Below are 129,446 nucleotides of genomic sequence, written 5' to 3'. Positions count from 1 at the left end.
ATCGAATCTAGTCTATATGACCCCACTATTATAATTCATTATTATACGGCAATTTTTTCGTCAAAAAATATAGTATTCAATGGTTTCCCGCCGCCGAGTCGTGGGAGCCGTGGTAGCCCAGTTGGTAAAACACTTGCCTCCCACTTTGAGGTCGCAGGTTCGAATCCAGCACAGGCCTAAACCAATGATTGTCGAATTTGTTTTCGAATTCATGTTTGGATCATAAATGATTATCACGTGCTCAGTGGTAAAGGAAAACATCGTGACGAAACTCATATTCCCGAGAAACACATTTTCACAGTTATGTGACCTAACCTGTATTGGGCTGGTTTTCCCTTCGCGTCGCTTCTGTAAAAAAACCGGACCTGTCAAATCTTCAGGTTAGGTAAGCGGTAAGTCTCCGCCCCGCACCAATTTGTATAAGGCGCTGAGCTAGATTTACCTCACCCCCTTTGAGTCTTAATTTAGTCTTAAATAGGAGCGAGAGAGAATGCGCGTGGGCTGTCTATCTCGCTCACTTTGCATCGAAATCTTGTAAACGCTTGCCTTCAAATGAATAACATACAGAGGTACATCCATCACAAGATGAACTAAGTATCCACACCTCAACGATCTTTCTGCTAGGCCAACATGACAGGTGATGAGCCGTATCGGCGTATACAATTAAATCAACGCCCATAACACAAGTTACGGAAAAGATTGGCACTATTGCCATAGTGTGCAGACAAAACAATGAGGTTCTCACGGAACCCAGTCAATAAACTATACACAACGGACCACTTTACGGAAACCATTTCCAGGTTGATAACACCAACATACCACATCGCACTCCAAGCTGTTATGATAAGATTCATAATGGCTGTGTGAAGTGTGAGCTTTTTTATTGATATTTCTATTGTGTATTATAAAAGACCTTTCTGAGCTGGAGTATGCAGAACAGGGGGGTTAAAAAAGCCACATTGAAGTACTTCATCTAAGAAAGCAATATATTGCCAATCCGTCCAAAGAGATTGCTTACCATGGCATACAACCATCGCTGTCACCTAAACATTACTATTTGGATGAATTTCGGAGATGTTTCATAACATTTTTTAAAATTTTGTGCCCAAACATGCGATCGGTTGACTGACCATAAGTAGTTATTATGACTTGCTTTTAAGTGGCGCGCAGACAGGCCCCCTCATTGGATTTGTATCTTTCTTTTAAAATTAGAACATCTATTTTGTAACACGGACGTATTGTTACACTTTGTTTTTTTAAACATTAGAGGATGAACTTGGAATGAACAGGGAAGTTGAAACTAAATGCAAATACGGCCTAATGACATTGAACATGAGAAATGGACGCAATGTACGTTCTGAATGTTTGTGTTTGTTTTGTAGTTGTTTGTTGTGTGTGTGTGTGTATCTGTCAAAGGATATATTTATATTCTTTGGAACTTCAGAAAGTTAGAATTGAGAAATAGGTTTTTTCATTTTTCATTGTGTATTTTGATTAATTATTCTTTTTATTACACTTCTGCCTACCCTTCGAGGACATAGGCGCGTGATGCTACGTTATGTAATTTTAACATTCGATTTTTTATTTAGGTACTCTAGAACAAGGTTTCATATAATATTGATTATTATTTGTTTATGTGATTAATAAGTTTCTAAATAAATATTGTGCAGAACAGTTGTTAATCTGAAAATATAACATTCAAAACCATTTGAGACAACTTCTTTACTTACCGTTTATTGACAAGGACTACCAATTTTTTGGAAAATTATAAACAATCAAAAATAATAAATGGAGGAGAGGCCCTGGCAATGGGATTCTACCCTTTAACATCTAAAGTGCCAATAGAGAATATCTGTCTGGTAAACAATAAACAATTCAAAATAACCTATAAGAATCTGCTTATAATTAGGTAGTCACTCATAACTGTCCATAACAAAGAGCTTAGTAGTAACATAAAAAGAGTATTTCTTAGAAATATTATAAGAATGGAAACACACTTAAAATAAAGTACAATTTATGTGTAAATAAATGTTTGTAATGTGAAATGTTTACCAGTAACTAATGTTACTGGTAATCTTTGTTATCTTTGAACAAAGGAATGCTGAAATCGAAAGCTTTTTGAAATGATATGTACCTTAATTAATAGAAATAACTTTAATAGAAACATAATGGAATTTCTTACCTCCGTCTTTGAAACTGGCGCTCTTGTCGATAGGGATTATGAGCAAAGGCAGTATCCCACTCAAACCCACAAGAATAGACGCGAGACAGGCAAACAACCACGGATGTTCGTCTAATTCGTCCACAAAATTAAATAAATACTCCGGAACATATTCCGCCAAAACTGATCCACCCGCCGATTCCATTATTTATTTTTAAAGTTTCTTTTTAAAATATTTTTAGTAAATTCCACAAGCCAGTTCTAACTTCTTTCACTAAGTTTTTTATGGTACCACGACCGATCGGCCCATTTCTACGAAACAACTGCGGCGAACTAATTCAGTAATCAGCACACTGGAGATGCTCGCATATTTCCGCGATAAAGATGTTCCAGACGAACTGATGCTGAGACTGATTGTCTCCGCTAGATATAACAGTCCTTATCTGCGCCACTTCATATGATAAACTTGAGTGTACGGTATGATTATTTCATTTTATATTATTAAATAAAAATAAGTATCATTTATTTACGCAATACAAATTCGTTTTAACGTCAAGTACGCGCTACGAGCAAGCAAAACAACAATGAATGATGTGAACGAATGAGTGACCTAGCTAGTTTATGAAGGAATGGATATGAAATGTTGAATGAGTTATATGGAAATTATTGCCATAAGATAAGAAAATATCTACCAATTTCATTTATTTATAAAAAATATAACATCATATATAAATGTAACACGATATATACGAACATTAAATAAATAAATAAAATAAATATACTAGTGCATAAAATTATATTTCTACTTTGGCATAAATAAAAACTTTTACTTATCTACTTACTTGCGTACTTTTAGGTGCGGTAGTAAAAATCATTTGTATACTTTGTATATAATTATAATCAAGTATTGATTTTTGGATTACGGTTATTATTTTATGATCCAATTACAAAGAGGACGCATGTACGAATCATTACATACTCTTTGATGATAATTAATCTTTTGGTAATTATTTAAGTATGTAGTTATAGTTATTCTTATGTTCAAGTAATAAAATGCTGTTTTATATGCGGAATATTCACATTTTTACCGTATAAACACCGTATTTAAAGTTAGTTCTACAGAATTTACCTATACTTTCTGGAAAATGCAATGCCTAGCGGACCTAAGTATAAATATCAAGTAGATTATCTATCCGAAGGCTAGATCAAATCAAATGCCTCAACGATGCACATGTTTTAAGAATTATGAAAGATAATTTTAAAACAATGTACTAGGATTACTATAGGCGATGCGTTAACTGTGACTGTGAGTGCAATACGAGTCTTCTTGGCAGCCGCGCCGGCCCAGCGCCCAGTTGAAGCAAAATGTCGTACTTATTTTGGCTTGCCAATTTAAATATCTGACAGCATATAGGTACGGGTACAACGTACTAACACCTCGATTTGTATTCGTTACATTAATTTCAGTGGGGAGACATGTCGGAAGCCCCGTGCGGTTAGCTCGACTTACGTGGTTTTGGGTGTTCGCGCCAAATAACACAGTGAATTTGTAAAGCGTTTAATGCTTGTTGGTTTATATTTTTTTATTAGTGGAGAATTATTGTGAGTGACCATGGATTCGTGGGGCATCCTGAATGTGGATTCAGCCGCCATGGCTATAAACAGAGACGATGGCAACGCGAGCTTTCGACGAAAACAACTGGTAAATCATTATATAAAATGCAAATGCTTGGAATTATAACATTAATCGGATTATTTATGTATTTTCCTAATTTATCGGTATTATAAATATTATAAAAATATACGTACTTAAACGATCATGTAGTCCTATAACAGAATAGGATTAAATGCCCTGCCTATCCAATTGGAAATATTTATTGTAGATATGTATGTCTAGTCTAAAAATCTAATTAATTTGAATGCGATATTTATTTACCAATGATTGTTTTAATTGATTACTAACAAGAAGTAATGAAAGGAAAAGTTTTATTGAGGACTGAAATAATGTCGCACTTGAGACTCAGATGGCATTAACTACTTGGCCGGACAAACGGAGAGCGCTGAGGGATTTTACCCGGTAAAGAGAATTTGAGACTTGACACATTATACCTACCTAACTACTGGTTTCAAATTTATTATTGTTCGTTGATCGTACTATTTGGAATAACATTGTGAAAATGTTGAAGTATCTATAAGGTGCTTCTTTATTTTTGTTTGTCCTGGAGGAAATATTAGACAGGTGAATATATTGTGTATAAAGAATTGTTGGTATAAAGTATACGAACCTATATACGAGTCTAATTAATTTCCACTATAACTATAGTAAAATAATAATAGAAAAAGAAACAATAATAAAAAATAAAATAATAATAATAGAAAATAATAATAATAATAGAGTGATCTTGTTAGTCTTTTGATGACCTGAAAAAGATCGCTCCACCCAGAGCCGAGGTAAATGACATCAGATAACGCCTGATGGCCTTTGTTGAAGGATTTTGTTCTACCAGACAGACATGATTAAAATGAAGATGATTTAAGTTACTTTGTATTGTAAATGGGACTCGTCATTAAAAGTGGATAAAGCAAAGCGAAAAAAATAACTACTTAAGTGAAAAAGGCAAAAAGAAAAAAATAACTAAAAAAAATAATTTTCATGACCGCTGCGATGGCATGAAAACATTTTTAATATTTTAAATCAAACGTCCATATTTCCGCATAAAACTATGAATGAAGATGCGGTAATCGTCGTGTATAATTAACACGTCTTTGATTTGGGTAATACAGAGCATGACACACGACGCTTCACAGATGTTCCCATCAAACATGTAAATTGAAAGCTTATGACGAGAATGTTTACAGAAAAAACACATTTCCACCAACCGCAAATTATAAATCAACACATGTAGGAATTTCGTCGCGTTATGAGAAGCGTTTGCTGCTGCTGCCCCAGGTCTAAACATAGGTCTTTTCGTCCGCATACTAAGATACGCTACTAATGTATGTAACGACTTAAGGTTATTGGCTTTCAGTTTGTTGTATTGCGTTCTAGATATTTAAAGTATATTATAAGATTAAGATTCTAACTTAGATAGAGTTGTATAAATTGTATTGCTTTTCAGCAATACGGCCGCCTATTACACTTCTTTTGTCCTATTTGTGACTGTTATTTTCCTTGTGTATTTTTTGCAATAATGAGTTATTGTATTGTATTGTAAAGCGTCTATCTTATGTGTAACTAACATTTCATAGAACAAAGGTAAGATTAACAAAAAAAAAGGAAAGGAAAGGAAAAAGGAAGGGAAAAAGAAAAGAAAAAGGAAAGGAAAGGTTAGATTTAGGGTAGATTACGGTTGTAGTTTGGCAATAGTATTAAAGTGTATATGAATGTAATTTTGTTTATAAATAAATTAAAAAAAAATGGTTATTTAAGTAAGGAGTTATTTAGGTATCTATTTTGGTTAATTAACTTGTGTATTCAGCGGATTTGAAATGTATAAATGGAAATTGTTTGCTGGTCCAACCTAAAGGAAATGATGGATAGTGAAATTGATAGATGATTTTCCACCAGGTGCCGCGCGAGTGCTATCCATACATTTCAATTAAAATGTTAGATAAGTAGGTACATGAAATTGAAGTTTCAAATTATAAATGAATGGGCTAAGTAAACCTCACAAGTCAAACAAAGCAAAAATACTAACTAGTAGTTCGGTGTTCAATATTTCGGTATTCGGTGAGTTTTCAAATCACTTTTGCAATAGGTAGCGCTAAAAAGCAATTCATTATATTTTGTTGCTTGACATAGTAAGTAGGTTGAATTATGCTCTTTAAGATGGGTCCTAGGTATGTCATAACTCCATAAATAAACATAGATATGGTCTGTCACATAGAGAAACACAATCAAATACCTCAAATATGGACCAAAACACACATATCTATTTATATTCATATTTTTTTTCTATAAGATAATGCATGGAGGTCTGAGTCGCTCTATGAATTGAATAATGATTGACCCAATGAGGGACGATCCAGGCTACGTTCGTCAAAAACAATATAGATGGCGCTTTTAACCTTCTAATTTCATGGATTACGTCTGTTTTTTAGCATCTTGTTTCTTTGTTTTTGGATATCAATGACGACCCTTTTTAGGGTTCCGTAGCCAAATGGCAAAAAACGGAACCCTAATAGATTCCTAATGTCAGTCTGTTTGTCCGTCCATATGTCACAGCCACTTTTTTTATTACATCCAGGCACAATTACATCTTCCACCCATTATTCATCATCATCAGCCGTACGACGCCCACGGCTGGGCATAGGCCTCCCCCAAGGATCTCCACGACGATCGGTCCTGCACCCATTATTATTCTGATCAGAATAAAGAGAAGTAACAATAATTCTATACATATTGTGTTCCAAATATCAAGAAATAATTATTTTTATATAATGCTTCTGCCATTATATATTATTGTAATTTTGAATAATACGTACCCGAGAAATGAGAAAATAAGTAATTATCACGTTAAATTTGTACAACGCCATCTATATTGCATTTGGGGAACATAGCTTAGAAAATCCCTCATTACATACCGAACCCGCAAGTTATTGATTCGCAGCCAAGCACAAAATTACTTCATAAATTAAAATATAAAATAAATATTAGACGGAGTCACAGACTGGTAGAATATGTAAGTATTTTGGTCATTAACTTTATAATTTGCTTCTACTTATAAACTAGCAGCCAATTACGTAATATCGATTTTATTCCTATTTTGAAGTCCAACTCATTATACACTGTCTTGCATTATTAATCGTTCTGGATATTTATATCTGCTCCAGCTATTGAGTGGATATGTTAGCGTTATGATTAAATACCTTTTACGCTGTAATTAGTTAAGGGGACATGCTCTTTTACATTTTGTATTATTTTATATTAACTACATCCCTAAATTATATGATATATTGTAATCGAAGCGATAGTAAGAACTTTTTAAAACATCACGCCCTTTATTTATGCACCTCAATTCCGGTCAAGCAGTGAACGTTCTTACAGATAGATATACAATAATAACCCACATGTCATTTATAAAGAGGAACTAAAAGCGAGATCTCACTATACTATAAGTAAGACGGTCGTTTTCAGCCAGATGTGGTCGTCGTCAAATCCTTAAATAGCACTTCACGTATATAGAAATCACAATCAGTCAATGACAAATCATGAACTGGCCCAAGGAATTTGTGTTTCAGCCGCTTTCATGACTCATGTCTAGGAAATACCTCGGTCCTTGCCAAAACATGTCTTGCAACATATGACACGCTTCTTAGCACAACACAATTAACAATTATTTTGGATTATCTTCAAGATGTCGCTTCTTTGGAAACCTTTTTTTGGGGAAATATAGATATGTGCATTTAAACAGATGTCTCCAAAGCTTTTAACCTATGATATAATTTATTATTTTACGTAACTGCCGTATGTATTTCGAATAAAGTTCTAACAACGCAATGTTAAAAAGTAATGAAGTAAAGACGTTATTAACGGAAAACACGGCAACCAATACGTAACTGAAATTAAGTCGGTTTAGTTTACTATCTATCGTCAAATAGTTCACATCACTTCTCAATGGCGATGATTAAAAGTAATCGCTTTCAAATCTCCCGCCAAATCTTCAAAATTTTTAGTTACGCGTGACTAATTTACGAAGTCTTCAAGAGTTTCTCTGTCACAAAGAATTATCCAACACAATAAAATTTTCACCTATATGTATTTTTCTCGATTAAAAGTATTTAATCGATGGATCCTGAAATATTTCACGGCACATCAGTTTGTTTTTCGCTCCCAGATGTTTCCAAAATTAACCTCAAGCGTTCCATATCTACTGCCGCGGCACTTTCTACGCGTATGAAGTAAACGCGCTGTCGTAATATTATTGAAAAATTTAGTTTGACGCTGAAATTTGTGTTCATGTGGTGAATTATTGAGTGAAAATGGATATTCCGACTGATGTGTGGGGCCAGTTGGCTCTGGAGGCCAGTCAGGTCTATTTAACTGAAGGGGGTCAAATTAGAAGTCCATTCGCCAACACGGTAATGTTACCAAAATAGTTTTTAATTCTGTTTCACCTAACCTGAAACCAGAGGAGTCGTTATGTTGATGTAAAATTGATGATGGGAGTGACTATGTACTCTTCTAGTTGAAATAGGAGTAGGTAGGTTACAGTCGTCGTTGATTGATGTCTTACTTTTAGGTGACACCTCTACATCCACTGAGGGACTTTCCATGCTACGTTCCTCAAAAACAATGTAGATGGCGCTGTACAGATTTTCCTTCGTTTAACATTCTAATTTCATGGATAACAGACATACTATGTATCTTTAATCTTTGTTTTTGGCTATAAAAGATGTCCCTTTTTATTACTCCTAGCCGCCCAGGCACAATTACATCTTCCACCAATTATTATTTTGATTACAATAAAGGTAGCAACATAATTCTATACACAATTACACAATGTTATGCAAATATCAAGTAACAATTATTATATTATATAAAGCTACAAACCCATGTACTGACTGACTGACTGACTGACTGACTGACTCACTCACTGACAGAGTTGTTCTCCCAGAAGGAGCCTCGGGGGGTAAAAATGATGTATGGGGGGTGTAATCAAGATCTTCCGGTGAGTATGGGAAAACTTCCAGATCTTGGAAAACTGCTCCGCATCAGGGAGACACCCTACAGTCTGGCGCAACTATTAGACCTGGATCAATTTTTTTTTCGCAAAACCTATTTAAATCTTGGTCAAATCCAATCGCCGGTGAAAAAAAAACAAAATGGCGGTAAAACAAGATGGCCGCCATACAAAATGTTATTTTTTCAAAAAATGCTTCGGGGGTAAAAACTGTGTATGGGGTTGTAATCGGAACGTCTTGTTGAAAATGGAAATACTTCTCGATCTTTGAAAACTGCTCCGCATCAGGGCGGCACCCTACAGCCTGGCAAAACTATAAAACCTGGAGCAATTTTTTTTTCGCATTACATATTTAAATCTTGGTCGAATCCAATCGCCGGTGAAAAAAAATCAAAATGGCGGAAAAACAAGATGGCCGCCATACAAAATTTTAGTTTTTCCTGAAAATGCCTCTGGGATAAAAATTATGTATGAGGGTTTTGATCGGAACGTCTTGTAGAGTACGGGTATACTTCCAGGTTTTCGAAAACTGCTCCGCATCAGGGATACACCCTACGGCCTGGCGAAATTATCGCACCTGGAACTTTTTTGTTTTCACGAAACCTATTTAAATCTTGGTCAAATTTTATCGCCGGTGAAAAAAAAAACGAAATGGCCGAAAAACAAGATGGCCGCCATACAAATTCTTGTTTTTCCAGAAAATGTCTCGGGTGTAAAAATGATGTATAGGGGTGTGATCGGAACGTCATCTTGGAAAACTGCTCCGCATCAGGGAGACACCCTACGGCCTGGCAAAACTATAGCACCTAGAACTTTTTTGATTTCACGACACCTATTTAAGTCTTGGTCAAATTCTATCGCGGTAAAAAAATGGCGGGAAAAAGCTTCGAACTAATACAGGACACGCGAGCAGCTTGCTGCGAGCGAACCACGCGACATCTAGTTATATTATATATAGCTACAAACCCACTGACTGACTCACTCACTGACATAATTGTTCTCCCAGAAGGAGCGTCGGGGGGTCAAAATGATGTATGGGGGGTGTGATCAAGACCTCCCGGTGAGTATGGGAAAAATCTCAAATCTTGGAAAACTGCTCCGCATCAGGGAGACACCCTACGGCCTGGCAAAACTATCGCACCTGGAACGATTATTTTTTCACGAAACCTATTTATTTCTTGGTCAAATCCTATCGCCGGTGAAAAAAAAACAAAATGGCGGAAAAACAAGATGGCCGCCATACAAAATTTAGTTTTTTTAGAAAATGTCTCGGGGGTAAAAACTGTGTATGGGGGTGTGATCTGGACCTCCCGAAGAGTATGGAAATACTGCTCGATCTTGAAAATATGCTCCGCATCAGGGAGACACCCTACGGCCTGGCAAAACTATAAAACCTGGAGCAATTTTTCTTTCGCGAAACATATTTAAATCTTGGTCAAATCTAATCCCTGGTGAAAAAAAACCAAAATGGCGGAAAAACAAGATGGCCGCCATACAAAATTTTCGTTTTTCCTGAAAATGCCTCGAGGGTAAAAATGATGTATAGGGATGTGATCGGATCGTCATGTTGAGTATTTCAATACTGCTCGATCTTGAAAAACTGCTCCGCATCAGGGAGACACCCTACGGCCTGGCAAAACTATAAAACCTGGAGCAATTTTTCTTTCGCGAAACATATTTAAATCTTGGTCAAATCCAATCCCTGGTGAAAAAAAAACCATAATGGCGAAAAAACAAGATGGCCGCCATACAAAATTTTCGTTTTTCCTGAAAATGCCTCGAGGGTAAAAATGATGTATAGGGATGTGATCGGATCGTCATGTTGAGTATTTCAATACTGCTGGATCTTGAAAAACTGCTCCGCATCAGGGAGACACCCTACGGCCTGGCAAAACTATAAAACCTAGAGCAATATTTTTTTCACGAAACCTATTTAAATCTTGGTCAAATTCAATCCCCGGTGAAAAAAAACCAAAATGGCGGAAAAACAAGATGGCCGCCATACGAAATTTTCGTTTTTCCCGAAAATGCCTCGGGGGTAAAAATGATGTATGAGGAATATGATCGAAACATCATGTTGAGTATGGAAATACTTTTCGATCTTCAAAAGCTGCTCCGGATCAGGGAGACACCCTACAGCCTGGCGAAACTATCGCACCTGGAACTTTTTTGTTTTCACGAAGCCTATTAAAGTCTTGGTCAAATTTTATCGCCAGTGAAAAAAAACAAAATGCCCGAAAAACAAGATGGCCGCCATACAAATTTTTGTTTTTCCAGAAAATGTCTCACGAGGTAAAAATGATGTATTGGGCTGTGATCGGAACGTCATCTTGGAAAACTGCTCCGCATCAGGGAGACACCCTACGGCCTGGCAAAACTATAGCACCTAGAACTTTTTTGATTTCACGACACCTATTTAAGTCTTGGTCAAATTCCATCGCGGTAAAAAATGGCGGGAAAACAAGACACGCGAGCAGCTTGCTGCGAGCGAACCACGCGACATCTAGTTTTTATTATATATGCTTTTGACATTAAACTGTATTTTAGAATAATTATGTACCCGAGTAATGAGAAAATAGGTAATTATCACGTTAAAGATGTACACCGCCATCTATATTGTTTTTGGGGAAAGTAGCCTGTAAAGTGCTTTCCTAATAACGTAACTCATATTAGTCGTATAAATGCATAATTGATATTCAACAATGTTAATTTAATAATCCTTCGCTGATATATTCATACAAACTTTTTATTGCAGCTTTTCATTGTACATTTTTATTATGTCTGTAGACTTATTATTCAATAGTGTAGTAAATAATAATACTGAATGTACGCGTACATTACACAATCTCAAATGAGATTGGATGTTTAGTAATTTAGGTCATATAATTATAACGCACACGGTTGTTTTCGTTTCAGACAATAGAAAAGCTCCCCGATAAAGTACTTCTGAATATATTTTCTTATTTATCTCATCGGGAAATATGTCGTATGGCCACAGTTTGCAAGAGATGGCGCATGGTGGCTTACGACACTCGTCTGTGGACCCACGTTAGTTTACGACCTGAAATCTCAGGGTTACATGTTGGTAAGTATCATCTTTACGAAATAAAAACGTAATCAAACGATAAACAAAGAGGTTCTATTTTGAAACGTAATCAAGGAGTTTTGGTGGGCAAAATATTTTCTACCATATTGGGGAATATTTTCCCGAGATGGTATCCCTATTTAGGAAAGGTTTTCAAAATGTTTTAAAACAAGTAGCGCCATCTATTACGACATTGAATAAACAAAATTAAATCAATTTCGATAGTATTTCACTAGATGGCGTTACGATGCCGAAATAATATAATTTTGATATTTAGATGTAAATGATAATTATCTTCAGTAATTTGAGTATTTTATCGTTTCAGGGTCCCTCGAATCACTTCTGGCGTTGATTTCTATAAGATTCGGTCCTTCACTGCGATACATCGAGTTGCCTATCGAGCTGATCACTCACACTGTTTTGCACGAATTGGCGGCAAAATGCCCAAATTTGACTCATATGCTGCTCGATTTTAGTACTGGTGAGTTGTTATTTGGTCAATAAATAGTCAAAAAAATCCTTGGGGCTGAGAGAAAGGTTGCGGAGAGTTGCCATTCTTAACGTAAATTTATTTCTTATTCTATGCCGCAAGGGTTGCTACCGCAACCGTGTGATTAAGCTTTACTGATAATCCCTGTCTACCCCGCAGCGATGCAGCTGCACGACTTTTCAGAGATGCAGGCGTTCCCGACGAAGCTGCGGTACCTGTGCATCTGCCTGTCCGAGGTCATCTTCATGGAGGGCTTCATGAGGAAGATATACAACTTCATCAACGGCTTGGAGATCCTGCACCTCATCGGTAAGAACCACATAATAACCAAACTTAAAATTATACTGTTATCCCGTTTTCACAGGGCCCGCTTTCTTGACCTGAAGATTCGACAGATCCGGTTTTTTACAGAAGCGACTGCCTGTCTGACCTTCAAACCTGTGAAGGGAAAACCAACCCAAAACAGATTAGGTTAGGTCACTTACCTCCGAAATGCATCTCGGGAATGTGGGTTTCCTCACGAAATTTTCCTTCACCGCAGAGCACATCCTCATCATATCCATTGGACCTACTTAAAGATAGAATCCATATCTGAATTCTTTTTTACACTATTACACAGGATTTGCTCAAGCAAAGGAAAAAGAGTTTATTTTTTAGACTTATTTTTTTTTATTTTAGTGCAATAAAGTACATTTGAATTATATTAAGTAGGCAAATACTTTAGGCTATTATAAAAATAGGAATAATAAAATATTACGTATAAAAAATAAATGTGAATCTAATAATAAGTTTCATAAAGTAATTAATAACAGTCAAAAAAATACACTTTATATAAAATGTAAATTATAAAAAACCTTATAATACCCACTAAGTATAAAGTTATATTTTTAATATTTTCTTAATATTTAATGTTCTTAAATTCAAAAATTAAACTTGTTTTGTTGAACAACAATGTGGAATTGTTTCGATTTTTTATGATAAGTTATACCTTTATATCTCCAGGCACTTACGAGAAGGTGGAAGAAGAAGAAGAAGAGATCTACGAGGTGATCAACGTGCACAAGCTGAAGTCAGCGACTCCGAACCTGCGCGTGATCAATCTATACGGGATCAACTTTGTCGACGACTCGCATATTGACGCGTTCAGCTCAAACTGTATTCAGGTAACTAAACTAATATCATAATATCTACTTCTTCTTCTATCGTGTGGGTTGTGAGGTGAATTATCAACCTCATCAACCCTGGTGTCAGGGTTATTATTGAGCCGCCAAACGCCCCTGACATGGCTCACGTAACGACTACTTATTTACATCAGTAAGCAGTAACCGGGACCAACGGTCATCTTACTTTTTGGACAATCAGGTGATCAGTCTGTAAAGTCCTTATCAAACTAGGGATCACAAAGTGATAATATGTACTTACCTACTATTATAGTTGTACTAAATTTTCCTGCACCCGAAGGTTGCCTGGATGAAATTGCTGCATCAGCAATAAAGCCGCCTGTTGTGCCTTTCTGTATCTGTTGTCCTTATCTCTGTATTCCCGACTCAGCTAACATCTCACTCCGGCCTATTGAAGTAAGAGGCGCCCACTTCCGCGCGGCAAGGACGCGCCGAACAGGAATTGCTTTTTTTTTGTTTTCCCCGAAGGGTAAGGCAAAGGGAACTATGCCCATACAGCCATGTCTTACGTATTTTTTTTCTTGATGATTAATGAAATGATGAAAGGTGATGATGATGAAACTTAAACCCCCACCCTCGGAGTAGACTCCGACTCCGAACCCCAAACGAATTAACTCAAAAGTCCGCATAAACTTTCGAGTTAGAAGCGGCTTCTTGGCAAGAAGCGAAAATAGGCAGATACACTTTGTTTATTGAATACTCCTATATACACTTCTCATCAAAAAAATCGAAACACTTCCGTTTTCATTGTTTCTGTCCGAATTTAACACAAAAAAGAATTCATACGATGAAAAAAAATACATAAATGTATAGCTGGCAGTTTGGCCATTACAGTAATAAGCGAAAATTCTAAATTCAAAATTAGAATTTCATTTGTTTATCTTATAAACGAAATGAATCACTGTTTTGAGACAAATGTGTGTTTAGGGTTGGAGTATATTTAGCGTTTAAAAACTAAAAATTGGCGCTTATCCTTAAACTTTTTGTTTTTTATTTCAATACTGTGACTTTGGGACGTCTGAAAAAAGGTTTTTTTTTTTTTTTTTCTAAAACGTATGGATACTTCGCCCACAGAAGCCGCCCAAGTTGTGGCATTGCTGGATTCTGGCCTTAGTCAGCGTGTTGTGGCTGCAAGACTGCATCTAAGCCTGTCATCTGTTCATAGAGTCTATAAACGTTATCGGGAGACTGGTTTGTTCACGCGCCGTTCAGGATCTGGCAGGAATCGGGTCACTTCTGAGCGAGATGATCGATTTATTGTAACAACTTCTTTAAGAAATCGACGCCTTAACGCTTTTCAACTGCAGCAGCGGCTTCGTGTTGTACGAAGGGTGGCTGTAAGTGACTCTACAATTAGAAGAAGGTTTAAGAATCGTGGACTGGTACCGCATAAGCCAGCAAATGGGCCGAAATTAACTGCAGACCATCGAAGAGCGCGCCTTAACTTTGCACGTGAGCACCTAAATTGGTCATACCTACAGTGGAGCAAAGTTCTCTTTTCTGATGAGTGTAAAATTATGCTGTATGGTAACGACGGAAGGAACAAGGTCTACAGAAGAGACGGAGAACGCTATGCACAATGCTGCATTGAAGAAAAGGTCAGCTATGGTGGCGGTTCTGTAGGTATGACCAATTTAGGTGCTCACGTGCAAAGTTAAGGCGCGCTCTTCGATGGTCTGCAGTTAATTTCGGCCCATTTGCTGGCTTATGCGGTACCAGTCCACGATTCTTAAACCTTCTTCTAATTGTAGAGTCACTTACAGCCACCCTTCGTACAACACGAAGCCGCTGCTGCAGTTGAAAAGCGTTAAGGCGTCGATTTCTTAAAGAAGTTGTTACAATAAATCGATCATCTCGCTCAGAAGTGACCCGATTCCTGCCAGATCCTGAACGGCGCGTGAACAAACCAGTCTCCCGATAACGTTTATAGACTCTATGAACAGATGACAGGCTTAGATGCAGTCTTGCAGCCACAACACGCTGACTAAGGCCAGAATCCAGCAATGCCACAACTTGGGCGGCTTCTGTGGGCGAAGTATCCATACGTTTTAGAAAAAAAAAAAAAAAAAACCTTTTTTCAGACGTCCCAAAGTCACAGTATTGAAATAAAAAACAAAAAGTTTAAGGATAGGCGCCAATTTTTAGTTTTTAAACGCTAAATGTACTCCAACCCTAAACACACATTTGTCTCAAAACAGTGATTCATTTCGTTTATAAGATAAACAAATGAAATTCTAATTTTGAATTTAGAATTTTCGCTTATTACTGTAATGGCCAAACTGCCAGCTACATTTATGTATTTTTTTTTCATCGTATGAATTCTTTTTTGTGTTAAATTCGGACAGAAACAATGAAAACGGAAGTGTTTCGATTTTTTTGATGAGAAGTGTATTAACACTCGCGAATGTCTTCCGACTTACTTAATGCGATCATTAACCTCAAAACACCACTTCGTATTAAATATTTAGATTATTCAATGAAGAAAGCAACTGTCCCGTTCCCGTTTTGCCCCAGTGGAGGGCAGAGAAAATGACTCTGTCCCCCCCTGGGGCCGGGTTAATGGTCTTGTATGGAACCAAGACCAAGGGCTGAATAAAAAAATAAATATTCTTAAATAATAACAGCCTGTCGTGCCATTAAGTGACAACGCTTTACAAAGTATTTGCTCTAACATTTCCAGCTGGAGTGCCTGGCAGTGAACTACTGCAACAAGGTGACGGGGTCCACCATGAAGACGCTCTTCCAGAGGTCCAGGAGATTGACTTGTCTGTTAATGAATGGGTGCAGTGAGTATTATTAAACAGTGCTTTGTCGACTCAGCCTGCCCCATTCGCAAATACGCGTGATCATACATGTATATTGGCTCCGATTCCTGCAGACACCGCCGCATACTTACTTGGTTTTCACTATAAGCCGACGACACGCATGTTTGATAAACTCTTGTGTTTTACCATTGTTTGTAAGTAATTAAAATCATCATTTTGCGATGGATGTCTGAGAACCGATGGCCGCGGATCTAGAATAGCGACCACGTGTCGGACGACGCTCAGTGGGTAGGCCCGCTACAAGGTAGACCGACGATCTGGTGAAGGTCGCGGGAAGCCGCTGGATGCGGGCAGCGCAGGACCGATCGTCGTGGAGATCCTTGGGGGAGGCCTATGCCCAGCAGTGGGCGTCGTACGGCTGATGATGATGTCTGACTACCCCAATTGGGATGTAGTCGTCAGCTTATGTGTGTTGTTAGGGATGTAGGGCTCAAATAACAGATTTCCACTCTTCGCGATATTTTCTTTTCATTGTTATTGAGTGAAAAATGAATACATAAACAGCCTATATACGTCCCACTGCTGGGCACAGGCCTCCCCTCAATCAACCGGAGGGTGTATGGAGCATACTCCACCACGCTGCTCCAATGCGGGTTGGTGGAGGTGTTTTTACGGCTAATAGCCGGGACCAACGGCTTAACGTGCCCTCCGAAGCACGGAATCATCTTACCTTTTCGGACGATCGGGTGATTCAAGCCTGAAAAGTCCTTACCAAACAAAGGACAGTCTCACAAAGTGATTTCGACAATGTCCCCATCGGGAATCGAACCCGAACCTCCAGATCGTGAGCCTTACGCTCAAACCACTAGACCACGGAGGCTGTTGAAAATGAATACTTAAATAAAATTCCAGGTCTCCAATCGGAGCACGTGATGGCGGTGGAGTGGGAGAAGTCCTCGATCCAGGAGCTGGACGTGACGGCGACCGACCTGTCCAGCGAGTGCCTCATCGACATGCTCACCAGGATCCCCAACCTGCGGTTCTTGAGTGCTGGACAGATTAACGGCATGAACGATTCGGTTCTGAAGGCTTGGATAGAGGCGGGGACTGCCAGGTGAGTGAGACTTGGTCAGATTTTATGAGGTTTCGGGCCTGTGTAGACTAGTGTTACATTATATTATATCATACATTACATCATATACAATCTATATACGTCTCACAGCTAGGCACAGGCCTCCTCAATCAACCGGAGTACGCATGGAGCATATATAAACACATACATAAACTCACGCCTATTTCCCACCGAGTTAAGCAGAGACTATGGAATTCCATTTGTTTCGATCCTGACACACTTGTCTTGCTTCCTCCACATTCATCAGTCGTTTCATACATGTACGCCGGTAGAGAGTAGATCGTACTAAACCTTTTTTAAGGACATGCCCATTTGGTCAATATGTCCTTCTAGATCTTAGGTTATGGAGCATACAGTTAGGTACACATATCGTCTCCTTATATTGGTCAATCCATCCTAGGACTTCATGTGGCATTGTAATGATGTGAGGCTCAACGACGTCACATCATCAAGGCTCGCGCGTTATTCTAAGGTTTTTAAAAAGTCCAAAAATCCATGGTGCCTCATAAAGGTAATTTCATCACAGTACTTATCAAGAGTGGTTACAAGTTATCCGTCCACCCCATTAGGAATTACGACATCTTAAACCATAGAGCAACACAGACCTCCTTTGTCTTAAACTTAACACGATCACTGTGTATGAACCACATACTAGGCAATAAGAAACTCAAACGTGGATGTCCCATATGCGAGGCACATTTTTTCTAGCCATAGTGTGTCTGTACATTAATTTCAATGTGTTTATTGAGAAATAACATTGCATGTGAGGGGTTGATATGTAATTTTTACTTACACAGTGAACGTGTTAAACACCATATAAGATACTTTTCTATCTAACAATAAGTAAGAATAAGGAAACTTAAACATTCAGCCACACTTGGTACTTGCTTACTTATTTACTAGGCCGAACAGTAACGTTGTCCTCTCGTTCGTAGGAATCTGATAGCCCTGGATGTGGACTCATCGGATAACCTGTCGGACGAGGCGTTGCACCGCTTCCTGTCCCGCCACGGCGCGCAGCTGTGGGGGCTGGTGCTCAGCGGGATGCCGCACATCACCGACCAGCTGTGGCAGAGCGTGCTGCAGCTGCTCACCAACGCCAAGTAACTATCACTGCAACCGTAACTACCGACTACCACTGTAACCGTAACTAATAACTACCATTGTAACCGTAACTGCCACTGCAACCGTAACTAATAACTACCATCATCATCAGCCGTATGACGCCCACTGCTGGGCATAACTAATAACTACCATTGTAACCGTAACTGCCACTGCAACCGTAACTACCACTGTAACCGTAACTACCACTGTAACCGTAACTACCACTGCAACCGTAACTACCACTACCACCAATCTTCTTCTAGAATTTTCGGTCCATGGACCGCTCCCGTTATAACGGCACGGCATAATATAAGGTCTGTAATACCTATACTTTTCATTACCGTCCCTAAGCGGGACCCAGTTACATATGAATCGATCACTTAACTTACCTATTTTTATTTTCAGAATCCTCATCATGGGCACTCAAGAGCGTCTAGGTGTGAATATTCACGTAGATCAGGTGAATACATTTTACTTCTACTTACCGGTTGTTTTTGTCGCTGAGGGTTCTCACCCGGTACAAAATTTAAGACTACAGGCCTGAGGGTGCCCTGTTCGGCGCGAACCTCAGGGCGTTGTCTCAGAGGATTATATTTGAAAGAATTAATCGACCCTAGTGGCCACGATAAGCGGACAGCTTAAGCAAGCGGACCCTGTGAGAAACGGGATAATGCTAGGGAGATGATGAGACTACGAAATCTTTGAATAATCCTTTAGGCTCCAGCCTCTACAAAACCTAATTCTTCTTATATTCCCTTATAAACCTGTTTTAATTGTGGAGGAAGTAAATAATTAACTAATTACCTGGTTCGAAATCTTATATTTTAGCTAATGGACGGCATAGCCAACAGCTGCCCGAACCTTGAGCGTTTGGAGCTTCGCTGGGACCCTGAGAATCTGCGCTTTAGCGACAAGAGTCAGAAGGCGATAGACATACTGCGCGTGAAGTGTCTCAAACTAAAATGTCTGGTGCTCAGGTCGGTGAAGTAAGAATTAAGTCATATATTTTAGAGATTTACACGCCTATAACATAAGTTCACGGCTATATCCCATTGGGGTACCTAGTCAAATACATCATAAGATCTAACTACCCACACCTCACTCAGTGATAGGTGGTGATGACCGATTCGAGATGGTCGATTGACTCGACCATCTCTCTCTTTATTGAAGAGCTGCGCTCTTGTCGGTGGAGTAGTCGCCATTCCTCTCTTCTTCCCGCCAAATCCTTCATCTCCTGCTACGACACGACCTGCACCTTCTCTTTTATTTGTTTCATAAATGTTCTCCTAGGACTACCCCTTCCTCTCTTCCCTTAAATTTTTCCTTCTATGACTCGACTATCATAGACGGCGAAAACAGCACGTAAGTTTGTTTTTTCTTTCAATTCCTACCATAGTAGAGAAGCTGAAATAGTTAAGTATACTCTTCTCCGTAGTCATATCAGATTTAAAAATATTACTTGAATTTTATATACGCCTGTAATGGTATAACATACGGAACCTAATTGTCCGTTGCATTTCATTTTTATTTAATTTTTATGTATATACCGATGGTGTATTTAAATAAATAAATTAAGGACTTATGTGTGTAAGTTAACTAATCAATCAATAAAAAAAAAAAAAAACTAAAGATAGTGTACTGATCAAAATAATAGAATCGTAACCTTTATTTTTTTTTAATGTTTTTTTTATTGCTTCAGAGCAATAAGACCACCTATTTGTACTGTTGTTATTTGTTTGTACGTTCTCTATTTGTGCGCATTAAAGTATGTTTGTGAAACTAAGAATATAAACCATATTCCTTTATTCTAGCGATGGCCGTTACTACGAGATTGTGAAGGCAAACTTCGAGCGAGCCGACCGGACCACAGTCGTGCGGACCTCTACCAACTGTCGCGTCTCCAACTATTACCTCCTCTCAAATTATAAGGACCTTATATTTAATTAAATACACCTTCAAAACTTGTGGCTGAAAGAGGAAACAGTCTTTGCGAGGCGCGCTTGCATTCGATGATTCGAAAAAGTGTAGTGTGTCTTTTTCGTCGTCCTATAGAGTCGTAAGATCGAATGTTCTTTTAAAATCCAAAACCCATTGTTTAACTATTGTGTCTGGAAATCTCGGCGTTAAGAGGATAGGGAAAGCCTCGTATCCACTAGACAACAACGCGCAACACGTACGCTCAACATGTACTGCAACGTTGCACAACAGAGTGCGACGTTGCCAGCTGAAGCGCAACATGTTATGCGGCTTGTTGTTTGTTTAGTGTCAGTTGAGCATCAATCGTTGTCGAGTGGAAACGTAACACGCAACAACACTAGTTCCTCTGGCGACATGTTGTCGACAGACGTGTGTTAGATGCGTAGACAGTCAGGTTTAGCTCTCTACCTACAATTTAAAATTATTTAACCTGTCAATTTTTTTCAGTTTGTTTTCTGATCACTTCGACACTGGCAGAATGGTCGTATTCCTAAGCGACCCATTGCCATAACCAAAAAAAAACGTCGTTACACAAAAAAGTTCCGCGCTAACTTTAAACATTGTGCGCAACATGTAGCGCCAAATGTTGTCAAGTGGAAACGCTGCTTAAGTGCATTTTGCTATGATTTTCATCAGGAATACCCCGATTTCATTCAATCAATTTTATTTCGGGTACAAAGTGAGTTTTGCTTAAGATGGCATTAACTATTTGACCGGACAACAGGGAGCTCGGGCTCTCTCACCCGGTCAGGCTAGTAAACGACTATTTTTTGAATTGTAACTAGCGTGTCTATTGCGAGGTGTTGTTAAAAAAAAATCAGATCCGAATGTGATTTTTCAAAAAGGCGTTTACGAGGTTTTCTCTATAGGCTACGATATTATGAAAAGTTTTTGAAAATGCGATTTAACGTAATTTCAACGATGAAACCACGGTAATCGCGCATGAGAATACTCTTTGTCGATCTATTCTACCTACGAAGTCGTTATTTATAGCCGACACTAGCGAACGCGCCAGTAAAATCTATATAAAAAATATCTTTCGAATATTTACCCAAACATACCTACTTAAAAAGTAAAGCCTTTCTAAGAGTGTAAATAACAAAGCATAAGTGATGCCTTCAAACACCCGCACTGCATGTGAACGAAAATTTACAATAGGTCTCAGAAAAAGAGAAAAACTTCAAAATGTAATCTATATTTTGAAAAATATCGTGAAAGTCAAGTGTATAAGGTCTAAGACAGAGGATGTTATTTCACCTAGCATCGGTACATAAGTTATTTAAATCTATTTATTTATGTTGTAGGTAACATAATCATTTTTAAATTTGAAATTCAAGGAACAAAACTTTCCAAGAAATCAAAATGTATGTTTTATCTACATCCAATCCTAATAAAACGGAACTTTTAGAATTATGTAAATTCTACTTAACACTAAATACATAACGTGTATGGGAAATAACTTTTATAAACTTTTATTGTTAAAATATCCTGTCGATACTGCCATTGTAAGTGTTATGTAAATATAAACTGTTGCTGAATTAAATAGACTTTATATAACTTTCATTCCATCACAGTATAAGCCCTTACGTACAAAATATAATTATTTACTTCCAAGCAAAGATCAAACAAGCATTACTACTAAAATAAGTTTATTTACAGTTTATTTATTATGAGAAAAATTACTATTTTTATAATTTTTTTCATTAAGTTAGTTTCGAATATTAAAAGCTATTTCTAAATACGCTAACTATTTACAAATAGCTTTGTATAATATTTATCTAGTATATTTCAAAACACTTTTAAGTATTTTTTTCCTTACACTTGCAATTTTGTGTTCTGCCGTGGAACATTTAGTGTGAGCGGAAAAAGACAAAAGCGTTCGATACAACTAAACTTACACTAACGCCACTGCAATCACAAGACAGAATTTAACTCTCAATCACAGGTATACCGATTTATGTAAAAAAAAAAACAATAACTTACTATACAAAATTAAAAAATACCACTCGGTGATTTGTAGTCATTTTTTAATCTAGTAGTTGTGTTCGTCGAGCAGTCATCTGACTCCCTCTCCTAAGAGGAGGTCTTGGTCTTCTTCCAACAATAAGTTTTGGTTGTTGCTGTTCTCCTCGTTTCCTGCTTCGGAATTGTTGTCTTTATTGTCTACGTCTATCTTGTATAATATATCATGACATAAAGGACACCTGTCCTGCACGTAGAGCCACTTCCGCAAACACACTCCGTGGAAGTAGTGGTTACATCTCGTGATCTTGGCTGAATGCATCTCCTGGTAGCATATCGCGCAGACGTCGTCCAGTCTGTCCAACTGGTCAGCTGAAGCCTCTCTGAGCGAGTTGATTTTGTTAACGGCAGTTCGCCTCTTCATGAACACCGACCACCCAGCACGAGCTTCGCACCAGATGTTAAAGTATGCATGTATACACATCATGACTGCTCGTATCGCTCCTCCAGACTCGAACAATAAGATCCACGCCCCATTAAAGAACAAGAAAATTCCGAAGCAGAATTCTATGGTATTCCCGAAAGCGCGGATGTAGTACACGTAGTCGTCAAGCTGCTCCCAGAAGGTACTTCTATAAGCGTCGATGAGGAATAAGGAGTAGATCATGAGACTGACGACGACTTTGACTATAACCTCTATGCTGAACGCGCTTACGGCCAACAGCCAGGTGGATATCGTGTGTTGAGACCATAAGTACACGAGGAGTGATATAGGGAAGATTATCAGGAACGCGCACACTCCTAAAGCTCTGACGTGGCGATGCGTGCTCGGATTGTGTGACGCACTTAGAGACATCAACATTGGATTCACTATATTGTGTAAGAAGTGCAGTAACGCTGTGAACAAAAGGCAAAAGTTTCTGCACAATCTGATAAATCGCTTCTCTGGATTGAGAGAAGTTAGGCCGGTTTGCAGTGCGAGTATGTAGAACAGTATAGCTGATACCGTGCCGATACTCTTGTCTTCTTCCTCGTCTGTCAGGAGGATCCATTGGAAGAAGTTTCCGATGTAATGGCAGAAGAAGGATATGACTGACGTCATGCCGAGGACCGCTGTGATGGTCTCGCAGCCGGTGACTAGTAATGACTTGGCCATGGAGGCGAGGGACTGGACAGCTAGTAACGTGGAAACCTTCAACCCTTCTTCTGCATCCTCGTCGTAATTGTCCATAAGTAGTAATATCGCGTGTTCCGCTACGCGCATCACCCAGAAGACCCTCAAAACGCAGGGGACGTTCAAACGCATCCATTCCGTCTCCACCAGCGCGGACAGTCCATAGTTGCTGACGAACAGTCTCCCGTGCTGGTAGCCCGCGTAGATCACTTGTATGACGTTGTAGGCCGAAGCCCAGAGCACGTATTTGACAAGGAATAGAGGTAACAAGGATGAAAAGACTGGGGAATGGTGGAGGAGATCCGCTGGAACGGGCAGCATGGCCATGAAAGACGGCGCCATGAAGCTTAGAGGCAATAACTTCTGGATGGTTGGATGCCTCGGTCCTAAGTGGACGTTTCTGAATAGGACAGCTAGGAGGAACTGTATGGCGAAGTTTTGTATGACTAAGATACCAGGTCCATCTAGGTCTAGGAGGTTTTTCATGTTAAGGTTGAGGATGTCTTCGAGGATGCTGGAAGTGGGGCTGGAGGTGGTTATGAGGGTCTGGATCTGTTTGATGGCAGACACGTTGGTCCAGTAGGAGACGAAGACGATGCCCACGGACATGAGGTACAGGTACACGATGATCAGGTGCTTCGTGTACAACACGAATATGCACAGCGCTGACATGCATCCTGGAAACAAAGAGAAAAATCACTGTATTTTGGTTGTTTTAAGGTTTACTTTTTATTTATTTACCATAGATTTGTGTATAACCACAATAATAAATAAATAGAAACTTTGTAAAAAAGTTTTTTATAAGTTTAGTGATTATTTAGAAGATATGAACGCATGGGATTAACTGTTTGGGAACTATTAGGCAGCCAAATGACTAAATTGTATAACTTTATTTTATGTTAGTTACTTAGGACTCTGTGCCGAGGTTTCTCTTGCAGCTTCTTTTCCCCGGCTTTACAGGTTGTGAGAAGCTGCATTAGTTTTAGGCGGACGAGACGTTCGTTATGTAAAAAATGACGATTCAAAGTGTAACTATGTTACCTACTGAATAAAAATATTTTAGATTTTGATTGAATAACTTATTCATCCAGATGGCAGATCCAGCTGTTAGTAACAATGTCTTATAATACAATGTCACCTGTTGTTGACGAGAGAGTGACGTAAAGAAGGTACACGCTTACAAATGCCTATTCACTCTAGCCTTTAAAGCTCCCAAGAATTTCAAACGTCAAATAAATATATTTCTTTTGGGGCGTTAGAACGCACAGATAACGGAAACCTAAAACAAAAACAATAATATCGTCATGTCGCAAAATTTTAGGCTTTTTTTATCATTTCAAGACACGCTTAAGCATCTGATAGCCTATACAGTGATCAGGTACTCAAAGTTTTCGATTCTTTGACCCCATAAGGTTCATCATATCTTTCTTAGGACTTCGTAACAACAGTAGCTGCAAATTTGTTTGACTACTTGTAGCTCAGCTCACCTACAGGAATTACAGGAGTGATGTTTATGCTTATGTATGTATGGTGAAAGTAGGCATAGTCAAGTTGGCGAATCAACCAAGTTGACATACCACTCAAAGTCCGTGGAGTGTACTAAGAATCCAGTCCTTTTAACAACTGCATTTATTCTTTGAATCGGCATGCGTATATGAAACGATTGATGAATGTGGAGGAAGCGAGAGAAGTGTCAGGATCGAAGCAAATGCAATTCCACGGTCTCTTACCCCGGTGTGAGTTTATGTATGCATGTAACAACTTCATGACGAAGATTTCTCTTTGTTATGCAATGGTGCTAATTCCTGTAAATACCATCTAATTTTATTTTAAGTTATATCTGTCATTTTCTTATCCGCCGAAAAGGAAAGGGACGGGTAATTGACAAGCATAAAATTTATGGAACACACGTCAATTTTAAGCACAAATCTAAACCAACCGTCTAAAAATTTTACATCAGTCACATTCATTTACTCATTCTTCCTAAAATTAAGAGTTGTGAATCATCCGTCCCTTTCCTTTTCGACGAATATGAAAATGACGGATATAACTTAAAATAAAATTAGGCGGTGTTTGCAGGAATCGGGGCCATTAAGAAGCTAAACATTTATTATTAACATTCATTAGCACGTTGTAAAAACTGTAGGGAGCGCTGGTAAATTGTAATAGAACCCCACACAAACAATTGAATGAACTGTATTATTTAGGATCCAAACATTGAGCCGCGTTGGCTTGCTCGCGCTAGAGATGTGACTGACCATAAATGGTAGACTATTAGGTATGTCCCATACATAAACGCTTATGAACTTTGTGACACATTACGCCCTTCATGTGAACGGATTCTCAAGACATATAACATTTAAACGTTCATGAGATAACGACCTCCGTGGTCTACTGGTTCAGCGCTGGGCTCACGATCCGGAGATCCTGGATTCGAATCCCGATGGGGACATAGTGATCCCCAGTTTGGTTATATGTATTTCAGGGTGATCTCCCGATCCGAAAGCCCGATCCGCGCTTCAGAAGGTCCGTGATACTGATTATTTGCTGATGTAAGAGTATAGTTGTTACATGAGCCATGCCAGGGACCTTTGGAGGCTTAATAGTAACCATGACACCAGAGTTGATGAGGTTTGTAAAAATAATGTGACATGGTACCAAAGTGTATACATATTAATGCTCGTGACCGTACCTAACTGGTTTTCTCTCGAATGTTCATAAAGCATAACGGGATGACGTCATCGGTTCTGGTTAAAGTTACGACTGACCTATTAGTTAAGTTAAAGTGGCTAGACAAACCTTGGTTATTTGGAGCAAAATTTAAAAAAAAGTATTTGGCACGAGTCTGTGGATGGATGACCTTCTTGAGGCAAATTGTTTCAAGTACCTCCGTGCTTCGATGAGCACAAATTTACATTCGTAGACGTTAGGCCAAATTACATGATGGACGATGAGGGAATTTTCAGGCTACGTTCCCCAAAACAATATAGATGGCGCTGTACAGATTTTCCTTCGTTTAACCTTCTAATTTCATGGATAACAGACATGCCTATTTTATATTTGTTTTGTTTGTTTGTTTGGTGTTAGTGACATCGTAATGAAAACTTTTGAGGGACGATTTAGACCATGATTCTGAGTTGATATCAAGTGGAATTTTCTATCGAAAAATTATTATTTTTTGTTTTTTTTTTTTTAAATTATTTTCAATTCTTTACTTTTGCGATGGCTCACCCTTAATAATCGTTACGATGTCACTAACAAATACCCTGTATATTTTGGTACAATAATTCACCAGTATGCTTGGGTTTACCAACCCGCGGTGGAGCAGCGTGGTGGAGTATGCTCCATACCCCCTCCGGTTGATTGAGGGGAGGCCTGTGCCCAGCAGTGGGACGTATATAGGCAGTTTATTATGTTATGTTATGTATGCTTGGGTACCTAAATATCATACTTCCGTATTAAAATGTCAGTTTCTTGATCAAAATCATAACGAGAAACCTTTAAAGATACTCAAAAATTAAATAAATACGGAATTAAAAAAACGAGAATATCAGAAAACCAGTCTGCGACCTTACTGCCCATAAAAGTATTGAAAACGTAATCGACCATTATATTATTATGCAAAAATAACCCTAACTTGGCCTTTATTAACATCCGTAGTTTAAAAATACTTTAAGAGGTGAGGGTAACGTGACGGCTTATTATAGGTCTACCAGCATCTGATGGCATAAAAAAAGTAAAAAAAATATTGATTTTCCTATGGTAATATTAAACTGTCTCCTGTCATGTCGAAGTACATGTTTTGTCAACAATACTGAGATTTTCCAAAGATTCCTTGAAACTATTCTGAATTTCATAAGAATATCGAAAAAAACCACTTCGATCACAAGCAAGAAAGATTGTTTACATTGTTTATTGTAAAATTAGTGAAGAAGCAGTTGGAGATCAACCGCAATCTTCGATTTTAAATCGCGTCCAAAGTTGACCGGTAAGTAGGACTAACTAGTCTTAATACTTGAATATATTTTTCCTATATTATTAGTTACTAACCTGTGACCTGTTTATAGGAGTTCCTAGCACTACCATACGACGAATAATTGCTGAAGGTAGACCGAATGGAAGTGTATTTAGTGCACCCGGTAAAAAGAAGAGAGGTGGAAAGAAAACAAATAACCAGGAGAGTTTTGATTTGGAAATAGCATAATATAAGTGATCTTTTCATAAATATTTTGTTTTTTTTATATATACCTACCTACACTAGCTAGATTTTGCCCGCAGCTTCGCTAGCGACATCTATCGCTTCAAGCAACTGTTGGAATCTAGAGGTTTTTCAGAAATCCCGCAATTATTTTCCCGGGATAAAAAATAGCGTATGTTCCATTCCATTTATCTCCATACAAAATCTCAAGTCGATCCGTTGCTTAGTTTTGACGTGATGAGTGGATAAACAGACAAACTCACATTCAGGCGTTAGCGTTCACAAGACGACCGGGCGGACAATACTGGACACGACAGGGCAAAAAATAGAACGAAAGCAATACTGTATTGCATACAATAAGTACTTTATACACTTCTCATCAAAAAAATCGAAACACTTCCGTTTTCATTGTTTCTGTCCGAATTTAACACAAAAAAGAATTCATACGATGAAAAAAAATACATAAATGTATAGCTGGCAGTTTGGCCATTAAGGTAATAAGCGAAAATTCTAAATTCAAAATTAGAATTTCATTTGTTTATCTTATAAACGAAATGAATCACTGTTTTGAGACAAATGTGTGTTTAGGGTTGGAGTACATTTAGCGTTTAAAAACTAAAAATTGGCGCCTATCCTTAAACTTTTTGTTTTTTATTTCAATACTGTGACTTTGGGACGTCTGAAAAAAGGTTTTTTTTCTAAAACGTATGGATACTTCGCCCACAGAAGCCGCCCAAGTTGTGGCATTGCTGGATTCTGGCCTTAGTCAGCGTGTTGTGGCTGCAAGACTGCATCTAAGCCTGTCATCTGTTCATAGAGTCTATAAACGTTATCGGGAGACTGGTTTGTTCACGCGCCGTTCAGGATCTGGCAGGAATCGGGTCACTTCTGAGCGAGATGATCGATTTATTGTAACAACTTCTTTAAGAAATCGACGCCTTAACGCTTTTCAACTGCAGCAGCGGCTTCGTGTTGTACGAAGGGTGGCTGTAAGTGACTCTACAATTAGAAGAAGGTTGAAGGATCGTGGACTGGTACCGCATAAGCCAGCAAATGGGCCGAAATTAACTGCAGACCATCGAAGAGCGCGCCTTAACTTTGCACGTGAGCACCTAAATTGGTCATACCTACAGTGGAGCAAAGTTCTCTTTTCTAATGAGTGTAAAATTATGCTGTATGGTAACGACGGAAGGAACAAGGTCTACAGAAGAGACGGAGAACGCTATGCACAATGCTGCATTGAAGAAAAGGCCAGCTATGGTGGCGGTTCGTGGACGGTTTGGGGAGGAATCAGCGCCGACGGTAAGACAGAGCTTGCTTTCGTGTCTGGGCCACGTCTGCCTGCACTAAACTGTCATCGGTACGTCGAAGAGTGTCTCGAGCCTCATGTGATGCCCTATGCACATTTTATTGGCAACGGCTTCATATTCATGCACGACAATGCTAAGGCTCACACCGCGGGCGTCGTACGAGATTATCTTAACGAAGTCGATATCTCTATTATGGAATGGCCAGCAAGAAGCCCGGACATGAATCCCATTGAACATCTGTGGGATGAATTAAAGAGACGAATTCGAGCAAGAGATCCTGCCCCAGAAACACTTAGCCAGCTGCAAGATGCAATCCAAGAGGAATGGGACAATATACCACAGCATGTGATCGTGACTCTCATCCGATCGATGAAGAACCGTATGGAAGCAGTAATTAGAGCTCGGGGAGGGAATACAAGTTATTAAATAAACGTTTTTTAGCTTTTTTTTTCATTTACGTGTGTTGTTTTATCCATTTCCTTTATACTCCATACGGAATAAAAATGATTCATTTAACAAAATACGAAACCTATGAAAAATTCATTTAAATTTAGAACATTAACATTAAGATTTGATAAGCTCATATTACTCACTATTAAACGACATTTAACATTTATTCCTAAATGTACACATTTTTCTGATAATCCTGACAAAACGTAAACTTGCAAGGTGTTTCGATTTTTTTGATGAGAAGTGTATAATGTCCATATTGTCCGTCAATAGGTAAAAAATAAAAAGTATCAAGACGTTTTCATCCAATTACCCGAGTGTTGCTTACTATAGAAATTTTATTTCCCCATTTGCCATCAGATTCTGGTACACCTATATCTTATCAATATATATGTTGTTGGCGTCAGATCTGGCAACCCCCGTTGCCTAGGTATTGTTGATTGTATGGCGCTTAGCAACGGGGGTGTAAGTTAGGTTTTTTACATTATTATAATTTTGTGATCTTTTACTCTTTATTATACATTAATACTGAGTTGGTCATCTTTCATTTCGCTCGCTAATATCGTGGTCCTTCGAGTCAATTTAATTATAAACCAGTTTCTTTTCTAAATTCTAAATTTTTTCATATCGTAAATTTCTTACGAAAATGATGACGAGATCGCAAACCAGTAAAGTGTTGGGGGGTAGCAAAGCGAGTAAAACACACTCGAACTCGTCCGCGTCGAGCGTCTCAACGGTCGCTCGCGTCAAAGCTGCTGAAGCAGTTCGCAAGCAACGGCTCGCGGACATCGCTAAGAAAGAAGCAGCCGCCGCAGCCGCAGTCGCTGCAGCCGAGCGCGAGGCCGTGGAAGCCTCCTATGAGGCGACAGTCGCGGCGCTTGAGGCGGAGGAGGCGATGAGCGCCAGGAGCAGTCACACTGCTGACTGGGTTGCGAGTAGTGACTTTGCAGGAGCAGCATCGATTGCAGTTGGTACGGCGGCTTCCTTGGGGAGTTTTCCGTGTGGACAGAGCGTGGGTACACCTATAGTGCACGCTGCCCCAGCCATGGAGCACGTGCGCGAAGCCACGCAGGGTTCACCGGAGACTGTTGCTGTTGACGCACCAGTTTTCTTACCATGCCAGCTACACAAGGATGATCTGCACCTTCAGCCCCAACGTTACGGTAATAATACCACATCCCCGGTAAGTGACATTGAGAAACTTACTAATGCCATTGTTTCTTTAGCTAAGCCTAGTGAAAGGTCTGAGTGTAAGGTTCAGCTATCTTCCTTTAGTGGAAATATGTCTGAATGGCTATTATTTAAGCGTACATTCGACGATACTAAGGCTAGTTTCAGTGCAAATGAGAACATAGCCAGGCTACGTAACGCTTTGAGTGAAGAGGCTAAAGAAGCAGTTCTTTCTCTATTGCTATGTTCTACTGACCCCGAGCCTATCATGCGCTCGTTTAGAGTCACGATTTGCACGCCCCAAGCAGATTGTTCTTAACGAACTAGCTTCAATAAGAAGCTTGCCTAAAGTTGGGAATTCCCACTCGTTGGCTATTTTTGCTAGCAGAGTAAAAAGCTGTGTTAGTATAGTCAATTTATTAGGCGAATCACCTTACATACATTCACCAGAACTTATTCACATTTTAGTGTCAAAATTGAATCCGTTGCTGCAAAACAAGTGGTGTGACTACGCTGCAGAGCACTGCGTCTCAGGCCAGCCGCAGATTGACGTCTTCGCGCGCTTCCTCGAAGTGGAGGCGGATAAGCAAGCCAACTTCGGCGTTTGCGAAGTGTTTAACGTGCCCCCTCACGGCGACAAACCCAGGTCGCCGGGGCCGCAATCGCCTGGATTTTCGCAGCGTATCCCTCGTCCATTTCACACCGCATCAGCTCATCATGTCGTCTCATCATGTTTAGAACAACCGTTGACGAATGTTAACATGTCTTCGCCATGCCTGTTTTGCTCAGCTAGTGGTCACAATATTAAATGTTGCCCGAAGTTTGTGGCTTTGAACATTTGTGATCGCATAGCTTGGGTCCGCGAGAACAAACTTTGTGTTAAATGTTTACGTAAAGGCAAGCACAACTATAAGTTTTGCAAGGCGAAGCCATGTGGCATCAATGGTTGTAAACAGTTACATAATAAAATCATTCATTCCGATAATTCGCAATTTCCATTTCATCCCATTGTCAACAATGTCACGTCTTCTGTCATTCCCATACCAACGACAACTCATGTCATTAGTGACAGTACTAAAAAAGAAATCAAACCGGGAAATAGTAAACAAGGTTTTATGCATACTAATGAGGTTCTATCACACTCAGAAAATAATATCACCAGTACTTCGTATTCATGCGCGTCCGGCAATGATTTTTCTGTGCTTTTGAAAGTATTGCCTGTGATACTTTCCGGCCCTAAGGGCGAGGTAGAGACATTTGCTCTTTTGGACGACGGGTCCACAGTTACCCTTCTCGATGCGGAGTTAGCTAATAAGCTAGGTGTTTCTGGAACTGAAGAAAATATGTGTATTGAAACCATAACAGGAACGAGCGATAATATCCCTGTTAGGTTTGTAGATTTCGAAATACGCGGTAGATATTGTAATGAAAGTTACACCGTCCGCAAAGCTCGCGCTATTCCTCATTTAAAACTTAGACCTCAAGAGGTCATGGTGAAGGATACTCGCTTCCCGCACCTTTTAGATATCGCTGCCGAGTTAGTGTTTGACATGGCTACGCCTAAAGTATTAATAGGTACTTCCGATTGGCATCTATTGCTATCTAGGGAGAATAGAGTAGGCACCGCGCCGCAGCCGGCAGCTATTCGCACCGCCCTTGGCTGGGTTTTATTTGGTAACCTTCCTCGAAGTTCTTTCTATGGAAATTCTATTAATCATCTTAGTACTGCCAGCTCTTCAGACATTGAACTGGAGAGTCTTATTAAAGAGTATTATCGGCTGGACTCTATTGGTATTAAACTCGATGAAAAAGTTAGTAGGCAAGATCAAAGAGCTAGTCCAGAAGACGCTGCACGTCTCGCAGCTGACAACCTTCATGTTCATGCTCAGTGTGGCTTCGAGATGCGATCCTGGGTGTCCAATGATACTGAGTGTCTTAAACACAGTCCGTATCATTTTTGGAAAGAGGGCACTAGTAATGTCGACCTCAATTTAGGCATTTCTAAGCCTGATGTACGCGTCCTGGGTATGCATTGGAACCCCAAAGAGGACACCTTTAGTTTTAAAGTTGATGTCGATATTCCTTTACCTTCTAAGTTCACTAAACGTCAAGTTTTTAGAGATCTTATGCGGATTTATGATCCTTTAGGACTTCTGCAACCTAAAGTCACAAAAGGAAAGATTTTATTTCAAAGAACGTGGCGGATGGTGAGCTCATGGGATGTTCCTCTTCCACCTACCGAACGTATTCAGTGGGAAGAGTGGTATCGTGACATTAAGTCAGTTAATGCATTTAATATACCTCGTGCGTATAAGTCTATATCAACTTTCATCTCACAAGAACTTCACGTCTTTACGGACGCTAGCGAAGTAGCTTACACATGCGTCGCTTACTGGCGTTTTCTGTTTAAAGATGGTACCGTTCATCTCGCTCTCATTGCGAGTAAATCTAGAGTCGCCACTCTAAGGTCGGTTAGCATTCTTCCTTCAAGCTTCAGACAGCTTTCCTCGGTGTAAGGATTGCCCAAACGATTCGCAATTAGCTCTATCCCAACTTTCCTCTTCTGAGGTGATCTATGAACTGCGACCTCGCGAAAAAAGCCCCGATGTTTATTATGTTATTTTGTCCGCAGAACCCTTTTCTAGTTGTCAACGACTACTTACTTCGTGTAACCGCACGCGTTTTTTTAATTCACGCGGCTAAGGACAAGGAGGCGCGCTCGGGGAATTCTTTATGCAGAGGTACACGCCCGCTGCTCGCACGAGACGTCAGAGACGCGGAAGAGTTTCTGCTCAAACAGACTCAGCGAGACGCTTTCATGGAAGAGCTTGCTTGCATTAAATCGGGAAAGATTGTTTCTAAGAAAAGCTGCTTACACAAGATTGGCCCCCGGCTGGATGATGTTGGGTTTCTCAGAGCTTATGGCAGAATTAGTGCAGTCACTGAAGACTCATCAGAAGTTACCAATCCGATAATTTTAGATGGTCGACACCCAACGGTACGGCTTATAATTTCTGACTATCACATTAAAGCTTTGCGTGGCAACGACGAGACTGTGGTTAACAGGTTACGACAGAAGTATGCCAACCTTCACCTGTGACCCACTGCAATTGACCTCTCTCAAGTTATGAATTTTGCTGCGTCTCACATCATCGAGTGGCAGTTTATTCCTCCGTCAGCTCCGTCGATGGGAAGGGCCTGGGAGCGGTTGGTGAGAAGCGTCAAAACAGGCCTTTCGGTTGTTCTTCGTGAAAAAGCTCCCAGAGAGGAGATCTTAGAAACTCTTCTGGCCGAGATTGAAAACTCTAGCCACGTACCGGTCGCCAAAGAGGATGAGCCAGCCCTGACTTCGAACCAATTCCTGTTGAGGTCGTTTGCCTCTCTGTAAACTCCGGAGTCTTCGAATGACGATCTGTTCAGCAGGCAAGCGAGAAAGAAGGCCATTCGTCTCGCTGATGAGTTTTGGGCGCGCTGGGTAAAGGAATACCTGCCTAATCTTTTGCCGCGAGGTCCATCTAACGCCTTTACTAATTTACACGTCGGGGATTTGGTGATGATTTGTGATAGAAATTTGCCCCGCGGGGTTTGGCCTCGCGGCAGGGTTGTGCGGGTGTTCCCTGGCAAAGACGGCGTCGTGCGAGTAGCGGAAGTAAGGACCAGCGCAGGGGTCCTTAGGCGACCTGCGCGCAAACTGGCTAAGCTAGTTTTGACGCCATAGCTTGGTAAGACCTTCGGTTCTTACCAGGGGGGAGAGATGTTGGCGTCAGATCTGGCAACCCCCGTTGCCTAGGTATTGTTGATTGTATGGCGCTTAGCAACGGGGGTGTAAGTTAGGTTTTTTACATTATTATAATTTTGTGATCTTTTACTCTTTATTATACATTAATACTGAGTTGGTCATCTTTCATTTCGCTCGCTAATATATGTCGTATATAAATGTATATGTCGTATGTAAATATATATGTCGTATGTAAATATATATGTGTCAGTAGGCCGGAGTGAGATGGTGGCTGAGTTCGAATAGGGACCCAGACCTACGGGGTACAACGTAGAACCCGTGCCCAGGGATACGGGTGAAGACCTCAACGGTTGCAGAGGCGAAGATGGGAGCCATCGGTACGGCAATGCAGGACGGAAGGGGCAAGTTACAGGGACTGTAAACTGGAACCTGACAGAGGGCAGCAGTAACTGTCAGTACTATTCAGAGGCGGAGGACAGGAGTCCTAGTATGGCTTTGTAATAGACTACTCTGGGCGCCATCCCACTTGCGTCAGACAGAGTACTGCGGGGCGGAAGGCAAGAGGGAAACCACTGTCCTATTTTTCCCTAAAGAAGTAGCATGGAGAATGCTGCACCGACAAGAGCGTGGCTCTTAAATTGATGATGATGATATATGTCGTGGCCAGATCGTAGAATTGATCCATTTCATGAAATAGAGAATATCATTCGTTGGCCCCATCATAATGTAGTTTGGCCAGATCATTGAACACAAAACGTTTAACGATATGCGCAACTAAATGATATAGATATAGCCAAACGTTGGCAATCATATCGTAAAATTAGTAACATTATCCGCTGGTGTCGATTATATTTAAAACTTGATTGATATTATAATCGATGAATCAATGTACTTGTACAAATTTCCATATCGAATAGGTACATCATTTTAAACCTAAGAATTTAATCGACTATTCGCATTTTTATTATACCTCATAGCATGGACACCGCCTACATTAACGATATGGTAAAACGTTGATTGAAATATCATTAAACGTTGACGTTTCAACGATATGGTCAACTTAAGTTGTCTATTTCATGAAATATGACCATTTCATGAAATGGTCGAACACATCATGAAACGATCAATTCTCCCGAAAGAGATGGCGTGACGACTTGGTCGCTTGCCGGAGGGACTCCGGAGTACGCACAGGACCGCGAAAAATGGAAAGAGGAAGGGGAGGCGTTTGCCCAGCAGTGGGATCTTGTAGGCTAGATTAAATTAGAACACTTGTAGTTTATGACATTTCGTGATGAGTGAGTCAGCCAATCAGTGACCTTTTATGTATATTATGCAATTATAATACACCAATTTTTTAAAACGTCTAGAGCCTTTTTCCTCGGCTGGCTGACAAGCCGAATGTCGGACTTATCCGTTTGTCTGTCTTACGTTTGTCTTGATTAAAATTCATAAAATAAGTTTAATAGAAAAAAGAAAATGTTTTTCGTTAATTTAATTTCTGTCTTTATTTAGTAATCAGAATTTCATAATTTTATTTTGAACCTAGTACACGACCCAAATGTCTTGATTACTCCTGGCTCTGCTCACCCCAAAAGGGTTCAAGGGTTTATCTTCTTCTATCGTGTGGATTGTGAGGTGAATTACCAACCCCATCAACCCTGATGTCAGGGTTATTACTGAGCCGCTATAGGCCCCTGACATGACTGATGTAACGACTACGTACTTACATCAGTAAGTAATAACCGGGACCAACGGCTTAGCGTGCCTTCCGAAGCACGGATCATCTTAATTTTTGGACAATCAGGTGATCAGCCTGTAATGTAACCTAACCTAACCTAACCTAACCTAACCAAACTAGGGATCGCAAAGTGATTTTTGTGATTTGGACTCGAACCCGGGACCTCCAGATCGTGAGCACAACGCTCAACCACTGGACCACGGAGGCCGTTTATGTTTATGAACTATGAGAAAAGGTAACTGGCACAATTTTTTTGCAGAGCAAGAGACCAGTTTGCCGAGTTCGCATCCTCATTAAACTGGTTGTGATGTGTTACGATTAACGGTATTGTTGACGTCAATGTCTAGTACGAATGTTTGTTTATTTCTAATGTGATTATGAAATATTTTTTTTAATTCAAATTCAAAAAAATATCTTTATCCAGTAGGTAACATAGTTACACTTTAAATCGTCAATTTTTACGTAACGAACGTCTCATCCGCCTAAAACTGCTGCAGCTTCTCAACCTGTATAGCCGGGGCAAAGAAGCTGCAAGAAAAACCTCGGCACAGGGTCCTAGACGTGTTGGTTAAAGCTAAAGAAAGGCGTACGCTGGCCATAGACTAAAGAATAATACTATATATAGAACGGTAAGTATCCGCCCCGCGCTAATTTGTGTCACGTGGATGTCACCCCCTCTGGTTTGGGTAGGTCCCATTTGTTCCATAGAACATTACATCATCGGACAAAATGAGACTTTTTCCCTTATGTTCTATGGAACTATATACAAGCATTTTCCCCGACTTTTTTATTAGTGACGTCATAGAACAAAATGGGGACTGTCTTTTCCAAAATTGTTCCATGTTCCTAATCAAGTTAATTAATTCCCTTCAATGTCACGGAGACAATTTCATTGTAATTTCATTACTTTCGAGTGACCAGTTTGATTATCATTAAAGAGTCTTATCTTTTAAAGAGTCTCTAAACTTGTTCTATGGAACATATTGAAATAAAAATGTATTAGATGTCCTATAGAACAAATAAAACTAAAAAGTCTCATTTTGTCCGATGACGTCATGTTCTATGGAACAAATGGGACCTACCCTCTGGGTTTACTTTAATTGTAAATAGCCATAATCCGTTAAGGATTAAGGGAGCGCGCGCGGAGTAAGCCAGCAGGCGGTAAGAACCGGATTTTTGTATGAAGTGTCCGGGCTGTGGTATAGGTTATACACGAGTCAGTTTGCTAGCATTCGGAAGTGATACATTATCGCATCCTCTCCGGTTTCACACGTACACTAAACCCAATATCTGATATTTTAAGACTCGCACTGTATTTATAACTGCAATTACTTACCTACTCATCATCTCCCTAGCGTTATCCTTTTTCCTCCGGGCCCGCTTATCTAACATGAATATTTGACAGGTCCGGTTTTTTATAGAAGCGACTCTATAGCGGACATTATAAACTCACGCCTATTTCCCACCGGGGTAAGCACAGACTATGGAATTTCATTTGTTTCGATCCTGACATACTTCTTCTTCTATCCTGTGGGTTGTGAGGTGTAACCAACCTCATCAACCCTGGTGTCAGGGTTACTATTGAGCCGCCAAAGGCCCCTGACATGGCTCATGTAACGACTACTTACATCAGTAAGTAGTAACCGGTACCGGTCCGGTTCTTCTCTTGCTTCCTCCACATTCATTAAACGTTTCATATACGCACGCCGGTTCAGAGTAGATCGTACTGAAACTTTTCTTAGGACATCTGGAAAGCCCCTCATTGGGAATATACTCCATATAGTCGACATTAATGACATGCCCGGGAAGATACATACATACATAAACTCACGCCTATTTCCCACCGGGGTAAGCAGAGACTATAGAATTCCATTTGCTTCGATCCTGACACACTTCTCTTGCTGAAGAAGAAGAAGGGAAAATAAGCTGAACATTATCTATGTTTTTCCTTCAGTCGCAGTGCACAGTCAAATCATAATTAAACGAGTAAACACTACACTTTTAACTTTCTTTTTTGACGTGACTTATTGTAGATTTGCCGCAGATGGCATTATCTACTTGGCCGGACAAATGGGGAGCGCTGAAGGCTCTCACCCGGTACAACGTTTAAGACTGAAACAGGCTTGAGGGTGCCCAGTTGGGCGCGAACCTCTGCTCAGGGCGCCGCGTCTAAGAGGGAAAAAAATTGAATGAATTAATCGACCCTAGTGGTCGATAGCGATAAGCGCTTTTGAGTACACTTTTATCTATTACTTATCGATTTATAGAACAAAGTGTATTCTAGTGCGACATAGACGTCATTATTTATGAATTATGGATGAAGGCCGCGATAACTGGCCCTTAAATTGATTTAATCAGAGTTGAGCTGTTCTTGTGAATGTTCTCACTTTGGGAACGTCTAATCATCACTAATTTAAGAGCCACACTCTTGTCGGTTTAGCATTCTCCATGCTACTTTTTTAGGGAGAAAGCAGTGGTTTCCCTCTTGCCTTCCGCCGCGCAGTACTCTGTCTGACGCAAGTGGGATGGCGCCGTAGTGTAGAGAAGTAGGATATAAGATTTTTTTTAGAATTGATGGGTTTACTGAGGAGCTCGGTGGCGCAGCGGTAAACGCGCTCGGTCTGCGATTGTTGAAGTTAAGTAACTTTCGCAAAGGCCGGTCATAGGATGGGTGACCACAAAAAAAAGTTTTCATCTCGAGCTCCTCCGTGCTTCGGAAGGCACGTTAAGCCGTTGGTCCCGGCTGCATTAGCAGTCGTTAATAACCATCAATCCGCACTGGGCCCGCGTGATGGTTTAAGGCCCGATCTCCCTATCCATCCATAGGGAAGGCCCGTGCCCCAGCAGTGGGGACGTTAATGTTATGTATGTTATGTTAACTGTGTATGTGTGTGTTTTGTTTTTTTGAAAGTGATATCGATATTGCTGTCCTTGGTCGCTTTTGGCTCGTCTATCGATAGTCTACCGACGTCAACAATAAATTCAACGTCCATGACTAAGTATGTCTAATGCACAAAGCATTTCATACCGCGAGAAATTTGGCAAAGGCGCCTAACGATTTTATCAACCAGAGAATTACTGATAAATAGCAGTTTGATTTTAATACATTTCAGGGGGGTTAAAATGGCTACATCTAAGAAAGCAATATTACTATTTGACAGTTTTATATGCGCAAATGTCAAATAGCAATTTATTTACATTTCACGACTTTACAGTGCAGAAGCGCCAATGCGCCGTGAAACTTTAAATATAAACAGTATAATTAAACATATGAAACTTAAGTTTAAACAATATAAAAACATATTTAATTTTCACACATCATTCATCTTCTCGCAGAACCTCAGACACTCGCGACACACATACGTCCACTCACTCACAAACAGATCACACTCTGGTGCTGATGCAAGGAGTGCATTAAGCATGTGCACGGCACGGAGGAGTGGCAATATTGCTCTCTTAATGAATTGCTTCGATGTGGCCATTTTAACCCCCCTGTACTTTATTTTTGGTGTGAGATATAGACATATAGTGACTAAGATTGAGAAGGGAATGTTAAGTTGGTTTGGACACGTAGAGCGGATGAAGGATAATAGGATTACGAAAGCTGTATATAAAGCGAAAGTCGATGGTAGGTTTGGCAGAGGAAGACCTAGAAGGACGTACATTGCCCAAATTGGAGATGTCCTTAGAAAAGTTTTAGTACGATTTACTCTGAACCGGCGTGCGTGTATGAAGCGATTGATGAATGTGGAGGACGCAAGAGAAGTGTGTCAGGATCGCAGCAAATGGAATTCCAAAATGTCTGTTCACCCCGGTGGGAAATAGGCGTCAGTTTATGTATGTACGTATTTTTTTTTATTTTTTTGGTGTAATATCTCTTCAGATAAAACCGAATTGATAATATACATCTTAGAATTTCGTATCAATAGTGGCTGGAGGTTGTCTTAAAAATACTTGTGTAACTGGCTACCCCATTAGGGATTACGCGCGTGAGTTAAATAAAAAAAAACAAATCATTTATTCGCATAGGATTCTTACACAACAAAAAAGAAAAAAAAAATTTTTTTTTCTTTTTAGATTGAGAGTTTAAGATTATTTTTTTTATATTTGTTACTATATTAGCTTCAATGCGCGCTACGAGTTAGACCTGTCAAAGTGCAAAAGCCAGTGTTGTGACGTTCATTAGCATAGTGATGTACGAGTGGAGATGCGGTCGATCGATTCTGTTCTAGGCAACACTATGTTTACACTACAAAAAAATACAGACAACTAAGAAAGATAAATAGCAATTGCAATTTCAGATTGGAAAGCATAAGTTGGACTGAAAAGGTTACTGAGGAAGTGCCAGTAAGAGTAACGGAAAAGAGGCAAATATTGAGATTTACTGAGGACAGAAGAAGTAAGATGATTGGACACTTAATAAGACTCGAAGAATTTATTAAAAACTTCATAGAAGGGAAGCTACAAGGAAAAAAAAGGAAGGGGAAGACCAAGAAGAGTTTACATTACAGATTAAAGAGAAGGTGAACGTCGTGTCTTATAAAGAAGTGAAAGAATTGGCCTTTAATAGACAAACATGGAGAATGTTCCGCCTAACTCTGTGATCGAAAGCCCTCGATATAATTCACGGCGAATCCGTGTCGCGCCGGCAGAATTAAAATTAAACTTAGTATTCAATAACCGATCGTCGTAGAGATCCTTGGGGGAGGCCTTTGCTCAGCAGTGGGCGTCGTACGGCTGATGATGATGATTCAATAACATCACATCACCAGTAGCTATTCATCATCATCAGCCCATTAACGTCACCACTGCTGGGGCACGGGCCTTCCCTATGGATGGATAGGGAGATCGGGCCTTAAACCATCACGCGGGCCCAGTGCGGATTGATGGTTATTAACGACTGCTAATGCAGCCGGGACCAACGGCTTAACGTGCCTTCCGAAGCACGGAGGAGCTCGAGATGAAAACTTTTTTTGTGGTCACCCATCCTGTGACCGGCCTTTGCGAAAGGTGCTTAACTTCAACAATCGTAGACCGAGCGCGTTTACCGCTGCGCCACCGACCTCCTCATAATCAGTAGCTATTAATAAATCTAATTAATATAATTATCAATCTGGTATCAACTCCATATTTATGTCTTATTGACGATGAATCAGGTTTATTTACGAGAGGTTACCTTTGTTATTGATTTGATAATGTTAATTTAAGTAACATACAAAATACCACTCAGAAACGATGGTAAGCATTTTAGACAACTGAATTTTCCGTCTGTAAGCATTTGGAAATAGTAACAATGATGATTTTATAATTTCTTGTGCCAGAAAACATAAAACTCAATATTAATCGAAGCAATAAACTTGGAGTGAGAAATAGTTTAATAGTAAACTTCCTAGACATGTATCAGACATAAATTATGGGATGCTACATTGTGTAATGTGATAGAATAAAGTGAATTTACAATTTAAAAAAATCCGTAGACAAAGGCTACATTACATATAGCTCTTTTTAAACACTATTTTACTAACACATAAACCTACAAAACTTAAGAAATATTCACTAAATTACGCCAAGTCAATAAATTTTATCAAAACATTGGATAAGTGAGGTTATCTGCCGCTTTTTTTCGAATTTGTAGTGCTTCCAATGATCTTAGGCCATAGTTCATATTACATAACTGAGCGAATGATTCATTATATTCAGATTGGTGTCGTAAATATTAAGGACTGATTCAATACAAATAAAATAAATATGCTCAAGTTAAATTAATATGAGGGACATGTCAGGTAATAATATAAACAGATTTTGAAAATCTCTTGAATTGAGTGAATCATTCACTTGAAATGAAAACTTTCCCATCCTTAGTTATGTCATAAACATCCTTGGCGGCCATATTTGTTTACATCCCAGGCAAAAATGAAACAAACTGATTAGGTAGGGTCACAAGAAATCAGAAGATAACAGTCTTAATAATTTGATTGTTAGGTATTTTGTAATTAAGATTATGACTTATTTAGTAAAAATCAAATATTGAAAATAATGTTATAACATTTGTGGTTTAGTAATGCACATATTCATTAGTATTTAATATATACATTATGTAAGCATTAGTGTTTGTAAATATTCTGTTTTATACCCATTAAAATGTATAATTATTACAATGAATGATAAGAGTTACTTTATGACTTCATAGTTAGTTAAAGTAAATTTCATAGTTTATGGAAAATAAATATAAAGTATAAATAATAAAATAATATTATTAACACTTTTAAAGTATAATTTATTTTCTCCATAATGTCTAAACACAATGTTCCACAATGTCTCCATAATGTTACAAAGTGACCCTGCATAATTAATAAATGTTATTGTGTTTGGTTTTTAAATAATTTATTTTGTATGTTTGTGCGTTTGAATTGAATATTGTTGAGTATATATAATAAGTTTTGATATTAACAACTTAGCGCATAGTTCATTGGAAGTTTTACTAACAAATTAATGACATAAATAAATAAAAAAATAAACCATAAGCAAGGTCTACAAACAGCAAATAAACCCAAAGTATATAAAAAAAACCACTATAAACTGTGAAAGTTGCGGCGCCTTAATTTTTTTAGAACTATTACCTAATTTTAAAAAGGGCATTTGCATGCACATTGGTCTCTATGGTTTGCATGTGTTTTGATTATTTTTTTTTTGTTAGGTCTTAAGGTAGTCAGTATTTCCCATTTTTTAGTACATCAAATGGTTGGGAACTGGATGTGGTCAGTAAAGTAGCACATTGACCCTATTTTAATTATGGAATAATAGGTACATTTGTAGTCTATAATATATGAGGTACTTTGCAGGCTATGTTCACCAAACAGAACACAGATGGGATTGTACAGCTTTACCATGATAATTACCTATTTCCTCATTACTCGGGTACATAATTATTCAAAAATACAATGTAATGGCAGAAACATATAAAAAAAGTAATGTTTGATATTTGGATCACACTATGATTAGAATTATGTGGCTACCTATACTGCTTCTCTTTATATTGATCAGAATAATTGCTGTAATAAAAAGGGCCATTTATACCTAAAAACAAAGATAAAAGATGCATATGTCTGTTGTCTATGAAATTAGAAGGTTAAAGAAAGGAAAATCTGTACAACGCCATCTATATTGTTTTTGAGGAATGTAGCGTGGAAAGTCTCACATTGTTGTCAGTTGTAATAGTTATTGTTAACTAAAAGTAATTAGGTATACTACTTTGTTGTAATAACTTTCCCATATATATAACAAGTTATATACATACGATCGCGCCTATTTCCCATTGGGGTAGGCATAGACTGTGGAATTCCACAAATTACGATCCTCCCAACTTAACAACAAGTTACAGAACAGTAACTCCTGTTTAGCATAAGTTTTACATTTTAAGTGAGTAGTCATTCATACAAATAATGACTGCCTGAATTAATTTCAATTAAATTATACAGTTGACGTTAACAAATCTTTTGATTTTGAACTTTGTAACCTTTGACACTTCCAGTTTTACACAAGTTATAAATTCCAGCTCTAAGTGATATTGGAAACTAAATATTGTGACACACTATCTACAAAGAGCAAACACTGAGTAAGGTTTCGAAAGAATTGGGAAACAAAGTGGAGGAGTGAGTCTAGGCGAGTTTGCAGGTTGTTTTTGCAATGTAACCTTTATGCGTTGGTAGAAAAATAATTAGTACTAACCTAGGCAGCAAACTAGGAACTTCAGCAGCGTAAAGAAGAAGGCGTTGTAGAAATTTGAGTCGTAATAGTTGGCATCCGCGTCTGCGACGTCGACGTGGTCTACTGTCACGTTGCTGAGCACCGAGACCTCGTCGCCGCTCGACACCGGCAACCCCAGGCTGATCTTCAGGAACTCATCCACCACAAACAACGGTGGAACCCGCAGCAACACCTCCACAAGGGCCAAAGCCTTCGACCTCAACGACATTATTCATTTATGCGAAACTCCGCGCACACCAACACAAACAATTTTGTAATCACGGCCGAAAACGGTCGGCGGTCCCGTCGGAAGTCCCTTTATATTTTTATTTGATTTGTAATCACGTAATGATAATACGAAAATATGACTGAAATTTTTGCGATAATAAAAATTTGACAATTTGACACTACTAATTTTGATGTTGTCAGTCTCAAAATTTTACTGCGAATGCTGCCATATCAAGAATTTTTTTACCATATTTCCTAACATTTACTACTATATCGCCGAAATACACTTTTTAACAAAATTATAAATCATTAAAATGCTATGAACGAGAAAAACTTATTGATTAAATACAATCATGCGTTATAGATTCGATGACAGATTTATACAATATATTTATAAATCTATTAATTTTATTATTGGTAATACTTAAGTTGTCATTTCAGGGATACCGTTCAGAATAAATTATTTCTCAAACAGTAATTTTCTATATGCTTTTCAGATAACATTAATTTAACGAATATTTGTCTTAATATATATAATAAAAATCCGAATATTGGAAACTATAGATTTACACATAAAAGTTATTTGAATGAGAAAGATCTGTAGGGTCTTCGCGAAGTGAGTGATTCTGGTTGGTCATGAACGGGCAGGTTAGCTTGCCGTTATGTTACGTACTTACTACTCGTACTCACGCCTGTAATCCCCAATAGGGTGAGTAGACCTACAAACTTGCAACCTCTGTTGATACGAAGTCCTAACATGGATATGATTAATCTTACGGCTAAGGGACGGAACCCGTCACGTTAGAAAGGATACAATTCCTATACCTATTTCATGTACTTATATGAAATCTATGGCGAATTTATGACTCCGCCCACTCGACGATATATGTACAATCAAAGAGTAAAAGTGCAGTCACTGAGCCCAGCGAATTATTTGTAAACAGTAATGAAATTATGAACCATTAGTTGTCATAATTATAAAATATATGTTTTTGGTCTATTACAGAAACGACATGCAACTTATTTTCTTTTATATTTTTATATTAATCTTATTTTACTATTCGAATTATTTTCGAATTTTATCGTTTGACCGTTTTTACTGGTGACGTCACAGGACAGTATTTCCATACAAACTCCAAAGAAAACGTTCCTTTTGACGTTTCGTATAAAGTATCTCAGTTGACTACGTTGTCAAGTACCCTATTTATTACTTTGCAAGTAACCGGATTGGACTTTTGCAGATTATCGTACATCTTATATATTTATTATTCCATATGCTTTGGATCACTGGTGCTCAGCATTGTTCCGCGATGGACGATTGACGATACCTGCCTACCGAATATGCATACTATGTACATGGCAACCACAGACTTGCAGGAGACCCGGGATCACTTAATTTTGTCCCCAATTTCCACCCCATTAGGGATTAGAGGCGTGAGTTTATATTTGTATGTTTCCTCGACGTTCCTTAACGTAAAATAAGTATTGAGAGGCCTGGTTGTTTATTTTCTTCATATACTTACTTATATTATAATTTGCGTCTATTCTATATTTATTTCGAGTACCGCGTCCCTTTCGTTTTCAGCTGATAAGAAAAAGAAATACTGGTAAATAAATACTTAATAACCTAGACAGGTGGTGACTGCTGGAAGGCCTAGACGTAGGTACATACCGCGATCAGATCCCGAATGATTTAAAGAAAAACCAGGTAATTACTCTAAACCGGCGAGCATCCATGAAGTCTTTGATCTTCCAAGGCCCAAAACTTGGCTACAAGTATGGCGCCCATCTCTGACGGCCTCTGTGGTCCAGTGGTTGAGCGTTAGGCTCGCGATCCGGAGGCCCCGGGTTCGAATCCCAGTGGGGATATATCACAAAAATCACTTTGTGACCCCTAGTTTGGTTAGGATATTACAAGCTGATCGATCACCTGATTGTCCGAAAGTAAGATGATCCGTGCTTCGGAAGGCACGTTAAGCCGTTAGTCCCGGTTACTACTTACTGACGTAAGTATGTAGTTGTCACATGAGCCGTGGCAGGGGCCTTTGGCGGCTCAGTACTAACCCTGACACCAGGGTTGATGAGGTTGGTAATCCACCCCACAACCTACACGATAGACGAAGAAAAAGATTTACCTTTTCGTTTCGTCCTCCGAGAGACCTCCGCCAGGTCTTGATTTGCCTTGGCTTACCTGGAATTCTCTAAATAGACTTCGGACTCAGGTGGTCGCGTTAAAATCAGGGATATCAGACTCCCGATACTTTAACACTGTTGCAAGTGCCATGATCACGGGATGACTAACGAAATTCGAGTGGAGTAGGTAGGTCCGTAATTTTCTAACGTATCTATCTGTCTACCCTTCTTCTTTGCCGATTCCTGCAGACACCACTTAATTTTATTTTAAGATATACCCGTCATTTTCTTATCCCCTAAAAAGGAAAGGGATGGATGATTGACAACTGTTAATTTTAAAATGAATGAATAACCCGTGCTAATAAAATAGGCATCCCGTTGATATTCAACCTGATTGACATGCGCTAACTTAATTCTTTCGGGTTATTGGCCAATATAAAATTTTGGGAGGGCTTTTTTGTGTCCTATAAAAAATATGCCTGACGATTGCCCGTCCCATTTCTTTTCGTTGGATAAGAAAATGACAGATATAACTGTCTACTGGAATGAGCACCATTATGTGTTTTGACCCTTCTTTTGTTCCTTTATCAATAATATTCTTAATAAATAAAAAGGTAAGTAAGTAAAGTAAGTTAAATGAAAAGTTAATCAATACAAATTTCATCCTGATTGCTCAACCCTTCCGAATTTCTAAAAGCAAAACTTTAAGCTAAAGTAAGAAAATTAAACAAAAAAAAAATAAGAACAGTATTTTAAATATTCAAAAGCACAAACAAATACAATACAATGTAGAGCCATAACAGCCGACGGGAAAGTTCGAAAAAGCGTCGGTAAATTTCGAATCGATGTGGAATTTGCGTGGCTTCTTATAAGGCTTCAGCGCTGAGGCAAATTAAAACGATCTATACAGAATTGTGCTTTTGTTAAAAGCTCGTGAAAACGGAGGGAAACTGCGACGTTGAGAAAAAAAGTGTTTTGCGTCGTTTGGATAAAGAAGAGAGTCGATGTGGTCGCTTAGATGAAATAGATTTTAGTCATTATTATTTTAGTTCCGGTAGGCAGAGAGTGCAGAGACCACGGATTTCCACTTACTGACTGGTATTGATAGTCTTTGTCTCAATTTAATTAGTAATAAGTTGTAAAAGCCAGTTTAAAAAACTTTCTTTCTTTTTCGTATAAAATATTTATGAGTTTCAAAAATAATTAGGCACTTACGTATATTGTGGGTAAATTGCAACAAGCTATTAATCTTTTATGATCCCCGTGCGTATTTTTTAAAACTATATAATTTTCGCACTTCAGAAGCACATAATTGCGGTCAAATCCGAAGATTATTTGAAAAGGCGGGAGATAATATTCATTTAGCGGGTTCCCGCCAGAAATGGCGGCAATCTGTCATGCCACGCGCTCGGCACGCGCCCTTAGCGATTAAAATGTAAATCAATCGGAAGAGATAACTTTGAATCGGCAGTAAAATATTGAATTACACATAAAACTATCTTTTATTTACGTTTCTGATTGAGTCGTATCACTTTACATGGCGATAGTCGGGTTTATGTTATTGTTTTGTATGGGAATTGCTAATTGTTGGTTTTGCAAATGGGTTTTGATTTTTGGGGTGCGGAGAGCGGCTTTTGTAAAATTTTACTTGGTTGCGGTAAGTTATGGAGAGTTTAAATAGGTACTCAATTTGAATTTATTTTTTTTTTTTTTTAATTTATTCGAATATTAGGTTAAGTAAGATATGTGGGAATAAGGTAAGTCTTGTGTACTACTTAATTACTCGGCTTAAAGTAGTACCTAATATGCTTTATCGGGCGTACCATTTGTGTTAGTTAATTGTTCCTATTTAAGTAACTACCTAACTATTTTAGTTCGTTACGTTTATAATTAATTTCTCTTTTTGAGTTCAATATGTTTTATTATCCACAAAAACACTCGATTATATTCCTAATTGGAATTGTCAGTACATTCCCAGAACCGAATTTTACCAATGAGTTATTCATTTGTCTTAGGTAAGTGTAGTTAACAACACAGTTGGCTAGACCATTATGAATACACGACGCGAAGAAACGGCTTACATTATCATTGCTTTATTTTAAGTAATTATACTAATAACCAAAAATCTATGTCTAAAATTATAAAGCATAAATTTGCGTAATAACAAACATCAACAACTTACTTAGTCAAAAAAAAGCCACATGAGAGTACTGGCGCAAACGGTCATAGATCACACTAAACCTTAACACAATCACGCCCAACAATGGCTCTCCCCTTCTCTGCCAACCGTAAAATAAAAAAAACATACCTGTTAAAAGACCAACTATTAACACAAAGAAACAACAAACACTTGCCAAGCTTTAGGGCAAACACAGGTGCGAAGTAGAAGTTTATTCGCGCATTTCATTGTTCGATGAGCAGTAACAAGGGATGGTTGGCGCGGTAAAGTGTTTGCTTATGCCATAGAATAAATAATTATTAGGTAGGTACTACATTATACAACGGTAGGTACCGAATTGTGGTGGGGTTGGATGACGAAGGCCTAGGCATCCATACCGCGTCCATTCAGGATGTTTAAAGAAAGGCCAAATGAAGAGGCATGCATGGAGTCTTTTACGAGAGTGGAAGAAGCGAAGGTGGTGTGTCAAGATCGTAATAAGTGGAATTTCGTGGTATCTGACTACCCCATTGGGAAATAGGCGTGATGTTATGTATGTGGGGTGTATTTAGATATAAGTTTCTGTGTTCGTTCTCCATGTTCTATATAGAAAATATTTCACGTGTGCGTTATTTGTCTTTTGATGCGATGTCATTGTAATGTATATGTAATCCGTGTCTGTGGTGTCCTAAATAATAAATGTTTCTTTCTTTATTCTTTCTTTATGTGTAACTCTCCGTCCCGCTCCAATTCTTATCACACCGCGACCTCACCCCCTCTGGGTCTTACTTTAGTCATAGAATAGGAAATAATACTGCGTATAGAACGGCAAATCTCCGCTCCCCACCAGCGTCTGAGGTAGGTTTACCCCTGGAATGGGATCGTTATAGGATCACTTTCTCGTCCGTCCGTCTGAGGTGAATCATGCTTGCTCCAAGTTCGTGTCGGTGTGGAGTGGAGAGCGGGGCATTATTATATTCAATACTCAATTATATATTGAACTAGCGATCCGCCCCGGTTTCGCTCGGGTGCAATGCTAAGGAAAAAATGAAATTATTTACGACATCAAATTTAAAACCTCAAAAATAACAGTATTTCTCCACTATTTAATGGGTGTTATTATACATATAAACCTTTCTCTTGAATTACTCTATCCATAAAAAAACCGTTTCGTAGTTTTAAAGATTTAAGCGTACAGTTTTATACTATGTAGTGACTACAAGTACAATGGGGTGTTACATAGGCATAAGAACTAGAATTATGTTTATTCTACAATGTATACATGCCATTGATGTATCATATGTTACTATAGATACATGCTATCTACAAAATAAATAACAAAAAAAAAACTAATAAATAATAAAGTCAAATTCCCTCCAAAACCTAAATTTCAAATCGGCGTTCCATCCGGCTCCGGTCGCCGCCGGACACGTCACCCGACACTTCCGTTTCCGCGCGATCAACTTTCATCCAGGACAGGTGAGCTGATCGATCCTTTAATTCGGGTAGACTGAACATTTTTATACTAAATTTAAATAAAGAAGGGTTATTAGCTAGTTTAAATTACCTACTCGTATTATTACTTGAGGAGCTCGGTGGCGCAGCGGTAAACGCGCTCGGTCTGCGATTGTTGAAGTTAAGCAACTTTCGCAAAGGCCGGTCATAGGATGGGTGACCACAAAAAAAAAAGTTTTCATCTCGAGCTCCTCCGTGCTTCGGAAGGCACGTTAAGCCGTTGGTCCCGGCTGCATTAGCAGTGGTTAATAACCACCAATCCGCACTGGGCCCGCGTGGTGGTTTAAGGCCCGATCTCCCTATCCATCCATAGGGAAGGCCCGTGCCCCAGCAGTGGGGGACGTTAATGGGCTGGTGATGATGATTATTACTTAAAAAAAAATCACAAAACAATTACAAAAAGCATAGGAGGATGTTTATTGGAATGATCATAAGGTGGTGGTGGACGTCCTGAGATAAAAGGGCCTCACTCAGCACAAGTCGCGTCGTACGGCTGATGATGATGATTATTACTTCCATTTTAACTCCCTAGCATAGAATAGAATCTTTCTTTCTTTATCTTTTTTTTCCTAGTTCGATTTTACACTTTATTTCTGATAATAAACACATTTTTGTTTTTTTTATCCTCGTGGAATTCGTATACTTCCCAGTATTTGGTAATATTTAATCTATGTATGAATATTAACGCATATTTATACAACACGTCGTTCGTGCCTCACCCAGCAGGCTCCACATAATATCAGCGTCGTGGTTCACGCCGCGACTTGTGCTGAGTGAGGCCTTTTTATCTCAGGACGTCCACCACCACCTTATGATCATTCCAATAAACATCCTCCTATGCTTTTTGTAATTGTTTTGTGTATGTTTTTTAAGTGATGTTATTGTTTTGTCTTTGTGTGTGGCGTTCTTTTAATAATAAACGATTTCTATTCTATTTGGCTATTCGTATACTTAAATCGCATTAAGCAGTTACAGTCCGACTTTAAGAAGGAAAGTACCCCATCTCTAAGTTTTTGATGTAAGTATGTACGAGTATATGCGAGTATAATAATATGAATTTTAATCCAAATCGGTCCAGCTTTTTAGATATGAAGAAGTAACAGACACACAGTTACATTCGCATTATGTTTGTAGTACTTATGTAATTTTGGATTTATCCACCAGCCGTGGTAGCCCAGTTGGTAGAACGCTTGCCTCTCACTTTGAGGTCGCCGGTTCGAATCCAGCACAGAACCAATGATTGTCGAATTTGTTTTCGAATTCATGTTTGGATCATAAATGATTATCACGTGCTCAGCGGTGAACGAAACCGTCGTGAGGAAACCCACATTCCCGAGAAATGCATTTTCGGAGGTATGTTACATACCTCCAGACCAATACAGGTTAGGACACATACGGTATGTGGTCTGGTTTTCCCTTCGCGGGTTGGTAGGTCAGACAGGCAGTCGCTTCTGTATAAAACCGGACCTGTCAAATCTTCAGGTTAGGTAAGCAAGCGGGCCCTGTGAAAAACGAGATAATGCTAGGGAGATGATGATTTTTGGATTTGTCTTTAGTGTTTGTATGGAAACAATATGTCAATAAAGTAAATAGCTGTAGAATTTGTTCCCTGTTAATGACCTTAAAAAAAGTCAATAACTAATTAGAAATAAGATTGTTTGTCTCGCTCGCACTTATGCGGCAAGGAGGCACACGTTAAAATTGAGATTTTAGTATGGAGTAACATATAAGTAAGTAAGTCAGTAGTCGTTATATGAGTCATGTCAACCCTGACACCCCAATAGTAACCCTGACACCAGAGTTGATGAGGTTGATAATCCACCTCACAACCCACACGATAGAAGAAGAGTATGGAGTCTCCAGGATGTGGCTATAAGTAAGTGCGAAATTTCAAGTTTTCTAAGAACCCTTAGTGTTCAAATAGCCGTTTATGAAACGCTAAAATGCTCATTAAATTCCAGGCAAATACCTTTCCACTATCATCTACAACCTTCAAAAAACTTCGCGGCCAGCTTCCTTCGTGTGCGGCAGGACCACCGGCGCGCAGGCATCGCTGTTCACTGAACATGCGTACACGCACGTCAGGTGACTGCAGTTCACACGATGTGGTGGGAAAACAAGACTTTCGCGGACTGGAGTACCTAAGTTAGGGGACATATTTTGGCGTTTTTGCGCGGCGTGGTTTTGTGGATTTTAGTTGGCTTCGGCGCTACCTTGATCGTCTTGTTCTTTTCATTTGCAAATTAAATATTATAATTAGTTATAAGTATATTAAATATAATTAAATATTAGCGGCCTTTGTGGTCCAGTGGTTGAGCGTTGGCCTCACGATCCGGAGGGTACATATCATAAAAATTGGGTCATGTACTAGGCTCAAGATAATTTATGAAATTCTGTTTACTAAATAAAGACAGATCTAAAACTGACGAAAAACATTTTCATTTTTCTATTTAACTTATTTATGAATTCTAATCAAGAAAAACGAATTAATAAGTCACGACATTTTATCACGTTTTTCTATGACGTCACAGTGCGCTTTTTCATACAAATTCCATAGTAAGTTCCGTGTTTTGACGTTTAGTAAAAAGTAACTGATTTGACTAGTTGAAAACTATCCTATTACTTTGTGATCCCTAGTTTGGTTAGGACATTACAGGCTGATCTAACTGTCCGATAGTAAGATGATCCGTGCTTTGGAAGGCACGTTAAGCCGCTGGGCCCAGTTACAACTTACTGTGTAAGTAAATAAGTAGTCGTTACATGAGACATATCAGGGGCCCTGACACCAGGGTTGATGAGGTTAGTAATCCACCTCACAACCACATGAAAGAAGCATGTCAATTAAAAACAAATTTACTTAGAAAAGATGTCGCCTATCAGCCAGCACGTTGTGCCTTGAAGATGTCATTTACTTACTTACTTAAGTAAGTACTTATTATATGGAAAGCAGTAGTTTGTATCAAAACTCCGTAGGTCCTATGAAGTGTGAACACCACAGCTTTTAGATTCTTATATTGCTTACTTTGTTGCAGATGTTTACAAAAAACGTCAAGTTTCTAACCCTGTCTACCGTCATCGTAAAGACATGATCAGATCAGACCATCGGACGCCGCTACCTGGGTGGCCCGTGGCTTACTGCTAATCGATACTGAATGCACCGTTCATCCACCTAGCATGTTCATTGAAATGATTCCAATTTATGAGATGCAAGTTTATGTTTGTGACCCTTTGCGCAATCTTTTCATTTTTACATATCCTCGCCTTATGGTTCTCTGGAAGAAATCGCTTTAAGCAATAAGGCCGCCATTTGCCATGTACCCAGTTAAGTATCTTTTTAGAAAATATTTTCTTTTATTTTGGTGCAATAAATGTATATTTGGGTAAGCTTGGTAAACGAATGAAATAATTTGGGTTTCTGAAGTAAATTCTATTCTTTTTTTTTCAAAAATCATTAATGTGTATCTAAATGTGTAAGTATACTTATATAAAAAGTTACCTGAGTACGTAGTATTATTCCTTATTCTATGACCTGAGGTTTAAATTTCATATTTAGTGGGTCATTATGAGGGCTATTAGCTGGTAGACGGTCATAACTTATGACTAATGAGACAACTTGTAAGTTTATTGTTATGTCCAAATACATAATATATAGAACATCCTCACGAATATATCCTAATGGGGTAGTCCTTTGTGCGATGGACCTCTGTATATCGCCAAATTTGCCAATTGGCCAGGTCCTAAATTATATTTAGTAAGTACCTAAGTATATGAGTTTGGACTTGAAATATCTTCTCTCATTTGATTGTTTGCGGCGTAACGTAGTAGGTAAGTAGCTCCTTCATTCAGCGCTTATCGCTATCGACCCACTTTCAGCGCTCCCCATTTGTCCGGCCAAGTAGTTAATGCCATTTGTGGCACATCTACAATAAGTCACGGGGAAAGGACATCAAATCGTTCAAGGAAACTTTTAACTAAACAATTCATTAAGTCAAGGAATATTTGTTCCTTAATAAAATACTTAATTAATTACTTATCAAAATAGTATCGGATAACTAAACGCTTCTCACCACAAAAACGAAGCTCCCGCCGCCGCCATGATAACCCGATCCGCTGACAGCCGCTTTCCCGCGCACAATATGTCATGTTTTTTTTTCAGCCGAGGGGTTGATACAAACATCCAATTACGGGGGCGGGTGGACTGCACTTAGCACTTGACAGTAGGTTTAGTCACCCACAGCAGGCTGGATAGACTCGTCCTCCGGCGACAATGGAAATTAAAAATAAAATATTATTTTTTAACTCCGAACCAATGTTGCCAACGTACAAACTTTGACCGATATGTTTAATTTAATTAGTGAAGAGACATGTTTTGTGAAACTGTGATTTTGTGTTGTTAAAACAATAGTTATTTTCTGTTAAAGTGAAAGTTGGATATTCTCTTTGGATTTTGATTCAATTGAGGTCAGTATTTTCAATTTAATTGGAGTTTTTTACTACAAAGGAGTTAGTATTTAACAGGTATTTGTCATTCACGTGTAAATAATTGAATTAGAAAATGTCAATTGATACGTATAATGCCGCGGAATAAATGATGGTCTATTTTAAAATACCTAAAACTGTTTTCTTTTGTTTTAGTGTTATTTTGGAGTGAGATGTAAAACCTACTTTTAAATAAAGGCATAAAGAAAAGAAAAAATATTTTTTCATAAAACGTATCTAAACTGGACAAATCGTGGATTTGCCTAAGAACAGGTGAGTTATTTGAAGATATTCTTAAAATTTATATGGATTTTGTAGAGTATCTAAATTGATCCATTACGGTAGTTAGACTACATCATATCATATATGAGGGTAGGCAGGTATAAGTGTTAAAGTCATAGAGTCGGCTTGGAAGTCGTGGTAGAGACAGGCATTGATTATATTATAGAAAGAAAGAAAGAAACACTTATTATTTTCGGACACTACAGACACAGACAGAAATTACATTAAAACAGGACAGAGACCACAAGGAAAATAATAATAATAAAAAATAACACTTATAATAAAGTGCCTATATACGTCCCACTGCTGGGCACAGGCCTCCCCTCAATCAACCGGAGGGGGTACTATATATTACCGTATTATACAAGTCAACAAAGTTGGTGAGAAATATGGTAATTATTATCACAATAAGAATTATTATGACATTAGGCAAGGGCTTCAGGCCAGCCAGTCAACAATACAATTTTCTCTTTTTTCATACGAAGTACCTACTTAATAATAATATGCATAATAATTCTTTATTTTTACCAAACATGCAAACAAATACAGTAAAGATTTAACATGGTTATAGAATAATATAAAATAAATAAAATAACAGTCTACGTAAATACAGTGCAGTGACATTTTCTAGCATCGTTAATGTGGGTAGAAAACCAGTGGTTGCCGCACTAAGCAAGGCGACCGGACAGAACAATTACCATATGTTTCCGATTAGAGTAGGTACTCAAGTTCCCAAGATTTCCTGGAATTTTCACTGCTGACCACCCCTAAAATACCCAGCGAATAGGCCTCTTCCATTTTGCACCGCTCTTTCCGATCCTGAGCTAACCTAATCCATAACTTTCTCGCTGCTACAAATAAAATAATGATTAATAAAATACTTAAAAACGAGGAGAATGCTACGCCGACAAGAGCTTAGTGATGAAGACGATAGTATTAGATGTAGGTAACATAATAACAATCAATCAAGGCGTCCAATTTAAAAATTCGAACACATAAACTAAATTGATAAAAAATAAAAATAATGGTCCGCGCGCTGCCTTCTCGATTCAAGTCTAAACTATGTTTGAGGGGGGTGAGGTAAACCTAGCTCAGACGCTGGTGGGGGGCGGAGAGTTGCCGTTCTTTACGTAGTATTATTCCTTTTTCTATGATAATAAGCTAGGTTTAAAACGTAACGGTTTTTAGCTTCCGATAGTGTCGTACCCTCATCGACCACAAGTTTTTGTGTAATCTGACCCGTGCGGTAGTAAAAGGATTATAGTATTGATTCCACCATGTCGGATCAAGGATGCACTTCCACTTGATTTAGAGTACATTCAGACAGGTACAACACAGGGCATGGTAGCCCAGTTCGAAGAACGCTTGACTCTCACTGTCAGGAAGCAGGTCCGGATTCCAACACGCCTAAACCAATGATTTTCAGATTTGTTTCCGAATTCAAGTTTGGATCTGTAAATGTAAAGGTAATAAAATCATTGTGAGGAAGCTCACATTCCCGACAAATGCATTTTCGGAAGTATGTGACCTGACCTGTATTGCGCTGGTTTTCCCTTCGCGGGTTGGAAAGTCAGACAGGCAGTAGCTTCTGTAAAAAAACCGGACCTGTTAAATCTTCATGTTAGGTAAGCGGACCATGTGAAAACGGGATAGCTATCGCTAAGGAGATGATAACAGACAGGGCCAACACACCTTTGTTGACATGGCCTATTGTAAGTTGTTCTGAGATGGCATTAACTACTTGGCTGAACAAATGGGGAGCCGTTCTTAATGTATGCAATCCCTCCTCAACAAGATATATTTTGAATTTTTAGACTCATGAAATTCCCAGGTTCGAGAGAGGTAATTGGGTAGTTTCCTAGGTCAAAGATAAATTATGAAATTCTGATTACTATATAAAGACAGATCTAAAGGTGACAAAAAACGATTTTTTTTATATTTATCTTATTTATGAATTTTAATAAAGAAAAATGAAATAATAAATGCGACATTTTGTCATGTTTTTCTATGACGTCACAGGTTGTCTTTTCATACAAATTCTAATTAGTAATTTCGTGTTTTGAGGTTTAATAAAAGGTAACTGCTTATATGGAGCATATTCCACTAAGCTGCTCCACTACGGGACAAGTTTATCATTGATACGAAATTACTACAACACAAGAGAACAAGAGAAGTATGTCAGGATCGAAGTAAATGGGATTCCATAGTCTCTACTTACCCCGGTAGGAAATAGGCGTGAGTTTATGTATGTATCTATTCTATCGTGCAGGGTTACTATTGAACCGCCAAAGGCCCCTGACATGGCTCATGTAACGACTACGTACTTACATCAGTAAGTAGTAACCGGGACCAACGGCATAACGTGTATCATCTTACTTTCGGACAATCAAGTGATCAGCCTGTAATGTCGTAACCAAACACAAAGTGATTTTTGTGATATTTAAGCCCAACGCTCAACCACTGGACCACAGACGTCGTCCTAGGAGGAGGTGTATGTATGTACTGAATTACTTAAGCACATAGAAGAAAAAAAAAACAATAATGCCAGATGTACACCAAATGTTAAATGCTGACCAACTGCAACTGAATGAATTATAATAAACTCTTCAAATGTAATAAAGTGCTAAATCCTTTTGGTTGTCGTCATAAACGTTAACCCCCATACCAACCCCGCAGGCGTGGTCAACGATTTCCCTCATTCAGCGTTTAACGCTACCAACCCAGTAGGTTCGATTAATTCTTTCAAATATTCTTCCACTCAGACGACGCCCTGGGCCGAGGTTCGCGACCAACTGGGCACCCTCAGGCCTGTTGTCTTAAATTTTGTACCGGGTCAGAGCGCTCCCCATTTGTTCGGCCAAGTAGATAATGCCATCTGCGGCAAATCTACAATAAGTCACGTCAGAAAAAAAGTCATAAGCGTTACAATGTACCTAAATTTATATTAAATTTTATATTTTGTTAAAATTGATTATAAAAAAGGTGTAAATATCATACTAATAAAAAATAAAATAATAATATAAAGTATATAAGTGTATATGTGTAGTAGTAGTAGTAGTGTGTGTAGTGTACCTATATATAGTTTAGTATTTATACAGGATGTTAGTGACATCGTAACGAATACTGAGGTGATGATTGAGACCATGATTCTGAGCTAATATCAAATGGAATTTTCCGTCGCAACTACTAAGATTGATGAGCTGAATCATCCCCCGCAGTATTCATTACGATGTCACTAACACCCTGTATAGGTAGTTTGCTTGTTGTTTGTTCATTTACGGTAAATGCTGTGTACGCAATGCATGTTATTGGCAAGCATATATACCAAATTATTATATTTATAATACGGTCTAAAAATGCTGATAAAAGTTTTATGATTTTCTGTAATATGTGTACTTACCTATATAAATTTGAGTTTGGTTAGGACATTACAGGCTGCAATGATCACCTGATTGTCCGAAAGTATGATGATCCGTGCTTCGGAAGGCACGTTAAGCCGTTGGTCCCGGTTACTACTTACTGATGTAAGTAAGTAGTCGTTACATGAGCCATGTCAGGGGCCTTTGGCGGCTCAATAGTAACCCTGACACCAGGGTTGATGAGGTTGGTAATCCACCTCACAACCCACACGATAGAAGAGTATATAAATAAATAAATCTAAACGAATGTAGGCCTATTTAAAACACTGTTGCCCCCTTTCATTAACCCCCCACCTGCAAATTTCAGCGATGGCGTCGTCTCCCGCGTGATGCTCGACGCCCCTGCGCGGCAATGATGCGCGGAGCCAGGGGGCGGGGCCATGGAGTGCTACATGCCCAACAACCCGCAGTTCGGGCTGTGCCAGCTGTGCTGCGACCCGCTGCAGTGCTCGTGTCTCGGCAACCAGCTCCAGGAGATACCACCAGAACACTGCTGTCAGGTAACGCATACTTTAATCTAGCTAATCTGACGCCAATTTTTCAACCTGTTCATCGCTTCTGATGAAACCAGTTTCTTGCTCCTATGGATGGTCCAGGGGTCTCCTCGTCATCGGTCGGAAGCCGGAGGTCCTACTTTTTTAATCTAGCTAATCTGAAGACAATTTGTCAACCTGTTGATCACTTTTGAAGAAACCTGTTTCTTCTTCTTGAAGTAGGATCGGGGATTTTTTCATCATCGAAGGTCCTAACTATCCTAGCTCGCTGACACACGCTAACGTATAATCTTGGAGACAAGTTGTTCATTTAATTCGGGCAGGAATTACCGAATTTACGTCTCTGTTCTTCAGAGTTACTCATCAAATCAACAAAATCAATCGAAGCCATTTGCGGAATGCTGCAACCAACATAGGTAATGATTCTTAGTTGCGGTTTTAGTTATCCCGTTTATCCCGTTTCTCACAGGGTCTGCTTCCCTAACCTGAAGATTTGACAGGTCCGGTTTTTTACAGTAGCGACTGCCTGTCTTTCCTTCCAACTCGCGACGGGAAAAGCAGCCGAATACGGAATAGGTCACATACCTTTGTAAATGCATTTCTCGTGAATACGGGTATCCTCACGATGTTTTCTTTCACCGCTGAGCACGTGATAATCATTTTTGATCCAAACATGAATTCGAAAACAAAGACAATCATTCTTTAAGCCTTTGCTGGATTCGAACCTGCGACCTCAAAGTGAGAGATTAGCGTTCTACCAACGGGGCTACCACGGCTTTTCAAAAAAATAAATAAACGGTTAATGGATAAACAGGATAAATTATCATAAAACGGAATCTCAGAATTCCTTCTTGTCAGTTTTTTGATATTGGCGCCCAACATGGGACTCAATGCTTGATGACTGGCAGACTTCCTGTAGCTTCCACGTTGATATTTCTATTCTGAAAAATATTTTAAGAAAACATGCTCATTATTTGTTACAGCAAGAAAACGAAAACTGCTGCCCAGAAAATGGCGAAGATTTAAACGCTTTAAGCGAGTCGATCGCCCATTGCGACGTGAACTTAGAGGGCGATGTGACTGTGTGCGAAGGGGAGTGGACAGGCGAGGACATGGGCTCATTTTCAATGCCGCCGCTGGAGCTCGACCCGCTGCCGTCACTGTTTCCTTTCTCACCGTGCTCTGGATATAAGTGAGTAATTACTTATTGTTGTCCTCGTATCCCGACTACCCGATTACTCTAGCCATAGAGACAGCCAATCAGCTCGCGACACCAAATACTTTAGAACCCCGTTACCGACCCCGCCGGCGTGGTCGACGATTTCCCTCAATCAGCGCTTATCGCTATCGACCTACTAGGGTCGAGTAATTCTTTCAAATATTTTTTCTCTCATACGACGCCCTGAGCCGAGGTTCGCGCCCAACTGGGCACCCTCAGGCCTGTTGTCTTAAACGTTGTACCGGGTGAGAGCCTTCAGCGCTCCCCATTTGTCCGGCCAAGTCTACAATAATTTACGTCAAAAAAAAGTCGACACTAGTGTTCATGGTTTAGCTTATACCCTGCAGACCTAGCACGCTATATTGTAAGCGCGACTCGACGCGAGATAAAATACACCACTTATGCCTTGGTAGACGTGACTACCGGGACATCCGCGATTTTTTCAAGATGTCCCACTCCAAAGGAAATGTTTTATTATTGTATATTGAGAGCCAGACAAAACAAAAAACAGACACTTATTTTCATAAGAAAGTTTTCTTATCGTGTGGGTTGTGAGGTGGAATACCATCCTCATCAACCCTGGTGTCAGGGTTATGATTGAGCCGCCAAAGGCCGCTGATTGATATGGCTTATGTAACGATTACTCATTTACTTACATCAGTAAATAGTAACTGGGATCAACGGCTTAACGTGCCTTCCGACGCACGGATCGTCTTACTTTCGGACAATCAGATGATCAGCCTGTAATGTCCTAACTAAATTAGGGATCACTAAGTGATTTTTGTGATATGTCCCCACCGGGATTGGAACCCGGCGCCTCCGGATCGTGAGTACAACGCTCAACCACTGGACCACAGAGGTCGTTTACTGGCCGTAAAGAAAATTGATAGTGTTTAACATCATTTGTGTGACAAACTTTTCATATTTATTCAAATCGCGAACAAGTCGATGCGTGAAAGAGGAACATTTGACAACTCGCGCTTTGTCACTTACTCGCTCGATTCGCGCCTTTTGCGTGCAAGGCCCGCCGGATTCCATGTCAAAAATCACTTCGAAACTGGCTGGTTACATTTTTGAATACATTCTTAATAAAATTCTAAATGACATTTACTTATTTACTAAGACTCTCTATTTTTATTCGGTTCAGTCCAATTGCAGTGCAATCATTAAATTATCTATCTATCAAACATATTTTTTTTTATTGTATTTTTTTTGGTATTTTCGTGTCATTTATAAGTAATCTTATTTGTCTTTTTTGTTTCTTTTTTCATTCGTAGTTTATTTTGTATATTCGTTTTTTATATTGTTTTCTCGTCATACAGCGCATTAAGTGACACAAAAAAATAAATTACAATGAAACTTAACTTATTTAATAGCTACAAGCTGTTTTTTTGGTATGATGTATGTTCCTTTATAAATAAATAATAAATAAATTTCCAATATAATCCGTCTCACGAAAGAAGAGGCCACCGCCTCCAATTCAGTTGAAGATGATAATATAGTTTAATAACATAACATAACATAACAAATACTTTATTGCACAAACAGGAAAAAACAAAATACAAAACAAAAGAGAAATAGAATTAGTACAATAGGCGGCCTTATTGCTTAATGTACTTGACATGTACATAGTGTACGCGAAAAGATTTTTTTTTGAAAGTGAAAAAGAAAAAAACGAATTAAAGTAGCCCCGCTACAGAGCATACTCCCCAGCGCTGCCATTCAGTTTGCAAACTTCGAGCTATTTTCTTCCTGTAAATTGAAGTATAGATCGATTTACGAACTACGTACATAGTAATTAAAACACATAATAACGGGTTCTTACCGCGTTTAAAACAGGGATATGAGACTCCCGATATTTCGACACTGTTGAACCCGTTATTATGTGTGTTAATTAGGTATGATAATAACCGCGTAAACTTAAAACAATGTACGTACATAGTGTACGTGAAGAGAATATAATGCGTACGTGCTATAGATAATAAGTTAATAAAAAAGAAAAAAACTAATTAAAGTGGCCCCGCTGAAGAGCATACTCCCCAGTGGAGCCACTCAGTATGCATACTTTGCGCTAAGGCCGTTGGGCTGCTGTCACAGTTTCTGCATAGAACTATTATGTACTTGTCAATTACGATTCGTTAAAATCCGTCGACAACTTTCGTGGCTCGGATTATTATTTTAAATCTGGATTATCTTTAGTCTTCGTTTAGTAATAACTGAAAATACCACTGTTTGTGTTTCTGAAGACACGTCTTACTTAGGTACGTTGGTGCCGTCTACTAGGTACGGTCACGAGCATTAATATGTGTAGGTACACTGTAGTACCATGTTACATTATCTTTTTTAACAAATTGAACTGTAAGTCTCACTAAATGTCAAATATGTTAGTGCGACAGAGTACTAAAGCCACGCTCATATTGCTTTAGCTTTCTCCATGCTAGTTTTTAGGGAAAAATGGGCAGTGGTTGCGCGCCCCCGCGAACACTGTTAGTACGTCGTCAAAGATTCACAAAACAAAAATCGAAGAAAGTCAGGGACGAAGGTACTAAGTATATGTCACCGTAAAATTGTAAATAACGTTAGATTATAATCTATCGATTTGAATCTCGCGAGATTGTGAACTGTCGAATAATTATGAATCGCATCATATTGCTTACAATTTAACGTATTATTTTTCGGTAGATTATAATTTATCGAAGTGAAACCGTCAAATTGTGATACGAAACGCACCTCGCGTGCTATACCATAGAGTTACAAAACTATTAGAGTGAGCATAATTTTAATTTGGGATTCTCTTAAAATGCATAAATGTTTTTGTCATAATTTTAATTATCATAATCCTTTTTGCATAACGTTTTTTAGCATAATAGTTTTACTTTCCCATAATAACATCTAGGAATACTGGTTTGTTAGGTATAACTTATTTTTGGGATTAATAAATAGATATCCATAATTCTTTTTTAGAATAATAGTGTTTTGTCATAATTTTTACAAGGCATAACAGTAGGTTAGGGTGCGGCGGGGGTGGCCCTTGGGCCACCCCTATGCCGCCAGCATGTTTATCTTACACACGAAAAGTATACTGAATGATACGTTTCAGATTTTTTAATTTTGATATTTTTTCTTACCATGTGATGTCAGAATTATTGATTACTTACTAAATAATTAATAAATACGTACTTGATTTCACAATCTTAAAGAGCATTTATTTTATTTGACTGACACCTGTGTTTATTCCTAACTCTATGGACACAGAACGGTCTACTGTAAGGCCGACCAATCAGGGACAGCCGTCGGACAGTTGACAATTTGACAATTGTAAGATTGTGATTTAACAGTTTTACTTCGATAGATTATAATCTGACGAATAATAATACGTTAAATTGTAAGCAGTATATTACGTTTCACAATTTTTCGACAGTTCACAATCTCGCGAGATAGATTATAATCTTATTTACAATTTTACGGTGACATATATAAACGGGTGCTGCGTAGTAGGGGCACAGTAAATTTACTAAGTATGTACTTATATGGAGTCTAAGGATTTAACAGCCTCCGTGGTCTAGTGGTTAGAGCGTTAGGCTCACGATCTGGAGGTCCGGGTTCGATTCCCGATGAGGACATTGTCGAAATCACTTTGTGAGACTGTCCTTTGTTTGGTAAGGACTTTTCAGGCTTGAATCACCTGATTGTCCGAAAAAGTAAGATGATTCCGTGCTTCGGAGGGCACGTTAAGCCGTTGGTCCCGGCTATTAGCCGTAAAAACACCTCCACCAACCCGTATTGGAGCAGCGTGGTGGAGTATGCTCCATACCCCCTCCGGTTGATTGAGGGGAGGCCTGTGCCCAGTAGTGGGACGTATATAGGCTGTTTATGTTATGTTATGTACACTACACAGACTATCGGGACCAAATAAGATTCAGGATGGACCCCGTTTTCATCTTACATTTCGTACCCTATACCCGATAGATCGTGTCCGATGGATTGCGTAGTGAAGATGTGGCGTTTGGGTCAAACTGGCGCCCAGCAGACTGATATTGTATTTTCAAAACCGCGCCTTTTAATAAACTTTGAGGGAAAAATACCCTTAATAGAGGCATAAAACTAAATAATGGCACTCAAAAATTGTAAGGCAGGCAGGTTTAGAGGAAAATTTAACATTCTGGTGGTATACAAACACACATGTTCACGCTTATAGTACCTTTAAAGGGTATCCCGAATAGTGATAGTCAGAAGATAATAGTTTGCAGTCGTCACTCTTGGTAGGTACTTACTTACTATTCGTAATTTAAAGATAAGTACGTACTTATTAAGCAAACATTTAAAAAAAAGTACGAAACATGAACCACATCGCATATTGTAGAAATCCACTTACGTACAGATTCGCGCCAACTAGCCTTTTGCAATATTAAAAAATAAACACAATCTCAAATACATCATAAACTGTTTATTGATGACGTCATAGTTTTGTGTAGTGTGGACGTTTCGTAAGATGTATCCTATGAGAACACGAAGTACCGCTAAGTGACCTCTAGCCTCAAATTCATAAGATCCCCGTGTTTCAGCCGAAGCAACGGGGGGGATTGCCGGGAGCGGGGCGGGGGGGAGGCAGCCGACGTTCTGCTCTCCCTCAAACACGCCGTTGTCCATGGCGACTGCTCCTCCGAAGCCGTGCACCCTCAGGTATGTCTGTCCCACTCACTCTAATCCTCACAACCCGTCAGATAGAGCGAGTAGACTATATATATCTCTCATAAGCAAATTTGTTTGTTTTCGGTTTTACGGTTTCCTTTCCTGCTTTTATCTTAATGTCGGATGATGACACAACCCATATGAAAGAGCGAAATCACTATATTTCACTCTGAAGTAGATAGTAAATTCTGTTGTTTTCTCTTTAAGGGTTTAGACGATATATATGCTATCCCTTTCGCACCTAAAAGGGTGTTTTAAGGTTGAATGAGGCGTGGCTTTATGATTTGAAGTATTAATTAATATTTTGGAAGCGAGATTAGATTGGCTTCCTATTGTACAGGAATACTTGTTATTAGTTTTTGTTCAGTTTTGTTAGGAGATTTTGTAGATTATTTTTGATAATGTATTGGCATTATTTTTAGACATGTTTTGAACGATCGTTATAATTATACTTACTATGCGTTTAGGTGATTATTATACATGCTAAAATGTTTATAAATATACATAGATTGATAGATTTATGCAATAAAAAAGCGCATATTTGCTTAGCGGGGTAACGTAGACAGAGCAGAAACTTATCATATTTAATTAGTATTAAGTACAACATGAATATGACTAGATGGATGCTATTTAAATATTTGTACTCTCATGCAAGTAAAAATATAATGTTATGTGTAATATCATAACACACACACACACACACACACACACACACACACACACACACACACACACACACACACACACACAGCCCCTGTGGCCTGGCCTCCCGATCCGTTTTTTATTTGTTTTCCTCGAAGGGTAAGGGCAAAGGGAACTCTGCCCATACAGCCAAGTCTTATGTATTTTTTTCTTAATGATACTTAATTAAGGGTGATAACGATGAATAAGCTTCGGACCAGACTCCTACTCCGAACCCCTAACCAATTAACTCAAAAGTCTGCATTCACTTTCGAGATATGAAGCGGCTTCCTGCCTCGAAGCAAAATAGATAGAGTACACTTTGTTTATTGAATATTCCGATATAATAACACTATCGCGAATGTTTCCCGACTAGTTTATGCGATCATTAGCCACAAAACGCAACTACGTATTAATTATTTAGATTTATTCAATGAAGAAAGTAACCATGTCGTTCACTTTCCCGCCAAAAAGTTTGTTTCATAAAAAGATTATGAAAATATGTATAAGTAGGTATATTACATACTTACAGAAAAAAATACGTCTTTCGACTGCAAATCCTGATCATATAAATGTATAAACTGCCAGCAGACTGCAACATAATAGTTTTTAATGCAAAATCCCCGCTTACATTTTAATTTAGTAATTCGAAAACTAGCAACGTGCTGTGGGAGAGCAAGGTGGATTAGATAATTATGTTTCATATCTCTGATTGATTTAGGGGAGGCCTGTGCCCAGCAGTGGGACGTATACAGCCTTTTTAAATTAAGAAAGCATTTATTGTCCTGTTTTATTTATATTTGTATTCAGAGCTTTTATACAGTGCACTCGTTGATGTCTTTTATACGGGGATTTGTTAACGTAACGGACTTGCGCCAATGAGTTATTTTATCTTAAATCTTCTTCTTATCGTGTGGGTTGAGAGGTAGATCAATCTCATCAACGACTACGTACTTACATCAGTAAGTAGTAACCGGGACCAACGACCTAGCGTGCCTTCTGAAGCACGGATAATCTTACTTCTGGACAATCAGGTGATCGGTCTGTAATGTCTTAACCAAACTAGGGATCACAAAGAATTTTTTTTGTGATTTGCCCCATCGGGATTCGAACCCGGAACTTCTGGATCGTGAGTCATCACCAGACCATTAACGTCCCCACTGCTGGGGCACGGGTCTTCCCTATGGATGGATAGGGAGATCGGGCCTTAAACCACCACGCGGTCCCAGTGCGGATTGGTTGTTATTAACGACTGCTAATACAGCCGGGACCAACGGCTTAACGTGCCTTCCGAAGCACGGAGGAGCTCAAGATGAAAACTTTTTTTTTGTGGTCACCCATCCTATGACCGGCCTTTGCGAAAGTTGCTTAACTTCAAAAATCGTGAGTATTGAAATTTATTTATGAAAGCCCTCTCCATACCTCCAGCAGATGATGGTTAACAGCGGCAGCAGCTACCCTTACTACGAGCACTACAGCACTGCCCCCCTCTTCCCCACCATGTCAGTCAACGTGTCCATGAATATGACCATGCATGGCTGCCCACCCGATCAGCTCTGCTCGCAGGTCCGTATTATTTAATGTTTTATTTAACACATTCACCGTTTACAAAATAAATAAAAATCATAGCTGGAAACCAAAACTTTTTAAGGTGAATTTTTGTTAAGTACATATATGCATGCTTGTAAATATGGATAAATGTATATTGTTATTATTATTATTTCAATAAAAAAACACATTTTTCAAATCCCGGTATACCGGTATTGTTCTGGGGGCAATAACGGAAATACCGGGGTTGAAAATTGGTCCGGAATTGCGATCCCCAATTGCCATCCCTAGCGCTCGGATCCGAGCGGTAGGCGCCGCTACAATAGCCCCGCCCGACTCGGATCCGAGCGGGGAGCGAGGAATGTGTTAACCGCACTGTTTTATCGTATGACCACATTTTCACCAGATCATAGAATAAAGAATAGTACGTTGAAAGGTAACTTTCCGCCCCGCACCAATAAGCATCAGATGCTGACCTCACCAAGGCTTACGATCTTTTCTTTTTTGAGAAAATTTGTACGGAATGTTCGGGGTGTGACCAAATGGTAAGGGATGCCAAGCTTTAGAACGTAGTGCAACACGAACTTGGTTTGAGTCGGTTAAAAGTAGGTAATTGTGAAAAAAACCCAGTAAACCCCAGTTTGGAGCCTCTCACTCTAAGGTCGCAGGTTCGAATCCAGCACGGGCCTAAACCTATGATTTACGAAATCGTCTTTCGAATTCATGTTTGGATCGTAGATGATTATCACGTGCTCAGCGGTGAAGAAAAACATCGTGAAGAAACCCACATTCCCGAGAATTGCGTTTCGGTGGTATGTGACCTAACCTGTATTGGGCTGGATTTCCTTTCGCGGGAAGGTCAGACAGGCAGTCGCTCTGTAAAAAAATCGAACCTGTCAAATCTTCAGGTTAAGTAAGCGGACCCCGTGAAAACAGGATAACGCTAGGGATATGATGACTTATCAATGTAACTTCTCCCACAGGTCCAATGGAACCAAAACGCCTCATCACCGTCAGTCAACGTGGTCTACCCTCAAAATCAGAACGTAATCAACCCTACGAGTTACCCCTCAGCAACCTACTCCTTTACAGCAGACTTCCGAACCCCCAACCAATCCGACCCTCTCATCACAGCAACTTCTACCTTCAAACCTTTACAACTCCAAAACACACAGAAACAAAACCCGAACTACCTTTTTCAGCAGAAATCCAACTACCCACAAAAATCTTTAGGGCAACTGAAGCGGTCTCCATCGAAGTTGTACCTGCAGGAAGGACAAAAGGACCAGAATATGGGGAATGGGTACATTTTGAACCATCAGGGTCAAATGCATCCACAGGATTATGGATATACCACCTGTGGATCCGCTGGGAAAGTGCCGGTAAGTTATTATTCCCTGGTATACCTATATTACTTAAAGTCTATTGTGATATACTCAAGCTGTAATAATAATATAATACTTACTTAAAGGATTTGAGTAATTTTGAATCTATTATTTGTTTTTTAAAGAAAGTTATTTTTAAAATAAGAATCCATTTTAATAAGAAGTGATGTCACTTGTTATTAGTTGGCGCCCAAACTGGGACCAAAAATATTCTCACCACTTTATTCAGTCATTACAGTTTCCATACCAGATTTTACGATATTTACTTACGTAACATGACTCAGGCGACTTCAAAACAATTTAAAATCGTAGGTGGGGGCGCTTAGCGGTTGTTCAGAAGATGACGAACAGAAGCCCAATCTCTGCAGAATCTGTGGCAAGACGTACGCTCGTCCCAGTACGTTGAAGACCCACCTTCGTACGCACTCTGGAGAGAGGCCGTATAGATGTGGAGATTGCAACAAGAGTTTCTCACAGGCGGCAAATTTGACCGCCCATGTTCGAACGCACACAGGACAAAAGCCTTTTAGGTAACATTCGTCTTTTAGGAATTGCTACACTTCTGTTTTTAAGTTCTGTAAAATAAAATCAACCGGTGCCGGTGGGTGTATGAAGTATGTTGTTGTTATTCATTTCCTATACCTAAAGGTTGCCTGGAAGAGATTACTACCTTCGCAATAAAGCCACCTGTTCTACTACATATCTAATTATAATACCTAATGTATTTTTAATATGATTTAAGTGCAATAAACAGTTTTTGTATTATATGGAGTCAGCTACGCTGTTCCATTGCGAATTTGCTAGAATTGTCAATTTCAAATTAATATTTTAACATTGTATCGACTCTGTCTCGAATGTAGGTATCATATATAAAACACAAATAATAAGCATTATATTTCTTTTAGGTGTCCAATTTGCGACAGACGATTCAGCCAGAGTTCGAGTGTAACTACCCACATGAGAACGCACTCAGGCGAACGACCTTATCAGTAAGTTATACGTATTTCAGTTTTTGTTAATGGCGCCCATCTTGGGACTCGCACTACTAATTATTATTTTTATTAGATATAAGTAACATATAATAGGAACCCTAAAATTCATTAACGCCATTTTTTAGGGAATTGTGAATTACTCACAACTACACAACTGCTTAAGAATGAAAAAAAATGAATAAAAATTGAATTATTTTGTCTACAGGTGCAGATCATGTAAAAAAGCGTTCTCAGACAGCTCTACTTTAACGAAACATCTTCGGATACATTCCGGTGAAAAACCATACCAGTGTAAACTGTGTTTGCTTAGGTAAGTACCTACTTGTTATAGATTTAAGAGCGTAATTGCTACTGAACAGATAGGGCAGATTTTCATTTCATTTTATTTTTATTTTACTGCAACTTAATTATCTTTTCCATTATAGCTATTTTTTTCTATCTTCATTTTTTTTATATATTTGTTTCAGATTTTCCCAGTCCGGCAACCTGAATCGCCACATGCGAGTGCACGGGAACATGTCAGGTGGCATGCTCGGGTGACACTTGCAGCGGTGCGGGCTTCCCGCAATGTACAATCTAGAACAATCGAGATTTATTTAGGTCATCCGCCATGGAAGTCCGTATAAATTCGGGCAAGAAATGAAAATATTTTGATTGATACTCGAAATATTTCTTGACGATGGTGAACAATTGAAATGTTTTTAGCTAAAAGACGCTAAATTGAATAGTAAAAAAGAACATGAAATTGGATGAAGGGTGTTGAAATTAAATGAAAGATCGCAAAAGCATAGTAAGTAAGTAGGAAGAGAATGTGCAACTAAAAAATTGGACTGAAAAATGTAATATGAGCTCTTTAAAGTGGTTCTCTGTTGTATCTTATTTGACTTTTCAAATTAAGTGGCACAGCAAAGTGAAAACGAATTTGCGCGAAAGTAAATTATTTAATAAATTTCTATTGTTAAGAATATCTATGACGTTAAATTATTATTGGTGATGTTTAATGAAAAATAATATATGTTTGGAAATGTAGAGCATAGACCATTGTGAAGTGTGGTCTAATATTACAAATCTATGTATAATATGTTTTCAAAAAGTGTTAAAGTATTATTAGTGAAATCAATACTTAAAATAATACAAAATGTGCATTAATTATAAGTTCTTAGTGTAAATTAATGTGCTGTTCTGTAAATATTACCAGTTGTCATGATGTAAATAATTCTGTCAACGATTCCACAGTATATTATAATTATTGCGTGGTTCTAGTCAAAACGCTTGTTTTCATGTTTTGAGATATTCAGTACCTAGTAGGCAAGGAAGCATAAAATGTAGTACGATACTTACGTAACAGTATTAATAATTGCAAAGCTAAATATTAATGTAACCCATGTCAAAATATTAAACTTAAGTAATTAAATAAAATAATTACCAACTAATTTGGTTTTTATGTGCTCCCTCAACATTGAAAAATAAAAGCATTGTAAAACAACATTTAAAAATTGGCGCGTTTCTATTATTGTTGCCAAGCATAAATCTAAAAAACTACCAAAAACGATAATGACTAGCGATATCTTAGAGAGAGAAACGATAACCTTATTGGAAAGTCTCGTATTTTTCTAAACATTTCCCCTATTTTTTTTTTTTTTTTGTTTTGTTTTTCCCCGAAGGGTAAGGCAAAGGGAACTATGCCCATACAGCCATGTCTTACGTATTTTTTTTCTTGATGATTAATGAAATGATGAAAGGTGATGATGATGAAACCTAAGCCCCCACCCTCGGAGTAGACTCCTACTCCGAACCCCAAACGAATTAACTCAAAAGTCCGCATAAACTTTTGAGTTATGAAGCGGCTTCCCGGCACGAAGCGAAAACAGGCAGATACACTTTGTTTATTGAATACTCCAATATAATAACACTCGCGAATGTCTTCCGACTAACTTAATGCGATCATTAACCACAAAACACCACTTCGTATTAATTATTTAGATTACTCAATGAAGAAAGCAACTGTCCCGTTCCCGTTTCCCGCCGGAAAGTCTCACACATTTTTTTTTTTTTTGGTTTGGTTTTCCCCGAAGGGTAAGGCAAAGGGAACTATGCCCATACAGCCATGTCTGACGTATTTCTTTTCTTGATGATTAATGAAATGATGAAAGGTGATGATGATGAAACCTAAGCCCCCACCCTCGGAGTAGACTCCTACTCCGAACCCCAAACGAATTAACTCAAAAGTCCGCATAAACTTTTGAGTTATGAAGCGGCTTCCTGACACGAAGCGAAAATAGGCAGATACACTTTGTTTATTGAATACTCCAATATAATAACACTCGCGAATGTCTTCCGACTAACTTAATGCGATCATTAACCACAAAACACCACTTCGTATTAATTATTTAGATCATTCAATGAAGAAAGCAACTGTCCCGTTCCCGCCTCCCGCCAAAAAGCCAAGCCTCACACATTTCACCTAATTCTGAATACTTGCGTAAAAAACGTAACCCGTCAGAAAAAAAAGAAATAGGTTCTTTATAGGGAATTTATTTACTGTCTCTAATTGACGTCGTTAAATAAGCGTTTGTATAAAACGGAATTTTTCTTCAGAGATTTCCATTCCGAAACTATTACTGTTAATCATAAATATTTATTACCTTTTTATTTAATTAAAGTGTTTTTTCGTTTATTTTGTATTTTACAGGTATAACTTAAAGTCAAAAGTGCACTCTTGAAAGACTCAACGGTTTGACACATCACAATTTCTCCGTAATATTTCCATCTCGGGACTAAAGTAATTTGATAATTAACACCTGAAACGGGTCAACCGGTGCTCTAAGCTTTATAAATTGTTCATACAGTTATTTATATTACTACTATCTGTTAGTTAGTCACCTTTTTCCTTACCTAACCGGCGATTTAGCATTCGAAAGTCGTTATACTTTGCCGACAGACACTTTGTAAGATTAATTGAGGATTTTTTGTAAAAATGACTGAAAGTTCGCCAGATGAGTCTAGTTCGAAGAGGAAGGACTTCATCTGCGGCGTTGTGGAAGGTAATATTTAGTATTTTGTCTAAAAAACATGTTTGTCTAAACAAATGTTACGTATCTACATAGTTACGCGTATTATGTGCTTATATCTAAGTTCAAGCGGAGTGAATGACCTATGTTCGTCTATTACAGGCTTTTACGGTCGCCCATGGACCACGGAGCAGAGGAAAGACCTATTTCAAAAGTAAGTTACCTTTCAGTACTCTTTTTGTAAAGGTTTATGTTAATTTCTTATCAGAATGGGGATTGATAAGTTTAATTGTATTGTTTACACACAATACAACTACAATAGGTTATGAATTACTAGATTGGAAACTTCATTAAGATGTTGAAAAGTGTTTGATATGTTATTTTTACACACAATAATGTAGGGTATGTTGTATTAATTAAGATACTGATTTTTATATCTTTGTTTGTTTCTCCCTTTTGTCATTATAAAGTAGGGTTGATAGCTTATGAAATATGTATCTAAAAAAATATCTATCTATATAAAATATCTATACATATACACCTTATATACCATAAACCCCTTGCAATTCATTCAAAGCCCGATAACCTGCGGCGATCAATTATACATATTTAAATGATGTGCTCATATGTCTACTATGTGTGAGGATCTTTTTCAACAAGATATAAGGCACATGCAAGCACATGAGCATCGGAGTTGAAGCAGTCACCGTAACGGAAATCGGCTGGATCACATCACTCACTCATTACCATTAACCCCATAACCATCAAGGTTTATAGTTCTCATACAGGTAGCATACAAGCATCTGGATAATGCCAGACATAAATAAACAAAAAGAAAATGCCAGACAATATTTTTTTAGTATTAGTATTTTTTTTGAACACTCAGGTTTGGATCCAGCTCAGGTCTAAACCAATGGTTGTCGAATTTGTTTTCAAATTCAATTTCGGATCATAAAAGATTATCACGTGCTCAGCGGTGAAGGAAAACATCGTGAGGAAACCCACATTCCCGAGAAATGCATTTTCGGAGGTATGTGACCTAACTTGTATAGGGCTGGTTTTCCCTTCATGGGTTGGAAGGTGAGACAGGCAGTTGCTTCTGTAAAAAACCGGACCTGTCAAATCTTCAGGTTAGATAAGCGAACCCTGTGAAAAACGGGATAAGGCTAGGGAGATGACATGTTTTTTTTTTACATCTGAGACTGTATCTGTGTGCATTATCCACGCTCAGCTGAAACCTGTTTCACAGATTAAAAAAATGGGGCATGGACATGTACGTGTACGCCCCGAAGGACGACTACAAGCACCGAGCGTACTGGCGCGAGCTGTACACTGTGGAGGAGGCAGAGCATCTGACGTCACTGATCGCGGCTGCGCGCGCGCAAGGCATAGAGTTCTGCTACGCTCTCTCACCGGGGCTGGACATCACTTACAGCAGCCAGAAGGAGATCACTACGCTCAAGCGGAAACTTGAACAGGTTGGTCTTGGGTGGTCAGGTTATATATGTGTATGGTGATAGAAGATGACGAAGAGTTGAGAGCTCAGCAGCTCAGGAAGGGACTGGCGACGCGGGGGTGGAGGACGAGGGCAGGGAACATGTGCCCTCCGCTAATGGTGAGACACATACTTAATCCAGGGAATAAACAATAATATATACAGGGTGTTTGTGTCACCGTACCGAGTACTGGGTCTGGAGTGATTCCGACCATGACCATAGAATAAGGAATAATACTATGTATAGGATGGCAACTCTTTGTTCCCCAGTGGTGGCTGAGCTAGGTTTACCTCACCCCCTTCATTCTTACTTTAGTCTTCAACTGTATGGCGTCAGACGTCACACACAGAGGCGCGTGTACGATAACGTCAATGTGTAGTGTCTGTGTAAAACAAGGTTGTTTGTATGAAGTGTCCGGGGTGTGCCGAGGATGTGTTATAAATACAAAATTTTTAATTTAATAGACTGTAGGATTGACCGGAGGCCTGTGCTCAGCAGTGGGGCATATATAGGCTATTTATTCTTTATGTTTTATTAAAAACATCATCGAGGAGCTCGGTGGCGCAGCGGTAAACGCGTTCGGTCTGCGATTGTTGAAGTTAAGCAACTTTCGCAAAGGCCGGTCATAGGATGGGTGACCACAAAAAAAAGTTTTCATCTCAAGCTCCTCCGTGCTTCGGAAGGCACGTTAAGCCGTTGGTCCCGGCTACATTAGCAGTCGTTAATAACCATCAATCCGCACTGGGCCCGCATGATGGTTTAAGGCCCGATCTCCCTATCCATCCATAGGGAAGGCCCGTGCCCCAGCAGTGGGGACGTTAATGGGCTGATGATGATGATGATATGGACATTCCCTATGGACAAATGTGGTTCCTGTACTTGACATTGGCAATAATGGTTGTCTCTTCTCTATGACGACCTGTTGCCATACAACCATAAAGTTAAAGTTGAGTTAATCTTCTTCTTATCGTGTGGGTTGTGGTGTCAGGGTTATGATTGACCCGCCAAGGGCCCCTGACATGGCTCATGTAACGACTACTTACTTACATCAGTAAGTTGTAACTAGGACCAACGGCATAACGTGTATCGACTTACTTTCGGACAATCGGGTGATCAGCCTGTAATGTCCTAACCAAACTAGGGATCACAGAGTGATTTTTACGTTATGTCCCCACCAGGATTCGAACTCGGGGCCTCCGGATCGTGAGTCCAACGCTCAACCACTGGATCACAGAGACCGTTGAGTCTATGATGTATTAATGGATCACGGAGTGATTTTTACGATATGTCCCCACCAGGATTCGAACCCGGGGCCTCCTGATCGTGAGTCCAACGCTCAACCACTGGACCACAGAGACCATTGAGTCTATGATGTATTAATGAAAACATATTGTCTTTCTCAGGTGTCTCAGTTCGGCTGCACATGTTTCGCGCTATTGTTCGACGACATTGAACCGGAGATGAGTGAGGCCGACAAACAGATCTTCCAGAGCTTTGCTCATGCGCAAGTAAGTGCTTCAGTTTCTTTTTGACGTGACTTATTGTAGATTTGCCTTTGTGTTCATTAACTACTTGGCATCTCATACATCTCATACATTTAATGGGTGGCCATAAAAGACATTTTTAAAAGATTTAATTAGGTATATTTCGGTTGCCGTAAACTAGTGAGAAACTGTATTTTGACCACCTAAATATTTTGCTAGGGCCGCCACTGGAGAAGGTAAATGTGTCGTGCCTTATAAGGAAGTGAAATAATTGGCCTTTGATAGACAAGAATCGAGAATGCTACACCGACAAGAGCGTGGCTCTCAAATTAGTGATGAATCTGAAAAGTCCCTCATTACCCCATCTCCGCAGGTGTCAGTGACAAATGAGATCCACCAGCACCTGGGCTGCCCGCGGTTCCTGCTATGCCCCACGCAGTACTGCAGCACCCGCGCCGTGCCCTCCGTCAACAGCTCCGAATACCTCAACACGCTCGGCACCAAGCTCTCCCAGCAGATCGACGTCATGTGGACCGGTAAGCACACCATCATTACTGTCTTCATCGCCACCAGTATTGTTATCATCATCAAAATATACATCAATAGTTCTGTCTTCTACTTCATAATAAGCAGTCCTCTTAGAGAAGATAAACTAAGTGACAACATATGAGATACGTTTTTTGAAACGTCAAAACGGTTCATTTATATTATGGCATTTGTATGAGAATACAAAACGGTGACATCATCAATAATCGTGGTTAAGCGTCGCGTTCCTCCTCTCACTTTGAGGTCGCAGATTCGAATCTAGCACAGGCCTAAACCAGTGATTGTCGAATTAGTTTGCGAATACATGTTTGGATCATAAATGATTATCACGTGCTCAGCGGTGAGGAGAAACATCGTGAGGAAACCCATATTCCCGAGAAATGCATTTTCGGAGGTTAGGTCACAACCTAACCTGTATTGGGCTGGTTTTCCCTTCGCGTGTTAGACAGGCAGTCGCTTCTGTAAAAAACCGATCCCGTCAAATCATCAGGTTAGGTAAGCGGACCCTGTTAAAAACGGGATAATGCTCTAGGGAGATGACTAAAGAAGTATCAGGGTCAAAGCAAATGGAATTCTATAGTCTGCTTATTTGGGAAATAGGCGTGACTTTGTGTATGTGTCGATATTAATTATGTGAATATTGTTTCCAGGTCCAAGAGTGATATCGAAGACACTGACAACAGAATGTATTGAAGAGATCACTCAAGTGCTGCGGCGGCCTCCAGTCATCTGGGACAACCTGCACGCGAATGATTACGACCAGAAGAGGATATTTCTAGGTGAGTCCAAGGAGAGATCTCTCGTGTGCGCTGTGAGACAAACAACTGACCTCATCAACCCTGGTGTCAGGGTTATTCAGCCTCTAAATGCCCCTGACTTGGCTCATGTAACGACTCATACTGACTTAAGTAAATATTAGCTGGGATCGACTACTTAAAGTGCGCATCGAATCACGCATCATCTTACTTTCGGAAAATCGAGTGATCAGCCTACATGTCCTAAGTAAATTAGGGATTCGAACCCGGAACACTCTGATCATGAGTCCAACGCTCAACCTCTCGAAGAAACAGGTCGAAAAAGAGTCAAAAATATCATTGAATATTAAAAGTGGACTGTATTGGGAAATTGCGATATACTAAATTTGGGTAAAAAATTGATACGAAAAATGCAACTTATAAAAATACGACAATCGACGAGAAAATGCCTTTAAAAGAGAAAGACTCACCTAGATGACCTGCTGTGACATACGCAGGCTCGAGAACCAACAGCCAGGGAGGCTCCTGCAGTACCTTCAGCTCGCCGACTTACCTCAGATTACCGAGTTACCTATAACTGTGGCAAAACACTCGAGCGACGGATTGTCTTCCCAATCTAAAGGCACTGTTGCACTAGGAATATTTTTGGCAATTACGACAATGGTTCGAAAGATTCAAAATTATTCGAGGGTCACACGTCTGACCTCTATAACGACACGAAAGCAAGAGGGTGAGGGAGACGTTCCAAAACTAAATTTTCAAAAAGTTATTTTTTTTTTTTTTTTAAAGTTATGTTTGTGATGTTGCCAGGCGAAATATAGTACAATTCTGAACATTCCGCCCACCAAAATACATTGTATTTTAACCGAAGTTAAATTATAACACGATATATAAGCAAAAATTAAAACTATAAAACGACACGAACGAAAAAATATTTGTTTACGACATTACAAGTTAACAAAGAGTACTGTTTTATTTCAAATCCTCCATTGGCAGAGGGCAAAGTTTAACGATAGGTCGTTTGAATTCGCCACCTTCTGTACGCACCGTGACAACTCTACAGACACCATCAGTCCCGGGATGAAGTTTCGAGACGCGACCGATTTTCCATTTCATTGGACTGCATTGCTCGTTAACAATGAGTACAAGAGTACCGATCGAAATTTCCCTTCGACTATTATACCACTTGTGACGCTGTTGCAAAGTGTGTAAATATTCAAGGTGCCATTTGCGCCAAAAATCTTGATGGATTTGTTGCAACAATTTCCATCTCTGCAATGAACCTAACTTTACATCAAGGAAGTTGTTTTCGGGTAAAATAGTAAGGGGTTCCATAGTTAGAAAATGACCGGGGGTCAATACCGAGAAGTCGTTAGGGTCTGAGCTAACGGGCGAAAGAGGACGAGAGTTTAACATGGATTCAATCTGCGTGAGGACTGTGTAAAATTCCTCGTAAGTTAGGCGTTGCGAGCCAACGACACGCGACAAATGCGTTTTTACAGACTTGACCCCAGCTTCGGCCAAGCCTGAAAAGTGTGGACTACCAGGAGGGTTGAACACGAACTCGATTCGTTCGGCTCCGGAAGCCCCTTTCATAAGGTCACTAAGTATATTGTAGGCTCCGATGAAATTTCTACCTTGGTCGGAAATGAGTTTCGAGCAGCGACCACGCCGTGCGATGAAACGCCTCAAGGCTGCTAGGTAGGCCTCGGAGGTCAACTCCGACACGAGCTCAAAATGAAGAGCCTTGGTGGCTGTACATACGAAGACACAAATATATGCCTTAAACGTGCGCACACCTCGACCCCGACCCAAACACACATCAAAAGGCCCCGCATAATCTACAGCAGCAGACGAGAATGGTTTTATCTGGTTGATACGAAAGGCTGGCAAATTACCCATAAGAGGAGGTGGTGCCACTTTCGGATGGGCGCGAAAACATTTTATACAACGCGACACAACAGAGTGTATTGCTCTTTTCGAAGACAAGATCCAAAATTCTTGGGCCAACAAGTTTTGGAGAGTTTGCAGTCCAGGGTGCATAAAGCGCTGATGATAATCATCAACTATTAATTTCGTGAGCCTATGATCACGAGGCAATAATAGCTGATGTTTAACGTCATAAGTCAGCCTTCCTTTAGATAGGCGACCGCCCACCCTCAAAAGCCCATGTTCATCCAAAAACGGAGATAACTTTCTCATGGGTTTAGGTAAGGGACGAGAAGAACTATCTTTCGACAACAGACGAATTTCTGTAGCAAAGGCACACTCTTGGACATGCTTCACGAGGAAGCGAAATGAATTATTTATTTCCTCAGGCGACAATTGTGATTTTAAATCCTTCGAAGAAGAGTTTTTCAAATTATTTTTGAACCGAAAACAATAAGCTAGGATGTTTAAAATCCGCTTAAAAGATGAATATCGATTGAGAATTTCATCTACGAACGATATGTTAGAAGCTGTAAAGAGGCTATAAATCTTCTGTTCATCAGATGCAAGGTGGTCAAACTGTATCTCAGACCGTGGCCAAAACTCTTGAGGTTGAGAAAGCCAATTAGGCCCCGCCCACCATGTTACGTTCTGGATGAGGTCAGCAGGATGTAAACCGCGAGAACCGCAATCCGCTGGATTATCAGAACCAGCCACGTGGTACCAGTTTTGAGGGGACACTTTCTCCTGAATATCCGAGACTCTATTGGCCACGAAGGTTTTCCACTTCGATGGACAAGAGCGGATCCATGTCAGAGCGACACTTGAATCTGACCAACAGTAGATGTCGTCAAAATTATAAAAACCATCTAAAGCCTTTTTGAACGAAGCGATTAAGTTCGATAATAAAACAGCAGCTAGCAGCTCCAAACGAGGAACGGAACACCTACGAAGAGGGGCCACTTTCGACTTCGCACAGCAAAGTCGCACAACGATAGTGTTGTCATTTTGAACGACACGACAATAAATGACGGCACAGTAACCCTTTTCTGAGGCGTCACAGAAACCGTGAAGCTGCAACGACGTAAAAGATTCGACCATTCGACGAGGAATGGAAAGCGAGCTCAAGGATGATAGCTGCGACTTAAACCTACGCCACTCCTGCGCGATAGTAACAGGAACTTCGCTATCCCAATCGGTTCCAGACAACCACAACAGTTGTATTAGATATTTCGCAAAAAATACGACCGGCGATAATAAACCCAAAGGGTCGAAAATCTTTGCGATATCCGAGAGGATAGATCGCTTAGTACAGCGTGAATCATCCATTGAAGTACGAAAAGTAAATTTGTCCTCTTGTGGGAGCCAAGAGAGACCCAGAATTTTTAGCGATAAATCACTTATATCTTCGAAACTCCGGAGGCGGTCGGAATATAAGTCAGAGTCCGGACAAGAATTCAAGAATTCAGGGCTATTGGAGGCCCATTTCCGCAAATGGAGACAAGACGACGACAAGATGTCCAGCAACTCCTTGCGCATTAGTAGAGCACTCTCAATAGAGTCTGCACCTGACACAATGTCATCTACGTAAGTATCTCTCGCCAAGACAGCAGCACCTTGAGAAGCACGAGATGAGAATTCCTCAGCTACCTTAGCGATGCACCAAAGCGCCTGGTACGGAGCGCAGGATACCCCATAAGTTACGGTAAGGAGGCGAAAATCCTTCACAGGGTCCTCTGGAGACGCTCGCCAAAGAATGCGCTGATAGTCGCAGTCTCGCAACTCGACCAAGAATTGGCGATACATCTGCTTGATGTCCCCGGTGAAGACTACAGCATGCCAACGAAACCTAACCAGAAGATCGAAAATGTTCTTCTGTAACTTAGGGCCAGGGAGCAACGAATCGTTCAAGGACACGCCAGCGGCATCCTTAGCACTTGCGTCAAAGACCGTACGCAAGGGTGTGGTAACCGAGTCAGGGCGTAGAACTCCGTGATGAGGGATATAATAGAAGTGGCCTTCAGACGACAGAGGCGGCTCAACTTCTTCCATATGACCACATTTGAGGTAATCGTCCATGAAGTTAATATAAGCAGTACGAAAGAGAGGGTTTATTTTAAACTTCCTCTCTAAATTCAGAAGTCGCTTAAGTGCGACCTCACGAGAATTTAAAAACCTTGGCTTCTCCTGAGGGTCGACAAAGGTCAACGGGACAATCATCCTACCTTCAGGGTTACGACAATAAGAAGCCTCCATATAGGTTTCACACGACAATTCAGCTTTCGAAAAAACGACAGGCTTAGGAGGATCTAAATTCTCCAACTCCCAGAACTTCTTTAAACTGTTGTCCAAAGACAAACTCGACACTAAAAGACAGTCCTTAGTCACAACACAGGAACCTTTACGAAAACGAGAACGACAAGTGTCAACATCAATTGCACATTCACCCATTACTATCCAGCCGAAAACAGTGCGGATAGCAATAGGCTGACCTGACTCGCCCTTGACAAGACCAGGTTGAAGTGCCGAAGCGAGAATATTGGCGTTGACCAACATGTCAATAGGCCCAGGCTGGTGGAAGAATGGATCAGCAAGATCTAATCCCCTAATATGTTTCCAAGAGGAAATATCAATTTGTCCCGACGGCATGTCAGTACAAATTTGCGACAAAACGAGAGCATTAAACGAAAAGTTACATGAGGAGCCACCATTAGATGGTACTATCTCACATTCGACAGTGCCAAGAGTATCGGCCGATACCGTACCAATACCATTCACAGAATGGGCATTGTCCCTTATGTCAAGTCCAAGCTTCTGAGCACAAGTCAAAGTAATAAAATTGCAGGCACTAGCACTGTCCAAAAGTATGCGAATAGGGGTCAATTTATTAAATTTATTTTTAATTAAGACCATAGCAGTCGAAAATAAAATTTGGGAATGACCTCCAGGAACAGTCAACGCTGTGGGAATATTCGACGAAGTCCCTTCGATACATTGTTGAGAAATGTCTTCATCAGCAGACGTGTGGAAATGAAGTAGCGCGTGATGCCTATACTTACATTTGTCACAGTGAACTGAAGACTTACAATGTTTGACTGTATGAGAGGGATGAAGACATACAATACAAAGTCGTTTATCCTTCACACAAGCAAATCTCTCACGAGGTGTCAATTTTAAAAATTTGGGACATTTGTCTATATTATGGCCAACCGTTAAACACAACGTACAGCTGATCACAGGTGGTACAATAAGCGATGACTTTGTTTTAGACACTGGCTTTGTAGTAACAATGTTCAATTTACCAGAATTTTCCAAAGCTTGACTTCGCTTTTCTATAAATTTACACAAGTCAGCATATTCCGGAATATCAACATCAGACTCTAATTGTAACTCGAAAGCCTCTCTAGTAGCTACATCAAGCTTGGACCATAACAAATGGAACAGCATAAAATTCCTATCTGGTAACTGGTATTTGTCTAAAATTTCAATATTTTCTTTAAAAGTACGAAAAACTCTATTTAATTCTGTACTACTTTTAGACTTCACAGATTCACAGTGTAATAATTTTTCATAGAATATTGACGCTAACACTCTTTTACGTTCATAATGATTTTTCAAAACATTGTATGCATTTAAATAATTCTCATCTGAAATTGGATAATTCTTTATTAAATCCAATGCACATCCTCGAACATAGGTCAATAAATAATGTAGCTTTTCCACTGCTGGAATTTCCCTATTATGAATAAGTGAGTCATAAAGCTGTTTAAAAGAAATCCAATTTTCAATCCTTCCATCAAAAGGCGTTATGTTTATTTTAGGCAGCTTTACACTTAAGCACTGATTATCCGAAACTGAAACTGAAGGTTTTATATCAGCTTGCGACTTCTTCAACATACGATACTTTATTGACCTCACTTTTGTTTCAAACTGAGCCGAAAAATTTAACTCGCCTGGTCTATGTTCTTTCGAAACTGACGCCAATACTTCTATCTGTGCTCTGTGAAACTCATCCGTAATTTCTTTCACGTCCTGTAAAGTATATCCTACCAAGTCCGTGTTTTCCATACTTTCGATACGGGCAAATGCATAATCCCGAGCAATGCGGTTCCTGTCTCCAGTAACCGACATACTATCATCGTTACTCATCGTTAATTTAAGTTATTTTAACAAAAACAACACGAAAAACAATCGAAACCAACAAAAACAATGAATAACAATGCGATATGTATGAGGTTATTTTTAGACTCGATTGACAAGTAGTCAACTTGACGTACGAATGACAGTGACAGCAGACTGACAAGGTGCGTTCAGAAGCAAGTTCAAAAATTAAAAATAATAATATTTGAAACAAAACGGTCTTCAATCTTTTGAAGGTTAACAAAAAATAAAATATGTGTCGTTTTAAAGTTACCTTCAAGTTTTTTATAATTAATTTTCAACTACAAAAATTTGATTATGGAATCCTTAGATCGCCTTACAAATGAAATATCGTGCTCAAAGGACCAAAAAATGAATATTAAAAGTGGACTGTATTGGGAAATTGCGATATACTAAATTTGGGTAAAAAATTGATACGAAAAATGCAACTTATAAAAATACGACAATCGACGAGAAAATGCCTTTAAAAGAGAAAGACTCACCTAGATGACCTGCTGTGACATACGCAGGCTCGAGAACCAACAGCCAGGGAGGCTCCTGCAGTACCTTCAGCTCGCCGACTTACCTCAGATTACCGAGTTACCTATAACTGTGGCAAAACACTCGAGCGACGGATTGTCTTCCCAATCTAAAGGCACTGTTGCACTAGGAATATTTTTGGCAATTACGACAATGGTTCGAAAGATTCAAAATTATTCGAGGGTCACACGTCTGACCTCTATAACGACACGAAAGCAAGAGGGTGAGGGAGACGTTCCAAAACTAAATTTTCAAAAAGTTATTTTTTTTTTTTTTTTTTTAAAGTTATGTTTGTGATGTTGCCAGGCGAAATATAGTACAATTCTGAACAATCATAAACCTGCAAACATTTGTAAAGATTTTGTTGAGAATGAAAGGAGAGAGAGAAGTGGGCCAGGTTTGTAGTAAGTGGAATTCACTCCCCTCTTTTGCCCTTTCCTACATGATATGAACGATCGAAGGAACGAACAGAATCCAGCGAGCATAGACATACATTTCTGTAACAACAGCATAGTCGCAAAAATTCACTGTATTCCGTTTTTTCACAGGTCCCTACTGCGGGCGCTCCCCGGAGCTGATCCCCCTGCTCCGCGGCGTGCTAACCAACCCCAACTGCGAATACAACGCAAATATGATTCCCATCTGGACTCTGGCTCACTGGGCTAGCTGTAGTCTCGACGCACCACAACATAGTGAGTATTAATTTTATTTATTATGTATATACAATGAGATTGTCGAACTGACCAAAATAAAAAAGATTAAGTAGAGAAGAAAATTGACTTTTGAACTAAGCGAAAGAAGAAAGCACTAGGTATGGCTTATCTGTGATAGCGTTAATTTTGGAACTTGCAAAGGCCTTTGATACTGTACCGATTCTCGAATTATTACAAAAACTTCCACAAGTGGCGGCTAGATGCCGTCTACTGTTATAAATAAAAAGTTATCCGAGTGGTAACTACAGTGTATCAAATTAAATCTTAGCTTAAGTAAAGAGCTTGTATCTGAGTATAGAGTCGCTCAGGGCAATATTCTAGGCCCAACTCTATTCCTCCTTCAAATGTAAACGCACCGAACATATAGCAGTAAAACAGTGTGTGTGTGTCTATATGGTCGGTGATTGCTTAACACGTTTGTAAGTACTGCTGTTTTAGCAACAGACGCTGTTATCTGGTCTTTCGTTGCGACTATGCTATTTGATTTTTTTTAAGTATTGCATTGTGATAAAAATATTTTTCTTTCAGTGGAAGCAGTGTCATGGGATATAAAGCTAGAGCGGGAGAGCGAATCTGGTGTGTGTGAGGACGAAACGCCTCTACCTCTCGGAAAACACGTTTATCATCACCGTCAAGCGCTCAGGTAAACTTAAATGCTCTTCGTATTTTTTTTTTCTGTATTTCGCCCATTATTATGTGTGTTGTGTTGTTGATTTGGTAATGTGAGTGTAAGTACCCTCTGAAGCTAAGAACTTAAAAGGCAAGCTAATTAACGGTTGAACACTACGCCTATATATAAATTTTGTTGTTATAATTGTGAATACAGTGTGTGCCTGCCATGTACTTAGTTAAGAGTCTTTTTTGTAATTATTTCTTTTTATTTTGGTGCAATAAAGTGTATTTGTATTGTACCTGTAATTGGGGTACATATACAAACATTAACTTAAGACTTGAATTTTATAACTTTACAATATGTGTACTGTTGGTATACTTATCTAAATAAATAAATACCGGACACTCCATACAAAAATCTGTTTCAGACCCACGATACCCCTGGTGGGACCCACGATACCCCTGGTGGTATCGTGAGTCTTTTAAAATCAAACGATACCCCCAACTAATAATGTTGTGACATTAATTAATAATAGCTTTGTCATCTTTATTAAATAAGTACATAAGAAGTACAGTAAGTTTATAAGTACATTAGTCATTTACATACATGAGATAAATGCATTTCCGCATTCCACACCGCAACACTACAACACTACGGTCATTTTGACAGGGGTATCGTCAGGGGTATCGTGGGTCCGAAATGCAAAAATCTTGTTCCTACCGTGTACCGCCTAACGCGTAAGTGCGAGCGAGACACAGTTCGCTCGCTCCCTCTTATTCCTTCTCGGCTTACGGTCATTTAAGACTAAAATAAGACGCAGAGGGGGTGAGGTGGACGCCCGATACTAATTGGTGCGGGGGGTTACCGTTCTGTACGTAGTATTATTCTTTATTCTATGGTACAGGGTGCTCTTCTTCTATCGTGTGGGTTGTGATGTGGGTGGATTACCAACCCCATCAACCCTGGTGTCAGGGTTATTATTGAGCCGCCAAAGGCCCCTGACATGGCTCATGTAACGATTACTTACTTACATCAGTAGTGACCGGGACCAAAAGCTTAACGTGCCTTCCGAAGCACGGATCATCTTCCTCTTAGGCTGCTCTGTAAACGCGTTAATCATTTGTTTGTATTATGTTCGCTTTATTTTCAGGCAAGCCATAACAGAATGGCTCCCAGAGTTCTCGATACCGAAGACTGCGCAGGGGCCTGTTATAAAGCCGCAACCACCAGTAACAGGTAACATAATAATTTTTATATCAATTTATATGTTTTTATTTATATATTTATTCTTCACCGACTTCATCGACTCCCGACATAAATGCTGGATCCGCTCCTGCATCAATCTCATCATCATCTCTCTAGCTTTATCCTGTCTTACGAGGTCCGCTAAGTCCGCTTATCTGACCTGACAATTTGACAGGTCCGGTTTTTACAGAAGCAACAAAGTAGTATTAAACAAATCATTATAGGAAAGTTGGACACGTTTGTAAGATCATGCACGATTGAAAACTTCTTGAAGTTGAGAATTCTGTTTTGGATACATAATATTACTAATGATCCCCGTGGCCCAGTGGTTGAGCGTTGGACTCACGATCCGGAGGTCCTGGGTTCGATTCCCGGTGGGAACATATCACAAAAATTACTTTGTGGTCCCTAGTTTGGTTAGGACATTGCAGGCTGATCACCTGATTGTCCGAAAGTAAGATGATCCGTGCTTCGGAAGGCACGCTAAGCCGTTGGTCCCGGTTACTACATACTGATATAAGTAGTCATTACATGAGCCATGTCGGGCGCCTTTGGCGGCTCAATAGTAACCCTGACACCAGGGTCACTATTGGGTCGCAATTGGGGGTTGGTACTCCACCTCACAACCTACACGATAGAAGAAGAAGAACTAATGATTTCATGCCTAGCCTTACGTATAAGATGTGGGTTTGTTCGGACATCACTCAAAAACGACTGAACGGATTTAAAAGAAAATTTTGTAGTTTTAAACATTAGCTTGATCGACGATGCGATGTCTACGACGATGTATGTATGAAGTCACTGTATTCGTGGTACACTGGCTTGCTTTTCAAACGAGGAGCGTCGGTTCGAGGATTAACCGTCTGGGCACTAATATTAGGGGCTAAAATGGCCACATCGAAGCAATTCATCCAAGAAAGCATTGCTATTTGACATTTGTTTGCATTGCGCACTTACTTTTATATGCGCTAATGTCAAATTGCAATATTTTATTTTATTTTATTTTATTTTTTAATTCTAGGAGAACCAACAGTTATCAAAAACAAGTTAAAGACTGGAATAACAACATCAGAACCAATTAAAGGTTCTCACAAATAGAATTAGAATAATAATTATTGCTTTCTGAGATGAATTGCGTCGATGTGGCCATTTTAACCCTGTATTGTATGTATTATATCCCCGCTGAGTTCTTGCCCGTTCTCCTCAGCGGCGCGTAATCGAATGGGCGGACGCGGCCGAAAACTGTTTCTACCCACTTTTAAAAGGGTTCCAACTGACCTTCCCCACAGTGCCTCCAGTGCCCATCATCCCGATCCTGCCTTCGGTGAACACGTGCATGTCGCTGGTGACAAGCACACTGAACACCTCGACGACCAGTACTGCTGATATGAGCTCAGCGATACCAAGTGTGTCGACCACGCAGCTTCAGGCGCTGGCTGATGTATGCTGCCATGTACCAGCGCCGATATTGTCTACTTCGGTGAGGAATTTGTTATTTTTACCCGACTGCGCCGCAAACAGGAGGGTTATGTGTTTGACCCTATTTGACCGCTATGTTAAATACTCACTCACAAAAACAGAAAGGAAAGTAGAGCAGTGGTTTCCCACGTTTGCACGTTTTTGCATCATTTTCATCCGTTTAGGTGGTGGTAACGGCCTCCGTGGTCCAGTGGTTGAGCGTTGGGCTCGCGATTAGGAGGTCCGGGGGGCGTCCGTCCGTGAATGTCTCTGTCCGTGAAAGGGTTAAAAAATACTAGATGACTAAATTAAACCTTCTTTCAAAGTCAAAAAGTCAAAGTATTTATTGCACACCATATGGTAACTGTTAACTGCTGTGTGTTCTGTCACATATGGACCCGGGAGGGTATAGCAAAAACAAACAAAAATATCAAGTAATTACATTAGGCCAGAAATAAAAAAATAAAATAATAATAATAATAAGTACTTAACATTAAACAAACTTAATCTAAAAATAACTATGAAAATCTTAAAAACTATTAATAACAACAAAATCTACATCACTTACAGTCTATGTAAGTCAGTCAGTGTATGTCAGTGTATGTATGTGTGTGTTTTCCAGGTTGCACCGATCGAGCAGTTCAACCCGGTGCCCAACCCGGTTATGAACTCCCTGGTGTCCCCCACGAAGGTCATCCTGAACGAATCCATACCCAACCCGATCATACCTATCGCTTCTTCCAACATAGCGTCGGCAATGCCTTCGGAAATCCCAGTGTCCACTCTCCCCGTCCCAATATTGGGGTTGAAAAACTTAGAAGAAAATGGAGAAAAGGACCAATCAGATCAGAGTATGGAAAGGTAAAGATAACATAACATAAACACATAACAACGGATTCTTACCGCGTTTAAATCAGGGAAATATGAGACTCCCGATATTTCGACACTGTTGCAAGTGCCATGATCACGGGATGATTATGTATTTTAATTATGATAATCAATCAATCAATCAATAATATTTTATTGCACAACAACATATACAAAGGACATAAACATACGAATAAAACATAAGCACAATAGGCGGCCAACAATTTCTAAACAGCAATTTCTGCCAGGCAACATTAGGGTGAAAGAAGACAATAACCGCGTAAACTTAAAACAATGTATAACATAAACAACCTATACACGTCCCACTGCTGGGCACACCCACGCTGCTCCACTGCGGGTTGGTGGAGGTGTTTAGGCTAGTACCAGGTTGAAGAAAGGAAAACATGAAACTGGGATGTTTTCTGGCCACGTCTTTCCCTCAGCGATACGGCTTCCGATGTGGTAGTAGTTTTACAGCTAACAATAATATGTTACTTATTTTTTGACTTTCAAAAAGCGCTAACCATGTAAGCCAATTTTGAAGAATAAGTATTATAGATTTTTTCTTTGAGTAGCCCGGTAACATCGGCTTGGCGTAAATTAAAACATTAATTTGTGCTCTTTTAAGGTCGGATAAGAGTGAGATTGGCAACGAGAGTGTGTTGGAGAGTGAGAGCTTCATAGAAGACATGAAGAAGGACAAAGAAGACGATATAATTGTGGATGATGTGGAGCCCGGCGTTGATGTGCAGCAGCAGAATGGAGATATGAGCGTTAATGGTGAGTGATATTTACCTAAACTTAAGCCTGTAAACCCTAATGGATAAAGATACCCATGACATAATATGTGACAAGTAATAGTAATGAAATACATTAGTCAGTAATTCACTTAATTTTTAATAATAAAATTTACGTCTTTGGAATGTTGGAGATACCAATTTAATGGTAACACAGTGGTAACTATTAATACGTCATCAAAGGTCTAGCAATGGCATACCTGGTCTTCTTATACCATGGTCTGAATCATTTCCTCAGTATTAGTTACGATGTCATTATGTGTACCCTGTATATGTGAATTTCCCAGACACGCCTCAGACGCTGTCCCCGTCGCGGGGCTCCGCCCCCGAGCCCGGCGAGGAGCCGCTGGACGTGGATCCGCCCGCCGCCGCCGACACCGACGTCGTCATGAACGATACCATGAGCGAGGTCAGTCAACACAACCTCACAACTATGTCACAATAGGGTATTCATGAAATAGTGATCTGGCCACGACATATAAATATGTATATATACATTATATTATCATCACTACATAGTATAAAACAAAGTCACTTTTTCTATCCCCATAGGGATCTCTCTCCTTATTCAAGGGCTGCGCTCTTGTCGGTGGAGTAGCATCATTACTCCATAGATAGAACGTGTAGAAAGGAGGGATCTATGTACGCTTAAATCTTTAAAACTACGCAACGGATTTTGATGCGTTTTTTTTAATTAATAGAGTGATAACAAATAAAAGAGAAGGTGCAGGTCGTGTCGTATCGGGAGGTGAAGGTTTTGGCGGGAAGAAGAGAGGAATGGCGATTACTCCACCGACAAGAGCGCAGCTCGTAAATAGAGAGAGAGAGAGAGAGAGAGTGATTCAAGAGGAAGGTTTATATGTATAATAACATCCATTAAATCGTGGAGAAACACTGTTATTTTTGAGGTTTTTAATGTCGTAAATAATTTAATTTTTTCTCCTCAGCATTGCACCCGAGCGAAGCCGGGGCGGGTCGCTAGTGATATATATATATATAGCTGGAACATAAACGCTTAATTAACGTCCAATAACTTTTTTTTATCTTAGATTTGACTGTTTTTATTATTTCACCTAGCGGTACACATCTTTAGGAATAGTTATGAAGTAAAATAAAAGAATTATTAAGAAACAGATAGTGATAAAATGATGATTTCTGAAGTAAGGTAAAAAATCTAGAAAAAGGTACGAAATGGGTCATATCTTCTAAAACGTAAATAATCGCTGATCATACATGGGGGTGTTTCTGGTAGCCAATAAGCTCCTCTATCTCATTTTTCATTTTGAACCTGAACTTTACCCAGCTGTTATTTTTATTCTGTTTTATATAGATGGAAACCTGTTATTGGTTTAGTTTTTAAGTACCTATGATTTCTTTTCTATAGTTTTTAAGAGCTGTTGGTCTTCCAATTCCGGGTGAGAGCCATCAGCGCTCCCCATTTGTCCGGCCAAGTAGTTAATGCCATCTGCGGCAAATCTACAATAAGTCACGTCAAAAAAAAACATCCAAATATTAAATAAAAATCATGAAATGATCAACTCTACGATCTGGCCACGGCATATACACACGAAGCGAATGAAGTCGCAGGTGACAGCTTGTAAATAAATTATGGGTGAATATCAAAATGTGCCAAGATAGTTCTAGCTACGAAGAACAAGTTACCTCGTAGCTAGAACTATCATTTTTCATGTCGGAACCCAATTTTTCACGAAAACATAATAATGAAAGTTCGCCACCAAACTTGACACATTTTGATATTCACCCTTACAATTGTGTGTTGTCAGAGCGGGTCGATGCAGGTCGAGCCGAGCAACAGCCCCCTCAGCACGGACATGATGGTGGAGCCGATAGATCCTGTCGACGTGACGGATGAGTGAGTATCACGCCTGTTTTATTATACCTCTATGATAGTCAGGGTCAGTAACGGCTTCCGTGGTCTAGTGGTTGAGTGTTCTCGGAGGTACCGGATCCCGGTGGGGACAAATCACAAAAATCACTTTGTGATCCCTAGTTTGGTTAGGACATTACAGGCTGATCACCTGATTGTCCAAAAGTAAGATGATCCGTGCCTCGGAAGGCGCGGAAGTCTAAACACGAAATGACTACGGAATTTGAATGAAAAAGCACACTGTGATGCCATAGAAAAACGTGATGAAATGTTGGACTTATTATTATGTTTTTCGTTAGTTTTGGATTTGTCTTTATTCAGTTATTAGACTTTCATAATTTATCTTGAACCTAGTACAGTCATGAGCAATATCATGTACCCACTTTAGAACCCTGTCGCACTATCATATTTGATATTTAATGAGACTTACGGTTTTATTTGTCAAAAAAGTTGATGATGATGATGTGATCCAGCCGATTTCGGCTACCGCTTCAACTCCGACGTTCATGTGCTCGCATGTGGCTTATATAGCCAATCTTATTGAAAAAGATCCTCGCACATAGCGGGCATGTGAGCACACCATTTAAATATGTATAATTGATCGCCGCAGACGGTCGGGCTTTCAATTCGTCGCGCTTGGCGTCAAGCTCTAAGCACCGTCGATGTTCAAAGTCATGAACGTTGGTGTGAACCAAAGCTCTCCATTCCGGACGTTTAGCGGTCAGCTTTTCCACTGACATGGCTCAATGCCGCATTTTTTCATATGCGGCTTTAGCATGTTGTACTTAAGGAGTTGTCCGCCATGCTTGCGCTTGCCTTTCTCAAGTGCAAACAAATTAATGTGTCGGTTTCAAAGGGTATTACTACCAACATGTTTTTCTGTATTTTTTTTTTTGCTTAATGTTTGAATGTATGTTTTGAGTCAATCTCTCTCTTCATTTAAGAGCTGCGCTCTTGTCGGTGGAGTAGTCACCATTCCTCTCTTCTTCCCGCCAAATCCTTCGCCTTCCGATACGACACGACCTACACCTTTTCTTTTATTTGTTTCATAAATGTTCTCCTAGGTCTACCCCTTCCTCTCTTCCCTACAATTTTTCCTTCTATGATGTTTGTTATAAATCAAATCAAATCAATTTATTTGCGACAACACATAAATAAATTAATTAATCGTGTCATATCAGGTGGCCAATTATATTTCCTCTTCGGTTCTCTATAGTCTTGTTTTGAGTTAATAAATATTTTTATTTTATTTATTATTTACTCATAACATATTAGTACAGTCATGAGCAATATAATGTACCCACTTTAGGACTCTGTGGCACTAACATATTTGACATTTAGTGAGACTTACAGTTCAATTTGTTAAAAAAGTTAATTTGACATGGTTTCAAAGTGTATACATACTGGGTGTTAGTGACATCGTAACGAATACTGAGGGGGTTGATTCAGACCATGATTCTGAGTTAAAATCAAGTGGAATTTTCCGTCGCAAAATTCATGATTTTTTTTAGTTTTTTTTTTAATATTTTCAATTCTATACTTTTGCGATGGAAAATTCCACTTGATATTAACTCAGAATAATCAGATGAATCATCCCTCTCAGTATTCATTACGATGACACTTACACCCCGTACAAGTACATACGGTAGCCATATAAGTAGGTATGGGTGTTAGTGACACCGTAACGAATACTGAGGGGGATGGTTCAGACCATGATTCTGAGTTGATATCAAGTGGAATTTCGTGTCAAAAAATTCATGAAAATTTTTCTTTTCTTTTTAATTATTTTCCAATCCATACTTTTGCGACGGAAATTTCTACTTGATATCAACTCAGAATCATGGCCTGAACCACCCCTCAAAGTTTTCGTTACGATGTCACTAGCACCCTGTATTAGTACTCGTGACCGTACACGACCCAATTGTTTTCTCACAGGTCAGTGGAAGACCCGGCAGTGGAGGAGAACGCGCTAACAGCGGACGACCTACTGCTGCTGTGCGATCTGTTCTACCTGCCGTTTGAGCACGGGTCCCGCGGGCTGCGCATGCTGCACGACTTCAACTGGCTGCTCACTCACGCCGCGTCCATACTGCCGCGAGCTGGGAACAAGCCCGAGGTAACAATACGCTAGGTTCCGACTAGTCGGGTAACGGGTGTTTATTTACGTATATTTATATTTTTATCCGGTATTTATATTACGAATATTCATTTCTTCGTCTAAACTTAGCGCTCGATAAACAATAAATATCGGGCATTTATTTACGAATATTTATATTTTTACCGGGTGTTTATTTACGTATATTTATATTTTTATCTGGTATTTTATTTATATTACGAGTATTTATTTCTTCTTCTTCTAATTTTTTAGGCCCTGTTGGGATGTAACGCTCGGATAACAGAATAAATAGTAGGTTTTTATTTGCGAATATTAGATTTTTATTCACGACTATTTAAGATAAGATAAGATATTTAATGCATTCCTGATGTTTTTAAAGTGATCTTAAAAATAAAGGAAAGTATATTTACATAGGTATATTTTTTTGGTTTATTTATTTAAATTAAATCTTTATTATCTTTATTGAAATATTACATTCATAATAAACATTACAGTTAAAACAAAAATAGACATTATATAAAATAGACAATAACAATATTTTTAGTCAAATAAGCCCCCGCGGGTGGATCCGGGCGCAAAGGTCCCCATCACGCTTGCCGCGTTACCACGTTGTATGGCTATATTTATTTATTTAGGTATAATTTTACCAGGTATTTATTTACGAATATTTATATCTGTAAAGGCTATTTATATACCGGGTATTTATTTACGACTTTTTATATTTGTACCGGGTATTTAACGTGGTGGTCCCCCCAGACGAGCGAGTGGCGGCGGCGCCGCGGGCGCTTCTCGTGGTGGTGCGGGCGCGCGCGGCGCCTGGCGCGGCGGCTGGGGATGGCCCGCAACGGCGAGCTGCGCGCCGAGCTGCGGCCCTACGTGTGGGAGCTGTGCGCCGTGCTGGCGCTGCTGCACGGGTTCATACGCTGGCTGGGTGCGTGTACCACTACAGTCGCCCACACTCGTACACACACACACACATAAAACATTCCTACTAGAGATGCACCGAAGTATTATTTTAATATGAATCTATTTATTAAATTAAAGGTAAACGCAATTTTTACAAATCGCAGGTGTGTACTGAGAGATCCGTGGAAAACCATTGTATTTTTTTTGTAGACGACGCTTTTTAACATGTTTTATAGTGGATTCATCATGGGAAAAGTACTACTAAATACCTATAAGGGAAGATATCGTATAAACTCACTACTTTCCCAGATGTAGAAGGTGCTGTGTGAGAACTGAGAGATCACACATTTCAGGCTGTAACTTTTTAATTATTTCACTACAAATAACAATGGGCACATTTGTATGAAAGTTGGTCCAAGAACCTCCATTGATGAGACTTATATATAATGAAAGATTATGCTGTCCCTATGATTCTGGCAAAGTCCCATCAGATTCTGTCCCGGGGTTCTTTTTCTACGTCCATGTTTGTCCTGGCTAAAAATATGATCAAATACAGTGGGGGACTAAAATCGATTCCAGATTTGTTGCTGAATAAGTAGGTCTACATGAATAATGATGTATCTAGTTATGGAATCTGGAAGAAAATCTGGAATCATAGGGAAAGCATAAGCTTTCATTACATATTAGTCTCATCAGTGGAGGTTCTTGGACCAGTTTCGCCCATTCTCCTTTCAGGACACATTTCTACATTTGTTTTACATCTTCTACTAAAACCTACAATATTCTATTCACGAATTTGCGAGGTGATCTCTCACTATCTATAGGTTTTTCTTGCAGCTTCTTTTCCCCAGCTATACAGGTTGTGAGAAGCTGCAGTAGTTTTAGGCGGATGAGACGTTCGCTATGTAAAATTGACGATTCAAAGTGTAACTATGTTACCTATTGAATAAAAATATTTTTGAATTTGAATTTGACTACACACGCACATGTAGTAACCGGTTACCGGTAATACCTGTTATTATACAGTGAACTTTACGAGTGGGTGGTGTATAAAATATATTTATTGTTTGGTTACAGAACTGGGGAAGTTCCCGGCGAATATATCATCGAACACTCAAGGCAGTTACACGTGTAAGTATATAGATTTGTATCTATGTAGAGTTGAAATGAAGGCTTGAAATTAATATGTATATACAGGTTCTTAGTGACTTCGTAACTAAATCTTTGAGGGGTGATTCGGACCGTGATTCTGAGTTGATATTAAGTGGAATTTTCCGTCGCAAAAGTATGGAACGAAAAATAATAAAAAAAAAACAAAAAAAATCATGAATTTTCCGACACTAAATTCCACTTGATATCAACTCAGAAACATGGTCTGAATCATCCCCCTCAGTATTCGTTACGATGTCACTAACACCCTGTACACATATATAATTCACACCCGTATATGGTATTGTATGGTGTTATGGTATTGTATGATGATATTGTATTGTATGGTGATATTGTATTGTATGGTGATATGGTATTGCATGGTGGCAGAGAATAAAAAAGAATACTACGTATAGAATGTCAACTCCCCGCTTCCCACCAGCGGTTGAGCTAGGTTTACTTCACCCCCTCGGTCTTCAATCGTATGGGCGTCACACACACGGCGCGTGTACGATAACGTCAATGTGTAGTGTCTGTGTAAAACGAAGTGTTTTGTAGGAAGTGTCCGGGGTGTGATGGCGCTAATGTATTGTGCAGGGTTCTCGAAGGGCTGGCGCGAGGCGTTCGAGTCGGGCGCGCAGGAGCCGTGGGTGTTCCGCGGCGGGCTGCCGGCGGACCTGCGGCGCCTGCTGCCCGTGGAGGGGGGGGACGTGCCAAGGCTCACGGCGCCGCCCGGCCTGCCGCTCACCGTGCGGCCCTACACCGTGCACGACGAGGCCACCGTACGTTGCACACATTCCAATTCTAAAACATCTTTATTCAGTATTAAAACACATAATAACGGGTTCTTACCGCGTTTAAAGCAGGGATATCAAGTAAGGCTTTTAGTTTATACTATCTGGTTGACCAATCCTTTGCCTAAGGGATAGGTACACGAAAGCACCTATGAGGCTGGCATGGTTACTCAGGGTGTTCAAAGCCTCGTTAAAAATAAGAATAAAAAGAAGCAGGGATATGAGACTCCCGATATTTCGACACTGTTGCAAGTGCCATGATCACGGGATGACTGATGAAATTTGAGTGGAGTAGGTAGATCCATAATTTTCTACGGACACACACACACACGCACGCACGCACGCACGCACGCACACTGATTTCCGGGATAAAAATAATCTACTCTTAAATCGTAACGGGTTCGGATCCTCTGGTTCTAAACCACTGAATTCAACTTTATAAATTTGAATCCATGAATGATATCACGTCAAATCACGTGTTTTTCAAGATTAATGACAAAATGCTCACCCTCTATTACATGGGTCTTTAACTATAATACATCTCTGCCTACCCCTCCGGGGATACAAGCGTGATGCTACGTTAAGTTATATTCTTTCCTGGGTGTCAAGCTATCGCTCCCAATAGGTCACGTCTTGTGTTGCAGGTATGCGCCATATGCCACAAGACGTGTCGCGACGGCTCCGACTGCAGTGACCTGTTCCCAAGCGACCTTCAGACGTTACCAGCTGATCGGTAAGTAAAACTTATATGAACACACATGTAATCCCTCCGGACTCGTGGTCACACCAGGTTGTCCTATCCACTGGTTGCCTGGAAGAAATTGCTGCTTAGCAATAAGGCCGCCAGATTGTACTGTATCTATCATCATCTGTGTTAATTTGTTTTGTATGTTGTGTGCAATAAAGTATATTTGATTTGATTTGATTTTGTCACACCAGTATGACAAACAGCAGGATTTTTTTTCTTGTTTGTCACACCGCTAACAATACAACAGCGTGGTAAACTCATCTCTTACAGACTTGTAGCGCCATTCCTGACACTAACCCCGGAGCTGTGTATGGTGATAGAAGATGACGAAGAGTTGACGGCTCAGGAAGGGACCGGCGACGCGGTGGATGACGAGGGCAGGGAACATGTGCCATCCGCTAATGGTGAGTTACTTAATCTAGGGAATAAACAATAATATATACAGGGTGTTTGTGACTCCTTACTAAATACTTGAGAGGGGGGGAATCAGATGATCATAGAATAAAGAATTATTCTATGACAACTCTTTGTTCCCCACCAGCGGCTGAGCTAGGTTTTACCTCACCGCCCCTCGGTCTTACTTTAGTCTTCAATCGTATTGGCGTCAGACGTCACACACACAGATGCGCGTGTACGATAACGTCAATGTGTAGTGTCTGTGTAAAACGAGGTATTTTGTATGAAGTGCCCGGGGTGTGCCATGATTCTGAGTCAAAATAGGTGTCATAGGTTACTTTACTTTTTTGTCTTCTCCTACCATGATTTAATTTGTCCTGTACCTAAAGGTTGCCTGGAAGAAATTGTCACATGAGCAGTAAGGCCGTCTGTCTGTACCTTGTGTTCTTTATACTCTATAAAGAATGTTTGTCTTATCTTATCTTTATCTAAAGAAATAAAAAATCGCACTCTTTCTCATACCTAGGGCCTTATTTTTGAATCCTGTTGGCAACCCCAACATTACATTAATATTTTTTTTATAAAAGACATGAAACGAAGACTTGGCCCAAAGGACTTGATTCCAGGCCATACCCTTTAAAAAATTGCAATGACAACATTTGTGACGTCACTTCCGTTTTTCTTGTGCTCCATTTTTTTTTAATCTTTATTTAAAGCGCTTAGTCACTACTGACTATGTCGCTCTGTAACAACTACATACAGAAAAAGATAGCAGGTTGAGCCTAGAACGCCGATAAATTATCGCAGTTTTAAACCCACCCTAACTAATCGATATAGTGCTTTAGCTTCCCTGGACAAAGGAAAAGCCAAAACACTGTTAGAACCATTGTTTTGTAAACGTGAAACGAATTTAAATTAAATTCAGTGAATTTTACGGCATCCTGGAGTTTTTCTCCTGGCATCCTCATCCTCTGACAAGCAGCCCACTACAGCCTTTAGGAACATCACACGTAATAAGATAATAAAGATAATACAGGGTGTTAGTGACATCGTAACGAATGATTGACTTTGATGCATTGAAAATAACTTTAAAAAAATATCATGAATTTTGCGACTGAAAATTCCACTTGATATCAACTGAGAATCATGGGCTGGCTCATCCCTCAAAGTTTTCGTTACGATGTCACTAACACTGTATATACCTGTTTAATCTTGAAAATGACACGTTCTGATGTGCTATGTGAAATGGGTATATGTTTTCGAACGTCAGTTGAAGGCGAGCGATTCAAAAATAAAGCGCCTTCCCATGTTTCCTTCAGGCACAAAGTCGGAGATAGTGGGGTATGCGTGCGCGGCGCTGAACAGCAAGGAGTTCTACAAGCGGCAAGAGATCGCGTGGATCCCGGAGATGTGCACTAAATACCCTGAACATCTGGTGGAGAGGGAGGATCTTAGTCAAGCCGCTAAGGTAAGGATTGAGGAGTATACTGGACCTAGTTGGTAGATCATTTGAATATATGAGGAAAGCTCGCTGAATGAAGGAAATCGCTGGATTTAGGGTATCGGCGCCCGAAGGACGTAATATACGATCCTGACGACCCGATTACTCTAGCCATAGATGCGGCCCGTCAGTTCGCGACAACACTTCAGGACCTCGATACAGACCCCGCCGGCGTGGTCGTAGATCCTCATTCAGTGCTTATCGGCCCACTAGCGTCGATTATTTCTTTCAAATAAAGTCTTCTTAAATGACGCCCTGAGCCGAGGTTCGCGCCCAACTGGGCACCCTCAGGCCTGCTGTCGCCAACTACAAAAAAACCAACAAAATATTAATATAAGCTGAGATCAGCTTATATTGATGTAGGGATATGAAAGGAAAAGCTCCAAATCAGTTTCCGTTATTTCTATTTTTTAAAGTCCTCCTCCGTAACCTTCTTTCTAATCGTCCTCCTTCCCACACACCTCCCCTCTCTCCCTCGCACACTGTCATCCTTCTCTTTCACTCACCTTACGTTCCGTTACACGCCAAATCCCACATTGATGTTTATATTGGTGGAACATATTATATTAGTGGATTTCAGTTTATATTGCTTACATGGAACAGATTAGGAATTGGCCTTTGATAAACTGGAATGGAAAATGCTACACCGACAAGAGCGTGGCTCTTAAATTGATGATAGGGATGGAAGAGGAAGCTTACATACCGCGATTAGATCCAGGATGTTTTAAAAAAAGGTTAGAGAGTACTCTAAACCGGCGAGCATGCACGAAGTCTATCATGAGAGTGGTAGGTTGTTGTCGTATCTAATATATCCCATATCCCCCTCCCCCCCCCAGGAGTGCGTGCGCCACTTCCACCAGTTCGCGCAGCAGGCGCGCGCGCCCGAGGCGGTGTGCCGCGCGCACCCCGCGCTGCTGACGTGCTGCGTGCTGCCCGCGTGCCGCGACCGCGCCGCGCCCGCGCGGCTGCTCACCTGCCTGCTGGCCGCGCTGCGGGCGCACGGTCGCTACACCATTTATACTTTATGACACGACTTATCATACGTCTACCACAAATGACACTAACCGCTTGGCCGGACCTACGAGCGCTGAGAGCTCGGCAATTAAATCCCCGAAAGCTCGGTGAGGTGTGGATACTTAGTGCATCTTGAGATGGATGTACCTCTTATCTACCCCATCGGGATATTGTCGTAAGCTTTTTTTTTCCGCGGAGGTGTCACTCAGTGTCCAGTAAATGTGACAGGTTTCACCAAGTTTAGGCTCCCAGTTTCTTCACAAATTGTATGTTTTAACGGAGTGTTTAAGTTTTTGTGGAGGAAATACACTTCACTGTCACTTTACATCACTTGACACTTCACTTCACTTGACACTTCACTGACACTTCACTTGACACTTCACTTCACACTTCACTTAACTTTCTAAAAGAATATGATACTTGCAGGTGCAAACGGCGTGCACGCGTGCATCAACGCCACGGACCAGTACCTGGTGCAGTTCTACAGCAAGCTGGGCTTCGTGGAGGTAGCGCGCGCCGACCACGGCCACCTGTACCTGGCGCGGACCTTCTAGCGCCCGCAGCCGCGCCCGCCCGCCAGGTACACCACCAGCACACACACGACTCACTCACAGCCGCGGTAGCCCAGGTGCAACAACGCTTGAATCTTACTGTGAAGTCGAAGATTCAAATGTAATGATTTTCGAATTCGTTTGGATCTTAAATGTTTATTGCGTGTCCAGCGGTGAAGGAAAACGTCGTGAGGAAATGCGTTTCGAACAGTATTTGATCTAACCTGTATTGGGCTGGTTTTCCCTTCGCGGGTTGAAAGGTCAAATAGGCAGTCGCTTCTGTAAACAGCCGGACCTGTCAAATCTTCAGGTTAGATAAGCGGACCCTGTGGAAAACGGGATAATGCTAGGGAGATGATGGTACGACTGACCACGTTGGTCTAACAAAAAGCTCGGTGAGCTATAAGTACAGTCATGAACAATATCATATACCTACTTTAGAACCCTGTCGCACTACCATATTTGACATTTAATGAGACTTACGGTTTAATTTGTCAAAAAGGTTAATGTAACATGGTTTCAAAGTGTATACATATTAGTACTCGTGACCGTACTTAGTTGATCTTGTGATAGACGTATCTGTGACTACCCCAGGTAGTCGTGGGCTTTATGTTATGTAAACTTCTGCGATTCCAGGTTAGTGTGTCGCTATTTCCACGTTAAAGCGCGACGCGGACGGCGCGGGCGGCGCTCGCAGTGACTTCCAAACGTCTGCCTGTAAGCTTCACCAGTTACTATATACTATCTAATACACTTATGTGAGGAGCTCGGTGGCGCAGCGGTAAACGCGCTCGGTCTGCGATTGTTGAAGTTAAGCAACTTTCGCAAAGGCCGGTCATAGGATGGGTGACCACAAAAAAAGATTTCATCTCGAGCTCCTCCGTGCTTCGGAAGGCACGTTCAGCCGTTGGTCCCGGCTGCATTAACAGTCGTTAATAACCATCAATCCGCACTGGGTCCGCGTGGTGGTTTAAGGCCCGATCTCCCTATCCATCCATAGGGAAGGCCCGTGCCCCGGCAGTGGGGACGTTAATGAGCTGATGATGATGATACTTATGTTAAGCCGTTGGTCCCTGTTCTACTTAAGTAGTCGTTAAATGAGCTATGACACGCCTTTGGCGGCTCAATAGTAACCCAGGGTTAACGAGGTTGGTAATCCACCTCACAACCCACAGAATAGAATATTCTAAGTGATCCTGTCTTTATTTGTATCTGCTGTCACTGTTGATGAGCGATAGAGGGCGTTTTTATTAAATTTCTGTAACTTAAGGCTGGTATTCTAGCCATGGAAGCGGCCAACCAGCTCGCGACAACAAATACTTAACACGTTAAACGCCATGATGGGCACCATATGTCCAGCAACAGACTTACCGCCGGGGCCACGCCAAAAATGTGAGAATTGACCAAAAATTGTAGAGACTTTTATGTGAATGTTGTTTGGAAATAACTAAAAAATAATAGGCCGCTTAAGGAAAACGTGATTTACTCATTATTTTCCAAGATGTCAAACACCAGTGTCTACCATTTGACATCTATCCCGTAACTCACTCGGCTAGACCATGAATTTTAATCTGGCGTTAAACGTGTTAGTTAAAAACTCTTGATCTTTATACTTTAGCCCCCACGGCACAGCAACTGAGCCACGCGCGGCGCGAATTAATAGCATTCACTGCATCTGTTGCTCGATTCTCTCGATATAAGTCGCGTCTCACGTGGCGCGGTTGCTGTGTCGCGTTAGGCCAGGAGTCTATATCTATCCAGATCCGCATAGCACTGGCTGGAATATGATTCTCTATAGCGCGTCTCGACAAGATTCCATCGAAGACTGAGCCTTTAGAGAATCACATAGTTGCATGAATTTAATAGTTATTACTTTGATGTTAAAAGATTAATCATGGTTTATTCATGATTTTTGGATAAATCTATCGTTATTAACTGGTTCTTCTTCTTCTATCGTGTGGGTTGTGACGTGGATTACCAAGCTCATCAACCCTGGTGTCAGGGTTATTATTGAGCCGCCAAAGGCCCCTGACATGGCTCATGTAACGAGTACTTACATCAGTAAGTAGTAACCGGGACCAACGGCTTAACGTGCCTTCCGAAGCACGGAAAATGCGTCAGTGATAGTCCCAACTTTCGTGTAAGCTATTAGGTGCAAAATGATGGTTACTTTTTAAAAAGTAAATGGGTTTGAGTTTTTAAGAAATAGTTCATAAAGATCGTAGACATTTGACACAAAATTTAATCCAATACAGGTTAGGTCACACACTGCTGAAAAGCATTTCTCGGGAATGTGGACCCAACTTGAATTGAATTGATAGGAAATGTAAAAAAGGCATGTTTTGGTAATACTAAGCTCAATCCCATTATTACATGGTGCATCCCGACTGTTAAATAATATATATTTCCAATCCATATCTATCACATTATTTTGTAGAAATACTTAAAAGTAAACTTACATTAAAACTGTAATTCTAAGTATAAATTGAAAAATGTAGGTAAATATTAAATGTAAGTAATATGGCTTCAGATATCTCTGGGGTTAAACACGCGACATTGAAGCAATTAACCTAAAAAGCAATATTGCTATTTGACATTTGTTGATATTGCGCACTTACTTTTATATGCGCAAATGTCAAATTGCAATATTGCTTTTTTGATGAATTGCACAATGTGGCCTTTTTAGGCCCGTAGTTTTACAGCACAGAAGATTTGTTTAAAAAAATAAGGGTAGTAAATAATAATGGTGCTAATTCCTGCAGACGTCATCTAATCTTATTTTAAGTTACACCTGTCATTTTCTTATCCGCCGAAAAGGAAAGGGGCGGGTAATCGATAGGCATAAAATTTATGGAACATACGTCAATTTTAAGCAGAAATCTAAAATAACCGTCTAAACATTTTACTCGGCCAATAAAACGACAGAATTAAGTTGACAGCACACGTCAAACGGTTTGCATACCAGCGAGATACTTTATGATTCGCTCGGATTATTCATTCATTTACTCATTCTTAAAATTTACGACTGTCAATCATCCGTCTCTTTCCCTTTCAGCGAATAAGAAGATGACAGGTATAACTTAAAGTAAAATTAGGTGTCTGCAGGAATCGGGGCTAACGTATCATTTTTGCTAAGCCTCGTTGCTCTATTAATTATTTGTAGTAAAAGGGAGTGTGGGAAGTTGGCAAAACCCAATACTATGCGTTCTGCCTAAGGTATCGTCTCTCTGTTGGTTCACCAATCAGATATTTTAATGGTGTAGTCGTTCTAAGGTGTATTTAGCAATTTATTGAGCTGTTTCGTATGTGAATAGTATTCGGACAAAATGGCTAGTCAAATGTATGGGAAAGACTGACTGTTCGATCGAAGGGCATGTGATATATGTATGGTTCGGATAGATATTCTGTGAATCTATAAATCTTGAATAAGCAATGGAAATTTTAAATTTGAGCGTAACAATTTTCAACGTACTCTCATTACCGATTTAAAATCATATGGTTTATGTCCGCCATATTGGTATTACCTCGGAGTGGCGGCAAATATAAAGTTTTTTATCGGTCAATTTTTTTACTAATAGAAAATTATTTTATTAACCGACTTAGTAGGTACTAATTTTATTATCAGTAGTACAGTACGTTGTAATTGATAAATTTACAATTTAGTATGTGATTATAAAATATTAAAAACGTGGTAGATTGATAATAAGTAAAATTCAAATAAAAAAATGTAAATTAAAAAATCTATAAAAAAACAATAAAATAAAAAATTGACTTTTCTTACTTTTCTAATGCACATTCTTAAGACTTTATTATTTTAGGTTCACTAAAGATAAGGTTTTATAAATAACTGTATTATGTCTATGTAATTATGAATAATAATTAAATGTGTTCTTATACGGATTGATTTCGAATTTAAAAAGACCAATGTTACTTACAGAAAATATTATGTGCTATTTAAGTAAAGACGTAAATACAGACGAAAGTATTAATAATTTGTCGATTTATAAATTTCGTGCACAAATGCATGTGATAAAAATAAATGTTGCCAGTTTCTAAACAAGAAATATCTTTTTTAATTCGAAATCAATTTTAAATGCTGTTCCATAACAATTAAAAATATGTATCGCCGCTAATGCAAATAATATCATAAGCTAATTCTGTGTCCTGTGCAATGCTAAAATTATACAATCTATATAGTTTTAGCATTGTACATTATCTATTTTGAACATTGACTTCATTATTTTACCACTTACGTATGAAGAATTACTTTATCTAATTCCCTCTAGTAATCTCGTTAACACAATAATATCCGTTGAGCTTCCTTGTAATAATAAGCTAATTTCCAACTAGTGAAATCAGTTACTTTTTACTAGACGTCGAAACACAAAATGACTATGGAATTTGTATTAAAAGCAACCTGTTACGTCATAGAAAAACGTAACAGAAAGTCGCACTTATTATTACATTTTCTTGATTAAAATTCATAAATAGATTAAATAGAAAAAGAAAACGTTATGTCACCTTTAGATCTGTCTTTATTTAGTAATCCGAATTTCATAATTTATCTTTGACCTAGGAAACTACCCAATTGGTGGAGATTGGATCACTCATCATCAGTTTTATAGCCGCCTCTTAAAAGTAAAGATCACTGAACAGTTAAAACTATATGAAAAAGTAACTTATACTTCAAAAACATGATGTATAACAATAAGGCCGCCCAAATTGTACTGTATTCATGTGTTATGTTTGATTGTTGAAATTTTAGTTCTGTGCAATAAAGTATATTTGATTTGATTTGATTTGATGTATGTAAGTGGTAAAATGTGAGTTTGGGAATAGTTAAATCCTAGTCGTAGTTATAATCGAATCGTCCCTAGCTTGATCATTAATAAACGGTTTTATTCAAAATACTATTATTTAGAATCATATTGCAAATATCGATGTGTTTTTCAATTTAAAGGGTTTTCTGAGGTGTTTATTGGTTTTCTAATTTACGAAAAGATGTCATTTTTTCGCATCTGGCAACACTGTAAACACCATAGAATAGAGACACGAAACTGTAAAAAAAGTCATACAAAAATAAACGCACGCCCGTAATGGGGTGACCAACGCCATAAAAACCACAATAACATGTCGATATTTTACTAAAAACAATATTTTAACATCCTTTTCCAAAATTATTTTAGCTTAGCATTCCATTTAGTTTGAACGCGTCATGCACAAAAATCGCATTTACAAAACAATGCTTTTAGAAATAAGTTTGATTTTTAATTAACATCATTTTAGTGTTTGAATAATCACAAATTATTTGTTCGAAGCCTCAGTATTATGGCAATATTTATTATGTTTATATATATAAATATAAGTGCAGTCGATAGTAAATTATAATAATAAGCAGATCTTATGATTTTATGACAGCATTAATTTTAGATTTCTAGCGTTTCGACTGTACATTTTAAATTGCGATGTTCCTTTGTTTTAGTACCTATTTACTAAGAAATATTGTCTTGTATCTATATATTTTATTCTGCGCAATAAAATTAAACATGTCCATATTTTTACACAAACCTATAGTATTAAGTATATGTAAAATACAAATTGTAATCTGCATTGCGTCTTTGTGTAACCGTAGATTTTTAAGCCCAATGTCGGTTTTGTTTAGAATCGATCTTTTAACTTCAGAAGAGGCTGTATACTCGAAGTCTTTGCCTGTACATGTTGTACTATTAAAATTAAACTCGTTGCAATAACCAATCAAATCATTCTGTGGCTGGAAAAACAAGTCTTTTATAAGACAAGATTTTACGTTAGTGTTTAAATATTTTTTGGGAATGGTAATTATTTATGTTCTTTACAAATTGTATTATTATTTACCAGAGCGATTCTAAACAGAAACAATTTAATGTGTTTCATATTTTTTGTTATAATTTATCAACTATGGTGCAGCTGTCATGAAGATAAATCAATAAATTATATAAAATGCATTTATAGTTTTATTTTATTTTTTCAATAATATTTAATATTTCAAATGCCAAGTATAATAAATTCCGGTCCGCCGGGGCCAGTGTTGCTCTATGATAAATTGATAATAAATAATTTTACTTTTTTACACCAACTGAGACATAATCGTTGACATAAAAGCTAGTAGAAGTTAAAACAAGCACATAATGTCAAGAACCACTAAATGGATTTGCATGCACTTTTTACCACATTATCGCCTTATAGAAATCTCTAAGGAAACTAATAAAAAAAAATTGTATCCAAGGGAAGCGTGCTTATGTCGCTATTATCTATAAATTCAAACTGAACTTATGTTGGCAGTTGAGAGTTCCGTCAGCTTCTGTTTGATCTCCGAAATCTGAAACAAATGATAACTATGAGTACTATAGAGGTAACACGTTCACTGTGTATGAACCATATATGAGGTAAACAATTCGAAGCTCATACGTGCATGGCCCATGTGGGGCACATTTTTCTTGCCGTAGTGTGTACGTAAATTCCAATGTGTTTATTGAAAAATAACATTGCACGTGAGGGGTTGAAATATCTAATTTATACATTACGACATATGTCCGTAAGGGAGAGATGTTTGGGCAGTTGTGCTATACATATGCCCTGGTGTACGCACTTCTGGGCCCATTGCATAGTAGGTACCTCGCCTCACCGTTTTCTCCCCGCCTACTCATTCTTTCTCATAACTAGAGTGAATATGTATTTATTGGGTAAACGTGTACCTTAAGCAACGGAAGGTGTAGACAAAGAAGAATCGGTATTACACGATCTGCTCTCCAGCTATGTTTAAGCAAAATTACTTATTCAAAAGGAATTAATAATGCATAGGTACCTTTTGAATCTCACTCATTAACGCTTTCTGTTCGGTCCGAGGCGTCATCTTGTCTCGATTTAAGTCGATAGCTTCGAGGTTTTCAAACAACTTCTTGATTTTTATTGCTAAGTTGACATCATTGTTGCTCCTCCTAGCAACTGTAGGCTTACAGCGCCTAGTAAGGCTCTTCCTATACTTATCTGGGAGGTCTTTTTCGATGTCCTCTCGTGTCAATAAAGTCATGTATTCGGGACTCGTGTCGTATGGATAGTTTTTCGCGTCGAGTCTGTACGAAGCGTGTTGGTTGAAATACTGTCGGTTTCTGTAGTCGCTGCGCCAGTTTCTGAGGCTTTGTAGGTTTCTAGAAAGGTTATTTAAGAAAGTTTTAGTCTGATACCTACATAGAATTAAGAATACTACGTATAGAATGGTTACTCTCCCTCTGGGTCTTACTTGAGTCGTGCGCAGACTATTCTCGCTTGTACGTCGCGTTAGGCTGCGTTTCCATTGACGCGGAGCTGTCCGGAGATGTGCAGGAATCGACCAATCACCGCGAGGGAGAGAATAAGAGAGCGTCGTCTCCGCGTCAGTGGAAACCCGGCCTTAGGCGGCACATGGTAAGAATAAGATTGTTTGTGTCCGGAGTGCGCCAAAGAGATACACTTCGCCCCGCACTAATTCGTACATTGAGATTTGCCTCACTCCCGCTGGGTCCCACTTTAGTCTAAAATTAACACTTACGAGCGGGAGCCGACTGTTTGTCTCACTCGCACTTACGCGGAAAGGTGGCACACGGCAAGGATGAGATTTTTTTATGAAGACCAGACCCCTAAATCTCCCATAGAGGTATGGAACATTTTGACTACGCTGCTACATTGCGAGTTATATTACATAAGTCCTTACTTTCTCTCCTGTAATATCCTATCCTGAGATGCGAGCAGATCCTTTTTTCTAGCAATAGCTATATCCTTCAAATAGTTCTGTTTAATCTTCTCCTCTTTAGTTAGAAGTTTGTCTGCAAACAACGGTTTCAAGTACTTCGCGCTTTGACAATATGGCGACAGCGTCTTGTGGCGACTTTTGTCCAATTTCGGACATTTTCCTCTTTTGAATTTTGCGTACGTTTCCTCATCGGAACTTTGGTCTTTTTCGTTCAGTTCCACAACTAGATTGCTAGTATTCCCTCCTCCGTCAATAACTGAATTGTAGCTTAAGCATTCAGGACTCGTAGGTTTCGTTTCGTTAACCTCGTTTAGGTCATCTTTGGACCGCGTTACAGACATTTCAACATGTTTCTTTTGAAGGTAGGCCAGAGTTTTATCAACCCCAGCAGATATAACCTCTCTCGGTGGATACATTAGAGGGTTCCCGTTAAGTTGCAAGAGTTTTAGCTTTAGGGTTCCCAGTTCATTCGGTAGAGAGGTTAAGCAGTTGTTTTGGAGTAGTAAGTGGGTGAGAGTTGGGTGGTTTTGTATGGTTGTAGGGATGTCAGTGAGTCTGTTGTCTCGCAAGTCTAAGTAGACGAGAGATGGGAGTGAAGGGAAGAAGTCATCGGGAAGGGTGACCAGCCTGTTGTTTTGTAGGTAGAGCGCCTGGAAGAAATATAAACGTTAGGTTTAAAAATGTGAACCAATTAAAAAAATTGGAAGCGCGACTGATGATTAATTACTATTGATATGAAAGTAGGAAGGTATAATAGAAAGTCTGTCCTCTGTAAAGAGGTGTGTTCGGGTTAATATCGAGAACCACTTAATAAAACTGCATGCGGTTGTACTACGATCTGCATCGCTGAACAAGGCGAAGACGAGTTGCGTCGTTAATAATATTTATAAGGACTTACAACGACTGACAAGTTCAGTGCCGGTACAGTTTCCAAATCTCGATTTGAAAGATCCACAGCAGTTTCATCATCCAAACGCTCTTCGTAAACATTGAAGGAAGGCGTCTCCGAGCCTTCAGACATTTTTAAATTAATACCAAGATCAAACAATATTTCATAAAATAGTTTCTTTCGTGTATGTTTGATCAATAATAAAAAACGATACCTACGAAGAATGTATTTTGAAAGTGGCGCGCTAAAGATCATAGACAATTTTTTTTATAGTGTTGCCATTGACAGCGGCTTTAAATTGGCTCTAAATATTTTTGTATGTATACACAATAATGAAGCATACGAAAAATAAAAAATCCTCAACGAATAAGATGTAATCAGATGTAATTCAGTGAAAAGTTATACAGTTTCCTTATTTTAAGTTTATTTACATACACCATAGACATTTTTGTATCATCATTTGGTTTGAAATGGGAAGGTAACTAATACATACAAGAAATAGTTTTTTAATGGGAATAATTACACATTTTATTGTATCAACTATATTGTAATTTTGTAGAAATTAATAATAGTGACTAAATCATAATAATTTTTAATATATGAGTTCACTCATTGAAAAGAACTAGTTCTATTGATCAACAGTTCTCAAGACTCAAGAGACACATGGCGAGGACGTCACTATCTCAGTTGCAAGATGGCGAACGTTCGGGATAGTGACACATCTTTGTGGCTCCACAATAAACTCGGAATATCGAACGATTCGTGGACTACCGGCTCTATTTGTACACAGTTGAATGCTGAAGTTCTAAAAAATATCAAGGACTGTTTTCCAGATTTGCAAACACAAGTGAAATTGAAATTATTGCTAAGTTTCTTTCATATCCCGCGCAGAAGTGTTGAAGAGGTAACTTTTCTCTTTGATGTTCTATGGTTTTGCGTAACTGTATTGTTTATTGTGTCTCTTTTCTTCTTGGGTAACCATCGCAAGCTAGAAAGAGATACAAGGTTTGATGTATGTAGTAGTTTTATTTGTTGTCATTACTAAAATTTACCTGGAGAATTTCTAATAATGGTTAAATATTGGTTAAATGCTGGAATTTTCAGCGGTTTACACAATGTTATCATAGTTTACATAGTCCATGTCAGCTATGTAGATTTTGTTCGACGATAATAAACATTCATATTTTCCAATTATTGTTGTTGATTTTCCCTCGTTATTGGAATGTTCTGTTAAATTGCGTGAAGTATTTCAGTTTGCGCTGTAATTATATTGGTAAACTCGATAAGGACTGCTGTATATCGGCCGTAGGATGATTTAGTTCCGACCTGAATAAGCTTAAATAACCTATAATTTTATTAGTAGAGGTTTGGCTATCTTAATCTCAAGGTTTCCTGTCATTTCCTTGGCTATTTCTATAGTTCCTCACAGTCTAAAGTCTGTATTCCTCCCTACAATTACACCTAAATCATAGTTTGCATGGAAGCTAACGTTTTGCTTTAGGGTTATTAAATGTAAACATAGGTAGGTTATGTACATAGAATGCCCACAAATAATATAACAAACGCGAAAGTAATCTATAGCCTATGAAATTGAACTTCAGTCAATATTTGATTCAGTATTGGATTGGTTTTGCTACAGGTATTAAAACAAGTAATTTGTAACGGAAAGTTATTGTTGAAATCACAATGCAAATAGCCATATTGGGGTCAAGAAGGACATAAAAGTAAAAGAATTTAAATAAACAGAATTTGTATATACCTACTATATACCTCTGCCTACCCCTTCGGGGATGCAGGCCTGATGCTAGATTACATGTAAAAGAATTTATATTAATTTATTGATTTTCAAAAGGCAACATTATTTATGGTATGAAATACCTTAAAATCAAAGTTACAACATCATTTCATAATTTGTCACAATTTTTTTCTCTAGTACATAAATATGTATTTGCTAAAGTTTTATTCTGTAGACACACATTCCAAAAAGTGAAAGTTGTGTGTACAGTAACACTTTATTGATTAAAGGAACTTATACTTTAAAACAACTTGCTAAAATACAAATCTTACTCTTCAAATTTCAGTGGAAAAATGAGCTGGAAGAGATTATCGAAGTTGCCGCAGTGGACTCGGACCTCTGGGTGGCTATGCTTGCTGAAGTCCTCAAAACGTTTCCCTCATCGGGTACGCTCAACACCGAGATAGCAGAGTTCGATGAGACACGGCCTGTATTCAGTGACATGATTGCGGAACTACGACGAGCTTTGGCCAAACATTCGGACCTAGGACTGTTGCCTTTGGAATGCCTATATCTTAACAAGAATGCTTTAGTTTCGGTGGTGAGTCGTTTTGGTAATGTTAAGTAGTAATTTGTTGTATGTTGGAGTATGCTCCAAACCCCCTCCGGTTGATTGCGATGAGGCCTGTGCCCAGCTGTGGGACATATATAGGCTGTTTATGTACGTTGTTGCTGACTTTTACAACATGTTGAAGATGATCAGCAACAAAGTAAAGTTAAGCGGACCTATTTCCCTCTAAACACCCCATTACGAACTACGGGCGTGTTTGTACGTGATGGTGAAAAGCTCATATTACGAGCGAGCAAACAAAACCATGCAAGTATAAACACTTCTATACTATACTTACATATATCAAATGGCCTCTATGGTCCAGTGGTTGAGCGTTGGACTCACGATCCTGAGGTTCACGGGTTCGAATCCCAGTGGGGAGGTATCACAAAAATCACTTTGTGATCCCTAGTTTGGTTAGGACATTACAGGCTGATCACCTGATTGTCCTAAAGTAAGATGATCCATGCTTCGGTAGGCACATTAAACCGTTGGTCCCAGTTACTATTTACTGATGTAAGTGAGTAATTATTACATGAGCCATGTCAGGGGCCTTTGGCGGCTCAGTAATAACCCTGACACCAGGGTTGATGAGGCTGGTATTGCACCTCACAACCCACACGATAAGAAGAAGAATTGTATACTTTTGCGATGGCAGTATAAATGAACCATATTGTCATTTTGAAAAATGGATTTTATTTGAATAGATTGTCACCTAGCCTACATAGTCTAAGGGACTTTAGCCACCTGTCCTGAGATTGCCACACTTGCCATCAATATTCATTCATTATAATAAATAAAAATAGCCTTTAATCTCCGACATACACACATATCACATATATTATTACATAGTTTTACTTAATTATCTATATGTTTATTTATTTGTCGGGCTGTCCTAGGATATACGCCTCCTCCTTATTGCGCCACACCTGTCTGTCGCCTGTTGACTTTCTCCAACCTTGTGGTAGATTGTCTTCCCATCTTTTGTTTGGTAGACCACACATGATGAGGTCTAGAATAAAAAAGTGGACTAAAGACATCACAGAATGGTATCCCAGAGATGGTAAAAGGCGAAATGGGATTCATTCATTATACCGATCATATATTACACACTTCACACACTTCAATTACATATTACAGTAGGTAATGATTTTATGATTAAACATTAATTTCAGTAATTTCAAGTTTATGTTTTACAAATTGAAAAGAAAAAGAATTTATGTCGAAATTGTTTGACGCATTTGCATTTGCAGTGAAATGTTACTGGCTATTAAAAAATAAAGAAAATCAAGGATTTATTTAAAAATTGATAAAATACTAGAACTAAAACTAAAACAAAAATGTTTTATCATGAGAGAGTGTATGAGGGTATACACAGTGTCCATGACATCAATAAGGCACTTACGTGGTTTCCACAATATGGAGATGATGATGATGAATCTATATCCTTCCTGAGTAATGAAGGTCCATTCAAAATATTGGTGAAAAAAATGTTTTACCAACTTCAAAAAAAGATGGAGGTTATCAATTTGACTCATATACGTATGTAATATTGTTGGAATTGCGATGCCTGGTATTAAATGTGCATTGTATTAAATGTGTTTCTCTAGTTATTGGCTGTTATTAGCTATTAGAGGCTGGCAAGAGACAGGGATAAGTGGAAAGAGCTGGAGGAGGCCTTTGTCAAAAGACAAATGGACGAAGAACATAATTAAACACATCTTTTTTTTTAAATATTAAGTAAAAGCTAAAAAAAAAATTGTTACAATAAGTTCATAATAAAGGCTATATCTATCTATCTATCTCTAGTTATTAAATAGCTTCTAATGTATACCTACATTGATTTAAAAGATGTGTTGCTGTTGCAGTTTCTTGTCATTTCTTCTCCTCAGCCATAACACCTTGCGAAATGACGTAGATTCAATAATGTTAAATTGACCTTCAACAAGTTTATCTATGATAATTGGATAGTTTTTAGGTCAAAGATAAATTATGAAAGTCTGATTACTAAATAAAGACAGATCTAAAGGTGACAAAAAATGTTTTCTTTTTCTATTTAACTTATTTATGAATTTTAATAAAGAAAAATGTAATAATAAGTGTCACATTTTGTCACTTTTTCTATGACGTCACAGGTTGCTTTCTCATACAAATTCCATAGTAATTTCGTGTTTTGACGTTTAGTAAACAGTAACTGATTTGACTAGTTGGAAAGTAGCCTATTATGTTGAATAAATGATTCTGATTCTAATTATCTTATGACATGACTTACTCATGCTAGCACTAATTAGTTTACTCATATATAACTCAACTTGTGTGGTCGAACACTGATTTTCCAAGATACAGGCCTTTGTGCTTAGTTTGGATCAACAGAGTTTAACAATTGTGTACAATCTTTACCCACTGATGTTTCCTAAGTGTTAACTAATTTAAACTTGTACAAGTCTTGCACAATAAAGAATTATAATTAATTATTCATAATGTTCGTATATATTGGTCTATATGAGCTTCTAACCAAGTGTGTAAAAATTTATAATACCTAATCTAATGTAATGGTTTATGATTTCCAATTTCAGGTGGGCCAACAAGCGAACCCAGTGAAGCATTTCACGTTGAAACGTAAGCCGAAGTCGGTGGCTTTGCGGAGTGAACTTCTAGCCAAAGCAGCGGAGGTGCAGGCCAACCAGAAGAAGGCAGCTGCTCCTACTGTCCCTGTCCGCAGCAGAGGCATGCCGAGGAAGATGACAGATACCAGTGAGTGGTTAATCTCCCTAGAGTTAGAATAATAGAATATAATAACTTTATTCCCAAAACAGTGCAGTACAATAGTAAAGAAGATAAAGATAAGTATACAAATCAAAAATACACTGCCAGGGAAATGGGACTGACTCAGCATGTTGTTGCGAAGAATAGTAGAAATACCACTCTTAGCAACACTGATATTCTGCCAGTACCAAACTTACGCTTATAAATACTTTGAACTATCGTGCCAACAGAAAAGTGTCAGGATTTGCTTAAAATAAATAAGAAAATAAGCAAATATAATTATGAAGAAAATATATGAATTAAGGGATTAGGAAAAATATGAAAAGTATTAGTCAAAGGTAGATAGTATGCCAAGGGGTTAAATTATACATAAGAGATACGACAAATAAACAGATGTGTAAAATAAAGACAACAGATAAACAGATAACGAGAGAGAATCGTAAACAATAGTTATCCCGTCACAGGGTCCGCTCCGGTCCTAAAGAACCTCCGTGGTCCAGTTGTTGAGCTTGGGTTCACGATCCTGAGGACCCGGATCCGAATCCCGATTGGGACATATCACATAAATCAATTTGTGAGGCCCTGGTTTGCTTAGGACATCGCAGGCTGATCACTCGATTGTCCGAAAGTAATGATTCGTCCTTCGAAAGGCACGTTAAACCGTTGGTCACGGTTATTATATACTGATGTAAGTACGTTACATGAGCCATGCCAGGGGCCTTAGGCGACTCAATAATAACTCTGACACTAGGGTTCATGAGGTTGGTAAAGTGTATAACCCATACAATGGAAGAAATAGAAGGGTCGGCTTACCTGACCTGAAGGTCCGGATTTTTCAGGTACCTACTACCTGTCTGACCTTCCGACCTCTGTCTGACTTTCAAATACAGGTTAGGTCACATACCTCGGAAACGTATTTCTTGGGAATGTGAGTTTCTTCACGATGTTTTCCTTAACCAATGCACCTGCCTAAAACTATTGCTGCTTCGCAACCTGTATAGACTTTGAAACAGGTCTCTCGGATACTTCAGCTCAGCAAGAGTACTGTTAAGCAATAATAATTGTCTTGTAACAGCCTCTGTGGTCTAGTGGTTAGAGCGTTAGACTCACGATCTGGAGGTCCGGGTCCGATTCCCGATGGGGACATTGACGAAATCACTTTGTGAGACTGTCCTTTGTTTGGAGGACATTACAGGCTTGAATCACCTGGGGCCCTACTTAGCCGTAAAAATACCTCCCGCAGTGGAGCAGCGATGTAGAGTATGCTCCATACCCCCTCCGGTTGATTGAGGGGAGGCCTGTGCCCAGCAGTGGGACGTATATAGGCTATTTATGTTATGTTATTGTATTAACCAAATTTGTGTCCCACAGCCCCTCTGAAGGGCCTCCCGTCCCGCTGGGCGGGGCGCTCGGCCCCGCGGCCGCTGGCGGCGCCCCCCCGCGCTCCGCCCCGCGCCGGCATCAAGCTGCTGGACATCACCGAGCAACCCGCCACTCACGCGCAGATTAAGAAGAGGAGGAAACTGGGTGAGTGCTGCCGACATCTGTTATATAGAAAGAAAAAAAGAAACGTTTATTATAACACCATCAATTTAAGAGCCACGCTCTTGTCGGTGTAGCAGTTTCCATTCCAGTCAATCAAAAGCCATTTTTTTTTATTGATGATCTCAGGGTGTGATTTCTCTTTGCAACGGAGAAGTCAATTGCTGGTTGGCAGAGCCACTATCAAGTAAGGCTTAAAAGTTTATATTATCTGGTTGACTAATCCCTTGCCTAAGGGATAGGTACACGAAAGCACCTATGAGGCTGGCATGATCACACAGGGTGTTCAAAGCCTCGTTAAAAATAAGAAAGAAAAAAGAAAGATTAACAAAACACGGAATAACAAATAACTTGCAATAAAACACGTAATAAATAAATGTTATATCGTCGTCATCAATTTAAGAGCCACGCTCTTGTCGGTGTAGCATTCTCCATGCTACTTTTTTAGGGAAAAATAGTGCAGTGGTTTCCCTCTTGCCTTCCGCCCCGCAGTACTCTGTCTGACGCAAGTGGGATGGCGCCCAGAGTAGTCTATTACAAAGCCATACTAGGACCCCTGTCATGTACCTCTGAATAGTACTGACAGTTACTGCTGCCCTCAGTCAGGTTCCAGGTTACAGTCCCTGTGACTTGCCCCTTCCTTTTTTTGTGACTTGTTTCTTTTTTAATATTTCATCATCATCAGCCGTATGATGCCCACTGCTGGGCATAGGCCTCCCCCAAGGATCTCCACGACGATCGGTCCTGCGCTGCCCGCATCCAGCGGCTTCCCGCGACCTTCACCAGATCGTCGGTCCACCTTGTAGCGGGCCTACCCACTGAGCGTCGTCCGACACGTGGTCGCCATTCTAGAACCTTTCCGCCCCATCGGCCACCGGTTCTCCTCGCTATGTGTCCTGCCCACTGCCACCTCAGCTTTGCAATTTTAATATTTATGTTATGTTATTTCATCATTTATCTTGAACCTAGTACACGACCCAATTTCCATTCAACAGAGATGGAGGAGGGTCAGAAGAAGCAGCCCCCCGCGCCGCCCGCGTCCCCCCCGCCCGACTACGCCAAGGGGCTCAACAACTACCAGATGCCGAAGCCAGAGGAGACTCCGAATAGTACGTATCTTCTCCATAAACCCTGGTATCAGGGTTATTATTGAGCCGCCTTCTTCTTCTATCGTCTGGGTTGTGAGGTGGAGTACCAACCTCATAAACCCTGGTTTCAGGGTTACTATTGAACCGCCAAAGGCCCTTGGCTCATGTGACTTAATTACATCAGTAAGTTAGTAATCGGGACCAACGGCTTAACGTGCTTTCCGAAGCACGGATCATCTTCTGGATATAACCTAACCAAACTAGGGATCATGAAGTGATTTTGGTGATTTGCCTCCACCGGGATTCGAACCCGGTACCTTCGGATCGTGAGCACAACGCTCACCCATTGGACCACGGACGTTTTCTAGTACGTATTTTATAGTTATACTAGCTATCCAACCCGGCTTCGCACGGGTAGTATATTATGTGATTTTGGACTCGACAAATATTATCCACAAATCAATCAATCAATCATTTATTTGCAAGAACACAAAATTAAAGATTTTATTCTAAGTAAAACAGTGTATGTATTCAACCTACAAGCAGGTGTGCAAATATTTATATAATTATATTATTATTAATAGACTGATGCCTAAAGCTAAAGAACTCGTGGACACTAAAAAACAAATATATAATAACCGTTTAGTTAATTCATGCATCTGTTATATTTAATTGCATCAAATTTTTTTGGTAAATTGATAGAAATTACGACAGACATGTTATAAACAAACTGTTAAACTGCCACATCGAAGCAATTCATCTAAAAAGCAATACAATATTTGACAATTGCGCACTTTTATATGCGCAAATGTCAAATTGCGGCCATTTTAACCCCCCAGAATAGCAAATCGATTTTGGATTCCTTATAAAAGTCATGTTCACGACACATTGTAGGTACAACGCTAATACATGATTAGTAATATACGCTTTCTCCCGCAGCGCTGCCCGCGGGCTCCCCGACGGAGGCGGCGCCGGCGCCCGCCGCGCCCGAGCCCGACCCGCCCGTGCACAACCCCATACTGCTGCACCAGGTACGGACTCTGACCTCATGCACCACAAAAACAATGTACAATGTCTACATGATTATACTAATATAACATAACATACATAAACAGCCTATATACGTCCCACTGCTGGGCACAGGCCTCCCCTCTATCAACCGGAGGGGTATGGAGCATACTCCACCACGCTGCTCCACTGCGGGTTGATGGAGGTGTTTTTTTTTTGGTGTTTTTATACTAATATATCACATAATATATCGTTTATTGAACATAGACCAACCGTCTTCTTCGGTCGTGTGGGTTGTTAGGTGGATTACCAACCCCATCAACCCTGGTGTCAGGGTTACTAGTGAGCCGCCAAAGGCTCCTGACATGGCTCATGTAACGACTACTAACTTACACCAAACGTGACCCAACATGAATTACCAGAATCAGAATAATTTATTCAACGTAATTATCATGGATAAACTTGTTGAAGGACAATGTAACATTTTTGAATTTACGTCATGTTACAGATGAGGGATGTTAGGGAGCTCCGTAACCGTAACATAACTATCGGATATCCGATATAAAAATCATCCGTAACCGTAACCGAATCAGAAATAAAAGTTTCGGATAATATCAGATAGGAGCCTAATTGAGACACGTTATGACAAGTTGTTTCGATCGACTGGCCGCTGCCAGTGCCGACACACAAGCCGCGCGCATTGTTTGTTTTTTCTTCTTTTGTCGTCATAACATAATATAACTTGTCATTACAAATATAACCACTTTATTACCTATTTCTATTGTGAAATTCCTTAAAAAATAATATCATTAACCGAAATTATCCGAAACCAACGGATAATCCGAAATAATTTATTATCCGTATCCGTAACCGTATCCGGTATAATAATCATTCTTAAATCCGTATCCAATCCGTAACCTAATTTTATCTTTAATTTCTCACCTTGCCAACCTTCCAGAGCCCTGGTGGCAAGGGTATTGTGGTTGGCCAACAACCGAAGCTGGTGGTCGCGTCCCAGCCGGGCGGCAAGCCTGTACTGCTGACGGCTAGTGGACTGCTCAACTCTGCCGTCATACTGCAGCCTGGAGGGAAGGCTGTGCTACTGCAGAACATCAAGCCGGTAAGTAATCTAATCTAGCCTACAAGATCCCACTGCTGGGCAAAGGCACCCCCTTCCTCTTCGTTTGCGTTTCCTGTGCGTACTCCGGCAAGCGTCCAAGTCGTCACGCCATCTCTTCCGAGGTCTACCACGACGCCTGTACCCGTCATGAGGCACCCAATGCGTGAAGATCCTCGCCACCGCTCAGGGTGCGTGCGACAAACATGTCCATGTTTACAAAAATCATTCTCTCCCCAACAACATCAACAACAACAGTCTCTCGTATCAACAGTGGCTGCAAGTTGTCTTTGATAACTTATGGCTCTGCCCACCCCATTAGGGATTACGGGCGTGAGTTTATGTATGTATGTATGTATTCTCTCCAAACTAACACCAGTTGCGGGGTATTACTATAGTGTCTATTCAGCCGGACACAAACTTAAAGTTGTAAGAAAAAAGTCGTTAAAATTCAAACCTCATTGTTATTGTCAGGAAATCTCACCTGCGTTTACTAAATTGAGTATAACAGATAAAGTAGTGCCGTCCTTTACTTGCAATACGTATAAGAAAGAGATAGAGTTAGGTTCTACATTGTACCCCGTAGCTCTGGGTCCCTATCTGAACTCAGTCACCATCTTATTCCGGCTAAGGACGCGCCGAACAGAAATTGCCCCAGTACCAACTTATAATCAGGAGCCGAATTATCCTATCACTTACATCGAATTAGGCGCATTAGGGCTAATTCTCATTATGGCAACCGACTCGCAAATGGACTACTTCTCATTATGGCAACTTCTCATTTTGGCTACTTCTCATTAGGGCTACTTCTTACTCGGGCTTTTTCTCACTAGGGCTACTTCTCATTAGGGCTACTTCTCACTTGGGCTTTTTCTCACTAGGGCTATTTCTCATTAGGACTACTTCTCATTAGGGCTACTTCTCACTTGGGCTTTTTCTCACTAGGGCTACTTCTCATTAGGACTACTTCTCATTAGGGCTACTTCTCATTAGGACTACTTCTCATTAGGGCTACTTCTCATTAGGACTATTTCTCATTAGGGCTACTTCTGAAATTTCGGGAATATTTATTGAAATAAGTACTGTATTTAAGTATATAAACATTTATTCATAAGAGATCAATGACATTATTTTAATAAAAAATCAACATTAATTGAGCCAATGTAATAGGTAAATATACAATATTATAAGTATTACTTCTTGTGATTACTTTAGTCTGGTTTTAATTATACGGGTATGTATGGGTGTTAGTGACACAGGAACAAAAACTTTGGGGGATGATTCATTTCATGATTCCGAGTTGATATCAAGTTGAATTTCCTGTCGGAAAAATCATGAATATATATGTGCTTTTTCAAATATTTTCAGTTCTATTTTTTTGCGATGGAAAATTCCACTTGATATCAACTCAGAATCATGGTGTGAATCATCTCTCAAAGTCTTCGTTACGACTAGCTTTTGCCCGCGACTTCGTCCGCGTGGATCTTTATGTGTGTGGGAGTGCATGTCAAATTTCAAGCATCTAACTTATGCAGTGTAGATTTTTTCACTTAATGTTTTTTCCCCGCTAACTCCCGTTCCCGTGGGAATTTCGGGAATTCCTTTCTTAGTGCACCTCTACGGTCCCTAAGCTACGTCCCTTCCAAATTTCAAGTGCCTACGTTTAGCCGTTTAGGCTGTGCGTTGATATGTCAGTCAGTCAGTTTCTCCTTTTATATATTTAGATAGAAGATGTCACTAACCCCCCTTGTGCGTGTGCGTGTGCGCAGGTGTGCGGGGCGGCCCCGCCGGCGGCCCGCGGCGTGCCGCTGCCGGCGCTGGCCGCCGCGCCCGCCGCGCCGCCGCTGGCGCACGCCGTGAGTATACACATGCATACCTCTTACTCTACTAATGATGTTACACAACTGTTTTTTTTTACATTAACTGCCTATATACGTCCCACTGCTGGACACAGGCCTCCCCTCAATCAACCGGAGGGGGTTGATACAATGTTTGTATACATGTTTGTATACATGTTTATATACACGTTTGTATACACATTTGCATACACGTTTGTATACAAGTTTGTATACACGCTTGTATACATGTTTGTATACATATTTGTATACACGTTTGTATACACGTTTGTATCCATGTTGCAGCTGCAGGTGCCCGCGCCGGCGCCGGCGCCCGCCCCCCCGGCCGCGGCGCCGCCCCCGCAGCCGCTGCTGCCGCGGCGGGGACTCTCCCTCACTGTACGTATCCTGCCTTACTCCAAAAGTCCTTTCAAAATCCAAACCCCAGTTGTTTAACTATTGTCTTGAAATCTCGGCCTTATGAAGTTCATCTTGTTCCTGAAGTCAGGAGATATACTGATTTTCTTTTTGGGTGATTTTGTTATTGTATACGGGTACGCCACCGCGCCGGTGCTGGTCAGACAGACAGACAAGCAGTCGCTTCTGTAAAAAACCGGACCTGTCAAATCTTCAGGTTAGGTAAGCGGACCCTGTGGAAAACGGGATAATGGGTGATGATGATACGGATTCGCGACCCCGGCTTCCCGAGCTACTACTACCTCAGTCCTAGTGTCAGTAGTATCCCTTTCGAGGTTAGGATCCGATCCAACTTATGTCAGGGGGGTTACCAGGTCGCAGAAAACCTATCTTTGTAGAGTATTAAATAAAATTGCAGTGGTCAGCCATGACCCAACCTGTCGTTCAGGGCGCCTCTGGATCCGCCCATGTCCGAGATTACATCTTGTATTACATTCCCGCCCGGCCAAGTAGTGAATACTACCTTGGAATAACAGTGCCCCAATAAATCGGTATACAATAACAGCCTCCATAATTCTCCAGTGGTTGAGTCTTAGGCTCACGATTCGGAGGTCCTGGGTTCGATTCCCTGGGACACATCTAGCAAAAAAACATTTTGGAAGATTGTCTTGGCAGGCGAATTCACCTGGTCGTCCGAAAAATAAAATTTGGAAGCACCTTAATCAGTCAATTATAACCTTGATACCACCGTTGATGAGGTCAGCCATTGACTTTGCAACATATACAAAAAATAAATCTGTAAACTTAGCTACTTATTTTAATACTATGTGTATACCGTATATTATATAATTTATTTATATTGATATCTATTAGACACACACGAAAAATATATTTCATTTAAAAACATACTGAATATTATATAAAAAATATGGTAACTAAAACCCCCGTGCCGGATTGTTCTTGGCGCAAAGGTTGTCCATTGCTGTACAGCGAGGAAATGCGGCTAGTGTAATGGGCACCTTCGCGCCTGGATTAGTCAGGGGCGGGCTTTTTGACGAGTGCAGTAAATAGCATTATATTTGTTAATTATTTATGTAATTTCGTGCTTATCAATAATAAATGTATTTTCATCTGTAACTAAAATATCTGATATTACATGGATATCTTTATTTGTTATAAAACACAAGATTTAATTGTTTTTTTTTTAAGATTTTTTTTTGACCCAAGGTTTCATTGTTTGTTTGCAGCGCGAACAAATGTTGGAAGCACAAGATATGTTCCGCAACGCCAACCGCGTGACGCGGCCGGAGAAGGCGCTCATACTTGGCTTCATGGCTGGCTCCAGGGGTAAGACAGTTATAACAATTATTAGGCTCACGATCCGGAGGTTCCGGGTTCTAATCCCGGTAGGCACATGCCACAAAAATCACTTTGTGAACCCTAGTTTGGTTATGACGTTGACGGCTGATCATCGGATTGTCCGAAAGGAAGATGATCCGTGCTTTGGAAGGCACGTTAAGCCGTTAGTTCTTTCTACTTACTGACGTAAGTACGTAGTCGTTACATGAGTCGTATCAGCTGCCTTTGGCGGCTCAACAGTAACCCTGTAGGGCTAATGTGCGCAAGGTGATAAAATTTTGTCACAATGATTTTATCCATTCTGACGATATAATTATGTCGTTTTGTCGATTGGTGCTATGTGAACCCAAATAGGTCATGTCGTTCTATCAAAATACGCATGTTAGGGAATAATAAATAAAAATATTTATTTCCTTCACAACATAACATGATACAAAGTGTACATAAACTACAAAATTTAATGAAATGATCGATAATTTTATCACGTTGCCCATCTTAGCCCTGCTGGTTTGATGAGGTTAGTCATCCACCCAACTCAAATAAATATATTTTTATTCAATGGGTAACATCGTCAACACTTTGAATCGTGACCTCTCAATCTACACAATAGAAGAACACATACTTAGCGATTAATATCTACTATTATTATTTTTTTCAGACAACCCGTGTCCTAACTTAGGCAACATCGTGACGATAAAACTATCAGAAAACATAGAGAATGTTCTGCAATCAGACGACACATATCTCACGATGCTCTCAGAAATGCATTTCCAAATGAACTATAACAACGGCCAATGGACACGACTGAAAAAATACAGGCACATAGACGGAATGGTGCCTCAAAAAATACCTCCAGGCTCCACAGTGATCTCAGCCAATAACCAACAGCCGGTCGTCTCGATAGCCAATCAGAGCGTCAGTTAAAAATGGCGGGAACCTAGCTACTTTATAAAGGACACTTTCAGTTTGTTGTATTTGATGTTTAGTGATGTGTGCCTCGGAAAATACCTTCGACCAAGTGCGCCATTTTTTTTCAAACGGTAAGATTTTTTTAGGTTATAAAGACAGATTTAGTTTGTTGTTTTTTTTATTATAGTTTTTTTAATAGTAAAAAGAATATTGCGCCATTTTTGGATTAAATAAGTTAACGGATGCCTAAAAACTGCTTTTAGACCAACTGCTAGATTTATTGTCAATTTGGGATGAAAATAAGTTTTTTTTTATATATATTAAATAATATGATGTGTGTATGGAAATGAGTCTTAAACTTGAAATTATGATTGTTGAAGTAGTTTGAAAATGACATTTTTTTACTTATTTTATCGTGAGCATAAATTTCATTCTTTAATAGTAACATTCGTAATTTCTCTTTCGATTTACTTTGAAACGGTATTACGTTAAAACTCGGGCGCATTAACCTTAAGTTGTATTAAGCCTTTACAATAACTAAAAAAACCTATTTTCCCTTTTCTAAAATCATATCCACATACATACATAGATTCATGTCCCTAAACCCTATCGCGATGGGCAGAGCCACAAGTTACAGGTCTATTTTACTTGGTCTATTTTAATATTTTACTTGGAATAAATAAAATGTATCTTAGATAATAAATAATATATATACAGCTGTAATATGCAATAACTTATGCCTCAGACGGCTTTCATACTGCGTTACAAGTAAGTTATAATATTCATATCTACATGTCAATATTTTGAGCAAATTCCTAAGCCTTTAGTTGAAAGTTGAAAAAGTCACGGGTATGTATATAATTTAGTAATGAAAAAAAGTAATGAATTTGAAAACCTTCGACCAATCGTGCTAATTATTGCTTGGAGTATGTAGTAGTAATTAAGGATCGTTTAATAATTGTACGAATGCCAAAATTTGTAGAAGGAAAAATCCTACTAGGACCTAATCTAATAATAAAAAAAAATCACATTTGTTACGGATCTCGATATTCTCGACAGCGATACGGCTCATCACCTATCACGTTGGTCTAACATAAAGCTCGGTGAGGTGTGGGTACTTAGTTCATCTTGCGATGTATGTACCTGCCTACCCCAATGGGGATATAGGCGTGAGCTTATGTTCACAGAGTTCACGCACAGGAATCCATTCAAATTCCTGACTACACACCTCCCTAGCATTATCCCGTTTTCACAGGGTCCGATTATCTAACCTGAAGACTTGAATCAGTTTTCATTGAAGTTATAACCTTCACCTTCCAAATCATTTGCTAGAATAAAGAATAATACTACGCATAGAACGGCGAGTTTCCGCCCCGCGCCAATAGCGTATTTGAATGGGTCAAAGATAAATTATAAAATGCTAATCTATAAATAGAAGCCAGTCTAAGATGATCGAAAGTCAATCTCATTTTACTTTTCGACTTACTTTCAAATTTTATCCCTAAATTAAGTAACAATGAGTACGACGTTTGACCGCTTTTGTTAATGACGTCACAGGACAGTATTTCCATACAAACTCCAAAGAAAACTTTCGTTTTGACGTTTCGTTAAAAGTATCTCATTTGACTAGGTTGTCAAGTAGCCTATTCGCATGAGGCGCCGAGCTGGAATTACCTCACCCCCTCTGGGCCTTTGGTGTAAATGACCGTAAACCGCTGAGGAGTAAAAGGGAGCGTTTGTCTGTCTCGTTCGCACTTACGGTAACGATGAGATTTTGCATTAACCGGGGTGTGCGCTTTGAAAACACATTTCTCGGACATCTAGGTTTTCTTATAAATAATAATAAATAAAGTCTTTATTGCAAGTAACCATCGACTCAAATGTGTTAGTAAATGACTTATTTCTAGTGTTAGTATAAAATAAAAAGAAAAGAACAATATCAAAAGCTTATAAAGCATTTGGGCGCGTGTAGCCCACTGCAGTGACGCAAATAGGGGCTCTCGTCCACAATCGAACAGAGAGCACGGTTGGGGCTGTCCCATACGCGGCGTATGAGGGATGCGCTGCGCTTGCGCAGGGAGGCGAACATCCCAGATGTATTCATTGCTTCATTGTTTAATAATCATCCAAATATAAATTCGACAATAACTTCCAATTTGGAGACCGCAATTCGAACCCGTTACCTTACGATGTGATCACGCGTTATCTCATTGCCTTGCCGTATCACTTCTGAACAGTCTTTAAATGTTATATTGTAACTTAATAAATGAATATGTGTCGAGTTATCAAACCATTGTTATAACATAATTATGTATATCTCAGCTTGGTAGCCAACCACAACTGGCTTCAGTGGCGGCCCTAGGTCGGTGTGAAAAGTGCGATCGCAAGGGGCGCCGTTTCGAGGGGGGGGGGGGGGGGGGGGCAAAATAAGCCTAGACGGGACCACCCTGGCTGGCAGCCCCGGATCTAAGAAAGAAAGAAAGAAACATTTATTATTTAGGACACCTTCCATACATTATAATGACATCACATCAGAAGTCAACGCACACACGAAATATTCTCTATATAGAACATGGAAAACGTATACCTAAATGAAATGTGACGTCATGTCGGCTTACCCATGTGTAGTGGACGGTGTCCCGAATAAAAGGTCCTCACTCAGCTTATGCCGCGGCGTGGGCCGCGACCCTGGTATTCTGTGAGACCTGAGTATTGAGTGAAGTCTACAGGGGAGTAACTGGATTGGGCTCACCTGCCCTGTGAATTACACCTCTAAGCTGCCACGTATAATTCACACAATAATAGGCCGTAAACGACATTTTTAAAATATTTAATCTTCTTCTAAATATATAAAAGGAGAAACTGACTGACTGACATATCAACGCACAGCCTAAACGGCTGAACGTAGGCACTTGAAATTTGGAAGGGACGTAGCGTAGGTACCGTAGAGGTGCACTAAGAAAGGAATTCCCGGAATTCCCATAGGAACGGGAATTAGCGGGAAAATCCTTTTGTATGAAAAATCTAAACCGCTTAAGTTAGACGCTTGAAATTTGGCATGCAGGTACCATAGTAAACTTAAAGCTTAGTTGCAACAGGATATTGCAAAATTTCCACGGGAACGGGAGTTAGCGGGAAAAAACATTTGTATGAAAAAATCTAAACTGCATAAGTTAGATGCTTGAAATTTGACATGCACTCCCCCCACACACAAAGATCTCTCTTTTATAACACGCCACGCGGACGAAATCGCGGGCAAAAGCTAGTTAGGTATATTTCGATGGCCGTAAACTAGTGAGAAACTGTATTTTGAGGGGCGCCAATGTGAGGACTCGCACCACCTAAATATTTTGCTAGGGCTGCCACTGATTGACCGAAGTATATTGGTATTTTGAATATAAACGAAAGCTAATTGAAGAAATGCATTAGTGTTACGATTGAAATTATGCTATTTTCCGATTGACTGGGAAAATGTAAGTATATTGTGTTCCAATAATTTTGTGGACGAATATGGTAATATGTCGGTGCTAATTCCTATAGACACCACCTAATTTTATTTTCAAGTTATACCTGTAATTTTCTTGCCCGCAAAAAAAGAAAGGGACAATGCTTAACAGCTGTTACTTTTAAAATGAATGAGCAAATTAATGTATAACCCGGGAGAGTCAAATAGACATCTCGCTGGTGTGCAACCCGTTTGACGTGTGCTGTCAATTTAATTCCGTCGGGTTATTGGTCAATGTAAAATGTTGAAAGGGTGGTTTAAGATCGCTACCTAAAATTGACATGAAATTTTATGCTCGTCTATTAACCGTCCCTTTCCTTTTCGGCGGATAAGAAAATGACATGTAAAACTTAAAATTTGATGGTGTCAACAGGACTTAGCACCATTGACAAAGTTAGTAGTATAGATAAAAACAGGGAAATTCGTAGTCAATTTAATACCCTGTCAATATTATCATGTGATATATATCCCTTGGGGGCTGACAAGGCCAAATCGTATTTTTTCTTATACTTTATGCAATTTTCTTAAAATGACTTGTCTCTCTGCCCAACCTGATAAGAATAAAGGGCGTGAATCGTGCCTGTCTGTAACATTTTCAAATTGTTGCATTTGTCTACATAAAATTAAAAAAAGAAAATTAAGCATAATTGGAGCACATTATACCAAAGTAGGTACTTTGTTTTCATTACAATAATGCTGGTGATTCCTGCAGACGAAATTTATTTTAGTTTAGTTTGTCAATTCTAAAATAGTTCTATCTCTGTCTTGCGCTCGTCGTAAGTGAAGGACAACACTATTTTTAGTGCTGCCAGACTAAAATAAAATATAGTCTGCCAGAATCGAGGCTAACCTCTCAATAGATATTAAGTACTAAATAAAATTGATTGGGAATTTTCTTCTATACACGTGCCTTTAATGCTTTAGTAGCGAATTTATAACGTTTTTGTTACTTTTGCAACATAATGTAACTAAAATTAAGTAGGCATCTCGCTTGTATACTTAATGCGAGGGGTCTAGTTAATTTGGGCGGGTTATACATAAACATATATAAAAGCAGTACCGTAAGTTCTGTCTAAGATGATTACTGGTTAACGTTGGACATTAATTTACCATATTATGTGTTTTCCTAAAACACAGCGTTTAGGTGAAGAAGCAGTCTGATAAGCCTTGAAACCATAAATAATTTAAGAAAACATACTTGAATCTCTATGGTTTACAGTAAGTTTCTACTGTCACCAGCGGGCGCCAGTTTCTATGCGATGGGATCATTACATGATATTATTATTATTGCGTATGGCAGACAAAAATTAAATATCCTGCGTGGATTCTCTCTCTAAGTCTCTACCGCATCCGTCACACAATGCAGCTCGGCTATGCCACCTGGGAACCGGTGCAGAGGGCACTCGTTCACTATGTGAGATTTGGTTTGATCCGGGTGACTACATTACATGATATGAAACAAGTCGATAAAATTTAATATTGGTACTAATTCCTGTAGACACCATCTAATTGCAAAATGAGCGATTTTCGAGTCGAGACGTTCCCCAAACACACGATAGATGGCGTTGTTCACTTTTAACGTGATAATTACCTATTTTCTCATTGCTGAGGTACATAATTATTAAAAAATGTAATGGAGCATACTCCACCTGCGGGTTATTCACAATCACCCAACGTTAATCAGTAAACAAATTGTTCGGACCGATAAAATAGCATTTAGAAAAACTAGCGAGATAGAAATAAGAAATTTAGCAATAAGAAGATTCCCATTCGATTTTTGTTATATTCCAATGCATATTGTCGTGTCAAACTGTATATTTTCCATGCCATCATATTAAAACCAGAAAACTGTCAAAGTAGTACCTACTTTGTCTGTGACAAATACACGATCCACGTCATGACAAAACGAAAAAAAAGATACATTGGTTGCGCTGGGACTTAAATTCCACACTCCCCATGCCAGGGGTCTTTAGCGGCTCAATAATAACCCTGACATCAGGGTTGATGGGTTGGTCATCCGCCTCACAACCCACACGATAGAAGACGAGTCACTTATAGTGTCCTATAAGATGTCACTGAGATTTCCTTATAAGTCATTTGTGCTCCTAAGTAAATTCTTATAGGCTAATTTCCAACTTGTCAAATCAGTTACTTTTTACTAAACGTACACGAAATGATTATGGAATTTGTATGAACAAGCACACTTACTACGTTTCTCTTGATTAAAGTTCGTAAATAAGTTAAATAGAAAAAAGAAAATGTTTTTCGTCAATCTTATATCTATCTTTATTTAGTAATTAGAATCATCGCCAGCCCATTAACGTCCCCACTGCTGGGGCACGGACCTTCCCTATGGATGGATAGGGAGATCGGGCCTTAAACCACCACGCGGGCCCAATGCGGATTGGTGGCTATTAACGACTGCTAATGCAGCCGGGACCAACGGCTTAACGTGCCTTCCAAAGCACGGAGGAGCTCGAGATGAAAACTTTTCTTTTTGTGGTCACCCATCCTATGACCGGCCTTTGCGAAAGTTGCTTAATATCAAGAATCGCAGACCGAGCGCGTTTACCGCTGCGCCACCGAGCTCCTCAGAGAGTAATTATAATATCATACATAATTTATCTTTGACCTAGGAAACTACCCAATTCTTATAAGTACAGTGAAACTTGGTTAAGTGGGACCTGGATAAGTGAGAAACCTCCATAACTGGAACTCATGCTGAGGTCCCAACACTTTGGCACTGAATTACCTCTGTTAGTGGGACGAGGTAAGCCTCTATATCTGGGATTCGTTCTTTCGATTTATCATCATACGAGGGGAGGTCAAAAAGTTCGCGGAATGAGGGGGAAGGGGGTCGAAATTAAACACGAAACTATTTTTCCTTTTCAATATATTCTCCCTTAACCTTAACACATTTTCCGAATCTATCAAATAATTTGTTTATTCCA

At 39.4% G+C, this 129,446-nt stretch overlaps 7 protein-coding genes and 1 long non-coding RNA gene across 11 annotated transcripts in view; 5 read left to right on the top strand and 3 right to left on the bottom strand.

Annotated features, from left to right (window-relative positions):
• LOC126377133 (zinc transporter ZIP13 homolog) overlaps positions 1-2,755 on the bottom strand; it is a 25,235-nt gene extending 22,480 nt beyond the window's left edge. The window contains exon 1 of the mRNA XM_050024811.1: positions 2,183-2,755. Coding sequence (XP_049880768.1) covers positions 2,183-2,366 — 184 coding nt within the window. The 5' untranslated portion in view covers positions 2,367-2,755. The remainder of the gene's footprint in view (positions 1-2,182) is intronic.
• Positions 2,756-3,473: 718 nt separating this feature from the next.
• LOC126377074 (F-box/LRR-repeat protein 2) lies at positions 3,474-22,158 on the top strand. 4 transcript variants are annotated; one of them, XM_050024719.1, is made up of 11 exons: positions 3,474-3,575; positions 11,761-11,929; positions 12,255-12,410; positions 12,579-12,728; positions 13,422-13,582; positions 16,281-16,386; positions 17,278-17,479; positions 18,433-18,600; positions 19,007-19,061; positions 19,430-19,587; positions 20,413-22,158. In XM_050024719.1, exons 2-11 carry the CDS (start codon positions 11,833-11,835, stop codon positions 20,546-20,548), a joined length of 1,389 nt encoding a protein of 462 aa, XP_049880676.1. In that variant the 5' UTR covers positions 3,474-3,575; positions 11,761-11,832; the 3' UTR covers positions 20,549-22,158. The 4 variants fall into 4 exon arrangements, with proteins under 4 accessions (XP_049880676.1, XP_049880675.1, XP_049880673.1 ...); XM_050024718.1 differs by lacking the exon at positions 3,474-3,575 and adding an exon at positions 3,587-3,863 and having other exon boundaries at positions 20,413-22,125; XM_050024716.1 differs by lacking the exon at positions 3,474-3,575 and adding an exon at positions 7,983-8,242 and having other exon boundaries at positions 20,413-22,125.
• On the bottom strand, positions 21,758-44,482 carry LOC126377041 (protein TRC8 homolog). Its single transcript, XM_050024661.1, has 2 exons — positions 44,048-44,482; positions 21,758-24,391 (listed from the first exon to the last, which is right to left on the bottom strand). Exons 1-2 carry the CDS (start codon positions 44,292-44,294, stop codon positions 22,635-22,637), a joined length of 2,004 nt encoding a protein of 667 aa, XP_049880618.1. The 5' UTR covers positions 44,295-44,482; the 3' UTR covers positions 21,758-22,634.
• On the top strand, positions 27,419-27,941 carry LOC126377275 (uncharacterized). The gene is made up of 2 exons (XR_007567809.1): positions 27,419-27,702; positions 27,782-27,941. It is a non-coding gene; the product is annotated as an uncharacterized LOC126377275 (long non-coding RNA).
• Positions 44,483-58,659: 14,177 nt separating the features above from the next.
• On the top strand, positions 58,660-69,830 carry LOC126377110 (protein glass). The gene is made up of 9 exons (XM_050024772.1): positions 58,660-58,779; positions 59,757-59,965; positions 64,558-64,675; positions 66,797-66,931; positions 67,897-68,295; positions 68,611-68,828; positions 69,204-69,287; positions 69,496-69,600; positions 69,758-69,830. Exons 1-9 carry the CDS (start codon positions 58,660-58,662, stop codon positions 69,828-69,830), a joined length of 1,461 nt encoding a protein of 486 aa, XP_049880729.1.
• Positions 69,831-71,929: 2,099 nt separating this feature from the next.
• Positions 71,930-105,931, top strand: LOC126377262 (protein O-GlcNAcase). The gene is made up of 24 exons (XM_050024985.1): positions 71,930-72,334; positions 72,464-72,515; positions 73,551-73,779; positions 75,201-75,305; positions 75,655-75,817; positions 76,478-76,606; positions 83,740-83,883; positions 84,433-84,547; positions 85,668-85,753; positions 87,052-87,242; positions 87,843-88,081; positions 88,716-88,867; positions 89,172-89,293; positions 90,669-90,757; positions 92,708-92,888; positions 93,645-93,819; positions 94,872-94,925; positions 95,541-95,725; positions 96,382-96,470; positions 96,756-96,873; positions 98,179-98,349; positions 99,219-99,384; positions 99,823-99,976; positions 100,584-105,931. The coding sequence occupies exons 1-23, from the start codon at positions 72,268-72,270 to the stop codon at positions 99,948-99,950; spliced, it is 3,150 nt and encodes a 1,049-aa protein (XP_049880942.1). The 5' UTR covers positions 71,930-72,267; the 3' UTR covers positions 99,951-99,976; positions 100,584-105,931.
• On the bottom strand, positions 105,896-108,736 carry LOC126376931 (uncharacterized). Its single transcript, XM_050024478.1, has 4 exons — positions 108,614-108,736; positions 107,677-108,365; positions 106,792-107,134; positions 105,896-106,305 (listed from the first exon to the last, which is right to left on the bottom strand). The coding sequence occupies exons 1-4, from the start codon at positions 108,734-108,736 to the stop codon at positions 106,246-106,248; spliced, it is 1,215 nt and encodes a 404-aa protein (XP_049880435.1). The 3' UTR covers positions 105,896-106,245.
• A 562-nt stretch (positions 108,737-109,298) lies between these two features.
• Positions 109,299-123,997, top strand: LOC126376930 (negative elongation factor A). Its single transcript, XM_050024477.1, has 11 exons — positions 109,299-109,508; positions 110,686-110,940; positions 113,526-113,703; positions 115,087-115,242; positions 116,253-116,366; positions 117,285-117,376; positions 118,312-118,473; positions 120,240-120,326; positions 120,612-120,704; positions 121,970-122,069; positions 122,740-123,997. The coding sequence occupies exons 1-11, from the start codon at positions 109,299-109,301 to the stop codon at positions 123,003-123,005; spliced, it is 1,713 nt and encodes a 570-aa protein (XP_049880434.1). The 3' UTR covers positions 123,006-123,997.
• The last annotated feature ends 5,449 nt before the right edge of the window (positions 123,998-129,446 follow it).

This window comes from Pectinophora gossypiella, chromosome 22, assembly GCF_024362695.1.
Source record: "Pectinophora gossypiella chromosome 22, ilPecGoss1.1, whole genome shotgun sequence".
Classification (NCBI taxonomy): domain Eukaryota; kingdom Metazoa; phylum Arthropoda; class Insecta; order Lepidoptera; family Gelechiidae; genus Pectinophora; species Pectinophora gossypiella.
This window is presented reverse-complemented; position numbering and strand designations above follow the sequence as displayed.

Coding starts and splice junctions, on each gene's coding strand:
- LOC126377074 (XM_050024716.1), top strand. CDS start 8,144: ATGGATATTCCGACTGATGTGTGGGGCCAGTTGGCTCTGGAGGCCAGT. Junction 8,243..11,760: donor GAAGTCCATTCGCCAACACG/GTAATGTTACCA, acceptor TTTTCGTTTCAG/ACAATAGAAAAGCTCCCCGA. Junction 19,588..20,412: donor CTGGTGCTCAGGTCGGTGAA/GTAAGAATTAAG, acceptor CCTTTATTCTAG/CGATGGCCGTTACTACGAGA.
- LOC126377041 (XM_050024661.1), bottom strand. CDS start 44,294: ATGTCGTTGAGGTCGAAGGCTTTGGCCCTTGTGGAGGTGTTGCTGCGG. Junction 24,392..44,047: donor GTTCCTAGTTTGCTGCCTAG/GTTAGTACTAAT, acceptor CTTTGTTTCCAG/GATGCATGTCAGCGCTGTGC.
- LOC126377110 (XM_050024772.1), top strand. CDS start 58,660: ATGGAGTGCTACATGCCCAACAACCCGCAGTTCGGGCTGTGCCAGCTG. Junction 58,780..59,756: donor CACCAGAACACTGCTGTCAG/GTAACGCATACT, acceptor TATTTGTTACAG/CAAGAAAACGAAAACTGCTG. Junction 68,829..69,203: donor ACAGGACAAAAGCCTTTTAG/GTAACATTCGTC, acceptor TATTTCTTTTAG/GTGTCCAATTTGCGACAGAC.
- LOC126377262 (XM_050024985.1), top strand. CDS start 72,268: ATGACTGAAAGTTCGCCAGATGAGTCTAGTTCGAAGAGGAAGGACTTC. Junction 88,082..88,715: donor TCAGATCAGAGTATGGAAAG/GTAAAGATAACA, acceptor TGCTCTTTTAAG/GTCGGATAAGAGTGAGATTG. Junction 92,889..93,644: donor GAGCTGGGAACAAGCCCGAG/GTAACAATACGC, acceptor TGGTCCCCCCAG/ACGAGCGAGTGGCGGCGGCG.
- LOC126376931 (XM_050024478.1), bottom strand. CDS start 108,736: ATGTCTGAAGGCTCGGAGACGCCTTCCTTCAATGTTTACGAAGAGCGT. Junction 107,135..107,676: donor AGGATATTACAGGAGAGAAA/GTAAGGACTTAT, acceptor TAACCTTTCTAG/AAACCTACAAAGCCTCAGAA. Junction 106,306..106,791: donor TAATGAGTGAGATTCAAAAG/GTACCTATGCAT, acceptor CATTTGTTTCAG/ATTTCGGAGATCAAACAGAA.
- LOC126376930 (XM_050024477.1), top strand. CDS start 109,299: ATGGCGAACGTTCGGGATAGTGACACATCTTTGTGGCTCCACAATAAA. Junction 110,941..113,525: donor AGAATGCTTTAGTTTCGGTG/GTGAGTCGTTTT, acceptor TTCCAATTTCAG/GTGGGCCAACAAGCGAACCC. Junction 113,704..115,086: donor GAGGAAGATGACAGATACCA/GTGAGTGGTTAA, acceptor TGTGTCCCACAG/CCCCTCTGAAGGGCCTCCCG.